Genomic DNA, 144,179 nt, shown 5'->3' with positions numbered 1-144,179 from the left:
CTCACCAATCACAGAGCAGTTAAAGACCCTTAGACCTAGTACTAGATATGTGTTGCAGTACTGATGCAAAGTATGCATCAGATTTGTGAAACAGAAATCTTCCTTGCTGGCAAAGGCAAGGTGATTCAGTTTCTGATGGGACCCTGTGCTGTTATGGGCTTTTAGGAAGGAAGAGAAGATCATCTTTGCCTGATAACCTGACATGAGGGGCCACATTTTGAAAGTGACCTTTGTCTGTCCTTGAAACATGCACCTGCTGTTCCACAAGCACAGAGTTGCTGGGGGAGAGTAGAGAAATACTCTTTTCTATTTCTATAATTCAATTTTGCAGGCAGAGATAACAGCCAGGCCCTTACCACAAGTCAGTAATAAGTTCACAAACACATGAGCTATACTGCTTGTCTGCACACAAGCTTACCGTGTTTGAATTTTATGGCATTTGGGCTTGCGATTTCAAAATAGATCATACCCCATACTTGCACATGGCTCAGGTGCGCAAGTGAAAATTCACAAGCCATTTTTGAAACGTCATCGAATGTTTGCGTTTCACCCCGTCAAACAAACAAGGTGAGAATTTGCTGATAATGGCACAGCTGCCAGAATAGCAGATCCAAACCTGGCAGGATGCTTGGAGTTGCACACTGCCTGCCTGCACTTTGTCCACACAGATGGGACTGACCAGGTAAAGAACAGCTCCGGCTAATCTCTGGGAAAGGGTTTGTGTCAGATGACAAAACCAGTTGTGAGCGTGACAGACTTCCAGATGAGTGAACAGACCAAATCTGCTCAGTGCAGAAACAAGAGATGGAAGAGGGGAAGCACTAACAAGAGCAAAAGGCATCCCTGAATTTGGCTGGCAACATCAGATTAGAAAGTTAACCTAAAGAGATTTATTTCTTTTTTACATAGCTCATAATGAATCCATAGTGGTCACAAGAAAAATAGTTAAACGAGATTCAAAAGTGGGAGTGGTGGAGGATAATAGTGAAGTTACAGAAGAATATAATGTTTTTAAAAGCAATAGTATGAACCCCTTCTATTGGCAGAAACTAGGAAGGAGCTTTTCACATCATTAAATTCCATAGACTTGGCTACAGAAAGGACACTGGGGCACATTGCATTCCCATTTGGTCAGGGATGACGATTGTCATGTCGCTCCAGAAGTAACTAGAAAAGAAACAGTTTTAACATGCAGTGCCCAAATGCCATTTTGTGGGTCCTCAAGATGCTGCTTTCCAAAGTCCCCTTTTGCAAACAAGCAGAATTCTTGCTGCTTCTGCTTTAGCCATATTGTTGTGGGTGTCATCATCTTAAAGCCTTATGCAAAACTTTCAGAAACTGCACATGATCCACATAACTTTTTTTTTTGGTCACTCCATACTAAACACTCCTGCCTCTTTTCCTTTCACAGCAGTTCTCATCAGCCTTTATGTGGCATAGCTTCAGATGTCAATATTGTTGACTAAATTCTTCAGACCTTCATTAAGATTAGAGTTCTTGTTTTTCCAAAACAGACACAATGCACTGAACACCTCATCAAATAGTCAGCTATCCTTTTGAATTTATAACAAATAACAAAACTTTTTCTGGAAAGCAATCTTCTCATATAAAAAGTAGTTAAAATATACTTAAATTGAGTTATTGAAAAACATCTGAATGACAACACAGTCATTGGTCCCAGTCAGCAAGGGTTCATGAGGGGAAAGTCTTGCTTGACAAACTTAATTTTGTTCTACGACAAGGTTACCCACCTAGTTGACCAAGGGAAGCCTGTCAATGTCATCTTTTTGGATTTCAGTAAAGCCTTTGATACTGTCTCTCACAATATCCTCCTGGACAAGGATAAACACACAACAGAGTGGGTGAGCAATTGGTTGATGGGCCAGGCTCAAAGGGTTCCAATAAATGGGATTATGTCAGGCTGGTGACCAGACACTAGTGGGGTTCCGCAGGGATGCATCTTAGGGCCAGCACTCTTCAATGTCTTTATAAATGATTTAGACTCAGTACTTGAAGAAATACTAAGTAAGTTTGCTGATGACACACAATTGGGAGGAGCTGTCAACACTCTCAAGTGCAGAGACACCCTGCAGAGGGATCTGGACAAATTGGAGAACTGGGCAATCATCAACGACATGAAGTTCAACGAGGGCAAGTGCCGGGTTTTGCACCTGGGACACGGCAACCCTGGCTGTACATACAGACTGGGGAACGAGATGCTGGAAAGCAGCTTTGCAGAGAGGGATCTGGGGGTTCTGATTGACAGCAAGGTGAACATGATCCAACAGTGTTCCCTGGCAGCCAAGAGTGCCAACCATGTCCTGGGGTGCATCAAGCACAGCATTGCCAGCCGGGCGAGGGAGGTGATTGTCCTGCTCTATTCCACACTGGTGCAGCCTCACCTGGAGCACTGTGTGCAGTTCTGGGAGCCACAGGATAAAAAAGATGTAGAGCTACTGGAGAGTGTGCAGAAGAGAGCTACAAAGTTGGTGAAGGGTTTGGAGAGGAAGCCATATGAGGAGCAGCTAAAGGCACTTGATTTGTTCAGCCTGGAGGAGACCTCATCGTGGTCTACAGCTTCCTCACAAGGGCAAGAGGAAGGGCGGGTGCCGAACTCTTCTCTTTAGTGACTAATGACAGAACTCAAGGGAATGTCAGGAAGATGTGCCAGGGGAGGTTTAGGTTGGACATCAGGAAAAGGTTCTTCCCCCAGAGGGTGGTGGACACTGGAACAGGCTCCCCAGGGAGGTATCACGGCCCCAAGCCTGACAGTGTTCAAGCAGAGACTGGACAACACCCTCAGACACATGGTGTGAACTGTGGGGTTGTCCTGTGCAGGGACAGGAGTTGGACTCGATGATCCTTGTGAGTCACTTCCAACTCAGGACATTCTATGATTCTATGAAATGCCTGTGAAAATAGCATTAGAATTCTAGTTACAGAAAGAGCAAAACAAATAAATTGTGAGACTGCTAAACTTCTGATGTGATGTAAACCTATTACATGTTCCATACTGAAGCAATGTCTGCTTAATACTGTGGCCTTATCAAGACTATTGAACATTCACATTCTCTGTAAGCCCAGGTTGATAGTGAAACATCTGTGGGCATCTTTTCTGAGTAGCCTGCCAGCCCAAATGTAAAAAACAGACTAGATTAAAAAATTTCTAGTGCTGATACACCTCTGTGTACTAGATACAAGCTCAGAAGAGATCTTCGAGCAAATTATTTATTAGAGGTGTCACGTCAAGTCTGTGGTGATGGGCCTCTCTAAAGCTGAAGATTTGATAAGTTATGGCACTGTTATTGTAGACTCACAGGCCCTGCAGAGTGACATATTTGAAAACAATGAACCAAGGTGACCACGAATGCTAACAGAGCTGTGTAACAAAAAAGACTAAACCAGCTCCCCTCTTTATGGGGTGACAGATCAGACGGTCACACAATAGGTTGTGCCCAGCAAAGTTATTATCAAAATGCTGAGCATCCTCATATTTGGAAAGTAAAAATAAATTACAATAAACTTGTCTTTTTATTCTAAACAAATGAGCAATGTAAATGCAAACATATAACACCGATACGTAGCACAATGTATAACTGGATTTACACCATCTTCATATAAAATGGATTTTAGAATAATTTATTGCATGTAATGCTATTGGATATCAAGAAGAGGAAGAAGATATGGTAAGGGCTTTTTTCTTGTGAGATGGAGTAAGCCAGAAAGCATTCTGAAAATGGTCAGAACTTCAGGGAACTGGCTGTGGAATAGAAATAGAAAACCAGTATAAGATGAGGAAGAAAATGGCTTGATGCAAGGTAGGCAGGGAACAATTTAAGGTAGGTAAAGTTGGCAAGCATGGAAACAGTTCAAAATAGTTTTGGAAGAGGAGTGAAAGATATTTATAACTAATATATTTATGTAGGGTGTGGGTTGTGTGTCCCAATTCTGCTTAGGTATCATAGATTGGAGGTGACTTTCTCTGGAAGTTGGAAATTTTGGTAGAAATTTCATTTGAAAATGGGAAGAACTAATATCATCTTAATGACCAAGAGAATAGACATGTAGAGTATGGCCTCCTGAACAAAATGGCAGATATGTGTATCTGTTTCCAAGAAGATCTGTGCTCCTTGCACAGTGTGGCAGACAGCACACCATGAGGGAGGGAATAGCTCCTCACGTTCCGTTCCACTCCTGTAAACTTCAGCTTGCAATGATACAATGTGTTGCCACTTGATTTCATCTGCACACCAATCTCTCCAGATTTCTTGTGGACCTGAATAGCTTTTGCTAGTGTTGTGCTGGTCCCAGTATGGCAGCATCTTGGTGTCACTTGTAGTGTTTAGGCACTTGTACCTGTAGGGTTAGTGAAGCATGTGGCTTCCAGAGGTTAGAGAAAGAGTGTTATTTCTTGGTGATTAACCTACAGTAACAAAGACATTTCTCCTCAGAAGACTGACTCATTTAGTGGTCTATTTCTAGCATCTTGAGATAAGCAAGCATAGAACTGGGTGGTGTACCCCCTGCTCAACTCCAGGAATTTGAGACTGCAAGTTGTAAGAACAGGGTTTCACTGCTTACCAGTGCACAAGCAGCTATGCTTTACCCTGAAGCTTACATGAGTGATCTTGCTTCATGAAGTCTGGGTGATGCAGACAGCAGTCTGAAAAAATCTGGTGTAGACTAGTTGTGTCATGTTAGCTGACATTACCTGGTTTGGGTAGCCTGTGGCCAATGAAAAGGTTATACGACAAACAGCTGACTTACAGTGGTGCATTTTGTATCATCCCTCATGGATATGTTCGCCGTCTTCTTGGCCTTCTTGTGGCATAGGAGCATTTAAAACCTCTGATATAGCTGAAGCTCATTCTGTGAGAGTAGTAAAGGAGATGGGCTGCCCAGAGGGGTTACACAATGCAGATGGAGTAAGCCCTGAGCGATCTCATTTGTTGTCACAGCCAATTCTGCTTTCAGCAGGGTCTTGTGCTAGAGACCTCCTTCAGGTTGGGAGGATCCTGTGATTCTAGGTCACGGTCACATCTTTATCAAGGCATCCCAATTTACCACTTCCTAGCTCCTGACTCCTGGGCACTCTGACTATGTCCTGATGGTGTGTCTGGATGACAGCTGGTATTCACCAATTCCTAACCAGCCTGGTTTCCTTTGGAACGAGACAAATATGGTGTGCTCTACTAGGTCTACTGGTCTGGATAATGCAGGAACTTTGAGATATGGGAACCTTTTGTGGGAAGAAGCACCAAGAAGTGCTCAGCACCCTCAAAAGATCTCCAGAAAGGCCTCATGAGCAGTCACTGCTTGCTCTGTGCAGTGCACCCTTAACTCCACAGCTGACTCCAGTAAAGGTCATTTGCTGAGGCTGAATCTGTCACTCTCATCCATACCAGGTCCCCTGGCAGTTCAGCCTGCAAGGCCACCTGGGAAGCAACCTCCACTGATTTACCAGCAGCAGAAGACAATTCTACCTCTGAGAAGTTGTGAAGATTAGGAATGTCTCACACATCAAATGGAAACAGATGATGCTCTGTTCTTTCATCCAAATGATGCTCTCAGGCATCTGAGGCTTATCTCTAGCACATTTTCTTCTGCCTCTGAGCCCCTCACCCTGGCTACCTCCCATCCTCCGGCTGCTGAGCTCCTGACCCTCATGAAAAGCTGCAGCCCATTTAAATCAATTCTGACACCCAACACCTCTCTGTTTTCTCAGCCTGCCTGCCCCAAATATTTCCCTCCAGCTCTGACAGAACGGGTATTCACAGGGCAACTCCAGAATAACAAGTTTCCATTTTTGAGAGGGTTGTATGGGGAGCTTTGTGGTGTGGCATTTGGCCAACAGGTGATCATTTAGCCAGGGGAGCTCACTACCGGCTAGTTAATTTGACATGCAGAACAGAGTGGTTAGGTTCTCTCCAAAGTCCAGCTTAACGCTTCTGATTTCCCAGAATTAAATTATACCTGACATACAACTCCAAAACATCAGCACTTGAGTGCAAACATTGACTTCAGTGAGGCTGATCAGCCCAACAGTGGCTTGTTTGCTCTGACACAATCAATTTTCTCTAGCAGACTATGGGATCATTAGCTGCTTTGAGAGAGATATGAGTTGCAGTAGGGTCTCCACAACCTCTGCATCACTAAGCTGGGAAAAAAAAAGAAAATATGAAGACATAGTGGTAACAACCAGTGGTGATGAACCCACAGATATGAGACTGGGAAGAGCAGGACCTCTTTCAGTGCTAAAAGCCCAGGACTCTGAATTCACTCATCTTCCAGGAAATATAGCAAGTGTAGGAATGAGAATATGGTTGCAGAGGTGGATTCTCACCTTACACACATGCTTTCTCCATCTTGTTTAGGACTTGGAATGAATAATGATTATCACCACATGGTAGCTATCAGGGACTAGTTGACACATTACAAAAGCCTAATGTAGCCAAAGCACATTAGAGTCTTAGCCAATACCTGAATTGTTTGCCAGAACACTTTTGAGATAGACTGTTCTTGTAGTATTTGTATCACTGGCAAGAAGCAGAATTTGAGGAAATCTGGAAAACATTTCTCAGGGAAAATAAATCTGTGAAGTGTTGTGGAGTCTAGAGGAACACAGACGGTACTGAAATTCTACTTGCTTATTCAAACAGCTATGGAAGTTGAGAGTCATAGACCAGTATTTCACACTCTCTGATTGTGTTAGCTGTTGTAATGGATTGGTCTTTTATTTTCCCTGCAATTCTTTGGCCACTCCTTTTGCCCAAGACCTGCACTTTGGCATTGCTGTCTTTCTAATGAAACAGGAGGACTGTGCCTACTGAACTCAGACACCTGGAAATCAGCAGAAAAATATTTAGACTATTAATAAAAAATATATTCTTCTATTTTATGTGGCCTTTCCTGTCTCAGTGCTGTCTTCAAACTGCATGAAGCATCCTGAGGTCTTTAGGGAGCATTTGCTATCTGATTGGGCAGTTGCGTATTAGGATGACAACTGGAACATAAAGCAAAATAGCCATGAAGGAAGCAGAACAGTCTCTCTGGGATGGATTTCTCTTGCCATTCATATATGTCTCTCATACAGAGCTAATTGTGAGATGTGCTATAACACGACTACTAGAGCCTGTGATGGCAAATGACATAAATACAGTTGGAATCTGTAGCACTCATTCACCAGAAAATTCTGATATTTCAAAATATATTTCATCCTGATGGATAGATGACAAAATTATTATGGTTTTCCACTGCAGCAGAAGTACTGGGACACTGTGACTGACCTCTGCCTGACATTTCTTACTGAGATGAAGTTTTTCAACAGACCAAAACTGTGGCCGGTTTACGAAAAAACTGAACTGGAATGTTTCCACAGCAAGGGCCAGTTCAGCTTTTTTCCAAACTCCCAGGAGGTTTGGTGGGACCCTCTGTGTCCCCAGCCTCCCTTGTGGGCAAGGATCTGAGTTGAGCTTCCTGGTTGCCCTGCAATGATTCTTCCAGGCTTTTTCATTTTGATGAAAAAATACTTGATTGATTTGAATTGCTTCTCTTACTTTGGGCAATATTTGCATTTTCTCCCCTGCCTAGGTAAACAGAAACTCACCAAACATCTCAAGCAAATTTTGTGGGAAAGATGATGTAAAACGCCTTTAATTAGTTGTTTGGAAAAAGAGTGTATTTATCTTGTAAAACCCTGTGGTCAGATAACTTTCAATGAGAAATATGAGCCTGGGACTCCTTTGATTTATATTTGGTAAAAAAGGATTTAATATATTTTTGTCTCTTTTTTTCTTTAACTTTTACTCCATTAGAAATTTACAGCAGAAAATTACATCTTTATACCTTTTGCCTGGAAAACCCAATGGACCACTAGATAATTAGTAAGACTGTGCATTTACAAACATGAAAAAACCTGGGTAAGCAGGAATGGAAGGAGCTTCTATTAATAATCAGACTGCTAAAAGTGCCATGTTGCAGAATTTAGGGAGGAAAGAGGGAAGGAAACATATGATGCCCAAGTATAAGAGGATGCCAGGCAAGAATGGTGGTGTATCCAGACATGCTCCAGGGAGGAAATACATGTGTTTTGCTAGAAGAGTGTCAAGTGCCACGCTGAGAATTCCCAACACTCAACCCTGTTGATCCCACAGAACATACACAGCTCAGCCAGAGGATATCCAGTGGTTTTGAATATTTTGTTGTCATCTCCCTGAAAAGCGATCCCAGCATTCTCCAGCCTCTGTCCCAAGCTTGTGCAGCCACATTTATAGGAGAGTCCACAAGGAGTACTGGAGCAGACCCTCATTCCTTTATATGGGGATGTACTCATGGCTTCTTGTACCCATTTTAGGACTTTATTACAATGTTGTGATCACAACTGCATTATTCTGAGGCCAGTGTTTCTCACTGTTTCAGGGAGGCTGCTTGAGAACTGTCCTTTCTTCTTGTCTCAGACATTTGAATGGTCACCTTCAGCTTTCTCTGTTCACTTCCAGAGAGATTATCCCATACCTTGGGATCTTTCAGCTGCTATGAAACCTGAACAGATCTGGATTCCCCAGGAGGGGACCGTTAACACCTCTGGTTGACAACAGATCTGTAAGGTAAGTAAAGGGTTAGAAGATGAGGTCTGGAAGCCGAAACCTTGTTTGTCCATTGTTTCAAGCTGTAGTGTGAGCTGAAAAAATAATCACAGTGGACTACTTGTTCTAGAACATTTTCTCTTTGGATGTGAATTAAATGCTGATGCTGGTGGGAGCTGGACTCTTGGTTTGCAGAATTTTTTGTGCTGCTGTATCTTACCAGGCCTGCAAAAAGGTGTTTAAGAGGTCAGAAAACCCAGGAGGGAAACAAGAGATACCTGTGCCCTAAATGACAGTCTGCAAGTGCCACACGGGTTCCCTGCTGGGTGCTAAGTGAGCAGGGAAATGCACAGCATGGTCACACCAAATGGGAGCTGAGAAGCTGAGGAGTGCTGTGCTGACATGGCCCTTACCCTGTGTGGCTGGAGGCATTCGACACCTACTCTTAAAGCTTTTGTCCTAAGCAGATCACCTTTCTGGGTGGTTGCTTTGTCACTTGCAAACAGGGACATGGTACCAAGTGATAGACCTCATTTATCTTTTAATTCCCTGCAACATGATTAAGTCAGTCAGATTATGGACTGTGGCGGTTAGCAGAAGAGTTAGTGTTCAGATGGCAGTGCAAGAACTGTCTGTTTTCAGATAAAGTGCTCTTAATGAGACATTTTTGGAGCCAGATTTTCTCAGTGTTTCCTATCATCTCATGACCTACCACTTTCTTTTTCCTCCCAATTAGTTTAATTTGAACATCAGTGTTTGCACCTTAACCTCCCAGTCCACAGGGAGTATGGAGAGAACACGCATCTGAGCAAAACACCAGCAGTGGCTGGTGCCATAAATCAGAGGGATTTTAGAATCTGATGACAAACCAAATTCCTGTCAGAAAAGAGCAGAACTGACCCCTCCCAAACTGTCATTGAAGCTGGGCCATAAAAATCACAGCTGTCACCAAAGCATGCCAGGCCTCTGGGGGACATGCCATCCTGAGGACTCATCCGCTGCCTCCACGGCCAAATTCCAAACCCTCAGGCACATTCCACTTGACATTTTGTCACATCTCTTGCTGATGCATCTGTTCGGGGGCATTAACTCTTCCTAAATCACTTTATCCCTTTTTAATTTTTTTTTTCTTGGAAAAAACAAGGCTATGGGAGTTGTAGAACTCTGAGCAGTGGTCTATGGTATGAAACAGAGTCCATATGTTTAAGAATTGGCAGCCTTCAAGGTAACTAATCCTTTAGGCCATGTTGTTACTCTAATAGCACCAGAACTAAAACCTGTGTTCGCATAAAATTAAAAATATTTTAACTCACATTTGTACATCCAAAATGATAAGAAATCTTCACAGTTGTGTCCCCTTAGGCTTTGGCCACAAACTGAGATATGTTTCCAAAGGAGATGAGTGAGCATGAAGTCAGACCATGGTGGCTGTGTTTGACCTGAGATGACTGCCTCAGTCGTGGCATCTAGAGGTAAAGACTTTGAGGCACCTTTCTCAAATCAGTTGATGGGGTCCAAGTTCTAAGATACCTCCATGTGTGTGAATGAAAGCAATGTTTCTCTCTTCCACCTGTGCATGAGATAATAACCAAACTGGGTGACATCTATCTTAGAGCCGAAAAACTAGCAGTCCTTACAACTAGGATGGGTTAAGTCTTGCAACATAGGCATTAAAATTCACAATTACAATTTGTCCAGCAGGGATAGCAGCAGAGAAACTGTGTCTACAGATATCAGAGAGGCTCTAATGTACACCGTTGTTTCGGAATCACAAAATTTGAATGCCTGTGGGCTAACGGTCTAACTGTTTTCACTGAGGATGGGGAATGACAGACATCTGGCCAACAAAAACCTTGGAAGTATTTGCTAGACTTCTCACATTACTAGTGACAAAACTTCTAAGAGATTCTAAAAATAATAGCTGGTATTTTTCATACATGTAATATCCTGCATCCAGGATGAGGTGTCTCAGTACCAACTCTTGTGCTGGACAAGGAGTTAATAACTAATCTAGTCATTAGTAGCCTCAATGCCAGTGATGGCAAAAGTATATTTGTCATGTGCAAACAGCATTGCATGAAACAGTAACATAATTTTTTTTTTTTTTTTAAACTCCAAAGGCAATTTCCCAGTGCTTGCAAGTATTTCTGACTGGAAAACCTGGAAAAGCTTAGCCAGGCCTGGGAGTCCTTTGTGGATCCCCTACCAGATGAACGCTCACAAGAGATCATAGTGTGCTTGCATAAAATGCTATTTTGTAGGTCATGGATAGAGAGATAGCCAAATGGAAACCACCCTGGCTATCTGAAAGCAGTGATTAAACAGCAAGATGTGAGTTTAAAAAAATAGAGAAAAAGACAGTAGCAGGTGATTAATATAATTTATAAATTAAAAATACATGTATTAGAAGTCAAAATAAAGCAGATTTTAAAATAAAAGTGACCGGTGTTGATTTAAAGAGAACATTATGAACAAAATAAAAATAAAAAATAAAATTAGAAAAAAAAGCCTCGCTTAGATACAGGTAGCTCTAATAGCAAAATTGTAAAGTCAGAGGTGTTCAGTGCACACTGTATTTCAGTTCTACAAACAAAATAAAACAGGGGGTGGAGTTTATGATACTATGGATGGAGTAGAAAGTTTGTGATCTGTAGCGAAGGAAGGTGTGAGACAAAAGCTACTTAAGTTAAATAACAATGATTGTTGAAGTAGTGAAGGAAACTTCCTCAATCACACTCTAGTCACAAATCTTGGGAATCTGGGAAAATTTGGAAGCTTGGGAGAATTCTTACTTTTGCTAAGGGAGTTAACAAAGGATAGAGCCATTTCCAGCATGAGACCCCACAGTTTGATAGGCAACGGCTCAGTCAAAGTCACATACATCAAAGTTCTCAGTAAAAAAAATTATCTCCCTTTGCCCTCAGTATGCTGAAACCCCCTTCAGTTCTGTAAAACTCTAAATAAGCAACAGCTGAAAGCAAATGTGGTTCATCAGGATTTCCTCTAGTTCCCTGCAGGTATCAGAAGAGAAGTTTTCTTCAGTGTTCAGCTGACCAGACATGTTCTGGTGTGCTTTCTAGCTTTTGTAGAAAGAATTTGTTTTCTTGCTTTGCTTTTTCCTGAAGGCTGAGAAATCACATAAAGTCAAAGACATCTGAGTAAGAGCTGTTCTGTGCTCCAAAGCACTTCTGCTGCAGATGCCTGAGGATGATAATCCTTTGCCACTTTGTTCAATGTCATAGTCCTGACTTACTTGAAGTGCAGATGGGACTTCCCCAAGGTCACATTGGCATAGACTTGGAGGGGATTTCACCTTCTTCTACAGGGCAGAGTGCACTTCATTTGCAGGGCTGTCAGTTTTGTTCATGAGTCGCTTCCTTGCTCCTGCAGCGATATGGGAACAGGGCTTGTGAGGCTTCTGCCATGCCTTGCCCTTGGCTTTGGTTGGGCTTTGGTCATGGAACTTAATGTAAGAGTACCTGGGCAATATGTCTATCCCAAGTCAGCGATAAACAGGAGGTTTCAGCAGACAGCCTGGTGGGCCCTTCTTCCCTTTCAATCTCTGAAAATATTTTCAAGAGTAACTTGAAAAAGTTCTGAACAATTACTAAAATTGCACATTTTAAGGTCCACAGACCGGGTGCATTTTATCACAGAGCTTAAAAGAGACTTGCTGAAGAACACTCTGAGCCATTCCTGTTGATAATTCACATGTCCTGGAACACTGAGACGATTCCAGATGACTGGAAAAAAAGCTAGTTGTTGTTCCTGTGCTCAAGACGATAAATAGGATTGTTCAAGAAAACACAGGCATGTTAGCCTGGCATAAATCCCAGGGAAAATTATAGAAAGAGTGATAGGAGACATGACTGGGAAAGTATTAAAGGACACTGATGCAATTAAAGACCATTGGTGCAATAATATGGAGAGCAGATCCTGTTGGAAAAACTTAAGGTCTCTTTTTAGAAAGTGATTACAACGTGACTGATAAAATTATGTTTGCTGGCCAAAGCACTTGATTTTGTGTGATGACTTTCCAATGTAAGCTTCAGCTTGTACAAATGTCTAGGCTGTGCTTGCCCATGAAGAATCTTCCACTGAGCAATTTTTTTTTTTGGTAATGGGAGATTGTTTTATACAGGATTTTTCCCATTTGGAGAACTGAAACCATATGTTTTGGATTTAGCGTATGTAAAAATATTTCTGTTTCTTAAACGGAAGCAAAGTTGCACTTGCCCATGACACTGCAAAGTCTAATCACAAATGTAGGTGTAATATGCTTACGTATTTTGCTATTCTGTCCTAGAGGTAGGCTTTTCGGTGGGGTTACATCTCCATGAGATGTTCTCGTGTCCATTCTGGACTGACTACAGATCTGAAAATCCATTGTTTTTGGGGAAACCATGAGGATTCTCAGTGCTTACCTGGACAATATCAAGTTTATCAATCTACAACTAAATTGTGCTTACTGTGGAATCACTCAATGGGTGTCTGGGGTTAGAACAGCAAATCTAAAGAGGTAATCAATGTCTTTGAAAGCTCCAAGACCTCTGAAGCTGGAGTTTAAACCAACCTCTACCAAATGGAAAGAAGAAAGACAGGGCTTACAAGGAATTTTCCCCAGTACCACCTTATCTGCTAAGACTTCTGCTGCAAAGGTCTCCTTTGAAAGCAGCTGGTTCAAGCAAACAATGCAAGAGTGAGGCTAGTTCCACTACTGCTGTGAGTTATGACAGCAGTGCACAGTGCTTCTGAGGATTTATAACATCCTCTTTGCTTGCACCATAACTTTGTACTGACTCAGGCATCCTCTACCCTGAATTGCTCTGGAGTTCTCACCTCTAGCAGCACATGCCATGTGGTGGATAAGTAAGACTACTATGGTCCTACATAACACAGTGAAAGGAGATCTGTGTAGGCAACCTTCCACATTAACCTTAAGTTTGGTCTTCAATTCCCTTATGTTTTGTTGCTTTCAAAGGAAAAAAAGCAAAAGGTTCTTTGTTCGTCTTCCTCCCCACTCCTCTCCTTGTCACCTCTGTGGCTTTCTCAGTCTTCACCCTGTGGTTAACAACTCCCAGCCATTCTTCCTTCCTTCCTTCCTTCCTTCCTTGTCCCCTAAGGTTTCTCCTTCCCAGATTGTCCTTCCCTTTTTTCTCTCTTCCTTTGGTCTCTTTCATTTCCTTTCCTAGTCACCCCTTGTCTACAGCTTTTCTACCCCACAGACTCCCAGTTGGCAGCTTTCCACATTCCTCATCCTTCCTCCTGCTAGCCACTGAGTTTTAACCTCTTGGAAACAATCTCTTCTCTCCCATATCCTTTAACCCATTGCATCTGGAAGCTGGTGCTGACACAGCTGCAGCAGCAGAAGGGACAACTAGTGAACTGCCCACTCCCATGGCTACCACTGCAGCCTCACAGCTGTTATTCTACTTCCCAGCTTCGAGGTTAAAGGCTGGGTTTTTTTCTTTTTTTTGGGGGGGTAGGTTGGGGGTACTTTGAATTTTGCATTGATTGCCATTCATTGGTTATTCCTGAACTGCTCTGTTCCAAAAGGAAAGGAAATCAAATGCAACTGTGTTGATCCTGGATTTACCACTTTTATCCTTCAAAAGAAATTTAAGAAGTCGCACGCATATGGCAATGAAGAACCATCACAGAAAGGGATAGCGTGTTATGTAGTAAATATTGACAGATATGCAGCAGATATCAGTCCCATTCCTTGCTTTTGCTCTTTCTCTTCCTCTCTTCATTCTTCTATCTCAACAGCCAGCCCTGTTTCTGCTTTCTTCCATCTGGCATCTCTCAGAATAATCTCACCCACCTGTTAAATGAGAGAACGTCAAGTTAAATTTACAGCAGGGCCTGGAAACAGGATGCTACAGAAAAGTATTTTAATTAAAATCCTCTAATTGAATGCATGCTTCCTTGTGAAAAGGGAGCTGACAAGAAGGGCCTGATGTCACCACCTCTACCTCCATTTGCCACGAAAAGAGGGCAATTGAAAGCAGCTCTCAAAGTGGAAAGAAGAAAGGGCATTTCCAAGGAGTATTCCAGGGTCACCCTTGCAATGCTGTTAGATGGTTCATGGGAGATTTGTCCCTTTACCAAAATCAGAGTTGAAGATAGTATAACAGCTCTGTTCCTTCTGGTCAGGCACTTTGCTGAGTAACAAGCTGCCATGTGTGTGTAAGGATGAGGTGATATCTATGTGAAACCTGAACTCTGGATAGAAATCTGTCATATATAAAGCCTGCCTCTGACACGGAGATCACCATCACACAAGGTCTCCTGGGAATTCTTCATGCTCTGCTTTGCCAGGCAATCAAATGGGATTTTAAGACCTGGTTTACTGCAGTCGATGGAATAGATGTCATGAATGGAGAGTAACATTTTGACATGGAAAGGAAGATGGAAAGACACAGCAAGAGACAAATGTCTGGGGTTCTCATTCAGAGAGTCCGGGTGACTATATCTGGTGCTTGTGGACGAGGCAGTGGACCCCATCTAGGTGCCCTGTCAGTCTGAGAGATCTGCTGCAGAATATTAAATGCAGTGTTAATATGTTAAACTGCAATTGTCCTGTAACTGCTCAGCATGTAGAGAGAGGAATAACAGGCTGGGTATGTTCAAACAAACAGGAGCAGGAGCCAGGAGGAAGTATTTGGGGAGAAGAGGGAATTAGCAAGTGCTGTAGAACTGCGTCACTGCAATGTAACTCTAACTCTTCTAAATACTATGCAAATCCATTGACACTATATACTTCCTGGAAGCATGAAACCTCTGACTTTTCTTTCCTTGTTAGACAGTAGTTAACTGTTATGAAAAGAGAGTTACAGGGAATAAAATGCACAGTACATGCCTCTCTCTAAAGACATAGTAGTACTACTAACAATTCACAACGTTCTGCAATACTTACAGGTTTTTCCATTAAGTTGCCCACAATATATGGAGGGGAAGTTTCACACCACCACATTCCTGCACCTTCAAGCTGGTAAGGATAATTTCCCAAGAGTCTCAGGTCACAGAGGAAAAAAAGTTCCCGGTGCCCTCAGGTGTTTGCCAGCTCTTCTTCCTTGACAACAGAGAATCCTTTCATAAAACACATTCATTTTATGTTTTGATATGTTTATGCTCCATTGGCCTATTTGGAAATTGGAAAATCTTACATCCCCTCTTGAGAAATCTGGCAGGCATGTTTGGCTCATGCTGGAAAAGCAAAACCACTGGCCAACCCTTCAGCCTTTTCTAAAATTTAAAAAGGACAGTCCAAGTGCTAAAGGCATTTTGAACACCCTTTGGGAGTGCTGGGAACTCAAGCGTAAAAGAATTAAGACCTAGAGAAGGGTAATTTTTTTTTTCCAACAGCAAATTCTGAGGTGCAAGAGTGACTTCCAGACCAACAGTACAACTCCCCAAAACAGTATGTAGGTCTGGTTTTTAGGATAATGGAGAACAGAGAAGCCAAGACTTTTGTTCTTTCAGCTTTTTGACTCTCACCTACATGCTCATCAAACGGAGAATAAGCTTAACAGCAGCTCTGAAAAACTGTTGTTGAAGGCAGTAACTGTTTGTACATCAGGAGCAGTATTTGCTTATTCTTCAGCAATTCAAATCAACAAAAATGCTCTGGAAAATGCTCAAGCATTGCTTTGGTGATGAAGAGCAGAGCTGGTGGTCCAGGAGTGCAGAGCCAGTGCTGTGGATGTGGGGAGGCTGAGAGTAGGGACAGGGTTTGGAGAAAAGCTATAACGGCTTGGAAAAGAACTGCTGACAGTACAGATTACTCTGCCAGGCAGAGCTCAAAATTGATATTTGTATACACATAATATCTTATGCAACCCAAGATAATGGAAATGGCCCATAGATGCTTATAGTATTTTTTAAAGAAACCTCTGGTTGAAGATGCTCCACTGCACAAAGGACAATTATAGTATTGAACCAATGCATAGAAATGGAAAGACACTCCTGAGACACTGTAAGTTTCAGTAACAACATTGCTTTATAGCTGCACTAAAAAGGTATTAAATGTGCATGGAAGTAGAGTTCAGATGCTCGGCTGATGAAACATTTCTGTAATTTGCAAAATTTGCATTTTGCTTCCTGGTAAAAAATCTCTGGAATTTGCAGGCATACAATGAAATATTGAGATTCTGCCTAAAATCCTTTAGGTAACCTACAGCACCACAAGTGTTCAGCCATTCACTTAATTTGGACAATATGAAAATCATGACTCTATTTCAAGGAATAAGAAGGTAACAGTTCAAGAGCAAGAGACCGTAAAATATAGCTAGTACCATACTACAAGCCTTGCACAGTGCCAGGAATATCCAGGCCTGCTCAGTTGTTATCAGGCTGTTAAGCTGATATATAAAAGACAGTGAGAAGTGTTGTCACTTGCAGCAGGGATCAACAAGGCTGACTGAGCTCCAGATCAGTGACTGCAAGTAGGAGAGTCAGTGTCATTTTAACGGAAATTTTAAAAACAGAATAGAATAAGGAAAGGGAAATGAAAGGGAAAGGAAAAGGAAAGGGAAAGGGAAAGGGGAAGGGCAAGGGGAAGGGGAAGGGGAAGGGAAAGGAAAGGAAAGGAAAGGGGAAGGGGAAGGGGAAGGGGAAGGGGAAGGGGAAGGGAAAGGGAAAGGGAAAGGAAAAGGGAAAGGGAAAGGGAAGGCAGGGAGGAAGGGAGGGAGGAAGGGAGGAAGGGAGGAAGGGAGGAAGGAAGGGAGGGAGGGAGGGAGGGAGGGAAGGAAGGAAGGAAGGAAGGAAGGAAGGAAGGAAGGAAGGAAGGAAGGAAGGAAGGAAGGAAGGAAGGAAGGAAGGAAGGAAGGAAGGAAGACTCAGAAAGAGCAAGGCCTGAAAGGAACTCCCCTGCAACCATTTGGTCTTTCCCTAATGCTCATGGTGGGGAAAAACTAAATGTGACCAGTTGCAGAGACTGTATAAGACCGAGCTGCTCTTTCGAGGAAGCAAACATGCCCCTGGTTCAAGTAGTGCTCAGCTAAGCCACACTCTCTGCAAGGGGAGGTGAGTTAGGTCAATGGATGGTTGGTTTGGGTCTCCTTCTAAAACCCAGTGCTGTGCTGCAGTTGACCTAGAAAAGCCAGAGGACAGCAATGAAAGGGCTTCTAGTCAGTAGGTGCTCACAAGAGATGAGCCTTGCCAACATGCAGTGATGCTATCTGGCTGCTTCCTTGTGGCTTTTGGCAGCCTCAGTAATTGCCAGTATCTGAGAAAGTCGTGGCAACTGAGCTCGTCATTCACTTCTCAACACTGTCACTCTAAGTTGGATGTGAGACCAAACTATATGGCAAGAGCTGTGTGTGGGTGTGGGAAGCTGTCCCTGTCTTTTGTCAGCCTACATCTGCTCTTAGAGGACACAGCTCCAATTTTTAACACTGCCAGCCTGCTATGTCTCTCTGCTCCACTGACCATTTTTAATAAAAATGTTAATCACGCGTATTAGTTACAAAGAAAAGACTGTAAAGTTCAAACCACTCAGGTTAGTAGCATTGTTACTGGCACACTCTGGAGCTTAAGGCATGCCTGAGTCATTACCATCAGCTAAATGAGTGTAATATTTTTATTGATGGAGCACTGCATTTTGCAAATATTAAGGCTTTTGATGGAAGAACCCATCTAGTGCAAGCGCATCTCTAGAGATACCACATTGTCACTATGAACTGCAAACCAGGGATATGGGTGCTCCAGAAGACCCTGCTGAGTTCCTGGAAGTCACCTACGTTGTGAATGATCTGTGTGACACCACTGAAGGGATTTGAAGATGAATGTCTCCAGGTTGCATACAGCTGCAACTGGATCTGTGCCCACTGCTAGAAGGTATCAAAGTGCTTGAACACTTTGAGGCATTTGAGGTCTGTAGAGTGCACAAGCATTTGCCATCACTTAGCAGTTTCTTACCCTTCTCCCAGAAGTGGGTGCAAGCTCCAGAGGAGTGTGCTGGACCCGTCATTCCCATCCTGCAGCTGTAGCCACCCTTCCTTCTGCCTGTCAGGGACTATGTCCTGAAGGGACTAGTATTGGAAACCTGATAATATAAGGGAGAATCCCAGGTGTTGTTCAGAGGAAAGATTTTACTCTTTTCCCACCAAAAAAAGAGACACAGAGCTGTAATGAAAGCCTGTCTACACTGGAAATTTTCTCACATACTGTAAATTCCCAGATTACTTTGGTGATCAGCTGTCTGGAGCCAAGCTGTGTCACTGGGTCCTGGGAACACCTTTAGTTTTCTTCATGCTTTTGATAGGTGATGCAGAGTAGGGTAGTTCCAATCCCATCAATGTCATCAGTGACTCTTTTTCCAAGTTGGCTTTTGTGCTCTGAACCTAGACTTTCTCCTTGACAATCGTGGCCAGGAGCAGGGAAGCAGCATGAGTCAGGGTGGGCTAAGCCTGCAACTAAGACAGACTGAATAATGCCAATTCCTAGACTCACACCATTCTTAACTGGTTCATTCCACCTCTCTGCTTCTTTATTATCTGAACCTTACACCAACAGCCACAAAGAAAGGCAAGAATGGTGATTCACAATGTTTCTGAAGTGTTGTGTAACTCCAAGGGACTGCATTGCATCCTCCACCACCAATGCTCCTGTTTGTTAGCATGTGTCATAGTCAACTGGTAAGTGTGCCCAATCCTATGCTGAGCAGTCAAGCAGGAAGAGGTAGCAAAAAAGTCTTCCCCACTTTTAGTAGAGCATTAACCCATTAAGGCTTAGTGTGCTCTAGAAAATGCATTCAAACTGGGGTTTCTGGGAACAGATCCTCACTCTTCCTGGAAGTCCAGTATGTACAACCTGTCCCAAAACTCTGCCAAAACTTATTTACCTTGAGCCATGCACTCGGTTGTTTGAGCCCACAGCTAGCCAAGGGAAAGGAAGATACCTCACCCCAGGCACTACTAACCCATGAGTCATACCACCCCTGCAACCCCTTCTCCAAATCTCTTTTGCACTGACACTGGTTTAGGCATCATGTAACTAAAGACATGCCTTTCATTGCTTTCATCTGTTTCTTCATTTTAGTGCCCAAAGGGACATTTCCCCAACTCTTGACTTATATGTGGTTGTTTCAAGTTCAAAATACAGCTGTCAATCCTATGTAAAACATAGGCTCCATTTCCTGCTCTTCCACTCCCTGTAGATGGAAGAGTTGCTGTTTGTCTCTCCGCTTTTCCCCCTCTCCCACCACATCCCTTCTAACCTCCCCAAGGCTCTTCCCTTGCCTTTCTCACAATTTTCCTTACTGTCATGCTCCCCTCCTCACCTCTGCAGCCCTTTGCCATTTACATCCTCACTCTGGACCACTCTGCCCTCTCGTCTTGCTACGCCTCACATTTCTCTGTGCTCCATCAAACTCACCCATGCCACCTGCATTGCTTTTGGCCCCTTCTCTCCTGTACCCTGGACTCTCTTGTGTGTCCCCAAGCTGTGGCCTTAGCTAACTACAGCTCTCCATGTGGTTCTCACTCCCTGCCCTTTCTTCCCAGACTCCCTCTAATTCCCTGACTGGCTTTCAAAGAAGCTGCCCTTTCCCTCTGCCTTTCTAGACTCATTCTCCTCTAGCTGTAAGTGGCTCACCAGCCTCTTAGAGGCTTTCATTTCAAGGAGCATCCAGCTGCTGGAAGACTATTGACATCTTGGCTGAGGACTGGCTCAGTCCAAAGTTACTGGGAGTGACTTCTTTGTTGATCAAGAGTCTGATAGAGAATGTTGGAAGATGGAGCTGTTTTGGATACTGTTGATTTGTGTCAGCAGATCATGAGGGGAAAATATCAATGTCAGATAATTCAAGACTTATTAGACATGGTCCTGTTTCTTGTTCTTTTCTTGAGCTCCCTGCTTTCTCCTGAAGGTCATTCAGCCTTCCCTCTGTCTTCAATGACTTTTGCTTTCTTTTTTCTTACCACTTTTTTTCTCTCTGGTGTTCAGGTTATAATGAGGGCTAAATTAATTAAGCTGAAAACCAATGCAAAATAATGAGTCTCAAAAAATACCCTCGACACAATGTCCAATCACAAGTACAGAAAAAGCTGATATTGAAGTAACTGTGCAAATCACAAAGAAAGACTCAAAACCAAACTGCATGTGAAACTGCAAATGGGGCGGAGGGGGGAGCAAAAGGAAAATGCATGACAAATCCACATGAAGTGTCCCAGACAGCTTTTGTCTGCACAGAAATGGGTTTATGGGATTCTCTGCAGAAAAAGGAACAAAAAATTGAGGAGTTGGGTTCAAAAGATCAAGTTGCATTTTCATTGATCTCAGACTTGTAAGAGCTGCCCCATCAATCATGGTTGCTTAAAAATTCCTATTAATGGCCTCAAGTGCTGGGGCTGCCCATATGGTTCATCTTTGTAACATTTGGGCAGCTCCCTGGGAGCAGTGTGAGATCTGTCAGTGTCAGAGCCAGGCACTCTGCACTCATCCCTACATTCCTGCAAGTGGTGTAAGAAAAAAACTATCACTAGACGACTGAAAAGCTCCATCTGATCCAGGACAAAAGTAACAGCAGACGATGAGAAAAGAATGAAAAAGAGATTATTTGGCTTTCAGAAATACTGGAGACAACTGCAAACCCGGATAAAAATCCCAGTGTGTAGTCCAGGAGGTGTATGGGAGAGCTTCAAGCCAAGGTGCTGTATGGCATTGCACAGAAACAAACACCTGTTTGCTCTTGAGTAGCTGAGAAGAACATGGCTAGTGGAGGCTTTCAGACTAGAAAGGAAAATTAAGGGGAGAATCCCCTGCCATTACATGGAATTATGTGATTAACATCATCTGTAGGCTGGAAGTCTAGTCAGGTAGAGCTCGAGCTCATCTTGTCCAGAGCAAGAAAGTCGGCATGGTGGTAAATCACCGAATGGTGTTTTTTCAGAGAGTTTTGTAGATGTACAGACAGAAGCTGTGCTCCTCATTGGTAGCTGACTCATGCCCAAGGGCAGCAGATGTGCTTTTAACTGAGCTGAACACTTTGGCTGAAGGCTTTGGCATATGGACATCCATGTTAGTGTGGACAGAATATTAGGAATTTACTTGCTGCTAAGCACATGTTTAAGACTTTCCCCTGTTTCAGAGGACTATCCCATCTAGGCAAACTGACTCCATACCCTTAACGCCATCAGTTTTCCTTGGAGACAATTCAGATCCAGAGCCAAAACCCAACAAAGAAATCTCTCTCTAATGGGCATATTTTTTTCTTTATAGTAAGTTTTCCTGCTTCCTTGCATTTGGGTAATAGTCATGAGGACACATTTTTGAACTGGATCTTCAATTCGAGTCCACATTGGCCATAAGTAGCAACAAAATAACTCAGAAATGTACACTGAAAATAATTGTGCTACAGCCTACTTTGGTAAGAGTTAGAGCATTCACTTTTTGTGAATGTTGTCACAGAAGTTGTGGCAGAGCAAGTAAGAGCCATAGACACAGCCAAGAGGTCCTTTGAGTTTGCAAGGTCTTTCTGCAGAGAAATCCCTGCTCGATTTGCCCTCAAGTGGGTCACAATTTATTAAAAAAGGGGAACTATTTGTAGCTAAACTTGGTCAATGCGGTGTCGGAGACTGATCACATCCTCTCCAGGTGAGCTGAGAACAATAATACGCGGGATGCAAAGCTTAGGTGCTGCTCACACCAGGCCAGGACTGAACACAGGTCCACCTCCCAAGGTCTGAGCAGAGCTAATATGAGTTGCTGTGAGAAAAGTCATTTGCCACTGAAGCAGGAGTAGGGCTGAGATGTCAAGGGTGTCAGCTCTCTCTCTTCAGAGGGCCAGCCTGCTGCAGTGAAGTGCTAGCAAAAAAGATTAAACTTGTTGACCTGAGGTCCTGCCACATGTTGTGCACACAGGGACCCTCTCCTGATTCTCAGCTTTTGTACACACACACACATCCCCTTCCTTCACAAGCAAGCTGTTTACAAGCAACAATGCTGAATTTCGGTGCACGTTCACTATATCACACATTTTCATCTGGTCTCCTTTTTCTCGAGTGCTTAAGCATCAAATTTTTGAGGAGACAAGAAAGGTTGCCTGCATTTTCCGGGTGTCTTTTTCTTGCTGGTTCTACAAAGTTTCTCTCTTTGTAGCATCGAGAAACCACTCTGATTATTTTCCCTGGGCCAGTTTGATCCTACTTTGTGCTCACAGGAGCAAGAACACTTTTTCTGGTGGCTGCCTCAGCATCCCGGCAAGATGCCATAGTCTGTGAGATGAGAAATGGTGACCTCATGAATAGGGGGAGGGAAAAGAGGGGGCGAGACTGAATTTTTGGTTTTCTACATTTAAATCCCATCAGGCTTTGTGTTTTCATTTCAAATTCTTTCCAAAATACTGTATCCATTTTCCTCCAAGATACTGAGACCAAAATGACTTTACGCTTTGCCTCCGGTGATTATTTTTCTAAATAGAAAGAAATTATTTGTCTTCAAAAGGAATTAAAACTCACCCAACAAAAAGCACCCAGAAATAAAGCAAAGAGTTCAAAGATGCAAATGCTATAGAAACAGGAAAGTCACAAAACAGTTAAAGTTCTTTAGACATGGCCAAGTTAAATAAGACCTGGAGGGATACATGGTTCTCTCCCCCTCAGCACCCCCTGAAATCTGGGGTGTGGGCTCATGAAATGCTTGGGAGGCAAAGTTGGCCCCTATTGCGTCTTGTTTAATTTGGCTGCTCGAAGTACTTACTTTTTTTTTTTTTTTTTTTTTTTTAATTTGGCTCTTCCTACAGCTCTCACACCTTCCTTTAACGTAAATGTCCTTTACATTTTCAACATGCCTTTTCCCCAGCCCTCCATACCATATTGTTTGGATAACTGTCTCTTTTTCTCTGTGCACCTAGACTAGGCTGCTGGCACAGGGCTGTGTTTATCTGCACACAGATGAGGGGAGTAAAACCAAACTGAAGCGTACCATCAGCACAAGTACTGCATTTCCACGGGTGCACTTTTCATCTCTGTGTGCTAGCAAGGAGCCGGGATTTGTGCCCTGGAGATTTCCACTGGCCAGCAGCAGGACTGAGCTGGAGCAGCACGCAATGGCCAAGATTTCCTGCCTGTGCAACCCATAGCCTTCATAGCCTCTGCTAGAAACTCTTTCACCACCATCTTGTCATGGGTCAATGGTAAAATACTAAGCTTGGTCCCATTAAGCATGCATGTCTGGGTGATGTTGCAGCAGAGACATGAGACATATAGCTCAGGCTACCTATGCTTGGTGGTGACAGTCATCACACGGCAAGCTCTTCTGTCCATCTGACAGATTTTGAAAGTATAAATCAAGTAACATTGCCTTTAATACAGTACACAATTGGCAAAGATGAGAACTTCATCATTGCTTCCACCAGTCATTAGAGTTTTGCAATAAGTGGAGAAGAGACTGGTGTAGGGTATGCATGGCAAAGGGCAAGTTTACTGTCTGTAAAATGGGACTACACTGCCTTGACCAGCAAGGGAGGTACACGGATTACATGGTTACTCTCTTAACTACCTTGGCCATGGAAATCAGAGGATAAATTTTCAAGGACTGTCACAAAGAGAAGTCTGTATGTGTTTTTCTGGCTATATAAAGCATCAGGTCTCTTAAAAATTAATCGATATAAAATACAATTTAATGGAAAATCTGAAATTGAATTTTGTCGCTATATGAAAGTCTTTATTTAGACATAAATGCCCAACAACTTTGCTGAAAAGCAGTTAACTCCTTCTCACACTGACAGAGATCCAATATGCACTTGCAGCACCAGAAATGTGTTCATGCTGAAGCATACACCTTCCTGAAAAGGCAAGGCCTAAAGTGGGTGAGAAAAATGCAGGAATGGAGAGAATGCCAGTTGTTGAGACCAGACCAGAAGGCTGTGGGAGGGCATTCAACCAAGTCACTGCAGATTCTTGCAATGGCTGCTGGGACAGGGGACACCATGTCTGTGTCTGTGGACAACGTCAAGGACAGAACTTATATTCTTTCCTCTGTACACCACCAAAATAGCCCTAGAAGAGAGGATCTGCTGTTATGACTCTTCAGGGACTGAACACCAGCAGCCAATAACATTTTTCTTTCTCTAATTGTTGACATAAAAAAAAAAATCCAGAAGGAAATCTGAAAAAGGGCAGTGAAAAGCCAGTGAAGCCAGGAAATGGAAATGGATGGCTGGACACTTTGAGATTCTTATAGGCAGCTCTGGTTCAGTGAGATTTGCCGGGCTGCTGCTTTGCTGGCCTGGGAGATACATTGGAAGATGATATTTAGAAATCATAAATAATCTCATATTGCAGCTGTTAGCGTTCTGGGAAACATGGATAAAAGTAGTGGAGAACTGAATTAAAGAACCTCCCAGTGGCACAATTGTGGCAACAGCTGAAGGGAGAAAAAAACATAGATATTACGGATGGATGAACCTAGAGAATTTTTTTAGGTGTGGATTCAAGCTCAATTGAAATCATGAATTCCCCACTTGCCTTGTAGGGGCAACTCATGGATGGTGTATGTTGCTCTTGTTGTAGAAGTGTTGGACTTAGAAACGGAAAATACCGTTAGAACTGGGCATCTAGTCCACAGCCCACCCAGAACTGCTCCTGAAGTACTTTCTTGAGCTTTAGAGCTGTGACTCTATTCCACAGCTAAATTCAGCTTGTCAAGCTACTTTACTTGATATTCTCCTTGAATTTCCCTTTTCTTGCTGTATCTTTACTTTTTCCCCTCAGTTCACTAGCTGAGGTTGGTTGGTTTCCTCTCGTCTTCTGTAAAACTTGACTTTGTAATGTTCACAGAGTTCGGAGCTGGAGTATTTTCAGGATAATACTACAGCTGTAGGAACTCATGTAAAAAAAATGTGCAAGACTGTAGAGAACTGGAGGTGATTTTTATTTCATTTTCTAAACACATGACACTGCCAACACACACATGGGACTCACAAGCTCCAAAATTGATGTCCCCAAGTACTCTGGGCAGAGTAACTTGCACACAAGGACCAATTGCCATTGAACCTTCACTTAATCTTCTGGCTTTTGTTTCACTGGTGATAATACATTGGGGTTTGGATGGCTCTTTTATATGTTTCAGGAGTCACAGGTATTGAGCTTTCACCTTGGAATCTTGGTTGGTTACCCATTGTAAATCTTGTGTGACACTGCTGCACATTGTCTTCTCCTTGCTCCTTTTGGGTAGTTGCTATTAAAGCTTGGCTTCTTGTTGGGGCTACAGTGAGAGAAATGGCACACACAGTGTGCGGTAGTCTTGCTGCCATTGTCCCATTACTGGATTGCAGGTTTTCTGCTGTTGGGTCATCCATGCTGTGATTTTGGTGAAAGCAACACATTCCTCAGTGTTTACCAGTTTCAATGCTGTTGATCATGTCCCTGGCTGTCAGTATATGTCATTTGCTGAAACCTGGATCTCACATTCCTCTAGGGCTTTTGCACTTACATCTGTGTTCATACTTCTTCCTAACTAATCTTAATATTTCTATATACAGACCTTTGCATAGCAACCATGGAGTACAGTGCTAGCCCTGGTTTGGATGGTTGGCAGGTTGTACTTAAGTTTATGCTGGGTTAATTGCATTGCAACTTGTTCCCCCTTTACTGGGAGAGGCAGATGGAGGCAATTCCTTCACATCTCCAGTCATTAGACCACATTATCTATTTAATATAATAAACTGACTGCAGTTTTCCTCTGCACCTGTTCCTGGGCCAGTGACACCGCCTTAAAATGCAACTCTACTAATGTACAATTACCTGACTGCACATTAGGGGAAATGTTATAAACCAGCTCAGATAGGAGAGGAGCTCAAGGCCATGTCACCCCTCCCGAGGCACCCCTGATTCTTACAAAGGAAACACTGGGAAGGTGGTGGGCACTGCAGCACATCCCCAGGGTTGTCATCTGTGTGGTCTGGAGGGAAAATCCCATCCCAGACACAGGCACCTTCCCTGAGAATACCTGTAGGCAGCCTCTCTTTTTTTGCTAAACCAGCACCACCCTGCTCAGCATCCTAAGAGAAGGACTGATGGTCTCTGCTCACCGTCCCTGCTGAGCCAGCTCTGTGTCTCTGCAGAGCTGCTGCGTTCAGTCAGCTGGAAAATAGTTCCCTGAGGTGTGTGTGGTGCTGGATGCTCAAGGGGAGACATGACCTAAGAAAGCCTAGGACTGCTTGTGAAAGCACTCGAGAGGAGCCCACAGAAGTCATCCTATCTCAGCAGAGAAGGTCATTATCCAGCTGAATGTCAGAGCTTCCAAAATGCTTAACAAATTTAGAACATTACTGGAATAAGAACAGCATCTGTAGGAACTTCAACCAGTGTAAAATTATACAGGCTCCTAATCCTTCTCCCCCACAGTATGCAATGAGTTCCACATTGAGTCAGAAAAAAAAAGACGAGCTCAGTGCTCCAGAGATAGACTACTGCACAATTAACCCTACTGTGGAGGTTTGTTTCTACTCTCTGAATGAGCTGCTGCCAACCACTACCCAGCACAGAAGCCATGCTCACCACTGGGCTATCACAACATGACAGCATACAGCTGTGTGAAATGCTGTTTTATAGTCCAGTCCTTCTTTCAGGCAGGTTCAAACTGTTGGAAATTTTTATTGTAGAAAGGAGCTAATATTTAAAGAGGTGTGTTCCATACACCGCTCCTGCCATTTGTGGTCGTGTTACTCTTCTGAGGTAATAAAGCAAGGGTTACTGACATGGAAAAACAACTCTTGAGAAGAGTTGCAGGGAATTTAGCTGTATTCTCTACAGTTTCCTAGATAGCAATTACAGACAAGTTAGAAGGAGCAGTCAGAAAACTGAGTGAGATGCTTTTCCAGCAGAAGTTTTGTTGGTCAGCTGGAGTCTACAGCAGACCAACAGACAAGTTCTCAGAAATGGTCCCATCAGTGACTCAAAATGTTGGGTTACAGACCTGGCCAAAACTCCTGCTCCTGCAGGCTGGTTCTCTAAGGAAGAAACAGTGCTGAAGGAGTCAGATGGTCCTCCAATGGGAACTGTCTTATTTATAGCAAATTACCCCTTGGCCACACCAGCACCCTCCTTACAAAGTTCTGCCACTGCTTTTATAGCTGCGTTTCTCTTGAATCTATAGCATGTAATTGACATGCTCAGGCACTCCTCTGCCCAGTCCTTGGGTGCACTTTCATGTCATTGTTGTTTTGTTTAGAATGATGCCCAACAAGCAACACCCAGAAAAACTCATCTGCTAGTGCTAGGCTAACATGGGATGTGTGTTCTGGGTCAATACACCTAGATGTGCTGGGGAAAAAAAATTCTGAATGCCTTTGTTTTTTTTAATGGCAAATGACTACCAGCCCTCACCTGCATTAGTAAAGGTTCACCCAAGTATGCAATAAATCAGGCACACGAGCAAGTCATCTGTAATTTTTGCTGTAGTGTATTTAACATAAAGTCACAGTTTTTATTTATGTTTGTGACCTAAGCATTTTGCTTTAGGTCATAGTACTTACATTCCCTCCAAGAACACTATGTCACACTGGAGTGCAATGTCCTGGTTTTGCTGAGCTGCACTGACTGTGGTTGCAGTAATATTTATGTCCTGTGCCTGTCAACGTGCATCAAGGAATGAAGCTAAATAAAATTTGCAAAGCTGACAAACCTGCTCTGATTATTTTTGCCCCAACCTTTTTGTTTGTGTAACAAGTTGCCAGGTTTGCACTTGGAACAGCTTGTGCTGCAAGATGAGGGATCTCCTATCATCAAGATTTCCACTACTCTTCTTGGCATTTGGATTGGACTTTTTTTAAAAAAGGGTACTTCTTCAAAGAGGTACATGATGCTTCACCTTTTAAATTTGCAGCATCTATCTGGGAGATAAAGAGCCTTCTCTCTCTGGGACTGGAAGCCAGAAGCCTGCATGGGCTAATAGCAAATGAGTCAGCCTAGGAGTGGTGAAGTAAAGACCCCCTGCAGCTCTTGGTAGATCTTATTGTGTCTAATAACAGGCATATGCCAGATGAAACTTGGGGTAGGGAGGAGTATGTACAGGATACCTATTCCTTGTGTGGCTTCTTTGAATGAGGAGACGTCACATGGTGGCCTTCCCTGCACTAGGAAAATTAATAAGGGCCCTGTCCTCCTCCGCTATGTCATCTAAAGAAACATATAAGAACTTAAATCTTTGTGACTGTAACCACACTATCAAAGCTGCTTAAAGTTGGCCAAAGGGTTCAAATGTTCATGGTGAAGTAGGAAAGGAAGGAGAAAGGAACCACACAGCTGCTGCTTCTGCCCACCATGCACACATGTTTTGCAAATGAGCAATCAAAGGGCTCCTTGATGAGAGCATGACCATGACAGGGGGGCACTCAAGCCCTGTGGTTAGGGCAGTCACCCAAGGAAAAGTAGCTTTCTAGGGGTGGCTGCTGTGTGTACTACCACCTGGGCCACCCACCAGGTAAGCTGGTCCCAGGTGGATCCCGCAGGCTGGCACCAGTGCATCTCTCCCATTACCCATTGCCATCACCTCTGATCTGGGAAGCCTTGGTGAAAAATGGCAAATAGCTCAGAGCCTTGTGTCCCTGTGGGGGTGGTGGTGGGAGAGGAGCCATTGCTTTACACGAGATACCTCTGTCATACCTGGGTCCGTTGCAAATTTGGTGCTCACCTGATGTTTCTGAGGCGGGGGGTGAGGCCTTAAGCAGGCTTTCTGCTCAGTATTATCCTGGGAGGATTTCACCTGTGCATCTCACTGAACACTAAGTAAACAATTTTAACATGTTTTAGCCTGTTATCTTTGATACAACCCTCCAAACACTACTCTACTTCTGCTTTGCACAGTGACAACCAAGGAAAAAGTTTACCATTTTTTCCCAATTTCACTGTTAGCTTGTTTTTAATCCTCGTATACTGTCAGTGTAACTTTCACACAGAGTCATATTTGTGTACTTACAACTTTACATCTTGGGACCAGGAAGGCTCTCTCATTCTTTTTTTCCTGTTCTTTTTCAGTCTTGGTGCTGAATATTCTGATCCTGCATCGACAAAAGAAACATATGCTAAGATGAAGGAATAACTATCTATCTAACTAAGGTTTCTCATTGTATATATGTGCCACATAAGACCTAAATAAATACGTTAATAAATATGGTCAATAAATGCTCACTCTGAGGTCAATGAGTTTCATACCAAAGCCAGTTGGATGGAGTAACATCTCAGTATCCTGAAGAGCTTTTTTGGATCAAGGACAGGGTGCTCAATAACTTGAAGGGTGATATTGCTGAAGAGTCTGGGTGGCAATTTCAAAAGCTCTTCCCCAGCGATTCCTACTAAAATGCATAGAAACTAGGAATCCATTCATGCTAATATTGAAGGTTATATCTTTTGCTTTCTTCAGTGACTGTTTCCAGTGATAATTTTTTATTTCTTGTTTTCATCAAGATTATAAACACACAGTTTGGTACTGAGAATTATTTAGATTTCATTAAATCACACTTTCTTACTAGCTGCAATACAGACTCACAAAGAATTAAACAGAATAAATGAGAAAGAGCAATGCTTTGGTCTTGAGCAGTGTGATTTCTTTCCCTGGTATTCAAAGGGCTGCACCATCTGTATGTATGAGGAAGCTTTACAGGAGCAAACTTACTAATCTGGAAGGCAGTGAACCAGATGAGGTTAGGAAGGCACTTAAGAAAGGAGTGGTGAGCCACAGGTGATGCTGGTGTTGTTTTTTACATATTTTGATCATGGAAAAATATTAACATTGGAGATCAATTCATTCCTGAAGATGGTTCAAAATCAGTAAACTTGTCAGCCACTTGGAAAAGGCTTGAGCAATAATGTAGCAGTTCTTGTAGGAGAAACCAAGTAAAAGTCAGCTTTAGTGAAATTTGTAGGAAACACCTGAAAGACTGAGCCAAACAAAGTAAACAGGCAACACAACTGTAATGACATTTGATGTCAATAAATATAAAGCAATGGATACTGCTAGAAGACTGAATGGCTCATAGGCTTATCAAAGTTACTTTTTTCAGTTATGCCAAATTCGGAGGAGTCCAAAAGTAGCAGGGTACACCTCAGTAAAGACAGGGTTTAACAGAAAACAGCAAAACGAGGGACAGATTTACTCCCATTCATAGTCTCTCCAACCCTTCTATGAAGCATCCAGGGCTAGACACAGTAAAAGCCAGAATTCAGTCGGACACACTAGGCACAGAGCTGGGAATTGCATTGGTATATTTATCTTCCCCTGCAAAAATAAAAATTAAGAAATGCTTGCAAAATTTGTCTTTCAAGGTCTTTCTACCTTCCTGCTGCTTTTTCAATTCAGAAAAAAAGTTTATTGACAAAAGAAAGCTGTAAACTCTGCAGATATAACTTACAGCCAGGTTTGAGGGGACTTCAGCTTCCCCACTGTTTTCAGTGTTAATGTTCTGATCGCATATAGAAAATGTAGTGCAAATGAAAAGGTAACACATACCCCAAAATGACATTTAAAAATGAGACACAAATTTTACTGTCATTTGTAAGTATTATTTTCTATATTAACTGTGAAAAATTATTCTGAATAACTTTTTATTAGACTTTAACAATCAAAATAACTCTAGGTGTCCATAAGACACACTTTCTGTGAAGGCAGGTGCCTTACAGATCCCAACCACTCGATTTTTAAAATTTCTTGAGAAGACAGAATTTTATTTTTATTGTAATATTACCTGGACTTCACAATTTAGCACTGTGTCTTCATTTCCTCTGTTGTGCAAACAAGTGTGACAGTTTTTTGGAAATGTCTGTCTCTAGAAGACCATTGAGGAAGCCTCACAGACAGAGAAAAACACAGAGGAAACAATTGCAAAGATTTATTTAGCGCATTCTGTGCTTGGCACTTAGAAACAGAGTTCCGTGCAGAGGGCAAATCTTTATACACCTTTTTCTTCATACATATTTTACATACCATTTTTATTGCCCTCTTTTATATTCATAATATTGAATCCCTCACTAGGCATATAAATACATTTATCTACAACACCTCACAACAAATCTCAATAATATCTGTATTCTGTTACTTGGTATTTGCATTTTCACACAACTTAAATGCATAGCTTGCACCAAGCTACAATTGTTTTCTTATTTTTAAGGGATTTGAAGACCAAAAAAGAGAAAAACAAACAAACAAACAAAAAACAGAAAAGAGAAAATAAAGATGTCAAAAGGCAATGATCTATTTGGTTAAACAGAGATCATGTGGCAGGCAGGAGGCTGGCGAATACTCAGCCTCACTGTTCCTGAAATACTAATGGTTTTTTACGGCAATGCTTGCATGCAAAGTGAGGAAAGTCGGCTGCACTTCTGTAGAGCAGGTCTGTCTTTTCTCATTGCTCTTTCCCATAAGCTCAGTCTGGAGAGTTTCCTCCCATTGGGTTGAGTGCTCCGGGACACATGTTCCCCTCAAAAGCTGTCATCCATTTGGTTTGGGTGCATCACTTCTGGTCATGCCAAGAGAAGCTGAACTCCCTCTCCTCCACACATCTTTCTGAAGATCAGTCACTGCTTATGCCTGAGGCTCACTTGTGGGTTAAAACTTTTGTCTCTCTTCTCTCTGTCCCATCTGTGTCAGCCAGCTGGATGCTGGTAAGCTCAACTCTTGCAAAGAAACTGCCAGTCGGGCAGAGCCATAGTGAAAATGCAGAAACCTCATTGGGAGGAGAAGCTCCAGCCCAGCAGTGCCATTCCTGTGCTACAGTGGGAGAAGGAGCCATCAGCCACTGTTGGCTTCAGAAATGGGCTGAGCCGCTTCAGCAGTGAGGGACAGTCTGGAAAGGGAGAGGTCTTTAAAGCTATGGGCAGTGCAGCTTCAGAGGATGAAGCCTTGGGAGGTGGCCTTTCTTCAACACCTGGAGGAGACAGAACAGGGACACGGCTTCCTCCACTCCAAGAGCTCACACAAGCTGAGAGCTAATGCATAAATGGTATGTTCGGCTGCTTCTCTCCAGCTTCCCATTAAAGTCATACCCTTCTCTCTGCAATGTCCAGAAAGAGCAAATACTCCATGCCAGGTCTGGAGGACCTGGGCTACAACAAGCTGCAATGGCTGTCAGACAAGGCTTTCCGCAAGGTTCGGTGGCACATATGTAGGTGACTGGTGTTCTTTTTTATCATTACAATACTAGTTCCACTATAAGTTTGAAGACAAAAAGGTATTGGGATGGGTTTACCCATGGAGACAACGAAGGTCAAGCTGCCTTCGATGCCAAGGAGAGGCACCTCTTGTTAGACCATGTGCACAGACATCTGTGAGGAAGAGCCCTGAACTGCACCATACTGTCTGTTGTCACAAGCATTGGCTGTCTGTTGGTTGCCAGAGGGTGGGCTGATCATGTGCATCCCGTGATCCATCCCAGTGGAAAGGTATTGCCTCTCTCCAAAGGCCCCACTGGACGGGGAAGAGCAGAGTAAAGTGCTTTGGGTGGTGGTGAGTTTCTCTGGGCTTGCCGCCAGCCTGGGGGAAGCAGGGAAATTGTATCCATAGAGGTTGTAGGGATTGTGCAGGGAGAAAGCGTTGTAGGAGCTCTGCTGCATGTGGCCGCCACCAAACATGTGTGAAGAGGAGGAGGTGGAGGCAGGATTGCCTGCTTGCATGACATATTGAAACTGGGAGCTGGGGAAGGACCCCAGCTGGCCACTGTATGCCTCCATCTTGCTGTTGCTGGGCAGGGAGGAAGGAGTTGGCATTCCTGAGATCAAGGATGGAGTCCTCTGAGGCATGAAAGTTTCAGAGGGCTGCGAGGCAGAAGCAGTGCTGCTCTGCAGCCGGTTGTAGCCACCGTCGCTCAGCCCTGGGTAGCTCTGCAAGGCAGCCATGTTGCTTCTGGCACACGGGGGATAATCAGACAGGTTGAGGTTGCAAAGCTGACTCTCCCGGCAGCCAACATTGAAAGTGTTGGGGGCCAGATGAAAGGCTGGAGGGGAGCAGGATGGAGAGAGAAGGTGAGAGGAAGCAGAGGGTGATGGGGTCCCCGTGCTGGAGGTGGTCGGGGAGGTGCCTGTGCTGCCTCCTGTAAAACAAAACACATGGGAGGATGTTCAGAGCCCGGGACCACATCTGCAAAATGAGACGGTCTCATTAAAGAACAGCTTAGTTTAATAAAGAAACAAGGGTGGTAAAAATGGCTGCTGGAAAACTCAGCCTTTCTTGGCAAGACACCACACTTTATTAATAGCATCCCTTGGTCTTTCCTGCTGCTTTTTTGTTATGTTTTTGTTCTTCAACAGAGATTTTCTTCCCTTTTAAAACAGGAGAAGGAAGCAAGCATGCCATAGAGTAATCAAAGGCAGTGGGAAAAGCTGCAAGAAAGCACTAGTCTATAAGTCAAGATATCTGTCTGTTCCACTAAGCAGAGAAAGAGGATGTGTCAGGATTTTCAGTTGTGTGCTTTAACTCTAAAAGGAATTCCATATGTTGTGTCACTGGTGTTAACAGAATGTTGATATATATGCACGTTGGTAGTATCAATGTATTATACATTTTTTATACTATGAATGATAGAATTGATAATTTTTCACAGCAGGAATGCTCACATATTCTGACCTGGGAAAAGAATACTGTGTAATATTACCAAGAACAGTAACAAACTGAAAATTATATAAAGAAGCTGATGGTGAAAATATAACTTTGAAAATATTAAAAATTTGGGGGATTTTTTTTATTTAAAAAAAATTTGAAACAAGAGCCAGAAAAATAAGAAAATCAGCCTTGGGTAAGCACAGCCTGGATTGTCCGCCACTGACTCAGGCAGCATCAGGAAAATGCATGTTTCTGTATTGCTAACTCAAAGCAGTCATTCCCATTACCAACCATGGGGATGAATGCTCATTGCTAAGCCACTGATTTCTTTTGACATTCATTCAGAAGAATAAAAGAGAAGTATTTAGTCCAATCTCCATTATGACTAATGAGAAAATTTGAGGTTTGAAATGGCATAATGGGCTCTCTATATTCCCTTGTTGACAACACTGAAATGCTCAAATTTGCTAGTGCATTTTTGCTCCAAAGTTCAAAGATTTTTTGTGTGAATTTTTATTTAGTATTTATTTTAAAAGGTGCAGTTCCCTGGTTCATTAAAAGTCCTTGACAGACAATCTCTGCCTAATTTTGTTGTACTAAATTAAGATGGTACCTTCTCCAGTCTTTCTCCGTGTCTCTCTGTTACACATTGTCAATACCGCAGCAGGATCAGCAGAAGCGAACGTCTGCCTCTACACAAGCAGTGTCACTGCAAAGTCTGTTTTAGTTGAAATTGCTGATAAAAGTGAGTTTGAACTGAGATACACAAGTACAGACACTCATTTTCCTGTTAGGCCTGCACTAAAGAGGATAACCTCTGACAGACAGGGCAGGCAGACAGGTGAATTCTTATATCATCACTTCACTATCAAAGCTCAAAATACAAAGGTCACATAATCACAAAACCAATACAGCACAAAGTGAGATATATTTAACCCACAGTAATTCCACGCTTGATTCTTTATGCCATATATTTCACAAACAAACTTCAAACAGTGACCTACTTGCTGACAGTGTTTGGAGAATAAGTAAAAATACATATGTATAGATGTATTAGCATTTAATGATCTATTTGAAGAAAAATATGTAGAATAAATTATTAACTACAATGTCTTCGTTTCAGTTTTCCTTTGCCCCATTGTTAACCTTTAAAAACTATGCAGGAGAAGAGCACACACAGCAGTTACCTTGAGCATTAGGCTTTAAACATCTGCTAAGGAGTTACAATTCTGTCGTACCCATAACTGAGGCTTTGTCTCCAGAGAGTAAGTATAGATTTCTTATTAGCAGTTACAAGGTATTCTTAATGTTCCGAAACTGAAACACTGAGTTGTACATTCCAGGTTACCCTAAAAGAAGGACTAAAGTGATTCTGCTCTGAACTGCCCCTATTTGCAGGCCAACAGAAAAACCCCAAAGTGACAACACGGTAACTAGGAAACAAAATTTTTTTTTCTTTTCTCCATAACTTTAAAATGATGAGGAGGTGAGAGATCTATCAACAGGAGCAAATGCCAGACCCGATAACTGTCTTTCAAGAATGCTTTGCTGCAAATGCCAGCCATAAGCATGGGACACACCACACTTCTGCTGCAACAGCGTAACGCAGAAGCCTGAAGTTTCTGATCATTTGCAGAATACGTCTTTAGATGGAACAGGAAACAACATAAAGCAAGGCCCATCTCAGCTCACACTCTTCAGAAGGCGAACAGCTCTACTTTGCTCTGAACAATATTTCTGATTCATCTTTGCTGGCAGCACTAAGCGTGGGCCAAATGCAACCCGGACTTTTGTGAAGTTACGACTTGGACTGTAGTTGTTACTAAGTCAGCCAAATATCCCTAGAGATGGCAGCAAGCCCAGCAAGTATATCCATACCATACTACAGTCTCAGATACGCAGATGTGTATGTCGTTCCAATGGAAGGCATGGATACAAACCAGTCTAGTTAAACTGATACACAAGGCTACATTTAGGTCTGATTTAAGTCAAGTGAAACCACATTTAAGGAAAAACAAAATGAATCCCTCAATAATTTTCCTCTTTTCCTTTTCTCGACTTACTATTGTCCCAGAAATTATTGCCAACACCAACAGCATTTACCATGAATGTCACAGTATCTCTCATCTCAACATTTACGATTATTCAAGAGTGATTAATCACAGTTGTGTCCAGTCTTCTGAAGACCATTTCTGGCCCTGCATACATCAGTCCCAGGTATGTACAGTCAGCAAGTCACATTTGTATAAAATGCAAGGTCCATAACTTCAAGCACCCCTCCTTTGTATCTGAACCCTGCCCCACATGGCAGATGAATGTATCTGTCCTCACAGTGTCCTGCCATTATGTCCAGGGCTTAGCCAAGTACTGATGCTATCCTGAAAGGAACCTGCTCTGTGACTGGGCATACAAGTGGTAACTAAGTTGACCTTATCAAACAGAGGGGAACATTTCTGAAGAGGCGAAGTGGAGAATGATCTAGTGCAAGCATGCTAAAAAACCACAAACTGGACCAAGAAGTAAGAAATCATTGGTGAAGACAGGAGGTGGGAAAAAGAAGAATGAAATAATGGTGGAAAATGGAAAGCCTGTGGATATGGTGGGATGTAAAGGCAAATCTTCTTCCCCAAGCCAGCATGCCCTCTTGTGAACACCATATAGAAATGCTGGCTGTGTACCTATATCAAATACCTGCCCACAAGGTTTAGGGAAGAAACTACAGCTTCTCATCTGGATACAAATAAGAACTGCCATTAAAATTTCATCTCAAGTAGCTTATGATTGGTCTTTCCTTCCTGTCACCTGTGTCCTTCTAAGCCTTGGTAATGGTGCTGACTCTCTCTAGGTTCCCAACAGACCCTTACTTTTGCCTTTATCTAGACCGAGCTTGTGTTTACCACAACTTCAGGGTAAACTGCAAGCCCAAATATACCCAGTCCCACAGGTATGATGTGCATTAAAGCGAGGGACTGGAGTATTCTTGAAGAATTCAGCATGCCAGGGTGTCAGAAAGACAAAGAGGACCTCTTCCACACAGAGCAGGTCACGTAGAGAACTTCTAACGCTGCGGTGTAAATGGAAAACACATCTGTCAGCAGCCGGTGTTAGCCAAGGGAGTTTTCTGGCAACAGGGAGGTAAAGGAGAGAGCATAAGTGCCAAGTGAGCCTGAAGCAATTGCGCATGGAAAAATTTCTAGGATCTCTCTCATGAATGACACCACACTAGCCAGTTGACCCACAACTTATTCCAAACTCCTTTATCTGAAAGGTGCACATATATCACACTTTGGACTCAACAGCAGCCTACTTTCCTTGTTAACATTTCCAGGCGTCCATTGCTACCATCACCTGCAGTGCCTCCATAGAAACTTCTCAGTCCTCAAAGTCCTTGCTTAGTGCAGAGGAGGAGAATAAGCACAAGCTGAAGCTGCAGTCAACACAAGATATCTGAACATGAATTCCATGTCCTGTGCAACAGGCAAGAGCTTTAGAGTAGTTTGGACAACTCGATTGCTGCCTCCAGCTCTTGGCATGGTTAGGCTCCAACAGTGATAACATGGTATTCAAAGTTTCATTAAGAACAGATGTGGCTGAGGGTCTTCAGAGCTTGTGCCTTGACTTTCTAACAAGGATGGGAACCACAAGGTGATTTGTCTTAAGATTTTAGATTTTGATGTGTCAGCCAGCACAAAGTTATTATTCTTTGCATGCGGTCACTTCTTGAATAGCTCAGAGCACTTCCACCTCCAAGCTATTTTAACTTGTCATGGACACAGATACAGGCTGCAGGTTCAGCATGGCCAGCCCGTGGCTCAGAGAGTCTACTCAGCCCAGCAGGACAGTGTCTGGCCCACAGCCTCAGCCCAGCCATCTTCTTCCACCTTCAGATGTGAGCAGGACCTAGCCTGAAGGCCAAATATTTGGGAGCAATCAGTGCACAGCCCTGCTGATCCGTCTCCTGAGGGAGCCACAGCCCCTCTTCTGACACACATCCAACACATCAGGATATGCACCATGTGATAGGCATGTGTCTGAGCACCTGAGGGTGTGGAAAAGATGGGCTGTGGCCACTAGTCATTCATCTGGCTCATGGCTTTCCTCCTGGTGTTTTGCTTGAGCTAATAAGCCCTCCTGAGAGGCAGTTTGTATTCACTTGGGCACAGAGCCATGCTAATGCAGCTCTCCAGTTTTCCAAATGGAGCTCGCCAGGAGCTGGTATATGTCTGGCCAGTGTGGAGCACAGACAGAGGAGCCTGTCCATGCAAGTGTACTGTAAGTCACTCCTGAAAGGTCTGATTTTTGTGAAGGCTCTACAGACATGTACGCATGTGTAAAAGGATTTTCTAAAGCACGAGGGAGACCAACTCTTCCCAGTTTTTTGTGATCTTCTACCCTTAGACACAGCAGGAAATAAATGTAATGGCATGCACGCAGGAAAACAAATTTGAACAAAAAGGTTAAATCCTGTTCTGTGCACTTCGCGTATACATGCACCCCAGGTATGGCTTTATGAAACTTAGTCTCTGTTTTCCAAGTTACTGCAGCTTTTGGTTGCAGAACAAAAATTAAGTACTTGCCTGAGTGTGGAAATCTTAGATGGTAATGAAGGAGGGGTTGTGCAGATTGCCAGGTGATCTGATTGATAGATTATGAGGTCAGAGGGTGCCACTGTTTTCATCTGATCTCATGTCCTTTAAGAGCCAGGCCTAGTACAATCCTGGATTCATTCCTGCTTTAAGCAGCACATGCCTCAGTCCTGCTCAACACCTACTTGCATGTCTAGGCATCTAAATGCCACAGAATCAGGTGTCACTCCCGCTCTCACATGTCATGACAACTTTTGCCTTGCAAGTATAACTGAGAGCCTGAGGTCACTCTTCCCATTCCTAGTTTTCCAAAACTCAAACCTATAACCTTCAGAAGGACTGAAAGATTCTTAATCACATCCTTCTTGTGCCACTACTACCCCTCTGAGTTCCTTCTTCACCATCTTGAAAAACTAAACAGCTTTGATGCTTCTTCCTTGTCCTCTCACCAAGCAAGGGCAGGGACACCTGGTTTGTTATGTGCTGGACTATTTCTTCATTATTTCCCCATTTCTAGGAATGAGAACCTCTCTCTTTCACGGGAATGAGAGCCATTTTTGTCTTCATGCAGTGTAGCTGCCTGTTTTTTTCTCTAGAGTCGTCAGCCAATTATGAAATTATGATTCCGCTGGTAAAATCTTTAAAAGGCCCAAATGAGACACGAAATATACCTCATGCCAAGTTGCTGGGTTGGTAGCGGAAGTATAAAGAGTGCTTTGTAGTTCTTTGAGATACAGCTCAGAGAATGCCAAAAAAGATTGCTACAGCAGTAGATTTAAGGGGGAAAGTATGTATTGTATGGCACAAAAGTGAGGAATGAAAAGAAATTATATTTAACCTTAGTAAATTATAGAGAAGGATCTTTTTAATACGTTTGCCTCAATTTACAAGAATCACTGGGATTAATATTAAATCTAGAACAATTCAGAATAACACTTTACTTCCCTTTAGCTCTTGCGGATTTCTGCAACACAAACTGAGCAGTCATTTTGTTACATTCGTTAGAGATAAAACTTGCCTCAGCCACCCTCCAAGATAAAATACTTTCAAGATCTGATGGTAAAAAACAACCCTTTTTTTCTAATGTGGACAAAAGGTACAATTCAGGACATCTGATTTCCTTTCCCACTTATTTCCAGAGCACCAAGAGATCTTTCCCAGACGTGAGACATAACATCCCCTTCTCAGTCCCTTCAGACTGTCTTTAATACAGGGGTTCCTGCTCCCCATATAAACACACAGTAATCTTGGGCCAGCTCCACGCTGTCTCAGGAGAAGGCGGGTTGGATGTGATTTTCTGTCTTGTATGTAGACTGTTGTAATGTGGCGTACACACCACTTCTTGAGCTGTACACCAGCTCCCACAGAAGCGTCTCCTGTTTCACATCTTCAAGTACAGACAGATCAACTCAGGCTTGGAGGATGGTGAGCCCCCCACTTTAGTGGAGAAAATTGCTCATTGGTGATAATTATGGACTATCCCTCCCATCTAAAACCATCAGCTGGGGACAGACATTGACAAGGGGGTCATGTAATGAAAGCTACCCCAGGAGATGACACTGAATGGAAACGGGATGCAGAAAAGGACTCCTCATGGCACAAATCCTTCAGAAAGTCATGACAGAAGCTGCTGCATCTTTGCAGTCAAGATTAACTGAAATCATGGCAATTTCTTTGGTGGTGACAAAGTAAACCAAATTGCAAACTTCTCCTGCCATTCTTGATGGAGACTACTCTGGGTCAACTTAGGTTCTGGAAGCTCCAGCACATTAAAAGATAAAAAATACAATAAACAACTGTAAAATCCCAGAGACATTGTGGTTCAAAATTTCTGAACTAAGGAAAAATGTCACAGTATTGTGGAAAGCTCAAAGCACATGCCTCTTTCCATTCATGACAAAATAATATGCCACTCTGAGGAAATCATGCAGATCTTCCAAGTATCATTGTCCCTCTCCATATGTTCACATGAAATCTCATCACCACCCATGAGATAACAGAATTTAGGCTTCAGTAATTAGACTTTGGGGCAAACACCTCCCTGGAGTAAGAACATGCTTTGGGCTCCTTTCAGGTCATTGGGGAGCAGCACGGACTGACTGGGAGTATTTTAGCTTTTCACTGTGAAAGATGAGACTTTGAAGCACCAGAAATACCCCTACCCTGAGAAAAAACTGTCTGCAGCTCAACCAAGAAGAAGCTGGAACAGTATGTTCTCCATTGCTTGGTTTAGATGAAGCAATCTACTAGCCATTTGAAGTATGCAGCAGAAACCAGCTCTTGATCCCAATAATGCTGGCAACAACTTCTCTGTTTCCAATCTCCTCTTCAAGGTCAAAAAAATCAAGAAGATAATTGAGACCAAACCCAGATATTGACCTCTGCCAATAGCCTAGACCATTTGCAATTGGTTTTGAAAGGGAAGCAGCATCCAAATTCTCCTGGTGGTGTGGCTGGGAGAACCAACGGCTACTGTCAGGAGGCAAACGGCAAAGCAGATGTATTCACAGGTTTTTCAGCCTCCTTTGACATCAGCAGCTCCGCTCTTTTGGGAGATGCTATATTGGGGATCTGGAATACCAGATAAAGCCGAAAGGATCTTAGCAGTTATTTGGTTCTTTGTGCCTCAAGGCACATCTGATGCCTTGAGATGAAGTTCTGGAGAACTGAGTCTTCCCTCCACTTGACACCAATACACATTTGTGCATTCACAATTTTTTTTCAGATGGGTGTAATCAGGGCAGCTCTCTGAGCACCACATCCAACACAGAGAAGAGTCTTATACCAGAGAAGAAATGAGTAACAAGAAGGACAGACAAACTTTGGCAAGACAGAGGTGACATCTGCCCAAAAAGGGGAATGTTTACAGACAGGGAAGCTGGAAAAGCAGCAACACCTCAGCTCAGGGTATCTATCTCTCATCTGCTGATATATCATGCAGCCTTAGGGTCTGTCTGGACTCATCACTACTACAGGAAAACATTGTTCCTTTCCAGCAGTAAATGAGTAGATTGAACCTCTTCCACACAGAAGAAATGGAGCCTTTTGTGCCTATCCTTGTTGACACAAGACTGCAGCATTACAATGTTCCCTCTCAGATAAATACAGTTGGAGCTGTACTCAATTGCCAGTTTTCACACCCTCTGGAGATAGCAGCATTTCTGCTGCTACCAAAGATACCTGCTGATAGCAGAGATAGCAGCAGCTGTCTTACTGGCTGGAGCACACCCCTCTATGCCTCCGGTACCATTTTAGACAAACTTCAAGCTCTTGATGTTAATCTCAACAACCGTTAACAACAGTTATCCAGACTATCTACCTCAGGTCTCCAGTCCAAGATCAATGCGGATGCTCAAGTTGATGGAGAAAGGATTGAATTGGTGGAGTCCTCAGCCAAGACACGTATTCAAGTGAAGAAGAACCACTTGAAAGGAAAGCTGCCTTGAGAACTCAGCAGTCAAATCTAAGATGTTTGACTTTTGCGGACTTGGTGTGCACATATCAAGACAGTAATTTAATGGAGAAGGAAAATTTTATGTGCTGCCAATCTGCTGATATACCACACTGTGTGACTCTCATACTCATCCTGAAATTCTGCTTATGAGGCAATTCTTTTTACTAGCTGCCATGGTACCTTCGATTTTACTTCTTGCATAAGTCATCAACTTTTATGGGCAGGATCAGATACTGATTACTATTCTAGCATTGTCACAGTGCCTTGCTAGTGTCTATGTCCTGGCAAAACTTACAGTCACTGATAGCAATCTGCTCATCTCAATATCCCATGGGAAACTATATCACATAGAAACCTTTTTACTCTTTGGAAAGTGACACAATCCCAGAGTTACTGGAACTCTTATTTTCTTCTTATGTTATATTCCCTTCCTCTTTTTTTTTTTTTTCGTGTGTTCCCTGTTAAAATCAAGAAACTGAGCCATATTTTTTTTAATAATGAGAATCTGGATGAGGTTCAATCTAAATTTTGAAAATATATTCCAATTAAAGCCTTTAATAGACTCTTGGCTTCCCCCACATCTCATTGCCATGTGTATTCAATAATCCCAAGCCCCCTTTTTCCCTAGTAAAATGTAGACTGCAGAGTGGGTGACATCATTCTCCAGAAGGTCAGCCTCCCCTGGACTGCCATTTTCTGAGCATTTCTTGCAAAGGTTTTGTTTGGGGGGATTTTTTTGTTAGTTTTTTTGTTTTCAAACTGGCTGCATATCTGCTATGATTGTGTCAAACATGGTGCTTGCTCTTGTACAGCCATGATGACTTTTTGATTCTGTGCTCCAAAAGAGAGGTTTTGTACTCAGGCCAGAGGGTTTCATGGCATGTTTTTTTCCTTGGTAGGACAATACAGTGATCACTGTGGTCACAGACCTGCAGAGACTTACTGATGTGCTTTACTTCAATGGCAACACATGCAAATAAAGCTCATGGACCATTAGAGCCAGCCTCACCAGGCATCTCTGTGATTGGTCGTGATATCAGGCTCCTCAGCTTGTGTAGCAGCTGAAACCCGTCATTGTGTAGATTAGAAAGTTATTTAATCCCTGTATGAAACAGCTGCATCCAGTGCGCCAAGTATCGATTTGGTTTGTCACTGTGGCCCTTGCTCAACATATAGCTTGGGCCAAACAAATGAGTAAAGCACTAGGAAGCATGTTGAATGGAAGAAAGTATAATGTGGAAAAAATTAGAATACCTTTAGATAATTGTATCATGTGGATGCATCTGGAACACTCTGTACAGACTTGTTTAAAAAAAAAAATTGTTAACCTGGAAAACTTCCCATGTGAAGAGAAATGAAATAGCTGGTGCTATTCACAGTGAGAAGCAGAGAAGAGGGACATAAAAACCTGTAAAACAATTCATTGCATGAAGAAGGTGGATGAATGGGAACTTCTGTTCTCCTTATCTCTTAACGTCCGACAAAAAGGGATGGACATTCAGTTAGAGTAGAAAAATCAGAGCCACCTGAATGAAGCATGTTCCATACAGTTGTGTCATAGAAACATGGAAACTGCAGTCACAAGAGTCTATCGAGGATGGATGACACAAAGCTACCAGGTATTCTTCTCTCTGCAAGATAGTATAGGCCGTCAAGATTCAGTATTTTATCTTCTTTTTGATTAACCTTGCAAGCTAAGTTTTCATTCTCAGGCATCTCCTCTCATCTATCCAACAGCTCATTCTACTATTTTTTTTTGCTTAATCCTCTGCAATCTCTTTCCATCCTTTAAAAATACATACTGTGGAAGACACTGTAGTGTCAATTTGCAGCTAAGAAATTGTTTCCCCAGTGTTTACCACTATTTTTTTTCTACACTGAAGAGTGCATGTCACTTTTTATCACAGAATTACAAACACTGTCCCTTGCCTGTGCAGTGGCTTATCCACTTACACTTCCAGATTCTTGTCAGTGCCAACACTTTCCAGCACACTCAGTGGATATGTATATCCAAAGTTTTTTTTCCTAGACACATGATATTGTATCTGGCTGAACTAAAAGTCACACTTTATTTGAATGCATACAGGTTACCAAGTAATCTGTATTGCTCTTCATACCTCTGTACCCATCATTAGTGACAACTTTGAAGTCTTTATAAGATTTGTACCTTTTAGCAACTGCACTGTTTCATTTAGTTCTGGACAAGTTAGTACTGAAACCAATCTCTGCAGAGCAACATAGGGACTATCCTCACTGGATGGTGTTTTCACATTTATCACATCAGCTTTGAGATCAGTCAGCTACTCATTTCTTAATAGAGGCTAATGCTAATTTTTTCAAGCTGGCACATGTGGCGTTAAGTTAAATGCTCTCCAAAAATCTATCACACCTCTACAGTTACTTCTCTCAGTCAAATATATAACCTAATCCAGTAATTCAGTTAGATCTGCTCGATGAAACAGTTTTGGAAAAGACAGATAGCATTTCTATTTCATGAAAAAATTACCCAGTGACAAAATAAAAGCTAAGAATCCATAGCAATCCTTAGCACATGAAAAACCATCTGAAAAGAAGCAAAGGCACCATATTTGTACTGCCCAGGTCCCAAACTTCTGCCCCAGAAAGCATCATTTTTCCTACCACAGTAAGGGCGACTCATCTCTTGAAAATCAGGGCTGAATTCCACAGTTTCTACAGAGGATATGTTCCAGCACTTCACAAGACTTCATATAACTGCAGGCTTTTTTTTTTTTTCCTATCCAGCACAGACAGCATGTTATTCCAGTACTATTTTGCACTGTGTGCCTCCCCTCCAGGTTGAACAACCGTAACTTGTTCCTCATCAATGATGTTTCTTCCCAGGCATGTGGCCATTTTTGCTACTCTCATCTTGGTTCTGCAGCAAGCATGCCCTCCTCTGAAGCTACAGTGGGACACGTCTGGTCCCAAAAGTCTCCTGTAGCTGTATTACAGTTTCCCAACTAACAATTCAAGGGATAAAATGGAGGCTCACAATTCCTCAAGTGTTTATTCAGAAATGCTGAATATTCACCCAGCTCTAGAGACAACAGCATGATCTAGAATTAAAGTGTGTGTCTATTAAAATAATAACCTGAAATCTTCTAATTCATAAATATGCAGGGGTATGAGATAACAGCATGCAGCTCAGAGCACTGAAACTTTGGGTGGGGGAGAGGAGTTGAGTCCCAGGCAACAGACCCTTACATGAAAAGACAGGCTAAGGCTCAGAGGATCCAAGGTGCAATAACTTACGCTGAAGTCAGCTGTTAAACATCAGTGATTTACTTACCTGTCACAGAATTCATGTGCTTGAAAGCAAGGACATAAATAGGAGATGGACACTGCACATCCTGGTTATCTTACATTTGAGGAGAAGAATCACATGTGGCTTAAAGCCACCTCAGCATTTCTTGTTCTTTCTACCACCAATTTCAAGAACTCCAAACTGGTATATTTTTGCTGGCCCTTGGGGGCTGTCCCAGCAGCCAGAAATTAAAACAGAGTGTGTTTGTACCTTGGCTTTGCACCTATCGCTGAGACCAGGGATCAGCTAGTCACAACAGTCACTGGAGAGGTGAGCACTATGATGGAGGGGATATTTATGACTGTTATCTTGAGGTCATTTTGCATGGCTAAATGCAAAGCTAAGAGCATTGTTTTGTAGTGAGTTACAAAGTTTGGAGACTGACCAATGGGCACAACTTTAGGTAAGGGCTGCCCTAAACCTCATGGTCTGTGGTGCAGTGGTGGTGGTCTGCACAGAGCCGTCTGGTCACAGGATACTGGCTTGCTTCCTGTTTTTTCAGTTGATGAACTATATTAAAACAAGCTAAAAATACATTAAATATTTTCCTTTCCTAATATTACCTTACCACATAAGCAATAGCTGGACTTGCTACTAGGATGTTACTTGATAACCAATGGGAGGGGAGGGTGAGAGCCCAAATAAGGGGTGAGACAGAGGAGGGAGGCTGCTTCAGTGATCATGACCAGGAAAAGAGGCTGTTATGTTTCTATTTAGGTGAGTGACGAAAATGTTCCTGAATCCCTGCTTTAACTCATCTCTGACCGCATAGCCCACCGCAAGTGCTTCTCGACACAAGCCCCTGAGCTTGTGCGAAGCCTCTCCTGGCCCATGCTGCGCTGTTTAAGAAGGGTTAGGTGGTTGTTTAAAGGTCATGCATGAGGAGTCTAACACAGCCACAGGAGTGTGGTCTGTCCTTCTCTAGTGCTGTGCCATCAGAAGAATTATTTAGCAGGTGACCTGGGCTCCAGAGAGCTCCATAGGGAACGAGGGTGGGGAACAGACAGCCAGAAGAGATTCCTCTGCCAGATCCCCTTCTGATCCTGCCCCAGTGATGGGCAGCCCTGGCAGCCACTGCTGCTACCCACCCCCTGGATGAGACCATGGCATCTCCAGGTGGATTCAAGGCCTGGTGCAAAATTTTGGGGTGATGTCAAGCTCAAGTGTGAGAGGCTGGAGAATCTGCTACACAGGGCATGCATTTGGTTTTGACTGTTTAACAACACAAGTGACACCTTTGAACACAGTTTTTGATTGTTCTTTTTCTTGCATTTATATTAGAATGGAGAAAAAGTTCCATTCCCAGTGATCACTGTGTTTTTAATTAGAAATAGCTGCAATGAAATGAATGGGGAAGTCCTAGCCATGCGAAAAAAAAAATAGCAACACTGCCTGAAACTAGAGATGAAAGCCCTACTTAACAAATGAGAGATGTAAAGGGCAGAAGCTATGAAAAGACACAGCACAAACAAGCGGAAAACCCTTGGCCTACCCAGTAACTCCTCCCAGCCTCGTACTAACAGAAAGTCTCTCCAGCAAGGCCACCAGGTTTTGAAAGTGAGGCAGCGTGATCCTACGGGAAGGCACATTTCTGGTCTCCTAAACCTTCCAGAGGACATATACCCCCCCTTCCCCTTGTGTTGCCACACAAATGGCAAACTCTAAATATAAATGGAGAACAACATGCCTGACATGCTGGAGTGTTTCCTCAGGTTCTCTCTGTGCTCTCTTCACACTTAACTCATGCCATGTACCTAGGCTGGTTCTCCCAACTCTGCACTCCTTCCTGCTCCTCCTTCTAGCTCTTAGGTGCACTAGGGACACCAGGGAGGTGAAGTGGCTGCATTACACCTCATAAGGCACAGCTTGTCCCCTGTTTCTATCCATCCTCTCTGCTCAGTGTCCTTTCACAGCAGTCAAGAGCTCAATGAAGCACACGAACCCCCCAGGCCACCAGACACACAGCAGAGCATGTTGCTGTTCTTACACCCTCTTCTCCTGCTCTTTCTACAGCCCTTTGCACACTCACCTTGCTGCTTCTGCATGGTAGTGAAGTCTTCAAAGGTGAGAGTGCGCACGGGGGGCCTCCAGAAGGCGTAGGTCTCCATAATGGCCTCCAGCCCCGTCCTGTGCAATGAAAATAAAACAAGGAGAGAATAATGTCAGTCAGCTGGCAAGGGTATCAGAGCTGGGGGAAGAGGGCTCTGACCTCACTTGACAGGCTGCCAGCAGCCACTGAAAGGTCATCTTGGCATCTGTGAATTCCTCAAGTGAGCCTTCCTGCACAGGTGCTGACCACCAGAGTAAAATGAAATTTCCCTAGCCCAGGATTCCAAAACTCCTAACAGTCTTCCAGTGCTGCCTCCTTTTTAACAAGGATCTCAAACTTCCTGTCTACTTTGCAGGGGACGCATGACCTCAAGGCATGCTTTATACTAGAGCAGGCTTTCACACTTTGTGGATGCAAGCTGTCATGCAAATGAGGGAGGTCTGGGATTCAGGCTACAGAATCAGAGAGATTTCGTGAATTGCCTTTCCCTACCACCTCCTGGTTCTAGACACTGTTCTGAAGTGCTATAGGAAGCTGTCAAAAAAGGACTCTCCTTATCTTTGGACTTCAACTAGAAATGCATAAAAGGCTTTTTATAAAAATGTCAGTGGCATCTCTGCTTTGGGTCCCTAACTCACTGCAAAGACAGTACCAACGAGAAAAATAAAAAAATCAAATGAAAACAGTTTTTCACCTTCAAGGGCTGGCATCTCAGATTTGGTTTTATTTTCACCACAGAACACTAGCTCTGCTGAGTATAACTCCGTGTGCTCAGTGGGAACATTGGTGCAGTATCTGGAAAAGACCCTCATGTTCTTTGTGAGATAATCCCCTAGAGTTTCTTCCCAGGAAAGCTTCTCCTCTGTGAAAGCTGCATCTTGCTCCATTCCCCATTCTTCCCGTTACCCTGCCTCTTTCCCAGCAGCAGGTTACAGCCATCACACTGACTGAACACAACTAGAGATGCTTCGTCAAATGCAAGAACATATCGCCTTTCAATGCAAAAGGCTCTAACATCCCCAGAGCCTCTCATCAGATGTTGAGCTGATACTGGAGCTGCCTTTTGCTTCTGAAAATGTCTTTCTGCACGTGCCTCCACTCACTCAGTTAACTTTCCAAAGTCGCCCCGGAAGCTCAGATGCTTTAAATACATTGGAGTTGGCAAACCAAACTCTGTATTTTAAGAGGAGGTTTAGAAGAGAGGTTGTCGCATGGTGTTTATTAGCTGCTAAGCTGTTAGAAGTAGAAACAGAAGACATCTCTGCATAGCAGTCTCACACTAGTGCTGAGCACATTACAACAAAACTATTTGGTTAATAGAGTGGCCTCTGCCAGCTCATGGAGCTCAGAGACAACAAGGCAGCACAGAATGTGAACCCAACTGCTAAGCCGGGCTCTGTGCAAAAGCAGCTCTTCGATTACCTGTATCACCCTCAAGATTTCCTCTGCTTCCTGTGTGAGAAAGCCAAACATGTTCAGACTCCATCTGCTTCTTGACACACACAGTCAGGAAGAGAACAGTACCTTTTTGCAGCCTAGCAGAACAATCCCCAGCCCGAACACTGAGGGAGGACTTTCTGGTACACCCAGGGGGCATAAAATGCCTTAAGCAAGTCACAATGCAAGAAGACCTGCTGTTGAAAGGACCTGCCTTGGTGATTAAAACCAAGTAATACATCCCGAAAGGCAGACTGAAAGTTCCAGCTGTGCTAATCCAGCTGGTCTGTGTCTGCCACAAGGATTGTGCGGGAAAGCAGGGAGGTCAGCTCACTAAAACCAGTGTTCACACAGTCTGGCTCAGGCATTAGATCTCCGTGCACATAACCCCACTCTGCACCAGCATCTGATTTCTAGCTCTGCTCTCATGACCCCCTTCCAGTAAATTCCAGTCCCTAACAGGAGCTGACTCAGGGAAACAGTAAAGGCAGGTTAAAGCAATTACCCCTGCCTCTGCCTGCAGCCCACATCATTCTCAGCTCAGTTTGACTCACAGTTTCTAGCTCTCCATCAACAACATTCCTCTGTATTAATGCAGTTCTCACAAGTACCATATAATAAGTACTTCTAAAAGAAAAGGGAAATAGAGAATAGTCAGGAGATAACAAAAAGAAGAAATAAAAGAGTAAGTTAGAAATAATATACTGGTTTCAGGGTTTTGGACTCCACTCTGCCTTCAAGCTGTCAAAGGGTAAATGGCAGCACCGAATGTACCAGAGCAGCTTGAAAAGCAGATTGAGCCTCTTTCTATTCCTGCCCCTTATACCAGGGAAAGGAGAGATGTCACCAGCAACCCACCTTCTTCACATGCTGCTCCCAGGTCTCCAGGGAGGGCCTAGAACAGCCCTTTTGCTGTGGACATGGCTCCTGTCACCCTCCACATTCCACACTACCACTGCCAGCAGCAACAGTGCAGCTTTGCAAACTGCCATGTCATGCTCAGGGCAGCACTGCAGCCACAGGTACCTGCAGAATGGATGCCACACTCCACAGCTGGCTTAAAGCCACCTCTTTCCTCTTCCTGCCCCAAGTGAGAGTTCCTCAGAGGAGTGCACATGTTGAACATCCATTATAAAGCACCCTAAGTAAATATCACCCAAATGGGTGATAGAGTTCAAAGTTATGTGCAGTTCTACACAAAATTTAGGCCCCTGCATACTAGATCATCCATTATTTCCTGTTGTTTTGGGGGTTTTTTAGGTTTTGTTTGGGGTTGTTTTGGTTTTGTGGGTTTTTTTGTTTGGGGTTTTTTTTGGTTTGGTTTTGGTTTTTTAAATCTGTACAGAACAAATGTTGTGGGTGTTTTTGAAACGATATCTAAGCAGAACATACCCTTACTGAACTTTCACATCAGACAAGATCCATGAGACAGCAGCTTCATGTACTACCCTGCTAGGTACCTACCACCCCAGGTACAGAGTATTGCACAAAAACAACATGCAGCCATGCAAAAACAGCTTGGGTCAGAATGCATACCACCTTTGTGCGAGTGATTTTACAACTCTGTCCTCAATCTTTCAGTATCGTTTTTTCTTCTGTGTGTGATGCATTGCTATTTTTCTAAGAAACAAGTAAGGTGAGGGAGTGGGAATCAAGAAATTCCATCACTGTCAACTCTAAAAACCCTCTCTCCCATAGCAGTTTATGATATTAGTGTGGTACCACACCACAGACTTCCACCATCAGGACAGAAAGGCAGCACTGTCCTAGTCAGCAGAAATACTGGAGTGCTATTCCGTGTGTGTTCCAGCCCCAAATGGGGAAACAAACCCCACCTGGCCAATTAAGAGACATTTTGGGAGAGCAATAAATGCTGACCAAAAAAAAAAAAAAAAAGTGTTTTCAACATTTCTGAAGTCTCAGCAGCTCAACAACTTCTTTTGGACTTTGGTGAGGGCTGCTTGGTACCAAGTGTGCTGAATATTATCCATGTGGCATCCACTTTCTCTTCCAAAGAACTGCACTGAAAAATTGACTTCAAACTGTCTATCAGGCCATAAACTCTCCCCTCTCACACCATCTTTATGAAGGAAGTAAAAAAAAAAGTATCAGAAGAGGACTCACTGCCAGCTTTATTTTAATAAGGTCAGTCCTTTAAAAGGTATCCAAAATTCGCTCTCTCTTTTTCATGCATTTTTTTATTTTTAGTGCTATAAACTTTTAATAATGGGCAATAAATGAAACAGTTCCATTGTCTGAAAAATGAAAAAATATGTACAAGCTATCTGTGCAACTCCATAATCCATGCCATACGGCTGACCTTGCCATTCCCACTGCAGGCAGGATTCAGGTCATCGTTTCGTTGTTCACTGGGGAAGCCAAACTATTGGCTCCAAGCACCCTCCAGGCTTTCTTACACTAGACAAAAGCTCAAAGAGCATTTCCAACACAAACAGCTTTTATTCACCTCAGCTGCCCACATCTGAAAAGAAAGTGCTGTTGCTTGCCTTTAGCTTAGGGTTTTTTCTCCCATCACCCTGCTGGGTTTCCTGACTGTTGTCCCTTCTGGCTTCCTCCTGGATAAGGAGGTCCCCCAAGCATCCCACTGTCAAGCCTCCAAAAATAGGCTCCGTGGCATTCAATCTGCACCCTCACTACCCAAACACTTGGCTAGATGAGCTCCATGTGTCAAAAACTCTGGTTCTCAGTCTCTTGAAGTTCAGGAAAGCAACCAAGTAATACTTGCCTCATATGTACATTATTTAGGTATCCTTTCACCATCAAGACCGTTTCTGTTGCTTCACTTTTACAGATGCTTCCTGTGCTTTTGCAGATAAAGCAAAAAATGGACCAAAAATCACGTAGAGGGAATCTCTAAAAAGTGGGAAATAAGACTTGGCCTTCTAACACCAACTAAATCCCTAATCTTTCAAGGCTCATGGTCTGATTGCTGACCACCTTTAGTTAAGGCAGAGTGCTCTAAGACTGCAAAACAACGTCAAGCTGCTGAGCTGTTGCATCCTTCCCTCTGAAACACCTCACTGCTTCTTCTCCTAGTGCAAAGACTGAGGCAGCTATGAAAGGGAGACAACTATGAAAACAACTGAAGGAGATCCAAGAAGGGATCCCTGAAAAGATCGCTCCTCCAGATGAATACAGACAGTTATGCCATGATGGATTGTCCTGGAGCAGCAGTTTTTTAGCAATCTCTTGCAACAACAAAGGCAGATCACTCTCAGAAGAAAGGCAGTGAGCTGATGGCAGTGGAAGATTTAAAAGAGAAACTAGTTCTAAAAAAAATAGTTAACCCTATAATTTCTGCAGCAGGCAACGAGAGTGAAACAATGTCAGAATAAGAAATGAGTGAAGGAAAAACATCCATCTCCATTCCGTGGAAAAGCCTCAACACAAAGCAGAAGGAAATGTCTTAGGGAAGAAGTGGCCTAAGAGTTCCTCTTTTTCCATCATCTTCTGTTTTTTCCGGTGTTTGTTTTTGTTTTGATTTGTTTGGGGTTTTTTTGGTTTTTTGTTTTGTTGGGTTGGTTGGCGGGGGCGGGGGGCAGTGGGCATGGGGAGGCGGGACTGTTGGATTGGTTTGGTGTTTTGTTTGTTTGGGGTTTTGGTTTTGTTCTTTTTTTTTTTTTTTCCTTCATCTTTTGCTGGAAAACTCTAAGCATGGCTCTAACTCTATGTCCGGATTACTCTGGGATATGGTGCCCTGGAGCAGCCTCAGGCATTCTGTGGCCCCTGCTGCTGCCATACTTTTTCTTTTAAGACTTTATACAGAAAACCTCTTAGATATATACTAGACATGGCTCCTTCACAAATGGCCCTTTTCTCAAATTATTACCCTTTTCTTCATTTTCAGCAGGATGTTCTCTAGCTGGAGTCTGCTGCACCATAGCTGACCAAAGCTGTTGTGACGTTGTGGGGAAGCTACAGAGTATCTCAGTCTTCACTCCTGTTAGCCAGTGATCCTGATGAGATTAGAAATTCACAAGTGGAAGAAGAGCCAGCCAGCACAGTTAAGAAAAGTCTCATTTAGAGTCCTTTCCACACATGGCTTGGACCTTAGTGCTTTTCTCCTCCCTACGTGTACATCTATGTGCATGTTCTCTTTCAAGGGAGCAGCTGAGCCTTTAGAGTGTCCTCCGCTAGTTGACAACAGCGGTGCAGCCTTAGCCAGACCACCGCTTGTGAGGCAGGCGCCTGACTGCTATATATGCTTGCAAATACCTTTGCCTGTTTTTTCTTCCTAAAGCCTCAGGCTGCTCTCTTTGATGTGTAATACCTTAAAGATTTTAATTCCTCTTTACATCAGCAGAGAGCCTTCCCCACAGCTGCAGCCATATAGCAATTTCCTGCCCTTTCTTAAATCAATGAGCTACAAAGATCAGTAATTCCCAACCTTTTCAGGAAGCTGTCCAAATTCACTGGGCTAGGACCTTATTAATGCCTTCCACATTAATCTCACCCACCATGTACCTGGAACTGCATCAATCCCTCTTCTAAGTCCAGCCTCTCCTGCAGCTGTATCTCTGCAGACAGGGAAGACCTTGTATCTGGGGCACATGCTCTTCTTCACCCACATGGGAGAGGAGAGCAGAGTAAAAGACATAAATGCCTCAAAGCACCAGAACTAATGGTCACAGTGGGGATTAAATAAGGACGGTAACATCTTTTTGCATAGCTACAGTAAGATGAGAGCAGAGGAGCTGAGCTAGGAAGTCACTAGGTCAATAACATGTCTTCTTTGTGATTATGGAGGGCATAGCGTTTGAATGGATGATGGGAAATACGGAGCCACTACCCATTCGCTGTGTTCACTAAATACTTCCCATACTAAACCATGAATGAGGTGGTCATCCTCGTGGACACACACAAGAGGATTATGCAGGTAAAAACTGAATTACAGTGTCCATGAGGACAGAAAATGAGCGCTGTGCACACAACTTTCACTCTGGTCTGCAGGCTCATAGCCTTGCTTTACAAACCTGGGCTTCTTGTAACGTATGTCTAATATATACGTCTAATTGTATCATTTACTTAATGTTTAAAGTCTTTGTCACACTAATTTAAGGGATTCCCATGTCATTTAGATCTGAAGTACTTAGATCTGCTGCCAACTCTGCTGGATTCATTAATGGCAGAAAAAGTTGAAACTTTTTGTTTGGACTTTCTTATTCTTTTCTGATAACTCTGTAATGTATTTTACTAATACAAAATGTTTTTTAATTAAAGTTCCTGGTTTACTATTGTGTTGTTAAAAAATAACTTATTCTAAATAATGTCTAAGGTGTTCTACTTAATCTTTTCATAAAAATTCTGACAAAAGTGGCACAGAATGAAATAATTTGACATCACTGGAGAAAAACTGAAATTGTTTGAATCTAGAACATTTTTGCACTTTTATCCTGAAAACCTATCAGAAACTCATTTTTTCTTCTAATATAAGGGAAGTATTTGTGCTCCAAGTTTCAGAATTTCCTGTGAAAATTAAAATTTTTTAAAATTCCCTCCAGCCATCTCTACATATAATAGAGAACAAGCAAAAGTGTCTAGGTCCATTCTCCTACTTCTTTCATTATTTTACAGAGTGTTAGCCTGTGACCAATTTACCTGTTTTATAATCTGCAATCCTCCATTTTTCTCTCTCTGTTCTTCATTTTAGTAACAAAAAAAAAGGAAGAAATGAAGAAACTCTACAGTATCTTTGCAAGTTCATTTATTTTTCCTAATTCTTCGGATATCATGGCACCGTATCAGTAATGTATGAACAGCTTACTAAGAACTTATCAGAGACATTAAAAGAAGTTTTAATTGTGTTTCTCAATAATGACTGGGAAAGTACAGAAAAACATTAAAATAATAGAAAAGAGCATAAATAAATAAATTATTCAGCATAAAAACCAAAAGCAAACAAAAAACCTCACACATGTACTGAAGAAAACAGCCTTGAAAGTATTGGTAATATAAGGAGTACTGATGTAGCAGTGAACAGGAAATTAAACATATAACAGCAAAAACCTACAGTCACAGAAAAATGTCACCAAGCAGGAAAGGGGTAAGCTGTCTTTGCAGATATGTTGTCTAAGAATATCTAAAACCCTGTCAGGGGTTGGGACTGCAGGATCCAGGCAAAGTTAAGAGCAGCACTGGAGGAGACTTCAGAAAACAAATAGGGTCAGTCTAGCTGTCTAACCTGGAAAGTATTTTCTCAGGGAGCCATCATTATACATTGGCTCTGTTTAAGCAAGGTAAAACAGTCCTTCCAATTCATTTAAGAACTAGTCTACAACAAACTTCTCTTGTAAAAATTAATTATGATCACAAAACACCTTCCTCAGACTTAGACACATGCCCTGTGCACTCATCAGAGGCAGGAGAGAAGAAATGAACGGGAAACACAAGCTCCTCTTACCTGTTTCTTCCAGAATCTCTGAAACCTTTTGCAAATGGGTTTCTGTCAATTTTTAATCTGGTGATCTACAAAGGAAGAAAAAGAGAATCAGTTGATCTCTGCAATCTTTTTTTTCTTTCAACAAATGAAAATTACTGATGATTACCACTCTTGCCCAAACCACCTACATTATGATCTTTTATACTTACTTCCTCAGACTTATATAAAATTACCCGTCTGTTAACTATGAACAGATTATCTGCCTAGCAAATGAATGGTGCCAGAGGCACCAGAAATCTGGCTGCTTCAGGAAACCTGATGCAGCGCTGGGGCTGAGAAGCTGTTCCCAAAGAAGAGGCACACCTTGGACCCAGGTGCAAAACCCCAGGAGATGTAAGTCATCAAGGGCCATGTGGTTTGGGAAGCAGGCATACTGCTCAGATTTCGCTGGTATCTGGGTTATCCCAGCCTCAACACTAGATAAGCAGCAGATGGATGCACTCATGGACTTTCAAACAATGCCAAGGAGAAAAGGAGAACCAAAGCACAGGCTACAGCCTCCAAAGACAGCAGCTGGCCACCCAGTCACATGCACCAGGTGCTGCTGTTCTCGTCAGCATCTGGGTTACCCTTCAAGGGTTTTCTGGTCTGGAAATGATTTTTTTTTCTTTTTTTCCCCTACTGTAAACAAAGAAGAAGACGGCCAGACTGAGTGCTTTGGGGGAATCTTCCTTCCTGCTTTGTTTTTAGACATGGATTCCATGTTGATAAATATGGAAATAACAGTGGGATTTTGACCTTGCAGCCCATGATATCGTATCTTCTGTCGGCTATTCCCCAACCTGGTGCAGCATGAGACCTTCCCCCTGCCATCCTCACCTTGTCCTGGAGAAAATGTCTCTGGAGCAGGAAGACAAGAAGATCTCCAGATACTATCAAATTTGAGGTGTTTTTGCTGAAACTGCTCAAAAGGTACTGGTTTAATACAGACTGATCTGAAGCGGGTTTGCAGGTGTTTTGCTTCTGTCAGAACCAGGATCTTGCTCTGGATATTAACCTCAGGTCTGGAACGCAGCTCCTATTTTTGCAGAAGCTTAATTTGTGAGCTTAATTTCCGCTAGCCTGACTTTGCAGCTGTCCTGGGACTTCTGTGTACAGAGGCAGATATGTTCTGTGGAGGATGGAATTACAGCAGAGGGAATCCCTGTGGTGGATTTGCTAACATTTTACAATTGTTTCCAGAGACACTTCTTCCAATAAGGCAAAGCTTTACAGCCATTGGAGGGCATGCAGGCAGATTCAGGGGATTTAAATTTATTTTTAATGAAGAAGTTTCTCCAAGCCACCAGAATCTCCTTTACTGGTATTATAAAAATTCCCTACCCCCCAATTTGGTTTTGGTTTGTTTCGTTTTTTACAAAACCCCCAAATGTTTGGAATTCAGAGAGACGGGAAGACATTTCAGTGCTTCTTTACAGTGAGGTGGCCTACAGTGTCAGTGCGTGAGACCCCTCCCTTACCTGTGTAATTATGTCTTATAGATCTGGTCATCAGGGAAGAATGACAGGTTTATTTCCTGTCATTTCTTCTCCTTTCTCTATCCTCTTTCCATGCCTGGTCTACAGTTAAAAGTTTGTGGAGTACACACATTTGGGTGTAGGGGACAGGAAATTTCCAGTCCTGTGATGACAGCAAGCCCACCATTGTGCTGCAATATTTTTTTCTGCTGGAATAGTTGATCCATTTTGGATCCTGATTTAAGTCAATTCAAGGGGATCAGACTGAGAAAAAGTTAGGAGTGGGTGTCCAGAAGCAGTCATGGGAGCACTGTCAGCAAGTGTGCTCTCTTATATGTTGCAAAATAAAAACTCTGTAACAATTCACTAAATGGTTACAATTCACAATTGTTACAAATAGGCTAAATATGACAATTTGCCCTAAACTGATTTGACATGGGTGTCTCCCTCAGTCCCAGAATATCAGATATAATGGTGTTCACTGAGTTCATTAAGTCATTCTCCAGAAGCACAGAGGTTGTCATGGAGAAATATTTACCTCACCATTTCTGATTCAAGACTCCTCTGCAATGTATGGCAGAAAAATGTATAATCTATTTTCCTAACAGGCTTGATAGCAGATTATTTTTCTTCCAAGCCCATTTGTACCCTCACTCCAATTTATTAGAGTACCTCTCTAAGTGGACACATTACTAACACAACAAAAACCTTCAGAAACTGAGATTCTGTTTCACATGCCTGGGAAAAATTACATTACACATCCCTTGTAACGCCATCACAACCCCCACCATAGTAAGGAGGATGACAGTAAGAGGAAATGGGATGTGCACAGCCCCTCTCACCTGAGAGTAGGACAGGGAGTGTGCATACACGAACAAGAGAAGAGGAGCACACTGAGATTAAAGCATGACAAGAGGTGGTATGAACTCTAACAAGAATTCCTGAGGACTCCCACAGATGAGCAATACATAAGGAGCTGGCAGATAAGCAATACATAAGGAGACTACAAAAGGAATGGGTAGGTATAAGGATCTCTCAATGTGTGCAATGAACATGCCTGCAGAAGCAATGAAGCGGGCCACCTCCTCCTTAAAAACTAGGAAACCGGTTTTCACTGGCCACTGAAGAAGGGGGAGCAAATGCGTGCGATCCACAGCGAGACCTTTCCAAAAGTCCTTTGCCATTCCTCAAATGCTTACATTCTCAAATAATCATATTTTCCTAGCAATTAGTTTCCTCTAAGAGACATCATATCTTAGGGGAAAATAGGAGTGGACAGGGAATTCTGCAATCAAATGCTAGTGTGGACTGAGATTACATTTCTTAATGCCATGTAGTTTAAGAAAAAGGGCAGATCAGTAACAAAGCTCAGTAGTCAAGGCCTCTGCAGATTGGATTCTGCTGTGGCAATGTCTTCTTATGATATCTGGAGTCAGTGACACTCTCCACTGGGAACCGCACAAGACCTGAATCAAATGTGTATTCTGCATGAGAATTTTAGTTCATAAGCAATACATGGACTGCTGCTGCTGATGTTCAAAGGCTTCTTTTGTCAGAAAACTGGTGAGATTCCTCTTATCTAAAACTTCTTCCTTCATTTTAGCAGTGGAAAAACTCCTATGTGTCTTCTCTCTGAGATAACAGATCTGGACTAGTTTGTAGTGCCTTACAAAGCAGGACACTGTATTTTGTACCACAAGGCAGCAAGGAAAAGTGAACACAATACATCTCTTCATGGCTGATCTCACCTCCTTACTTTACAATAAAAACTGCGGACACCTTATCTGCAAGATGGTTTTCTAGCTAGACAGCACATCTACATGCTACCTCATAGCAAGCATTTTCTTTTTGTGCAGAAGAAAAAAGAGTGAGCCTGTAAAATGTACACTTTTCTTGAGCTATGTTTCTTAGAGAAGTTAATGTCTCAAACACAGAGAGTACACTGATATTTTGATGAACACACAACATAAAAGGAGCCTGAAGGCACACAGTTTTACCTGTTGATTTTGGTATGCTGTCACTGTGGTGAAGACAGTCTCAGGGAAGTTGAAGGTTTTCACCCCATCTCCTGAAGGAACTGGCTTTGTAGGAGAAAGATCACTGCTGAAGTCCTTGCGAATGACATGAACACGAGGCTGGTACTTATGCATTGAATGTAAAATTATCTAAAAAGAAAACAAAAGGAGAATAAACCTTTTTTTTTTTTTTTTTTTTTTTTTTTCAAATATTCTACACTACACGCAGATATACAAGGAAGCAGGGATGGAGTTAAGGACCAGCATGAAGAAAATTACTCTTTTCTTACAAGTATGTAAGAGATTAAGTTTGTGCTATGTACAAGGAGAAAGGGGCTCCATTGCTTTATAAGGTCAGGCAACATTTTGAAGAAAAGTGCTGAAGTAGGGAAAAAAGCTCCATAAATCTGGAGAGTGGCTATGGGCATGCATGCTCAGCAGAACACAGGAGTATCAGAGGAGTAGCATCACCCTTTTGAGCCTGAGAAGAGGTAAGCTGGGGCAGAAGGCACCACAATTAGCTTCTAACTTACATGGCCTTGATCATCAAGCTCGTTGTTGGTCAGCTTGAGCTTGTCAAAACTGACCACCTGCCTCATCCAGGTATCTCCAGAAGCCAGTGAGTCAGGGTGGATGTAAACCCTCGGGGGCACTGGGGAGTCAGCATTGCCAGCCACCATCCACTTGGAGCTGTGGTACACATACCTGAAAGAGGAAGGAAAAATGGCCAAGTGAAGCTGTCAGTCACTCACTGGAGGAACATTTCCAGGGCTTCTCCTCCCCTACCATGCATGCACCTCAAGCTCTCATTTGTAGTCAGGGGAGAATGTGCTTTATTGCAACCTCCTACCTTCTAAATGAAACCCAGATTACCCTGAGCCACTTGTTCAGGCTTGATTCATTATTAAAACCACCTTTGCAGTTATTTTCCCTGTAAAACTCTGCCGCATGTGCCTTCTAAACTCCTTAACCCTCTCTGAGCCAGAGTAAGAGGCTGAAAAATACAGATAAACAAAGCCTTCTCTGAAAATATTAACAAATTCCCTGTAGTTTCTGGAAATCTGCACTGGCTGCCATGCCAGCCTGTGCAAAATACATGTGTCTTCACCCAGAAAGGGCAAAATCAAATAGATACTACTAGAACAACTGATAAAACAGAATTCTGGTTTGAAATGTTGCAAAATAGGAAATTCCATATAGTAATACAAATGTTGGGATTAGAGGAAAAAATATTTTTTGTGTTCCTAGTCTTTTGTGATATTTTGTGAACCTGATCTAGCCATCCTATATATGCCATGAATTTCTCTAACACAGCTTTGCCTAGACGCTTTTTCTTTCTGACCCACAGCTCCTTCAGCCTAAGGCATTTCACAAACAGTCCTGCTAACACCTCTGAGTTCTGCCATGTGCTGTCCTTCATTGAGTCTCTACTTAGCTCTCCTAAGCTATTTCAGTCCTTGCCTACAAACGGTGACCTGTTTTATGTATTTTCAAAAGAAAAAAGAAAGAAAAGAGAGGAGAGGAGAGGAAGAAGAAGAAGAAGAGAAAAGAGAATCCATTCCTTTCATTACTGGTTTGTTCTGTGTGGCTGCACAAACTAACAAAGACAGAAATGTATTTATTTATATATTTATTTTTCACATTAATGCAGCCAGAACTGCACTCAAAGAAAGGGACAAAACATCTAGCTGAATATCTGGAACTACCTTGATTCTTCCCAGGAAAAGCATTTTCCTGAGAAACACTCTGCACAATCTGAAAGCAAAAATGTAATATTTAGCATTTGAAACAGAGGATCAATTTTTGAATCCTTGAAATGAGGTGTGATCCAGACTATTTGGGGAAAAGACTTGCTCTCAGGGGTCTTTTAATGAGTATAGACAAATCACCTCTGCCTGGATAGTTTTCTGGGATACAGAGGATCATGAGTTTTCCAGAGTACTTTTTAGGATTGGGAGCCCATTAATAGCAGAGAAATCTCTTCTTCAGTCTTCCAGCTCAGTGATGGAGATTCACCAGAAGGTTTCTCAGTGTCTCCATGCTGCAGGTCAGGACTCACATCCCCTGTGGCTGCTGTGCTGGACAGTGAATGCTTTTAAAACAAAAATCACCCAATTCAGTTCAGGCCAGACCTGAGCTGCCACTTGCCTATTCCTTTACTGCTGAAGTAGTTCTAAAGGCTCCAGACTCCCCATTGATAACTCCAGTTATCAGTTCCGTCAGACAGACAGTCATTGCTACTTATGTGATTGTGAAATACATGCTAGGGATCTCCAATTAAAAACTGCTATTTGAAAAAAGCAAGATTTCAATCCAAAAGTGCAAAAGAGTATATTAAACTTCTGGTTTTATGTCTTACGATTCTGGTCAAATCAACTATGTTGGTGTAAATCAACGTGGTCTCCTCCAGCCTACCTTTGCATACCTGTATAATGGCATGTGTCTTTCCTAGGCTTTCATTGACAGTGAGTTTTCACAATGTTCCTACCTCTGCACCTAAAAAGCTTACCTGTATCTCTTGTTATCCACAGGCACAATGTCCATGGCAATATAATACTGCTGGTGAGGATCCAATCCTGTAATTTTCACTCTCATGGCTGGAAACATCCTCCTGGGAAGAGTAGAAATATGGAAGAAAATGAATAAGGAAGCTGAAGGGGCTCCTTAAGCCCTTCTCCAACACCAGGAGCACACTACTTTACACAGATCAGTTCCTGATATGACTCCTTTGGGCTTGGTGTGGGTAGCAAAGACTGTGGTTTGAATCTTGAATATTTTTCCACTTAAGAAAAGGGGTAGTGGGATAACCTGCTACCTATGGATAACAATAAAATATTCCCAACCAAGCAGTCTGTCTGTTCCCAGCTCCTAGCAGACAGTTCTGTTACACTCCACACAGATTGTCCTCTCTGGACATTTCAGTACACAGATGGGCAGTGCACCTTCTTCCTGCTGTTCTTCCTGTTGGTCATCCACCTAGAATTATTCTCTCATGTCACACTAAGTGCAGGATCACTTTATTTATCTTTTTTGATAAAATCACATTTCAATATGGAGTCTGATGGTACTGGAGTAATATTTAAAGAAAATCCATTATCCTGAAAGATCCTCTTGCTCTTATGTTTATAGTTAAGAAAGAATGTGCTTCAAGTTAATCTGATTATTAGGCATATTATTTCACATTTAACAGAAATACTGGCAGGTTTTCTTGAAGTATAGGTAGTTTTTTGTGCAATCTTTTTAATAAGTGTTGTCTTTTCTATGACATATGATCCAGATCTGTCTTAAGTATTTTCTGCTGATAGGCAAGATATGAAACTCTGCACCAGCAAGAAACAATTTGTGTCTGTTCTTCTCTGAGCACAAGCTTAGCTCTGCTGTGTACTAGTTACTGTTCTGAAGGTGTTTGTAGCTAGATAATTGTTTCAGAAGAGAACAGCTCAGAACTATTTTAATGACAAAACTTGTCTGTGTTAGTGTGGCTACGACATAATTTCTCCTTCTTAAAAAAATTCCGGTTGCCAGTAATCCAATTGAGATATACTTGAGTGGTTTCTCAGCCCTTATCTGAGCAAAACTTTAGCTGAGGTCCTACGGGAGTGTGTTACCCAATTGCATGATTTCTGCCCAGAAGATACAGGTCTTTAGTAGGAGAAACTCTGAATGTACTGGATGCTTACAGGAAATTACATTCTGCTCCTCTGATAAGTAGATATATTCTTGTGGAGTGAAGGTATTTTGGATGGAAGGAAGATATTAAAGGGGAAATTAAAATCCCAATGCCAAAATCATGGAAAAGTATACATCCCCTAGAAACCATCATGGCACTTTCTCTTCTATCTATTGAGGATTAGTGAAATGTCAAGGAAGAAGATTTAAATCTCTGCCCAACAGTCCTGTTTCTCAAAGTATTACCAGTGGACACAGCCTGGAGGAGGAAGAAGACAGGAAAGTTTATGCCAACATCTCCAAACATGTCTCTAAACAATCACACTGAAGGGATGTGACCATGAGAAACTATTTTATTCTTTCCCATCCAGTGAACATACAGCCACTTGCAGAAGAAGGTGGAAAGGAGGAGATTGGTGCTTAGCCTTTGCCCTACCCACAGCTCTTCCATTTCAGGCCACTGAGAAGGGAAGTTCTGATCTGTTAGTAACTGCATCTGCCTTGGAAAAGGGCAATTATCATGGGGGGTGGGGAGAGCACCACCTTACAGCTGCTGGGGCACAGCTACCCAGAGTTATGAGAGACATAAAACTGTCAGAAAAATTGTCTGCAGAAACCCTTTAAGGAGAGTGGAGATCTGTGCAATGGATGGTGCAAGTTTGCTATTTGAACAATTCAGGTGTAAAAAAGGAATAATGGATTAATCTTTGGTGGCTTGAGGGCATTACCTTGTTTCTACCACAATGGCTCATTAAATCTGCCAAGCCAAATGGGTACAGGATATGGCATTTTACAATCTAGCTCTCCTTAATTGGAGAGAGGTGGCTTGGGAGAAGCTTAAGAGGTAGGTCACGTTTCAGAGGGTTGATGAGAAACCCAGGATTAAATCTGAGTCTCTTTGGGTCTAAATCTGTGCACTGTATTGGGAAAACTGAACACTGTGTGTTCCAAGAAGCTCTCTCCAAATCTGCAGCACAATGTAAGGTTGCAGTATAGCCTATTGGGTTGTTTGCTTATGAAATACCTTGTAAAAGATTACCACAGACCATTCAACAGGCTTAGAAGCTAATCTCTAAAATTACCAGAGAGGGTTCAGCTGATCCCACTGCTTTCTCTAAGGTTTCGGTGTCCTTTTAAAGTTTTGTAAATTATTGCTGGTTTTCTTTTTCTGTGGGCGTAAAAGTAACTCTAGTTTCTTTGCCATTAGGATGTGGCCTGGAACTGTCAAGCAGGTGTCCAGCAGCACAGCTGTGCAGAAAAGGGAAAATGGTAAAGGAATAGGCAAGTAGCAGTGACTTAGGGAGGTGCTCAGGTGTAATCCTGGTTAAGACCCTGTGCCCTGTGTTTCCTCTTGGCTGGCTCTTGGCCCCCCCAGAGGCACTAACCCTATAGAAAAATGGAGGCTCAACAGTTTGGAAGTCACTCAGATCATTTGAATATGGCTGTGTTAATATACAGTCAAGGGCCTTTCGTCTAGAAGGATATCAGCTAGCTTTGTACTCAGGAGCTACAGACACCAAGGACGTCTGTTTTCACAGGGAGCAGGTGATGACATCTGATATAGTTTAGGAGGAGGTTTTATATCAACAACAGTTTGGAATGATCAAGTTATTTATATATTAGCTTTACCACTCAGCAGGAAAACAGTCTTCCTAAACTTAGACTGTGAACTTACACACAGTATCCCTTTAGAGGAAATACGGTGTGATATGAAATAAGTTATTACAATTATTTTAGCACCACTTAGAAGTATATTAAAAAGCATTTTTGTAACAGCCATGTGCCTCAGTCTACTCAATTTCTGTCTTCTTCCATAACAAGAATGATGTTTCTGAAACTCTAAATGTGAAGAAAATTGATATGAAATTATATATAATGATCTCTAGAACTTGATCAAAATAGTATTTGCCAGCACAGTAGTGTACTGATATTAGGAACCATGTTTGGGAACTTTCAGCAATAGAAGGAAGTAGCTGGATTGTGCCAGCTAGCATTATTTTTTTGTTGATTTTTTTGAAAATTTTCATTTAACAAAAAATATGGCTAAATTTTTCAATTTTCCTTTGTGAAAGCTGTTCAAAGAAGGAGGATCACATGCTTATTCCCAAACTGGATTTTTTTTTTTTTTCAGTAGTATAAAGCTTCATTTTCTAACCCTTAGGAGTCTCAAGAGATCAACTATTGTGCCTGCCCCTTGAGCCAGCACATGTGAAGTTTTTGTCAAGTTGGATCTGTCTTCAAAGTTGGCTTGCTCTGAGAGGAGCATGGGTCAGAAGACCTCCAAAGATCCCTTCCAACATAAATCTGTTCTCTGTTTCACACTTTAGTTTTAGAGAGGGTAATTCCCCATTAGGGAATAAGAAATTAAGAGGTACCAGGCAGGTTGTCTCAAACCACAAATGCAATTCCTTGAAACTCTTCAGACATTGGAAATATTCCTGTACATATAGCTTAGTGAGCAGAAGTCAGGTTATAGTTTAAAAGGACTGACACAATTTAATGTACAGATTTCATGACCGTTTAGTTTATACGCTGTGTAAACAACAACTTAAATAAGATTAAATTTGCTTAAGAGTGACATCTGCTAAATGTAAACCCTAAAATGAAGGGATGTGCTTTTCAATTGTAGTAAAAGACAGTTTATCTATTGACAGTAACAGACTAGTCATTTCACAGTTATAAAAAAATCAGGTTGAGAAACTGCAAAATAATCTGATTTAGGTTTGCAGATTAAGTGTGCACAGTGTTTATAATATGCTTGAGTTTACAGGGCTTCCTGAAGTTCTCCTTGCTATTTTATACCTCATGTTTCCTTGCATTTAAGTCTGGTGTCAAATGTCTATTTCTTCCTGAAAACAAACCTATGAGGAGAGAAAGAAGGGAAGGGAAGGGAAGGGGAAGGGGAAGGGGAAGGGGAAGGGGAAGGGGAAGGGGAGGGAAGGGAAGGGAAGGGAAGGGAAGGGAAGGGAAGGGAAGGGAAGGGAAGGGAAGGGAAGGGAAGGGAAGGGAAGGGAAGGGAAGGGAAGGGAAGGGAAGGGAAGGGAAGGGAAGGGCTTTCTGTTTCCCCCTGCAGGGTGGGATCATGTAAAGGAGAACAACATCATCAAGCAGAAAAAAAAAAACCCATATATTTAATAGCCATATAGATTTTGTGTGGGCAGCCAGTGGTGAGCCAGTTGGCCATCAGGACTCAACTAATGATAAGCATCTCCTTTCAGGGAGACAGAATTTAAGATTGTAAAGAATATATGATTTGCACAGTAATTTATGAATCTGTACTGTGATACATAGTCTTTCCTAAGTGGAAAAATTATCAAGGCTGGAGCTTGCAAAGGCAATTAAGAATGCTATTAATGGTGTTGCAGAAAAAAGCCTTGGAAAGATAAATATTATTACAGTCCTTACAGGTGTCCCTACATCTATTCCCTACTAAAAAATATGAAAACACATGTTGTTTTGAACTCCTTAAAATAAAGTTAAGGTATCTTTCTTAACATGTGCCTTTAAGCACCTCTGACAGCTGCATAAATAGGGAAAGAGATATTTAGTCAGAAAATGCAGACCAACCAAGGTTTTCCCCAGCACATAGAGACCTCTCCTTTAAAACATGAAAAACAAAACCTTTGAGCCAAAATCTAAGAAAATAAAAGCTTAAAAAAAAAATGGGGCCAAGTAGAAGCAAAGAGAAAAAATTGAGCAGAGGAAATGAATCCGAATATTTGGTTTTGGGATGCTTCTTCACTAAAGGGGGCTCATTTTTCCTGGCACAGTACGTCACTGGAATTGTAGTTCAGCTGCATTGTGTACCCACATGGGAGAATCTATGTACCTCTCACAGTAATTCTTAATCAGCTTCCTCTTGTTACTGTGTAATTAGGGATGTATATCTATTGTTTGCTATAATAACATGCGATGTCGGAAGCTGTATTTTTCAGAAAGACAACACAAATGGCAAGTTCCATGAATGATTACTGAGATGAAACATTTCAATTCATAAATGTCAGAACAACAGTTTTGTATGAAAAGTGACAAAATACATATTTCAGACAGTTGCAAGCAACAAATAAGAGCTTATAGCTTGAAGACAGCAGAGACACTTTTTTCTTAAAGTTGCTTGGGTTTTGTTTGTTTGTTTTTAAAAAATGGAAATGTAGTCAATGTTGTAATTTCCTTAACACTTCCAAGGAACTATAGAATCTTTTTTGTATGTGGGCACCAGTCTGACCAAATAGAATTTTTTCATTTTTTGAAGTCATCCAAAGTATTTAATTTCTTTATGTCATATCTCCCCAAATATTTCATGGTGTGGTGGTTTTTTGGAGTTTTTGTTGTTGTTGTTGTCATGGGGGTTTTTTTCATGAACCCTTCCTTCTCCAGGAGCCCTGCCAATGCTGTCAAGGTTTTTCTAAGAAGTTATGTTCAACTATTTGCAAAATTGCAGTGGCATTGATCTTGCAACTCTTTTGGTGACTTTTTTTAAAGAAACCTGTAAGCAGGGTATGGCTTTTTAAGATCCCAGAAAGGTCAGATTCTTCATTCAGCAATATGTGAGCTGCTGAGATAATCTTCATGCCACAGGCTTTGAGATATTTATGCTGCCGTTAAGTCTATCTACTCCATGTATCACAAGAGAATTAATTATAGTCAAGCCAAAAAGTAACAATATATTATTTTGATTTTCTGAGACAGCATGGCCCAGACACGAGGGCAACAAAGTCAGGAGCAAGAAACTTGGTTCTTCCACTGTGATATTTAATGATGATGAACAGATCGTTTAATCTGTTTAGGTGTCAATTTCACTCCCCATGAAAAGAGGATAATAATAATAATTTTCTCTGTATCTGCTTTGACATCTCTAGAGAAAAGGTTTTGCATAATAGCAAATGTTGTAATTCCGGTTACTCTGTCTCTTCCATTTGAGGCAAAAGGGAAAAACCAGCAGCCTGCTCTGTACTGATGCAAGGTGTTTCCTGTGCCAGTTAGATCATATATCTAACACCAGGAGCTGATCTGGTTTTGATAACCTTTGTCAGGGATTATCTGGGTTGTTTGTCCAACACAACTTTCCTCATATTACCTGCACTTCTTGGGGCTACAGAGGAATAGTGCTCACTTCACAAGAACATGAAACACCAAGTCTAGCTGTTCTGGCAAAATCTGAGAGCTCAGAGAGGAAACAGAATTATAAACAATAGGAAACCCGTGGGGTTTTTTTCCCCAAAACTTGGAGGAAATTCTCTTCTGCACGTCTGCGCAAGGGGCAGAACAGCTCCTGGGACAGTCACGTGGCTTGCTCGCTTTAATTGCCTCTGTCCGTGGTGCTGACTTCCTTCTGCGCCGCATCAAGCAGAATTAAAGCATCGTTAGATGAAAGCAGGGAACATCCTGTTAACGCAAACTTGTCTAAAAGTCTGGGATCCTTTATAGTTTGAGGAATCTAGAAATTTACAGCTAGGTTCAAGTTGCGTTTTGGTGAACAGATTTATAGCCATTTTCAATAGCAGACAGCAATGAAGATCTTACCCTTGGCTAATGGCATGGCAGGGTGAGTTTTTCATTTTAAAAAAATCTAGCTTATTAGTGGCTCTTCCTAACATCAGCTGTCGTGGTATCAGTTGCAATAGCAGAGGGAAACACTAAGCCCACACATTTTTTGGTACAGGAAGTCATTAACATTTTATCTATTTAGAACTGCAGGAAGAAATTCATTTGGTGCAAAGGTGAGTTAGGATTTCACTATATTTGAGATTAAATCAACTGGCTCACGAAGTGCTATGGGAGCGTGAAAGGAAAATCAAATGGCTTACCCCAAATTCATAACTTATCTTAAATTCAGTAGAGCCAACAGCACAATGATTATTTCCTGATTTATTCGCTCAAAGGAAAGGCTATCCTCAACAGTTTCCTGCAGCTGCCAGTTTTCCTTTGGAGCCATTGATTCAAGCAGCAATATGAAACAACTTTACCTGTCTTAGGAAAGCTAGTAGGAGATACAGCTGTGAAACTCTGACAGCCATTTAATTTTTCCTGCACATTTATTCCTTTGGCTTATCAAGAAGAAAAAAGCACTCTTTTTCTTAAAGAAAAAAAAAATCATTCGTTTTGTTATGATCTGGGTTTTGGTGAGTTTGGGGTTTGGGGGGGGGCGTTTGTAGTTTTTGTTTTGGTTGGTTTTTTGTTGTTTTGTTTTTAACTAGACAGCCAGAGGTATCTTACCTGCCTGCTTTCGTGATGATCATCTCTGTCCCAATATCATGAAATCTTTTCCAGAGGTCAGCACACTGCAGCTCTACCTGAATCTCTTCCATGGATGAAGGTGGAGGAGGCTGAGGGCCTGAGCCGCTAGATGTAAGGTCCGAATGGGAGCCAAACGAGCAGGATGTCCTTTCTGCCAGCACCTCTGTGTCTGACCCAGTGCTCTGCTCTGAATCTGCAAAGTAAACATATCAGGTAAGACACTTCAGCTCTACCTGCTGTGAGTCGTAAAAGGAGGGAAGAGGAAAGCCAACAAGGGTGGTGCTAAAGAACAGAATAATGTCCATATATATATATACACACACATATATATTTATAGTTTGTTGTGATTTATGGCCTGGTTTGGGGCTTTGGGTTTCCACCATGACAACCGGCATTTTTGTAAAGTTTTAGAAACAGCTGAAGAAAGGACCCTCAACATAAAATGTGAACAGTAACAAACATCACCACAATGCTAGGAATGGAGTAAAAAATACAGATGATAAAATAGAAATTAAAAAAAAAAATTCATCCCATCTTTTCAATCCAAGATTAGATGGGCTTACTGGAAAACTACGTTCCACTAAATTGAATATCCTTTCACACTATTATTGCAGAGTTGGTTATCTTTAAACAACACTCTTTTTGCCCTTTTAATATCCTTGTCATCAAAAATAATAAGCATTTTTAAATTTTGTTATTTGGCAGCACCATTTTGGAAATGTGTTTTGTTTGCTCGTATAATATATTTTTTGGAAGAGTGATATTTCCTGGGAAAATAACCATGCAGCTTTTGGTGAGGAAAATGCTCTAGGCTACTGAAGGACAAAAAGGGGAGATAGTAAACATATGGAATAGGTTACCAAGGAAAGTAATTGAAGCAAACTGCAGAAAAGAGCATGAGACAACCACCTCTCTTTACAAGGGAGACGAAGAAGAAGGCTTGCTCAAAAAATAAGCAAAGAAACAAAAACATGAGGTTTGACTAGTTTAAAAGTCCAGGTTGGCACGTTGAGTCAGATGGCCATTTCTTTGCAAAAATATCTAATTTATGGATTAGTTAGATATGGTGTATATATATGGTCCCAGCTCTCATACAGTACAACTACGCCGGAATTTTGCAAATAGCAGTGTTATTTTGCAACACAGTGCACACCCACGTTACATCAAAATAATTCACTACATTCTGCAAAGCAATGTGCTTGTGTTTTGAACCTGATTTTTAACAAATTGGCACTAGTATTATGTAGACAATTGACAGAGGAATAAAGTGATGTGAAGCACTCAATCAAATGGCTCAAGAGGAGCTTTGTAGATTTCAGAGATGATACAGAAACAGTACTTTAGATTGTCCTCGTTGATCACCTAAACACAAGCATCACAGTGAAGTAAGAAAGCAGCTATTTATAAGTTTTCTCTGCACTTCAAGAAAGAAAGAGATATCTCTGAAGGGGAAACTTGAGGAGACAAAAAGTAACAATCTATGTTAAAAATGTGATCAAATCACCCCAGCTAAATTTCCTTCTGTACAATGAAGTGCCAGAGACTTTTTAATAACCCTGAGGATGTGCAGGCTGAGTCTCATATTTACAGTGCTTCAGAGAGACAGGATCTCCTGGAGCAGCTTGCTCACCAGAGCAGAGGGCCATAGTAAAGAAGCGGCTGGGGGTGAAGATGCCACCTGCAGAACTACCAGCCTCACCTCCTGCCACATGGGAAAATTTCTGGAAAATTCATACTGCTGCAGTGGTATGGACATAAACTGTTTGGCTGATAGTATATGAAAAACTTACAGCCCTGGTGCAATCGGGAAGCCTTTATCTTCTGTAAGAACTCCAGGCGAATATGTCGTTGGATAGTGGGCTTGCCTGAAGGATGTTTTCAGTGAACTTTGCCAACGATTTAGACAATCTGGCTGTACAATGCATAAATTCTGTAGGACATTACAAAGGTTCAGTATGTGTTGCTCCCAATCCACTTCAAATATGGAGTCCTTTATGTCCCCCACTGACTTCCAAGTTGGGCTAAAGCAATAATAGGTCCATTCCTCTAAAGGAGTAGCACAAACCTACCAACAAAGGATTGTTCCATGCCAATCAATACCACACCCAGAACTGATATCCTAGACACAAGCTGATTCCAGATAATATGATATAACCTGCTGGAATTATTCTGTGACCACAAGAGAGAATTAATCTGAGAGTACAGAGGGGCTGAGATGTTTACTCCCTGCTTCAGAAGCCCCGTGATGCAGGAGCAAAGTGATCCTTATCTGCTTCCTCTAGCTCAAATTATTCCACCTGAGAATGTTGGTACAGGTAAGCCTGAGTAGGGGTCTCTATGCTTAGGATATTCGTTTTCCTAGTGATGATTAACCAGTTTATCCTTCAACAGAAAGCAAGACTGCTTCACAGATCACTGTAAGAGCTGAACCATTAACCAAAAGTCTTACATCTTCTCTGAGGTACTAAGAAAGTATAGGAAAACTACAGAGTGGGTCTGAAGAGACTGGACCTAGGGAAAAGCTTCCACCATGAAGTCCTCCTCCCTGAATGAGGTACTAACCTGCAGGTTTGCATCTAAAGAGACTTTTAGGCCACATCATCTGTACTTGATTCAGGCACTCAGAAACTGTGCATCCTCTGAAGCAGTATGGTAAATGGCCAACAGATGGCACCTGGCTAGATGCTGTCCCTGCATCATTCCGGCATTTCCTGGACAGCCTTTCAAACTGGGCATGTGGCTGGAGTCTTGGGGATCCCTGGGAATTGACTGGAATTGCATGCTGCAGAAAAATATCAGAGACTGAAGCCCCCTCTCACTGATTGTATGCCAATGTCACTTCACTGACTTTAACAGAGTTTTGGAGAGTTTTCTTTACAATGACGGAAGTGGAAGGAGAGCCACATTCTTGGACATAATTTGCCATGCTGGCACAAATAAAAAATTGCAAAAGACATTCCCTAATTAATGATACACCGGTATCTAACCAACCATGCAGTACCACATACAGGCTCCCATTTGGACCAAATTAGTGCACAGAACAGCAAGTACGTCTCCTTCCTCCAATTTTGGAAATAGGAGAGGGGGAGTCACTAGTGTTGCTGCTCTCAGTTCAGTCTCAGTAGACACTGAAATGGGTTTTGGTGTTTTCTTCAGCCTTTCCTGAGCTAAGTGCTCCTGAATGGTGGATACAGTTCGATACACTGAGTTCATGCCATACGTAGGGAATTCAGGGGACATTAAGTGCATCTGACATATGAAAATGATGCCTAGTGACATACAGCTCTTGAAGACTCTGTGATTCTTGGCTAGAGTTCTCTATGTGTGTTAGGATTCTGGATTAATCAAGAGACAGGTGTCAACATCTGTAAGTGGGCAACAGACAGAGGGGTGCAGGGTGAACCAGTCTCCATATGTCGTAATTAGTTGTGGCAGCTGGCACAGCTCAAGTCACTCTGCTGCACAGACTTGCTTGCAATGAAACAAGCAAGGAAGGTCTGAGTTTTCTTCTGACATTAAAACTGGGAGCTTGGTGTTCTTCATGTGCCAAGTTCAGTGGGGCGCAACTTTGCTAATCTTAAGATACTGTTTCTACTTTACATTGGTGTAAGCAGAAGGGAATGAGGGAATAGGTCCTGAAGCTCCAACAAAATAGAACGTGCCCATGAACACTCTGAGGTGGAGACTGTGGCTAGTACTACATATTGTGTCTAACTGAAGGACAAACAGAAGGATTTCTGAGGAAGATGAGCTTCCTATAATTTCTTCTGTCCCCAAAGTGACAATATAAGATTCTCTGCTTTTGCAACCTTGCTAGGTTGCAATCTGTGGCACTTCAGGGCATATCTTAGGTAAGTAGCAATTGAAACAGTTTTATGTTTTTCTCTTGCTAGGATACAGTACAGTCCTAAAGAAAGTATTGTTCAAAACCAAGTTCATCCATTCCTGGCAACTAGCAAAAGTGAGAGCAGATGCAACTGAGGCTTCTAAACCTACAGTACTCCACTGGAATTTCATTTGAGACAGTCTCAGGACAAAGTGTTCCTCACTGCTTTTACAGACATCCATGAACTTGCACCTTCTGATCTTACCTACTTTTCTTTACAAAGTACTTCCCGTCACCTGTCTGCTTGAAGAAGACCCCTTCCTGCTGCACCATAACTATTGAGGTGAACATCTCCAAAGCTCTTGCTGATTGCACAGTTCATATCACTTTGCCTCTTTTGTTTCCCCCTTCTTGCAAATCTCTTCTAAACCCATTCATTTCCACTCTTGCCTGTTCCTTATGTCCTTTTTTTTGCTTTTTTTTTTCTGATAGAATCATAGAATAGTTTGGATTGGAAATTATCTTCAAAGGTCATCTAGTCCAACCCCCCTGCAATGAGCAGGGAGATCTTCAGCTAGATCAGGTTGCTCAGAGTCCTGTCCAGCCTGGCCTGGAATGTCTCCAGGGATGGGGCATCTCCCACCTCTCTGGGCAACCTGTTCCAGTGTTTGACCACACTCATCATAAAATCCCCTGATCTGTCAAAAAGAGGAAGGCTCTTGCAAGCATTGTATTTCAAGGAGCTTGAAACTAATGTGACACTACTGAAAACTTCACGGTGAAGACCCATGGGTTCAACGTGCCAAAAACCTCTCTGAGACCTGAAGCGTAGCTCTCTTTCACTGCCAGTGTGCAAAAATACTGTTCCCTTTCTACTACCCTACTGGATGGATTCCTATCATCCCTTCTTGCCACACTGACCATGTATCCAGCTACTTCAGTTTAACAGTGTTGGAGCTGGAGGAGAGGGAATTTCTCAGTACTTTCAGCAACCTTTGAGCCTACCAAGAAGACCACAGGGTCACTTTCAGAGCTCCCAGGAATATCATGGCCATTGCTGAGATTACAGAGGAACACTAAACTAGTTCAGATTTTTTCTTTCTTAATCCCTTTCCTATTTTTACAATCTCCAGATCGCCCTGGAAATCCTCAGCTCATAATTTCTTTTCATCCACAAATTCCCAGGCTTCTTGTTGGCAGATAGGAAGGAAACACCGTTTTCACAGGCATGGTGACTCTGAGGTCAGCATCCCCACTGAGTGCCCCAAGATGATGGAAAATAACTCAAACCAGCCTCCTGCACCAACGCTATGTGTGCTGGGATCAGAACATTCTTGCACAAAACAGTAAGCTGCTACTGCCTGACTTCTTACTACAGCTCAGCTGCCTAGTATTCTTCATGTACATTCTCTGCTTTTTTGTCAGTCTGGTACAAGAGGGAAACTGGTATGTGAGACACTAAAAGATATTAATTTCCTAAGTAAATTCATACATGGATCTTCAGCAGAATTTTCTCTGCAGCTGGAGCACAGCAGGGATACTGTGCCTCATATTTAACCACTAAAAAAAAAAAAAAAAACAAAAACCACACCTCAGTTTAGTCCTTGGTCATATCACGCAGCTCATGCATTCAAAAAATTTTTTACTCCAAAGTATGAAAGAATGCAATCTACAGGAGTGAGAACAATGTGACATACATAAACCACTACCTACCCAGAGGACCCCAAAAGATTTATTCTCTTCCTCTTTTTTCTTTTTTCTTTTCTTTTGGAATTTGCATACATGTAGATATCTAATGTAGATCCTGCCAGATTCCATTAACATAAAGATTTCTCTCGGGTGGAATGTGGCAGCTGTTACAAGCTGTTAGGCTTTTTTTTTTTTTTTAAATTGTTTATTTTTGTTTGCAAGGTTTGTGAACATGTAGTACAACAGGTGGTCTTTCCCTCTCCCCTGCAGTTGATTTTCTGGGAATCAGGATCTGCAGACTACAAAGAAGGTGCAAAATCCTGGACATGCATGAGCAGAGAAAATTCTGGGGACATCGCTTTTTTTCTGTGAACTCAGCTGAAATTAACAGAGAACAGACACCTTGTTTTTGCTGCTGGTTGCAGACAGATCTCATGGTTCTTTTTAGATTTCTAAGTTTCAAACTGGCTACTGCCACCCCACAAAATCAGTAGCATGGGAACAATGCATATAGCAGTATAACATTACTGGAATCTGGGTACAAAACGTCAGAGCCCTATGAAAGCGAAAGAACAGAAACTTGCTAAGTCTGAACAGTTTGGAAGGGTGGTAGTTCATCTTGCCATGGTACGGTGGCTTCTGGTACAACTATTTCAGGCATACAGCTGTTTTCCAACAGTTATTAATAATTGGGCAGAAGTTAAAACAAAGACCTCAGTAACTTCAAAATTACACAAGAAGTCTGGCTATGGTAAAGACAGCAGTCACAGCAGAGATGAGGCAGTCTGGAGTTCAACAGAGCCATTCAGATTAGCATGGTTGTATTTTACACAGCTGATCTGGCAATTGCTCTTGCTGTAAGCAAAGGTTTCTAAATGCTTCCCAGGTGATTGTAACCATATGCACGTGCTTCGCACAACAAATAACACAAAAAGAGTTCTGCAGGTTTTCTTATATATTGCCTTGTCCCCTTGAACTGTTTTCCATTCCTTCGCATATCTTAGTATATTAATTGTAACTTCTTCCAGCATTAGGCCCATTACCAACTACATATAGCTAGAATTTGTAATGTGTTTATTGCTGATAATAGTCATAGAATTGTTTGAGTTGGCAGGGACCTTTTAAGGATCATATAGTCAAATCCCCAGTAATACTTATTTTGATTACATTAATGACTACAAGTTGCAACCAATATCAGAATTTACTGATCTGGGGACAGTACAAGTTTGTCTAGACCTAGAACTTCATACATACTAATGCTGCATTGCAATCTAAGCCAAGAGGAGCATTTGAGTAATTTCCAGCCTGAGACCCTTTTATGGAACCACAACAGGACAAAATGGCATTAATATCAGCAAGACTTAAAAAGATAAAACTAGAATACATTGAAGATGGGGAAATATGGCACGGACAAATCCAGAGACCTGAAAACTGTCACAAGTTAAATCAATGAGAGACAAGCGGATTCGGAAGTGAAGAATTCCTCTGGCACTTTAGTCTTATAAGGTGTTTTGATGAAATGACTTGAGCCAGCAAAGCTTGTAAAATACACTCAAGCCAATGGCTGCCCTTACCAAAACAAAGGCTGAGTATAAGGCCAGCATGACATGGAAATACTACACATCTATATCCCCATGGTAAACACAACTAGTAGGAGAACATAAAAGCAAACATAAAGACGAGGTGGCTTTGGCTCTAAATGCAAGTCTTACATCAACTTGACTGTGCACTGCCAAGAGCTGACTGCCCCTGCCTTGGCTTATTCCACATAAGACACAACAACGGGACACAAGACCCAGCAAAGAAAAAATCACTGATTCACTGGTATGTTCCAGCTGCTCTGCCTCACTCCAGCAATGCAAAACAGCTGTAAGTCTAGTTTAACCAGCAAGTTAAATTGGGTTTATGGCTTCTCAGTATTGGCAAAGAAGTACAAAGCAGCTGGGGTTTACTAGTATACTTAGACCTGGGGTTTTGCCCTCAAAAGTTAATGCTTGCTCCAGCCAGGAGAAAGAATATCAGCCAGAGTTAAAGTTTAAAGTGATTTTTTTTATCTCACAATCTATTGTATTTTTTTAGAATGCTGAGAAAAAGAAAACTTACACGTTTTGCCAACATACACTTTAGGACCAGGCATTCAAGAAACCAGCTCCAGTTTTGAGCTGCATCAGCTAAAAATGGAGATGCTGGCTGCTGGGCTCTGAAGTCATCCTTGGCAAATACAAATTCTCATTACAGAAGTGTAAGCTGGGTAACCAAGAGTGTTCTGAGTAGTGTCACAGAACAGGATTTCTTTGTAGACTCAATACCCAATCTCACCTTATTCTCTCAGGAAAACTGCCTGCAACTCATCAGTCTGTGCTTTAGACTATCCATCACAACTAAAAATATCCCATCAAATGGATGTCAACCAAAGACCTGTTCTATAAACTCTCCCATCTCTGGATTGAGGTAACTTCTTTGCTTAAAAGTATTTTATAAGCACAGCCTTTCCCCAGCAGAGACTTCTGGCAATCACATTTCAGGAGAACAAGCCCCAACGAAGTAGCAAAACTTGGAGCCATTGTTTGATGTTTTACTGTTGTCTTTCCAGAAAGAAAAAAATAGCTGGGGCCTTCAGTATCTCAGACTAGATACTGAAGGAATCTAGAAGAAAATGCAATTTGAAATTTCACTATAGAAGAAACCAAGAGATTTCTAAAATTCCCTGAGGAGATTCTCTGCAGCTGTCAGTCAGCACTGCTGTAGGACAAGGGATCACCAGCACAGTCTCACAAAAGGACTGCTCAGTAGCAAATATTCAGAAAGCCCATACTTGAAATGGTAAAGGGCTTAAAAAGAGCATGCAGAAAAATAAGATTCGGTTAAATCAGGAGATAAAATAAAAGAGCATGTCATTGAAGAAAATGCAAAACAACACAGAGAATGGCAACCTTTAAAAACATGGGAAGTACAAAGGAGAAAGTGGGATGTTATTAAAAGAAGAAGGAGGTGAAATTGATGACAACTTTAATCTGGCCAAGATCCTGAACTGTACAGACTACAAAGAATTTCTCTGGCCAGTGTCCAAGAGTTTGTGTAAAATTAAAGAGTGGAAATGCCCTTGAAAGTTAGGCAAAGCTAAAAAAAAATAAGAGATCAGGCATTAGATTCACTATATGCTGTAGCCCATAAACATAGAATCATTATTCTTATAAATACAACAAATATTTAGAGACCAGCCTAAACCAAAATGTTGGTTCTAAATAACCACAAATTGTGCAGGAGTTTGAAACCAGATCTCAGCTCTGTGGCAGGCCCTGCCCTGACGGGAGTCAGCACAAGCTCTGGGACAGTCTGTTTCTGGATTCTGTGGCTTGGACTGTGCCCCGTCAGCCAGGAAAAAAAAGAAAATCATTTGTAATAAAGGAAAAAATGACACAAGATTAATGTTGCAGAGGTACCTGTTCTCTCTGAGACCAATGTGAAATCACCAAGAAATTCAAAACGACTGCAACATCCAGAAAATATTGCCATCTTTTTGCAGGTATGAATACAACTCAAACAAATGAAGGATAACTTTTTAAATATTTGCAAGCTAAAGGTATCTGGTGGACTACAAACCACAGGGAAAGAGACATTACATATGTTTCCCTATACCATGATGTTTATCATGACAGCGGTATCGGGGAGCTAGCTGGTGTCTTAGTCATGAGAAATGTCCAACCCTTTCCTGAGTCCTACTGAGCTCTTGGCACTGCTGTCATACGGCGGTGAGTTCCACTGTGTAACTGTGCACACAAGAGGAGAAAGAGTCCTTTTTCACTTTAAAATGCATTGCCTTTTTAGTATGAGTGTTCATTTTCTTCCATGTCATAACGAAATAAATACCTCTCTATGTATTACTTGTATTTCCTTTCTAAATGAAACCATTTCAAAAGGAAAACAATCAGGAAGTTTTCATGTGAAAGGTTTTACAATAAAAATGAAGCTCCCTTAAGCTGAAGTTTCAAGTTTAAATTGTTTGTTTTGTTCACAATCTACAATTTTCTTTTGGGAAAACAGTAATTATCAGGCTAGTCCTGTGGAACTGATGTTTGGGTTTGTAATATTTCAACAAATCATTAAACTACATTATTTTCATCCACATGCTGTATTAGCCAAGGTGTCCTTCAAACCCCCCTACACTCTTTTCTGAGCCAGACTTTGGGAGACTATCTAGCCTAGTACAATTCTGATTGATTTCTGTCTAAGCTTCTTGACTGTAATCCAAATCCTTTCAGATTTTATTCATAACTAACCTTCTCCTTGACTCTGTACATTTTAATTGCTCGCTCTGAATATGTTCTATTTTTATTACATACACACACGCACACACAAAAACACGTAACTATATGTATGAGATTGCTTTCTTAAAAATATATTTGGGGTTTAAATCAGTGATCTGCCACTGGCTTACATAGTAGAAATTATAGTATTTTCAACGGTACTTTCCATTGGGAAGTTTCTTGTAACCCAACATTTTGTTTGCTGTTTTGATCACCTCTGCAGAATGACCAGATGTTTTTACTAAACAATGAGCCTGGGGCATTTTTCACGAGTGATAAACATATTTTTCCTTTTATTTGCTTCACATATGACTGATTCACATCCAAACTAGCCAGTTTTCCTGCCTTTGACTATGTAGCCATGCAGGTAGGGTTAAGAGAGAAGATTCTCCAGAAGCACCTGAACATGGTGCTGATTTTTTGACTTCTGGTGTTTCAAGACTGAGCCAGGAACATAAAAAGTTACTTTTAAAAGTGATGTGAGAATATGGGATGGAGTTGGTATGAGTTAATGGGAGATAGAACCACAAGAGACTGAATATGCTACAGCACTGCATTATGAGAGTATGGTCCATGGACTTGGAAAGGATGCATTAGAAGCTTTTTTCCAGCCCATGCTATGAAAGGCAATCGTGTCATATAAAAAAAATTTAATTTGAAATCTAAAATATCAGACACACATGCCAAGCCATAAATGGAATCTCCCCTTCAGCTACAACCAATAATGTACCTCATACCAATTTAAAACAATTATCTTAACAACTTGAAAATGATCAGATAACTTGCAAAAGTGAACAATGCTTAAGATGAACTTATTCACAGAAAGTGTTCAAACTCTAGGAGTTTTCAATGTTGCAAAAGCTGATGTTTTACTCTACATCCAGAGGGTTGTACCAGGCACTGATGTTTAAGAACATAAAAATTAAACCACTGTCCAGATGAGCTGAAAAATTAAGGTATGCAGCACATCAACAGCAGCTGTAGTTGTTGGAAGACAACTGATGCTGAAACAGATCTAGGGGTAAGAAAGGACAGATGAGTGGACGTCCATACCATGGCAATTGGCCAGACAAAAATAACCCTGTGCCATTCTGTGCAGCGCACACAAAGACAATGCTTCAATGAGAGCCTGGCTGTGACTGTATTTAGCAGCCAGAGCAGGAGGAAGCCCTGTAGCTAGAAACTGCCATTTCATGTACAGCAGAGGAAGGAGACACTGAGTTACATTCCTCTTCAATCCAGCAGATAGTCAGGATGAGGAAGGTTTGGGGGACAGAGACACACAAGCTTCATACCCATGCTCAGAGGTGGCACAACAGTGGGTGTAAGCAGCAGTGCAACAAGGAATGAGGTCATGGCTGAAAGAGACTCTTGGCTGTCCCCAGCTCCACCACAGCAATTAAATTAAATTAACCTTACTCAAAAGCCAGACAGTCTGGACATCAGCTCTTGAACACCAAGTATTTCACTCTGCAGATTTGCTCTTGTCAGGCTGCATGACTTGTTAATGCAGATGTTGCCAGCAACTGAATTATGTAAAAGATCAATATTCTACAATGTCACAGCTTCCACAGAGCGACAGCAGCACAAAACTGGTGGTTTAGCCTGGAGGATAAGTCTCAGTGCATGTACTCTTCCCTTAACATACATGCTCTTTGGATGTGTATTTGTGGCTTGGCTTTTTCTCTTTTCTTTTACTGTCTTCAGCTCAAGCTCCAAAAGTCACATCCCGACACACTCTGCCAAGCGCGATCCCACAAGTCAAAATCCCTACACACAGTCACAGGTACTGATTCTAGGAAGTGCACACTGCTGGACTCTCTTGACTTCCACTGAACCATCCTGATTTACACCTGCTGAAGGTATGGTCCCAAATGCAGTAACACCTACACTGCACGGTTGTCCCACATGTCTATCCTATTATCCAAACAACAGATGCACCAGCATGCATGCGCACACATTTTCCAACATCTGGCAATCACAAGCTTACTCTAATAACTCCATAAATTTCATTCATCTTTACAGAACTCACAAACACTTCATCTATAAATCCACTGAAGAGGTGCATAACCTTTTCCACTTCACTGAAAGAAGTATGTACTCTTAAACAGGCATTCACAGTCATACATGCAGAAATGCAAGCAAGCATTTGCACTTACTCTTAAAGCACATAGTTAGTCCCTTCTGAATAAGAGGGCATGAATGGCTCTCGACAGAAACACTTCACAGATGTTGCACATAATGTACATACAGATATACACCTCTTTATTTCTCAGTCATACATGTACATGTGCCTACATGCCCTCACCTGCTACGAGGCTCACTTTTCCACTTTCCGGCTAGAAGTCATGCCAGAATAAAACTGACAAAAGGGAATGAATAATCACATTCAAATATCCAGATATCTGTTAACTTAAAAACATCCCACTGCTTAATACTAAAAATTAGTACTTGCATAATTCAGCATTTCTAGATGTTAGAAATGTTCAGTCTGTTTTGCTTTCTTTCTCTCATCCACATCTCATCTAAAAGATATGTTCAAGGACAACGTGGGCAAAAATTTCTGATCATTTGTGTTTGGCATTTTATGAAAAATACTTTAATTCAGAAAGCTTGTGCCTGCCTGGCTCTCGGTTCAGCACACTGGAAACAATGGGATGCCCTACTGTGATGTTCTCAGCAAACTCTACCTTACAGAAAAATGTGCTGGAAAGTACACAGTCTGGAAGCAGTGGAGTTGCAAAGGTCTTTGTTTTGCCTGATTACCACACCACTGATGTCAATGCATCAGTGGTGACCTGAGAAACCTGTTGGCTTCTGTGACCTCAGATAGCATCCTCTATGGATGTCAAAAACAGAGGTAGTAACTTTCTGTGCGTATGAATACCCACACATTTTTGGTCATGCAGAACTAAACTATTTCGTAATCCATTATTTTAAAACCATTTAAAAGTACCTACTACACTTGGAAAATTATATGCATATTTTGAGTTTATTGAGGTTTTTTTCCAACCATCGTCTCTTTGAAAAAGTTAGAGGTTTTGACAGTAGGAAGAATGGCTTGTTGTGTCTTACTGCAGATGAGAAGAAATATCTTATATTCTCCTAAATTACTTTAGGACTTCTGGTTAGGAAATCAGGATGAAAATTTTCTTGTGGAAATAAAATCTGCAAATTTCTCAAAATTTTCAATCTCAACTACAGGTAAGAATACAAATATTCCATATATTTTTGAAGTAGAAAACAAGAAGAAGTTGCCTTACCATTAACTTGTACTTTAGCCCTCATGACATAAGTGTAAAATAAAGTTTGCATATCTCAAGTGTGCAAAAATCCCTGACAGCTAAAAGAACATACTTTAATGTAACAACAACTTCTCCGGATTCTGGGCATCTTGGAGTATCAGCTCTGAATGATATTATTTGTTCTACATATCTCACTGTGCTCTTAACTATGAAATTGAAGGGTAAATACAGTGATAATATCATTAACCATACATAAACAGATATACAGATAAGACATTGATTTTGCAATCTCCTTTTGCCTCCCAAAAAGCCCTGTTGAACACAACTCTTCTGTCCAGCATTAGAACTTGCACACTGAGAAACTCCTCCTGCAATTAGGGATTTCCATCAAAAACAACTGTGGCACAGAGAAAACTGATGGTGTGCTACTGCAGAAAATACACATAATGGAAAATCAAAATCATCACACTAGAGCCCAGAGATGGAAAGGCAGCCATGGACACCAACATACCAAGAATTTAGATATCTACCTGTTCTTGTTACCATTGAGCATACTGCACACGAAAGGTCTTAATGAAAAAGCACACAACTTTTCTGATATACAGATGATCACTCACATCCTTTCCAGATGTTGCTGTAGATTTATCTTGCTGGTCAGCTCAAAAGTCTCTCAGAAGACCAAAGAAACAAAGTGGAGTTTTAACTGTCACTGGGATTTCATGATGAGTGGAGTATAAATGCACAAGCAGCCAATTAGCACATCCCTTATTGGGCCTCTAAACATATTATTTTGTCACTTAATTTATTATCTCTGGTGCTTTTGTGCATCCTTCCATGCCCTTATTATTGCTGAAATGCTGCCATCTGTGGCTCATAAGTTCCTTTCAGCCCTTCCCATCCTACAGCATATGGTGGTTGGAGAAAAGCACTAAACTGATAAGAGATCCACCAGTTGTCGACAGGGAAAAGACAAAGAAAAGAGTTTCAAAACAGCATGCTTTCCTCCACATCTCTTCACCTTCCCTTCAATCACGCTTCAGTCACCTTCTTCCTGTGTGGTAAAATTTGATGTGAAAAGCAGCCCAGGCTTTTCTCTAATGCTTCTGAGCTTGATCACGTGGCTACAGGAGGAGGCAGCAATTTCCTCTCATAGTTGTGAAGCCCCACAGTGATGCTTCAAAGCAAAACTGTGACCCACCCCTTCCAGCCTGGAGCCCAGCAGGGTCTGAGAAGCAGCTGGGCTGCTCTTCAGTGAGAGGCATTATGGAAGGCAGGGAAAGAGAGGGAGGGAAGGGGAAGGGGAAGGGAAGGAAACAAGGCTAAAACAGAAGTTAAACAAATGTGCAGAGTAAGAAAAGAGAAGGAGGAGACTGGGAACTAGGGCAGCTTGTTGGAACGGGCTTCTTGACAGTGAATGCTGTAAAGAGAGGACAGTCCAGGAAGTATTACAAGCCCACACCTTACACCTTCTCACAAAACACCTCAGAGGTTAGGCAGAAGGAATGACAGTAAGCCAGGCTAATGTCCTCAATGCCATGCAATTCTTCCTCTCCCTTTCCACAGCTCTCATCAGACAGTCTTGCTTTCTATTGCAGACTGCAGGGCTGATTTGCTCAAGCAGATCAGATTATTTCCTTCTGCGTGCGCCAGGTAAGTAGAGACCTCTTAACCCATCTCAGCAGCTTGCTTGCCCGCTTCCATTTCATGTTAGAGGAAAATATTAACATAATAGAGAAATGTGGGATTGCTTCAACAGGATCTTTTGTTGCATGAGGCATCCAGAATTCTGGCTGGAGAGTCTGTTCTTTCTTTAAATCTTACGGTGTTTAGGTGTAAAGAAACCAATACTAAAAAGCCTTTTGACCACCTGCAGACTCCTCTCCCAGCTCTGAGCAGACAGCATGTCTCATGGTATTCCTCGCTAACAACATGGTATAGTTGCAGGCAAGTTCCACTGAAGCGTAGAGGAAAAAAGTAAAACAAAACAAAATGAAACTAAATGAAACAATACAACACAACACAATACAGTACAATAAAAGTGGCTGGCTGAAATTAAATGGCTATTTCCACAGTTGAATCTCAAGGTGTCTTTGCAAAATGCCAGTTTTGCAGCCACAGGTATCTTTTTACTGCTAAAACAAGTCAGGATATTTACAGAAAGCTAAGCGCACTTTGGCTGCCTCACTGGAAAATACGAGCAATACGTTTCCCTCAGAAGTCAGCAAAGCAAATGCAACATTATGTCTTTTAGATCCCCTGCCTCTTTATTACTTTCTCTGCAACTGTAGCAAACCCGTCACAAGTTCATTGTACGAAGTATTTAAAAGACTGCTAACTTCCATTTGTGTAACTTACTGTTAAAAATGTGCTTTTCTTGCAGGGAAGACACAGCTAGAGAATAACTGAATCCACTGTTTACTGAGTGGGAGGAACAGAGAAGGTCACATCCATGAGACATGCTTTGTGTAATAACTCTGGTGTTTCTAAATCCAGCAAGGCATGTCCACGTGGACTTATAGGCCATGAATACTTTTGGGTTACTTTGATATCAAGTATGATTCCAGCCTTGTTTTTCTCTTGAGTAAAAGATACCTTATGCTGATTGGCAATCAAAAAAAATTGGTAAGAACCTGCCATGCAGAGAAGCCCTTGGAGCACAGAGCAAGTGTCCTGTGCAGGATACCGCTAGGGTAACCTGTGGTGTCCCAGCCACCTCTACCCCACCCACTACCACTACACTCATCCACCCTTACACTCCTAAGATTTGTACTGCTCAGGTCCCTTGGGTTTCAAGCAGCAAGTGGCCATGCAGCACTCCCTGGAGGGACAGGTAGCAGAGCACTCCCCATCCCATGGCACAACCAGGAGGCACATGTTGTCCCTCCTGGTGGAACCTGAGCCATAGCAATCCTCTCCTTCGGGAAAGGCTGTGACAAAGAGCATTCCCTCACCCCAGGAAAGACCATGGTTCTCTCCTGCATGTAGCACAGGGCACATGCATCAGCACACCCCTCCTGCAACTAGCCAGTTGTGGTCCACCTCTGAATGTGGCGTCATGCTGTTCCCTTGCTACCCTGCATCTAACCCACTCAACAGCAATAAGTGTTGTCAGCTATACTTAAGAGAAATAAGAATATATACCAGAGGGTGCTACAGCTATAGCTGCTCCTGCCATTCAGTAAAAATACTCTTTAGTTGTTGTTTCGCAAGGTTCCCCCTCTTTTACGAAACTGGTACAACTCAAATTTCAAAGTCTTTCTCAAAAGACTTCAGCAAGTCAGTACAAAGCTTTGTTTGGAGGTCCACCACAAGCCTTCTTCTCAGCAAGAGTGTACCTCTTCTCTGACACCCAGTAAGTGACCCAATCCTACCCACAAGGTACCACAGGAAAACATCATCTGACTGGGAAAAAAAAATACATTAAAAATTCACCCTTAGAATTCACCCTCCAATACTTTCCCTAACACAGTTTACCTAAATTACCTCATAATATGTTCATCATTTACCAGACCAGAGATTCAAATACACTAAAATTGGTGTGAATAGCTATCTGTAAGCATCACATCTGCCATGGAACAATTTTGATCCTGGTAGGACCTCTTATATAAGGGTCTACCCGGACGCAGGCAATCATTATGCTAAACCCCCAAGAAACACACAGAAAGAGACGATCTCTGCTGCTGAGGACAAGACTAAGCAGCTAGTTTGTGCAGTAGGAGGAGGAACTAAGACTCATCAAACTCACCTTAAAGAGGGACCACGATGCATCCATGATGCTCGGGATAACTGTTATATACCCTGAGCTGCACTTGATCTAGATTCTGATCTGGTGCTGAAAGACTCTGTAACCCACTAGCTATGTTCTAAAGACCTGCTGGAGCTAATGCTGCATTGTAGAAATAAATTGACCAAAGCAAAGCTAAGATTTTAAAAGCCTACCCAAATGCTCTTCCATTCTCTGTGCATAACAAACAGCATCATCTTTAGATCCAAATGCTGTGTTTGCCACCCTCTTGACTTTAAATGGACATGCATACAGGCAGTTAAAACACCTGGTACCATATTCATGTATTTATGACAAAAAAACATACCAGTAATGGTTGTAGGAATGTTACACTTTTTCACATGAACATACATTTTTATCAAACTCAGGAGGACAGAAAGAGTAGCAAGACTTAAAGCAAAAATGTTTATACTTACACCTGCTTTCGTCTAACTCTTTGGGCAAAACAAATAGGAGAGCAAGTAACAGGTAAGAAGTACAGTGTTACTCTTTACATGAGCAGGCCAATACTACCTTTTGCAATGACCAAAGCATAAATCTACTGGTAGAAAGTAGTTCACATTAAATTTTTAGTTTCTACCCCGTGCCTAGCATTCAACAGCAAAATGAGCAAACAGAATAAAGTTTTATTAAGACTGCCAGTCAAGAGTTCAAGGGAAACCTCTAGGTGTAATAAAAAAGTCTCAGGTCTATATCTGAGCTAAAGAATCAGTTGGGTTTCATGTAACAGTGATAGAAGAGTCAAGAAAAGCCCTGTGTAGGTCAGCTTGCAGAGGGTGGTACACAGTACTAACGGCCATTAGACAAAAAGGTAATTAAACAAAAGAAAATGTGTTCTCTGAAATCCTCCTGCTGAAAGACTGTATGAAAAAAGAATGAGACTGAACTTTGCTAGGACAGGCATGTCACTTTATTTCCAACTCTGCCAGATGCCCACCCTGTCTGTGAGATCTGTGATGAGCCATTACCAAAGATTACCCATGCCTAGAGGTGCAAGACCAGGTCTTACATGGAGAGCTGGAGCTTCCTCTGGGTTTGCTGCATAACACATTTCTCTACAAAGCTCTGAGAAGTACTTTCTCTTTGACTTGATTTCTTAAAAACCATGTACAACGAGCAGCCTATATCTGCATTAAGAAACTGATGCAGCATGAGCAAAACCTGTGCCTTTTTATGATAAATCCTTAAGATTTGTCAGCACCAGTATTCATATGATTTGTCTGTACTGACATGTCTACTACAAGATCACCACACGGTCTTGCCACAGTTGCATTTGTGTAAAACACCATTGTGAGGCTAAACTTCCCATCTTGTCAGCTGACCCCTCTGCTGTATCATATCCCTTCACTCTCTTCCCTTTTTCTAGTACATGATACAAAAATGACAAATCTTCTCCTTTCAAGGACCTGCTCAACCTTTTCTGTCCTCCCTTCACACACAGAGAAGGCATTGAAAGGCTCTCAGTGCCAGCAGTTATTCCCAGAGTGCTGCAGATCTCAGCAAGCATCTCTATGACTTCTCCTATGGTACCCTTCACACAGCCAGGTCATTCTTCTCCCTCCAACCCTTCCTTCGGTCTCACCCCAACCAGACCCATTTTGGAACAGTTACAGTACAGCTGAGCTCACCACGGTCACCCACTGATCAATGTCATTTAATGGGGAAAATGCTCAAGCATAACAGTGCCCCTGTAATTAAACTCCTACAGTCAAGTTTAAGCTTAATTTCTGTAAACACACATGCACACCAGCAATTGTGAGTGAAGGAGATGAACTGCAAAAAGCCCATCACTTTGTCTCATTAGTTGACAAATTAAGTACAGTGGTGCTGGAGTCATGTTGTAACACACAGGCACCAGGGGCCAGAGCTGAGACCGACCTTACAAACTTCTCCCCTGTGTTTCTTGCTTTTAATGCCTAATAGCCTGTGACATTCCACTAATGCATGAAAACCAATATTTGCTTGCAGGAGGCAGTGTATTTAGAAGACAAGAACAACTTCCCAGTTGCCTCAAGTCAGGAGATGTTCCACAGACTTCAGCATCCCTCTGTGACTCCCCCACTCTCGCTGTATACAGGACTGGGCAGAGCAGCTTGGAAACTGTCAGGGAACTAAGCAGGAGCTCTGAACATGAAAAGCTACATGCAGTGAATACTGCTTCTGTCCCACCCCCACACACTGACCCACTGAATGAGTCCCACAGACTGCCAATGCAAGGACTGTGTGTTGCTATTTCACCTTCACAGTGAGAGTAGCACAGCACACAGCTTCAGAGGAACTAAAATATGTGTACCTCCAGCTATAAAATGTTTGTTTAACTGCTGTACTGAGCTTCTGGAGTGGAGCAAAGCAGCCTTCAGGCTGCTTAGCACCTGACCCCCTGTTTTTTCTGATTTTATTATATCTCTTTCACAGCATCATTGCTATTTCACACTTTATTTCTTTCACAATCCTTAGACTGTCTGTACATTCCTGGTGATTTATTGCATGTGATTTCCTCCTATTTATTTATGCATTCAAATACTCCACAGCTTTTTATTTCAAAGGTTTGCAAAGCACTCAAAAGAATTTGCCAGAAATGTACAGCTCTTGAGCAAAAAATGTATTACAGTTCATACAAATCAGTCACACAGACCAGCACAGTCTGCCTAAGAATGAACAGAGCTTTCAAACTTTATAATGCAGCATGGTTGCCTTGATAGTACAAACCACCAGAAAGCAAAAACCTCTGTGGTAGCACAGACTGATTTAGTACAGATCCCAGTATCTCGATAAATGTTTTAATTTCTGCATACAATTTAAAGCAACTCTATGCAGAATTTCTCACAGAAAACTAGTATATTTCAGCTTCTTCAATGAGCTTGAACAATTTCTTATTTATTTTAGACTAAGGCTGGTTTGAGGGTGTTTACACAAGGGTTTCACATGCACAAGAGCAAAGACACACACATCTACTTACTTATAATGCCCTCAAACACCTGCCAGGAATATTTCCCTGTGCCTGTGCTTAGCTGTTCTAAAACAAAGTATCCTGGGAAAGTCGAAACTGAATCACACTTACCAGAATTGCTCAAATCTGAGCCACTGCCTTACAGGGATGATGATTAATTTGCAGTTGCTGCCTCAAAGTACGAGTAAATCCATAAAGATTCACCATCAGCCAGACTGCCTTCCTATATGAACACTAAACCCTTGCACAGGATGCTGAGTCAGGTTCACTCATGGTGCCTGAAGACTTGCATGAACCACCTCAAGTTATTGCTTACAGCACTGCTATCGGCTTTATAGTAGCAAGATCCACCACACAGTCTTAAAACAATTTCACCTTGTTAATGCTAGCATCAGTTCAATAGCCTTCACAGGCACACATTTGACTGAGAAAGGACATGCCACCCTGCACAGGGCTATCCTGGCTGTGGAAGGAAGAAGCCAGGCTTCAGAGAAAAGAGATCTGAAAGCTGCCATGGACATGAGGAACCTGGGCAGCAAATCCCTTCTCCCAGTCTATATCCCTTTGCACTCTTCCCCACTTCCTTGCCATAGGCAATGACAAGTGGCAGCCACTGATGCTAAGGCTGCCAGCTACCTGAGTGCTCAGCAAAGCAAACAGACACATCAGGCAGTCTCCTTGCTCTGCTCCTAAAGTCAGAGCATCCAGCAGGGACCATTACAGGAGAAATGCAGGTGAATTTTAGGTCCAATTCTGTTACCGTCTCAGGAAAGGTAATCTTCAGACCTCCTAAGTTGAACACTCCAAATTTTAACTTTTAATATCATAAAAACTTGTTCCTTAGACATGTAGGGCTGCCTGCTCTCAGTAGTTTTAAATGGAGCAAGCAAAGTATGATGGGTCAACAAGAACAAGAAGAATACAAGGACAAAAAGGGTAGAAAAAGCAAGATGAAAAGGACCTGGAAAGACACAGTGGATGGAAATAGATGATGTGGTGGTGTTATGATGAGAAAAATAATTTAAGGTAGGAGAAAAGAAAAACGAAAGCCAAAAATGTAATGAAATAAAGGAAAAGGAGGAAAATAAAGCAAAAGAGAAACATCCACCCACACATAGACAAAATAATTCAGTGAGTGCAGACTTACTAACCAACAAATTGAATCACTGAAAACTTTCTCAAGAATTTCCTTCATGACTTGGAAGCCAAAACGAACACTCAGGAGCCACTTCTCCTGCCACAGGCAAGGCTACAATATTTTTTATTTATTAAAATTAAGGCTTTGATTGTAGGAAAGATCTGTTGGCTCATATTTGCCCCCAAAACTCTTAAAACTGCCGTGAGTCCACATGTTTTCAGAGGAAAGAGGTAGCAACACTTCAGGTTGCACATCAGTAAGAAAGAGGAGAAATCACAGGAAAAGGAGTACGGGAAAAAGCTAAAGAGATCCGTGCAAGAAGAGATTAGAAGACAAAAATGAGCTATATCAGCACAGCTTTTAAAAAAATGAAGCAAATAATAAGGCAAAATAAACATGAAGACATTTAAAAGACATTAAAAACATTAAAACAGGAAAGAAAAACAAAGAAAAAACAGACTGTGGAAAATGCAAGTCAAGCTGAAATTCAGAAATTACTCTGAGACTGCTAAATGGTTTAAACAGCTTCCCAGTGCTCTCTAGGTGTAAGTTCTATACTTCTGTGAGATGCCCACATTGCATGAAGGAGACAACTACACTCAGGTTGGCACAAAGCTAGATATGCTGTGGATTATGGAGGAAATTTCTGAAACTCCTCTAATATTGAATCTTAACCCAATACTGTATTTCTTTGTGTGCATTTAATTCATTGCAAAGTAATCCCAGTTTTCTTCTTGATCACAAGAGTTACATCTATCAACTTCGATAGCATTTTTCCTCATTTACAGTAATACTAGAGATTTCTAATTATTCTCCGTTGTGCTCTCTTTCTGCTCACACAGTGAACTGAAGGAGAGTTAGCGCTCTAGTGTAATATACTAGAGAAAATATTTCTTGCAAGCTCTTGCAGAGGACCTTGGGAATGGACCTACTCAGACAGCCAAAGCCACTGAGAGAAGAAGGAAGGCCACAAGGAGGCTGGAAGTTCATGAACACTAATTTACTAATACAAGATACCAGCAGTTTTATTGTTGTTCTAGCCCACTTGAGATAGTTATGATAAAATGAAACTGTAACTGAAGCTGGTCAAATAGTTTTTCTTCAGAAAATGCAATTTTGTAGAAGAATATCAAAAGGTGTTATTGTTTCATAATTGAAACTGTTTCTAATTCTCTGTTTCATTTTGATGATTACAACCCTTTTTGTACCGACATTTGTAAAAATGTCGATATTATCGTGTCCACATATTTTTCTGAAATGTCTTGCATATTCCCACTTACTAAAATATTTTACTCTGTAGTATACACAGTGATACAGGAAACAGAAAAATAAAGTAGATACTGGGCAGAGCAGTGGAGTAAGAACAGATGCTGGAATGATCCAGCTGATGGAAGGAAAGGCAAGCAGCTCTCGTTCCCTTTCCACCATAACACTTGATTTTTCAGTGTCGTGCTCTGCTGCAGGCTCCATTTGGTGTGGGAGGCTGTACAGCCACATACAGGCCTATTACAGTGTAAAACATCCTGAAAGAGCGTGACTGCTCTGAAAAACTGAAAGGTCAGGAAGGACACCTGTGTTGCCCGCTCTTCAATCATTCCTAGGTTAAATCCATCTAATTTCTCAAATGGCAAGCAAAGCAAGTTTGGGGAGATTTTATTGTTTGTTGTTGTTTCTCTTGTTTTTTGGGGGGGGTTAACCTTGCAAGCTGGCCTGGGATTTGAGACCCAAGATGAGCTCCTTCCAAGAGATTCCCCTCCACTGAAATAGATTTTATTCTTCCAGTTGCAGCAACACCTTTCCTGATGGAACGCAATCTCACTTCTCTCACTATTCTGGCTCTACTGCAGCAGCAGAAATAGGAAGTTGTAAAAATACACCCTTTTTTTCTTTTTTTTTTCTAAACCAGAAATTAATCTAGGAACAACCCTCCACAAAGTAGAGATATTTGCACACAGTGCTCCTAAGATTACAAGAGATTTTTAACTTTAGCACAGGTCTTTGTTTGTTTGTTTGCTTATTTGTGGAGATACAATTTATAAGCATAAGCTCTGCCCTCTGACTAAGAATCACTCTTAAACGGCCTTCAGGACATAACCACAGAAGTAAACAATGTTTTCGAAAGTACTAACTTATTACTCCCCAATTCCTCTAAAAACCTGTGCTGCAGCATAATCTTAAAACTAACAGACAATACTCTCTGTAAGTGCACATAAATGTAATGCAAAGTCTAAAGAAAAGTACTTTCTTTGCCATTAACGGTGAAAACCAAAGTTTCAGTGCCACTGTCATTTCTTCAAGATCCCCTATGTGGTGATTCCAACTCCTTAAAATTCCTCCTAGAGAGCAGGCAGGCACAAGCCAGCTGAAAGTCGTCTGCAGCCATCTCCTGTCCTGCTGCCTTATTTTTCTTCAAGTTTAGTGAGGAGTGTTTGCTTTTTTTTTTTTGCATGAGATTTCGATGGAACTGAAAATATCTCATAACACAAACTCCACAGCATGCTGTGAGTAATTTACAGCTGCCAAAATCATCTAAATCAAATCCCACAAGGAATTCTTCTTTCTTCAACCCATGCATGTTAGGAAACAAAAATGGCCAGCAGCCATCCTCCTTCTCCTCCTCCTTTTTCGCTGAGCAGATTCCTGCAGCTGGAGCAATGTCATTAGAGGCTGCACTTACGGACTCCAAGGCAGAAACAAGGCACAGTTTAGAAATGCAACATAGGCATAACAACAGTTTCCTTTTCTTTTTTCTCTTTTCTTCTTCTCTTTTCTTTTTTCCTTTCTTCCTCTTCTCCCCTCCTCTCTTCTCCTTCCTTTCTTTCATTTTTTGTCTAACCAAAAAATGGGAAGTGGAAGAATTTCAGAGGTGAATCCTTTAGTCTGAATTCTCAGCATTGCATAGTGTGTTGGCCATACAATTATTTGTAGTTTTCATTCATGTGACTGCATGCAAAGGCTATTCAGGAATAAATTGGGATTTAATGTCTACCCAGTGTTTTGCCTGTATGGTTATTGTGATTGTGTTCAATTAAAACAGGTTTTTAAGGCAAATACTGAGAGATCTATAAAACACCTTGCAAAACAAATAAGCATACACAGTGATTGAGGTTTTTCCTAAAAAAAAAAAAAAAAAAAACCACGCAAAACAAAAATGCAGGCAGTTTTTAAAAATGTGTCTTGATTTATTGATTGAGGAAGTTGTTTCCAAGGAGGTTTTTTGCTCTCATTTTTCAATTTTCAACCTCCAAAGAGGAATCCCAGGACTGTGTATGAAGTCTGGTGTGCGCAAGGTGAGGAGTTCACCTTCCATAAAATGATGGAGAACACCTGGATGAAAACCAGCAAAAGACACATAGTATTGGATGAAGTCCTGGATCATACAGAAGACAACAACTGTTATCCTGGCTGACAAAATGCCGCTTAAGATATGTTACCAAATTAAAAGATTGAATGGAAGCAGAAAAGCAGCAAAAATAAACAATGCCATGAGAGTATTTCAGTGAAAAAAATCTAGTTTCAAAAGGACTTGATGAATTGTAAATCTTGTGTTTCATGATTCTTGGGCAAAAACCCCATCCAGTATCATCACGGCACTTGCTCAGTGCAAAGGAGCCCAAACAGAGACGTGAGCTACCTGGGTCTGTGTGGGGCCCTGCAGAAAAGCAGACAAAGGTGGCAAGGAGGAAAACAGAGGTGCCACTGCCAGCAGGGCCTGCTCAGCTGCTGTTTGGTACAAAAGAGGCTGTGGGGACTCTGTGGAGAAGGTTCAAAGCAGTTCCCAGGGTTTCCTTCCCTCTGCTCCTCCCACCCCACTTCCCTGCCCACCTCTTGCCCCAACTGCTCAGGCCAGGTGCTGAGGTCTGGATTTAAACCTATGCATGTTTTAGTTTCTGTATGGTAGTTATCCCAAATAGCTTTTGCTCTTTATTAAAAGACAATAATAGTTATTCTATGAAAACTGACCAAAAAATGTTCAGTTCTGACAATCTGTACAGGCCATATACTGTGCAGCCTGGCTACAAACTGCTCATTTCCTGTCATTTCCAGGGTCACACTGTTTTCCCTATCTCTAGTGTGGCAGGCAGGCTTTCCCTTGAATTCTTCTTCTTCTGGAGGACAGAAAGATCCCAGCTTTTTTGTCTTCAAAAGCTGAAGCAGTGAAGCTGTCCTCCACTTGCAGAGCAGTATGTAATAGTTCATTCTTTTACAGTTCTTGTTCCCCACCAACACCACAGAAAATACTCATTCATCTTCTGCTGCACAATGCAAACCAAACCAATAGTGAGAGATGCTGACTGGGTTTCTGTGTGAAATTATTCCCATAACCAGGTCACGTGGTCCACTCCACAACAAAATTCAAACTAGGTTTGGTTTTTGTTTGTTTTTTTCAGAAGCTTCTCATTGTCTTCTGAGTCCCTCAAGCCAAAAGCAATTTTCTCCAGCATTCTTCGTACTGCTGCCTGAATGGGTTGTGGTAAAAGTTCATATATTTTTAAGGTCCTATTCAGAGATATTTTCAGCACACCAGAAAATGAAAAACATTTAACAGAAGAAGAAAAAATTATCAACATATTAGCTAAAACTGACTTCCAATTTATAGCCATCAGCACTGTTATAGTTAGTACAGAAAACCTTCTCAGTTCATGTTTGGTTTTGCTCTGTAATTCTCTCTTACACAGTCAATGTGACCTGAATTATGCTTTCCTGATTCCTCCCTTTTTCAGGAGGAGTTTTGCTCTTCAATCTTCCCAAGCCCCTGTTTTCCGTTATTTTTATGATGACATTATTTTTCACACCACTTTCCTTTCATGATGACTTCTTTTTTTCATCATGAAAAATTCCATACATGTTAATTTCGGTGATTTTCATGCCTCTCCTCCTTTATCAGGACAGCAAACTGCACATACAAAAGACAGGCTTTCTGTAGAATGTTTCATTTAGCCTCCTCCCTCCAGCCACGTGCAGCCTGAGCAGGTTTCCTTCTTGCTCATATGAGCCCACCTTTTATCACCAGAAGCTTGCCTGGATGCAATCTGCATTTGAAAAACTCCTTCTTGGTCTTTAGAAAGATTCTATTAGAAATAATTAATTAAGCAATGTTACTAAGAAAGCCAATACTAAACCCTATGGAGAACTCTCCAAGCTAGGTGAGGAGTAGATTATTTCACTTTACCTTAAGTCAGCTCCTTATTTTTTTTATTGGTCCCAAGAAAACTGGAAAAAAAAATATTCACACCACTTTACAGGAATTCTTCTCCAAGGGACTATCTACACAGAGACATTCAGGAAAACTGTATTAAACCAATTAAGTTGGTAATTAATGTGGATTGGCTAAACTGCCTTGAGCCACTTAAATGGAAATCCCTACTGAGAATTAAGATGACCTTGATCTGATTTTACCTGCTTCATCTCTAGAGAATAGCTACCCAGGATTTCCATGTCAATTAGGTAATACATTAAAATTAATTCCTAGTCTAGGATGTCTGTCTGTAGCAAAGTCCTTGGTTAATGCACTTCCACTATTAACAAATTCCAAAAGGTTTCAGGAGCTCCTAAGTAACTATTTAAATACCTAGCAACTGTGTCAATGAAGAGAAACTGTAACAGACTAAATACGCTGCTTTAACCAGGACTATTGAAAAGAGCCCTTGAACCCTGTCATCTGTGGTGGGAATTACATTACTCCCAACATATTTCTGCAGATCAGAAGGCCCTTCGTCACATGAGGTAAATGCATAGGATGGTGGCAGTAGGAAGACAGGTCCAACAAGAAAACTGCAAGTGGTGAGCTGCCAAAAACAGCTCATTTCATCTGCAGCCCGCTCACTGCCCAAGTTGCGGGATCATTGGAAAAGCAACACCAGAGGGGTATTTTCATACAGAATCATCAATTGCTCTGATGGTCCGTATGTGATGGTTCATATATGATGAACCCTATATAAGCTAGGTTACCACTTCTGTGCTCTCTCCCACATACCTCAGTCAACTTAGTCATGTGCTGTGCCTGGATGTTTTCTATGGGGAAGGCATTAGACCAGTCGAGCCATGCATCACTGCAAATCCACATCAAGCTTTTTGCTCCTGATGTCCCACACCCCTGACATTTGGATGTCTGACCTTTTTCCTGATTTTTTTCACCATCTCTTGCCACCACATTGTGAACACAATCCCTGCATACAGAGTCGTCTATATACCAATGGTGCGTACAGAAAGAACTGGGATAATGTTCAAGTTTCAGGTACTGGGCGCTTTGAAGGTGGCAAATCTATGTTTGCGTGTGCAAAATTTCAATCCTTTTCTTGCTGCCCTCTGCCTCATTCCTTGCCCGCTGTTATTCTGACAGACTTAGGAATGCTTATGTTTTTCTTGTCAATATCAGGATTTTCAGCCTTTTACACTAATGGCTAAGGGCAAGATCTTGGTTGTGCTGCCCTTCATTATTTGTGAGGTAATGCTGGTGTGTGTTGTGAAAATCTTACATTTTAGATCAGTTTTAGAGTATGCTGTTTTCTTAAGCAAAATGAATGAATTTGAGCAGAACATATGCCTGTTTCTGAAGACAATTGAGGGTTTGGTGATGTGTTTTTCATGGGAGATTATTGAGAAGTGTTTGCTTTTTAATGAAGCAAAGAAAACTATCTCAGAAATTCTATATTTCCCTATATTTCGGTATTCTGTGCAAATGCAAATGTATGTATATGCATATGCACTGGTGGTTCAAAGGAATGCAAGAGAAGCTCTGGTACCACTCCTGTTTTCTCCTTCTCTAATTCTTGCCTTCTCCTAGGATAAAGGAGAAACAGCGATAGTTATCCCTGCTGCATCTTCCTAAGCTCCTTCCCATGGCAGGATAAAGGAGCTCTATGACTGGAGTCTGCCCACCACAGCAGTGGTGGGCCAAAACTAGAAAAACCTTGAATGAACATAAATCGGTGGTAATTTGGAGCAAATCTGATTGGAATAGAAATATCCCTCTGCAAAATGTCCAGTTCTTTTTTACAACCTGAAGGTCTCCATGAAAGGGGGCAGATTTCTCTTTTAGGATCTGTAAACTGTTCACTGGACCCTCATCTTGTCTCTTACAAACAGCTGCACCATTTTTAGTTTGGTTTTGAAAACTAAAAAAAAACACCCCCAGGCAAAAACCAAGTACATTAAATTTCAGAACAGATCTCTAGGATTACAATAGAAACCATGATGCTATATTTTAAAGCATTCATATAATATGAATATGATATTTCACACTGTTGTATGCCCACATTTTGAACCATTTCAAGTGGAAAAATACTATATTCTGTGTTCTCTGCATGTTTGGTGTTTCTAACTGTGGAAGTACCTGGAGCCCTCAATTCAGATTTGATCTCTGCTACATGCACCAGGAATTTTGTTTCTAAATCTATCTCCCTGTTTTTATATTACTAGAACCTATATTTACCTCTGGTCTCCAATTCATTGCTTGGTAATTATCTTTTCTGTCTACGCTGAGTTGTAGGCCTGAACGTCAGAAATAATTTCTGTTCACCAACTTTTCTGTGGGGGACTGGCCAGAAATGAACATGCAACTCCCAGGTGGCTGTCAGTTTTAAGTGAATATTCTTCCTATTTCTTCCTTTGTCCTGTCATTTTCTTCTAGCACTGACCTGAAGAAAAATGGTTCCTTCCCATAAGTGGTTAAATATATGCATTTATAGTGATACTCTGATTCCCAATTGCAGTTGGGAAAGCAGGCTCAGGAAGAATTCAAACCTATGGAAATTACATTTTGTTCTCAGAACTGAGTAAACATCAGGATCTCCTCCAGAGCTTGAAGATGGAGGCAGAACCCTGCCATACAACAGAGGTGACCTGGTAGCCACCAACCCCAGGCCACAGGACCAAAGAATGAAAGCCCTGTGTCTGTATGAGTGACAGCAGGACCAAGAGACCCCAGTCCAGAAGCAGCTGCAATTCTAGTATTACAGCAAAGTATTAGCACACACCAAGGCTTCCTGATAGCAGGTGTAAGAGCTTCCATTGAGATAATCACTTTCATAAAAATAGTTTGTTTGAAGGAGGGGGAAGAAGATTAACACTTTTTGTGGTTAACAGTTTAAGGGTCAAATTCTGTTCTCAAGCCTGATGCAAAAGCTGCTTAAAAGTGCATGGGTATTTGTATTTAGAAATGACTCATTTCAATGTCCCAGTACAATTTGGGTTTGTGGAGAAAAAAAGTAGGGGACCGTAGGAACCTATAGCTTAAGGGAAGCAATTGGCAAAGAAGGCAATTTTGGCTAGAGTTTCAAATGATCTGAATGATTCAAGGGTAAATTAGCCAAAACTAGTAATGAAGTCTGCATTAGTTAAAGGTATCAGAGAATTTATAGGCATAACATTCTTCACCGGAAGACAGCAATAAATATTAGCTGTTAGACTATAAAACTGAGAATGTTGAATTAATAAGATCAGTGCACTCAGATACATTAATATAAATACAAAATAACAATTACTCATGCCTGGGACTCAGAAGTAAGACAGCACAATGTAAGAATGATGAAGAACATTTATATTTATTAGTAACAGAGGAGAATGCTAGATAAATTCAGATCAGTTCCCTAGGAGTAAGCATATTTAACTTGGCATGCTGAGACCACTTGTGCACAACAATTCTAAGAGACTTGGCTGAAGAGATCTCTGGCCTGCTGTGATGGTCTTGAATATATCTTGGAAACGCAGGGGAATGCTAAAAGGCTAGAACAGTTTCAGTATGAAGTGAATGGGATGAGCGGAGAAGCTCTGCTGATGAGCTTGATATTCCTTCTGGGCAAGAAGAACATGGAAGCTGGGAAGGGATCCCATTCATAAAATAACCAGAGAATAAAGATATAAATAAAACTATGTCACATAATTCTATGGAACATAAATCTTGTTAAACAGGGCATGATAAAGCAGGGAAATACAATGTTATATATTTAGGAACCAAAAACGGGAGCCAAATCTCCAAAATGAGGATTGTGTTTTGAACAGTGGTGTGTCTGAAAAGGGGTGGGGAGTCACAGTGACAAGCAACACCGTATGAACTCCCAGTGTAATGCTCTGGAAAAAAACCAAGTAACTGTATTTGAACTGGAGAGTATTAAGTGGGATTTGAGGTAGTTAAATCTAGATTTTTAAAGCTTTTTGAAGTAGTGGTACTGCTACTGGAATACTGTATACAGTCCTGTGCACACATTTTCTAAAGCATGTTTAAAGTTCAATAGGATAGAGAAAAGAAAGAGCAAAATTACTTCTGGTCTGGAGAAAAATGTGTTACAGAGAAAGATGAAAGGAGTTCTGCCTGCCTCATATACCAAAGGAAGACAGGGTGAGTTTATTACAATGCAGGAATATCCTTACAGTACAAAACATGAAATATAAAATAATTCTTTAATTTCCTGGAGGAAGGAATGACAAGAACCAATGCAGGAAGGTGAAGCCCTTTTCTGAGGTAAAGAAGACATGTTCTTAGCAGTGGGGTGATAACTCCTGCTGCAGGCAGTGCTGAATTCTCCTGCTTTTGAACCTTTCAGATGAAGCCTACATGCTTTTCTAGAGGACACTCTTTAGCCAAATAAAAAGGTGACTGAGGAAGATGCTGTAATCTGTGACACATGGAAAAGTAATGAGACAGTCTAATGGTCTCTTTGGTCCTTAAACTCCATGTATCTAAACTGCTGTTACTTATCATGATTAGAAGGTAGAAGGGTCTCTGTGGATTTTCATGAATGTCGTCAGAGCCAAAGACAGACCATTCCTTACTCCACACAAGGATACCATACAGCTACAGGCACCTTAGATAATTTTGTTAGGAATAAATAACTCTTTCAGTCCCTGTGCTCACTCAACTTGGAGGCTTTTGTGTGAAAGCGCTGAACAATGAAGAGGCTGTTGGCTTTAGGTAATAATGATGACTTCAAGGGGGCTTCATGACCCATTTTCTGTGTGAGGTTTTGACCCTCTTAATATTAAAAAACAAAAAAACCAACCAAACAAAAAAAGGTCAATATGTGCATTTTTCCTAATACCATGTGACAGCAAATACACATTGCTTTGCACTGTAAAAGAAACATCTAAGCTGTTAATGTCATTTATTGGTAGAAAAGAGTAAAATACTATAGCTAATCAGCATAATACCAAGAAAATCCTACAAAAGCCACTAGGAGCCATCAGTAGGTTACTCAGCCTATGCTCTCTATGGTCTGTAGCATTATCCCTGTTGCTAGTCGAAAAGGTTTGAGATCCAGCATTAAAGTATGTAATGTGTTTGTGTTTACTTGCATTAAAAATAAAAGCCAGTCCTGTGAAAGAATGCTATTAAAGCTAGAAAGCCAAAAGTCCTTTCTGAGTTTCACTATAAAAAGGATGCAGACATCACAGGACTGATCAGTTATCTACCATATTCAGCTCTTCTGTGCTTCAAAACCAGCAGGAGTCTGAATCAGAAATAAAGCTGAAAAAAAAAGCCTGAGATGTAAAGCAAGTTCCTTTTCCTCCAATGCAGATGGACCAAATTCCATAATGCACTTCAGCTTCCCCCAGCAATGGCATGAATCCAGAGGATCTCTGTTAACAGGAGAGATATCATCAAGAGCACAGTCTGCACTGGCTTCCATGCTAAAGACAGCCCTCAAATAGATGGATATGACTGTAAATTTGCAGCAAAGCCTGCAAGAGTAATTTAATGTTTGCATTAGATCCTGAATGAGGTTGCTTTGCTATTTCCTTTTGCATCCCAGTGCATTTACTGTTCTAAGTTATCCCATACTCTCCTCTGTAGGCTCAGATGGAAAGAGGTATTTTTCTGCTTGCATATTTGTCGGGCTTTACATCTTGCAATGTTTATGGCTTTGATGTGACTTTTTAAGGAAAAGCTTACACTAGGCTTTGCATGGGCAAATTTGCCACATTCTCCCACTTCATGATTGCATCCAAACCATACTCCAGAAGCTCTGGTTTTAATATTCTAATGCATTTTTTTCTTTCAAAATCACAGAAAAATCAATACAGAGGAAAGCAACACCCTCAAACTATATAGAGTTCCCCTGTTAAATTACTGTCTTTGAGCTCTCTTGATCAGGTCTGATTTCCTCTTTAAACTCCTTAAAAATCTCTTATGAGCCCTGGATATCACTGTTGAGCATATCCTGCTTTCAAACGTGCTTTCACAACTGCTCGCAGTTTCAAGAGACTTAATAACAAGCAGCACTTCCCCCGTCTGGGCAGCAGAAATTTCTCTAGCGAGGCAGGGTGCCTTCCTTGCCTTGACTTTCAAAGAGAGCAAAAGCTTTGGGGACACCCAAAGTCTTCCGCACTGCCAAGTTACCCCGGATGGTGAGGGCCTCTCCATATGTACGAAACAAAACTCCGAGCAGACAACCTCCTCTTGGCAGTGGTCACGCAACATACCGAGACACCATCTTGAACTGGGCACACTGCTGGTCAGGTTCAGGCAGTCTTTTAAATGCTGTCCTTCCTTGATTTGAATTATTTGCCGCAGATTGGCAAGCAAACATCTGCTTCTTGTGTAGGCTGTCAGGCAGGGTAGCAATCAACCCCACTGGCCGGGACCACAAAGCCTTTAAAATAATGATTCTTTCTCTTCTCCACTTTCTCAACATCTCTCTCCAATTTGCAAGCACCTTCCACTTTAGTGGTCAGTATCTTCTGTTAACAAGTAATTGCTCGTCACTCAAATTTGCAATTTTGCTCCAAAGGGTGCAGGACACAGCAGTGCTTGGTGATCAGAAGGGTAGAAATAAGGTATTTAAGACAGGTGGTGGAGAGGAGAAATTCAGAATGACTGAAGTTAACTCAATGGATGTTAGGGCAGTAATATGGAATACGAAACACAGAAAGCAAGAAAGTAAACCAAGTGTAGTAAGACGCCTGCAAAGTTTTCTGAAGATTTGTCATCTCCTCTATCAGTTAAAGGACATATTTTCTATTGCAACAGGCAGCATTATGTTGTTGATAAAATTATCAGCTAAAAGGAGTATAATAACAGCCTTTAATTTTAAATGTTAGAAAAGCAACAGCTGGAAAGCCAGCAGAACAGATGAACTGGTTCAAATGACATCTTTATATGTGAAGTGATCGACCGGCTTAGGGAAAAGAGTTTTACAAGCAATAAAAAATTAAAAAAAAAAAAAGCAACTGTACAATTTCAAGCAGCTCCTTTGCAGACCAACAATGAAAGCTGCTTGAGACGCAATATGAGAACAGACACCATACTGCCCTTCAGGTCGTCTGAAGCAAGATGAGTGGCAGTTTTGTTAGTCAGATACCTCCTTTTCATCTTAAAAGACTGGTATTTGAACGTGGCAGATATGTTCTGATAACTGACCTCTAAAAAGCTAACTTAAAAGAGTGTATAATTCATACTGTTCCCCCAAGGGACAAGCCTCTTTCCTTTCACTTTCTCTTTTTTTAAGATTTTTAGATAAAATTTAGGACAAGCAAGAGAATTTTAGTCAGTTCATGAATCCAGCCTTTGATAGAACAAGGTGATCAGGATTTGCAGGTAAAAAGGTTACTTAAAGCTAGTTACCTTGTTTGGTGTTGGTCATGTTTGAAGGCAGTAAGTTCTTAACTCAGGAGATGCTCTTACTATTCTCAATCAGGTGATATATATTCAGGCACTGATGTGTTCCCTGTCTCTAGTAGCTTGTTAAATCCTGTTCCTTTGATCTCTCTGGGTGTAATTAGTCAGTATCCTCACTCCCTGTGCATAATTTTAAAAGACTGAAATTTAAAATGAATTATATTGATGGCAACTGAATGGAACTCTGCTTTATAACTTAGGGCAAAAGAAATACCTACAGCTTTTCAGAATTGTCTAAAAGAAAACAGTAAGCTCATGGAAATAACAAACTTCTGTGAGGTGCTTCTAAGGTGAGGATAAAAGGTAAAGTTACCAGTAAAGCTTTCCATCTTTAAAAATCAAGAAACAGTGAAGATAAAGGCATAGTGGATCCCTTTCAGTCTGAGATAAGCAGAAAGATACTAAAAGAGTTTGTTAAAAAATGCAGAAATCCACAGGAGTTGGAGAGACTGGATTTCCTGCAAATCTGTTAAACAGAACCAGCCTAAAAATATGAAAAACAACACATTATATAAGGGAAGATGGTGGACAGGCTTTAAAAAAAAAGCAGATAATATGGTAGTTTCTTCAAAAGGGACAGCAAGGGACATCTGGTAACATGTTGAGAAGAGATGCTGGGTGATTTGAGACCAAAAGATTTTATTGATCTCAGGTTGACTCTCCAAATGCCAACAACTTTTAAATTGCTTTAAGGACTTCTTTCCCGCAGAACCACAATAAAAATACAGGATTCCTGGATAACTCACTTAAAAAGAGGAAGTGAGTACTATCATCAAAAGTCTGAATGCAAAAAAGGCAGGAGGAAAAGATGCTTTTACGACCAAATACTGTGTCATTAGACCTTTTTATTAAGTTCGTACAAAGAAGATAAAGTTTCTCTTCCAGAAGAAACAAATAAACTAAAATTTTAAAACCCAGATAGTTGCAAAGCTTGAAAATTATACATGTTGGAGTTCTTGTCTCTGGATATAGAAATAAATTTGCTTAAATAGAGCAGGAATTAAGTCATGATTCTGAAGATATGTTGAGGACTTGCCCTTATGCTCTATGAAGATCTTACAGCTCATCTGTTAGTGGATTGAATGTCTCCAAGGGGAAGACAGTTGATGAGGCCCTGCTGACAGCTGATAGCTCTTCGTTTTGGGCGTGAGGAATTAAGCAGAATTCTCAAAGCAACTGAGGGACAGATCAGAGACAGAACCTGCAATGACTGTGAAGCTTGTAGCACAGGGTGCCTCATAAGCAGTGGTGTTCCAAACATGCAGATATAGCTCAGCTTCTGCAGTTGCTACACAAAATTGTTAGTCAAGGTAAAAGGAAAGTGTTTGGTTTCTACATTTTCCGCAAAAAGTCTCAGACACGAAATTATCACAGACTAAAGATTCAATGAGATACCTGGATATCTCAGGTCTTCTAATATGTTATAGTGCATTAATCTGGTCCAAAGTATTAAATCTATTTTAAAAATTTTAAAAAGATCTTTAAGAAATGTGGCAAGAACACAGGTTTCTGAGATGGGCTAAAAAAAACCTTGTGAAAATGAATATACTCACATTATTTTCCATTTTCACTGCTTACTTGTATGTGTACCAGACAGCACTCCAAAGACTTGAAAAGCTGTTGTCATGAATTTCATCTGGTGATAGACAGAGCCAAAAACAAACAGTTCTGTACTGTTGAGGCCTCCCACAACGGGAAATCTTACAAGCCTGGAAGACTGGCACATTGTTACAGAGCTCAGCTGAAATAAAACACTCTGCTGAAGAATGTTTTCGACTTGTTGGCAACACCATATTTGTAGACTGATACAGAATGAGAATGGCGTGAGGAAATTTCTGAGATGACTGCTGCCTAAGAAAAAGAGACTAAGGACAAAAACAAATTAAAGCCACCACTTCATTTGGCCTTCCTTGATATACAAAGATAAACAGGAAAAGCTGCTTTCCCTTTGTCTTACCCCATTTACCATCTTGGTTAAAAACAAAAAATTCTTCCTTCAATCTAATGTATAGTTCTACTAGCATTACAACAGCTGTCACCCATTTAGATTAACTCTTTTGAGGAGGATATCAAATCTTATGAAAAGATCTGTGATAATAAGGTAAGAATTCCTCTCTTCTATCAGCAATAGTAACCAGCAATAATCACATAAGAGCTCTTGTCTGACCTTTTTGACCTTTTGAGCAACTGACACAGATGAAGTCAAGGCAAGATGGATTAATTTCTAAAATATATGTAATTTTCATGGACAAATACATACATCAATGCAGGGAGTGAGAGAGAACACATAAGCTACTCACCTTCCCGGCATAATTTGCTCAAAACCAACTTTAATGATATATAATTGCATCTATGTATTTGTCTCAGTTGCAAGTCAATGTATATTCTGTAGCTGTGACTTTTCCCGCTGGAGAACCTCCTGAGATGCAAGCTCCTTTTCTGTCATCCCGGCTTGCACGAGGAGTGAACGTGACCAGAGCTGTAGCTCTTGTAGCAGCCACCAATATCCCCTCAGATCTGCTGGGCTGCCTGCTCCTCACATGGTGCAGAAGGAAGAGAGGATATCCCTCTTGCTGTGAGACCATACGTGTGAAATGATCACATGTGGAAGATAACAAGTCTCCTCCTTGAACTGGCCTTCTCCTTTCCACCTTAAAGATGCAGCCTGCTAGTTCTGAGACACCTTGGTAACAGATAGAGAACCTCATCAGGGCGCATTTCCAGAAATTAGTCAGCAGAGGAAAAAGTGCTTGTAAATCCAGACTCTGTTTTTTACTTACACAAAAGGCAGAAATTCACCAGGTAATAAGCCCAAGTCCCCAGCCATGATATTTTACATTAATAATATTGAATATTTACGTATTGCACATACATTATTCACACATTATTTTCCTCTATATTTATTAACAAATGTAATTCTTCCATTATGTGAATTGTATCATGTTAACGATTTTGCGAATCTTGAATATCTTGTTTTTCAGTTTCTGCATGTTCTAGCTGTGTTTTGGACTGGTTTTTTTTACTTGTTTACATAGAAAATTGTGTTTGGTTTTGTTTCTCTTTAATGGAAGGTAAATAGCTTAGGAAGTGCCTGGCGTGATGATCATGTGCCAGACAACATCTGGAGAGAATTATCAGCAGTAATGTTGCTGTAGGCAAGACGGTCTAAGAGTATAAGCATGGTAAGTTTTCTAGGGAGAAGCAAAGAAAGAGGATTCTGAAACAAAACGGGGAAGCTAGACAGTTGGGGAAGAGATATTAAGAAACTAGCCAAACAGAAAGTAGCTTAAAGTATGCAGGAATAAGCAAGAAGGAGTATGGTTGATGTACCCAAATAAACTGTTTAATGATGGGTACTTCTTCCTAGCCAGGCAGGTACATCCTTGACAAAATGGTGTCTCTGGCCGGGAATCTTCTTCTAAGCATTTCATCCTGATTTGCTTCTCTGAAAAAAGCCGGAGTGTGTAGAACAGATCCTACAGTGCCTTAATAGACCAAGGAAACAAAAAGCACTAGATGTGCAAGATCAAATTAAAGCCTCAAGACCACGTCTCAAGTTCTTGTAGATTACTGACAGGCAGTCATTAGCACACAGAAGAGATGCAGCCTGGTCTGGCCTCATTTGTATGTCTTGCACTGTGCAATTTTTGCTTTTATTGAACAAAAATAAAAGGAACTAATTACACAGATAATGCCTATCTCACTGCTGTTCTGCCCAGTTGGCTACTGTATTCTTCTGTCTTTCTGGGTCAGCCTCACGTAGTAACAAAAAGGGAAAATTCAGTCAGGTCACTGGAACTGATTTACAGCCACAATAATGTGGATTTTGTCTTTGTTTTCCTTTACACTATTTCTCTTTCCCCTTTTCTCTGCAGTAATTTTTTGAAGATTTCTTTCCCTAATGTTATTGGGCAGCCTGTTACTGCAAAGAGAGATACAACTAACTTCAAAGACTGGTCCAACTGCAGTTGTGGCTTGCATAGTATGGGTCTCGCCTGCTGAGCTCATGAAAGCACAGTTTCATCTGTTTTGTGGATCAGGCTCTTGACCTGCCATAAAAATAAATGCTATCTTCTACAGTTATTAAATGGTAGACTGTTTCTTGTTACTACTGTGGGATAAGTGTCTATTCCATATGCCTGTCATTAAAAATAATAAATTGGATTCCCTTATCTTATGGAGATCTCTTATTTTTTCCTCCTGTTTTGGTCTCCTGTCCATTTCCACATAGTCTTGCTGACAGACTCGCACAGTTTAGAGGAAAACAAAATACAGCAGCCTTTTTCCCTCTGATAGTAGTGACACTAGCAGTTCACACTATCATTTGGTGCTCCACTTTCCCAACAGCACTGTCTGAATATGTAAGGAAAGTAAGGTAAAAAATCCTGCACAATACAAGAAGAAATAAAATTCCGTACAAAGATGGTATTCCTGCTACCCTTTTTCATTGTTAAAACATTAATCAATTGTTTAATATATTGCCGTTTTGTGTTGCTCTTTGTTAATTATTCTGTGTATATTCTTACTCTGCTATCAAACTGCAAGTGTCTGTTTGTATGTAGCTGGGCAGGATCTTGAGTATTTTGGAGGCTGAACACTTTTCCGATAACAATGTTGCTGTTCTGAAATAATCAATTATCACTAATATTTTTCAGGTGGTCACTTTATTGGCATACAGCTGATAATAAGAGTCTTGATACTCCAGACTTTATTCCTTATGCTGCCTCCAGTGAGCATTACTCTTCACAGTGATTGCATAAGGCACAGAACCATTTTTCTGCCTAGTTATTCACCAAATAATTGCATCAAAATAAATAAACCTCCTTCTACTTCCATGTAAACTGACTAAGAGAGGTTTCTTTTTTTGAAGGATAGAAATTCACAGGTTTTGCTGCACCAGAGAATGTCCTTTGTCCTATCCCACTCCCAGATGCCAGCCATTAGGAATTATTAACATAAGTCTCCTTCTAACAGACAATCAAAAACCAAGCAAAGACACATTAATGGCTATTGTGATTAAACTAGGACTTAAACAAAATAATGTGCAGGCAACCTCTTCAGCAGGGGATGTGACTGGCGCTAACACCCAGATCCACAAATATGTTTAGACACCTAAAAGATCCCATTGATTTTACACCATTAACATCCATTGCAAATGGTCACGCACATACTTTTCGGGATAAGAAATCACACAAAGGCACTTTCTGTCTTGAGATTTTGTCCTTTTTACCCTTTTTTATGGTTACCTTGTTTCCTTTAATTCTGAATTAGTCTTCTACCAAAAAAAAAGTTTTAAAACCCTTACTTCCTTTCTAATAAAAAACCACATTATACTGTATTTCAGATTGTCCCCTTAAAGTCTTATGCTATTTTTTATCAAAACAGCATCAAAATACAAAAAGTAAAGCCTCTCAATATATGTAACCGATTGCCGTGATCATATTTTTCCTTCACACTAGCCACCATGGTCTTCTTTTCATATCAGGAATTACACCGTATCTGAAGTTCTGCTAGCCAAACACATTAAAAGGTACTAGAAAGTTGTGCTGCAGAATTTAATGTGAATTCATTAGATGTGTGCATATGCTGAGATGCTATCCAGGAACATTTCTCAACTTTTTCTACACCATTGGCCACCTAGACCCTTTCAAAAAAGAACCATTCATGGATCAAAACAGCTGATGTTGCCATAACGGTTTTCCCCTTACGATTGGATAAAAAATTACCAAATATGTAATTTTTATTTATTACTGTTATTTTCATATCTTGTTTTCTTGCTCACAACTGTACCTGTGTTTTCAGGGTGACCCATAAGTCCAGTCCCACTGCTATCAGGTATAAGGAGTGCTCCCATTAACTGTAATCTCACTACCATTAAGTATAATACATGTGGAAGGTGGCTCAGTCACAATTACATGAAGAGTCATTTGAAAAACCCATAAATTAACATTATTGGTGGTTGTAACTCTGTTTATATTGAATTCATCTGCTGAGCATCTCTTTATATTCCCTCCATAGTATTTCCATGCATTGTTCCACTCTCTCCCCAGTGTTCAGCTAGAAGGACAATGGGAGAAAGTAGTTCCACATTTCCATCTAGCTATACACAGACGGAGTCAGCCCATACATTCTTTTTTTACTATTTTGCCCCCCAAAAAAGGCTCCCAGGGCAGGAAAGGAATGCTGGATCAGGCCTGTCCATAGTCGTGTGTTCCCCAGCATCCCACAGAGGGATGTTGTTGCTATTATTTTAACAGCAGATCTCTGCTGTTGTTGCTATTTTAATGGCAGATTTTAAAGCTTCCGCTGACACTGGTACAGACCCTGAAGCTCAGCTAGAGAAACAGAGGTGGCGAGCAGATGGTGATACAAAGGAGGAATGTTGTATCTGTAAATATTCTGGTGAAATTCATATCCAGTGTTCCACACAAAAGCCAACAAACTATACTAAGCCCTTAATATGGGGTTTAAATTAGTCTTATGTGGTAAATGCGTTCTTAATCTGGATTTCCCTGCCAGGAAGATTTTCACTCATAGGATGTAACTATTTATATCAAACCACTGAAAAAATTGTGAAAGGTTAATTCTGTACTAATTACCATTAGAAAAATGTTAACATTTACCAAATAAGGGGAATGTTTCCTTACAAGTGGTCAAGGCTTCTAAAACAGACCAATGGAAGAGACAGTGGCAAAGGCACAGTGATCTCTAGGAAAATGCTGATGAATGGTTTGTCAGAGTCAGCATTAAGGTAATGTTACAGTACAACAGTTGAATGTGTTACAATTCAAATCTCCTTCCAGAAAAATCAAGCTAGTAAAATGACATTCATAAAACCCCAAACCGTTTTTTAAAAAAGGCAGATTAGCACACAGAACTTCTCAAAACAAGAGCTAGGACTGTAGCTTTGCATTCAAATGGCATTCTTTATTTCATCTTTAGTATACTTTAGATACCAGATAATAGGTCTCTCACACACACAGGTTTATTTGTCATTAATTGAACACTCAAATAGTGACTGAAACAAAATGAACAGGATCAAATCCAACTTGTCCTGAGTCTGGTTTAAGGTCAAGTGGCAAGTAAGTAGCAAGACTTGTTGCCAACAAGCTCAGCTCCCTACTGTTCACACTCTCTGCCATACTGGGACACAAAATCACAGAATTACAGAAAGGCTGGGGTTGGAAGGGACCTCTGGAGGTTATCTGGTCTAACCCACCAGGAGCCATACAGAGAAAATGCTACCCTTTGCCTGGCTGTAGGAGTTGGGACAGAAATTGCTGGTATATTCAGGGACAAGTATGTGGCGCTGAAAATGTTGATAAATAACAGGATACAGCCATTGGGGAAAGGTTAGGAGGAACTAGCATTTCTCTGATGGGGACATCAGGATATAATGCAAGTCATTTGTCCATTTGCTTGCAAGAAGCTTGCTTCTTTCACCAAAATGCCCTTTAAAAGTCATCAAGAGTTCAGGGCCCAGAAGAACAAAACTAGGCCTTTAGAGTGGAAAATTCTTATAAAATGTTCCTAAAGTGCTGCTGTGCAGTTGTTCGTGGTTTTTTTTTTATAAGATCTAAACACTAACATCTCACCTGTGCTCTGCAGATGGCTCCCAGTAAAATAGCTGCACCACTGTGTGGGAAGAGAGAACAAGAAATAAAGATTGTCTCTCTTCTCCATAACTTTTCAGCAACTGAAGTAAAAAAAATCAGTAAAAGCAAAGCACCTTTCCCCAACTTTTATTTCAGGTTGATACTCAGAAAGAAAGATGATTTCTCACCTAACAGCTCAGTCCCCTATTATTCCCATCCTTCATGCCTGGCCTGATAGATGTTTGTGCACTGACTCAGCTAGGTATGTAAGATGACAGCGCATTTGCAGTCTTTGTCTCAATCAGCTCTAGCACAAGTTAAAAGTAACAAGCTGTGGCTAGATGAGATTTTTTAATTATGTCCCTGCATGCCAGTATCATACTTTAAATCCTGATGGCATTTTTGAAAGCATGTAAGTGATCTAAGCACACATCTTTTTCAATTTCAAACACAGTTTAAGATTTTACATTCAAGTGAGTGTGTGAATTGCACCCAATGGATTTTCCAGCTCCCAATGGCTTCAGTGAGATTATTTTTCTGAATAAGGATGTATGAGGGATCATAGTTTCATTTTGTTTAACATTCTGTCTTGCGTTGCCACCATAACAAGTAGCTTAATAAAAACTGGAATTTCTAAATGGATTTATCTTTAAGTTCCATCATTAGAACTGCTAAATATGCAAAACAAGATCATGCACCAGGGAAATAAAAGCAAAGTCCCACTGGAGTTCAATGGCAAGCAACAAAAGGGCTTGACAGTTTTATATTGAAAGGAAAGTATAGAATTAAAATAAAGAACCTGATTCCTCACCTTACGACTACAATAATTTCAATACATGCTATATTAATAGCTATTTCTGCTTAAAACGATACACTTATAACTTGAAAAATTACATTCCTCTCTGAAGGGTTTGTCCCTTACCAGAGTTACACATCACATCTAGCATTTCTATAATTGAAGTATTAAAGCAATATATTTTACTCCACATTGTTTACTTTGTGCCACGGACAGAACTCTGTGCAGTTTCCATTTCCTCTACAATTAGGCCCTGATCCTACAAACACATAACTGTGAGCTCACCTTTCCTGCTGGGAGGGATTTTGATGGGAGACCCACCACAATAAGGGACATGAATACATTTTGGTGGGATCGGGGCCTCAGATAGCAAGAAGAAAACTGGCTAACAGAAACCACCTTTGCAAACACAAAGAGGGAAAGATCCCAGGAACAAAAATTAAAGTTTTATACACTTTCAAATGCCAGCCAAAGTACTTAAAGAGAGCAGAAACTGGATGACTTCAGAGCTAATCTTTTTTTAAAGTCCAAGTTGAAAGTGTCCCTTTAAGGATTTATGGCATGGCACAACCCAGTGTTTGCTTAGTTTGGCTTGTACTAAACTATTATTTTCTTCTGCTAAGATATGCAGTGACTGAAAGCACAACTTCTTCCTCACAACTGTTTGCTCCCATGCTAATGAATATTTTCTTTCCAGCTTTTGCCCTTGCCTTGCTCATGGGATGTAAACGATGCAGGAATTTCTGCTGCTCTGCTTCAGTTTAGCAGAGTGATAATCTTAGGCAAATGCTTGCAATCTGTCTTTCATTAAGAGAGTTTTTTGCACTTCTGTTTAACATGGGGAATTCCTCGAATTGCCCTTCTAAGAGAGGATTTCACCTCCATTTTTGCCTGGAGGGAAACCCTTGCTGTCACTAATATATCTGCTGGATAAATTGTAAAGTTCTTGTTGTCAAGTGGCTCTCGCCAAAGACAGCAGACAGTTCAGCCTTCATCTCCTAAACATTAGGTACTTGGTGCGAACTTAACTGGATAAATCAATCTATAAAATGATGCTTCTCCTGCTAAAAAGCAAGGCATTTTTTTGCTGCCCTATACAAAAGCAGGTGTTTAAATTCCGTAGTAAAATGAAAGTAGCTTTTGTTACCAAATGCCCAAAACCTCTTGCGGAGCATGATTCTCTTACTTCTAGCCTTCAAACCTAACACTAGTATCTAATACTTGTTTCCATAACAAACAGTAAATGCAAAATAGGATCAGATGAGACTGGTATTTCTAAAATACTTCAAATATGTTAAATGTTTAAATTCAGGGTTTCAGTGGACCTAGAAAAAGATTAGACTACATTCTTTATATATATATATATATATATACACACAAAGTATTACTAGTGTAATATATACATGTACATATTATAAATCTATCTACCTAGAGAGGCTTATACATGCACACGATGTGGAGAAAGTATATAACAAGTAAAATCTGAACACAAATTCTTTCCTATTCAGTATTAGAAAGTCACTTTTTCTGAACTAGTAAGAGCAGAAGTTATTTCTTCCCTGCAAAAAATCCCCAATTCTTAAACAAAATAAATTCTAGGGAAAGAGAGAAAGAAAGTAAGAAAGAAAGAGAAAGAAAGAGAGGGAGAGAGGGAGAACTACATTCACTAAAAATAAGAAATATTAGATACTTGGTATAAGTCATCGTCACTGTTAAGCTTTTGTTTAAATAACACGACAGAATGGGCTAGAGTTCTCAGCTGCTTGCTGAATCTGGCCCCAAATAGGTATCTACAGAGTCTTCTGGAGAGAAACAAATAAAAAAATATTTTAAATAACTTTTGAAAGTAATGTCCTCATAAAAAATAGCCATTACATCTGTGCAAGGGTAGCCGAAGTTTAACTGAAGAAAATGAAACTGTTAGATCTCCAATTTTACAAATCGCTTGTGTAAGGGATTCAATCACTGTCTGATTCCTGTCCTTTCCTTGTTAAATCAGGATGCATTTCAAGCCAAAAATTTGAAATGGGAGTTCTGTTAATTTCTCTGCAAACTAAGCCTTCAGCTTCCTCTCTGCACCCACAAGTGCAAAGTTACTGCTTTCTTTTCTCTAGTTTATTTTTAAGATATACAAGATGCAAGGGATTTTCTCCCCACATCCTAGACAGAGAAAGGGGAAATATGTCTCAGGAAATTCTGTTTTATTTTTCACAATATATTCCTTTATAAAATGGAGATTTAACCTATAATTCATTGTGCACTGAAACAACACAAACCCCCTGTTCTACTTCATGAAACTTTCATTATTTCTTTATCGTTCATTTGGGGATTGAAACTGCATTGAAATGTTGAGTTCCTACTCCAATATTGTTGACCATCCCTTTGAATTTATTATTAAATTATGTCAAATTCAGACCACAAGTAAAATGACAACAGATCCTGGTTGAAGTCTCTGTTTCCCTAATGATAGAGATACCAGGGAAGAGTTAAGAGCATTTGACCTGCTGTGCTCAAAGAATCAAAGTCTGGCATAAGCAATTACAATCACATCTTAGTATGCACACAGGAAAAAGTTTAGCCAGCTGCGATGTAAACGGTTGGCGTGAATGTTGTCTTATTAAAGGAAGGTGACTAACCAACAACATCTTGAAAATACTATTCTTTGTACAACTGCAATGTCCCAAAGCCCTGGATGTGGATTGACACTCCACTGTACTGTTAAATGTAATGAAAGGAGATCATCGGGCTGTCCCAAAGATTCAACACTCCCAGAACATGCAACAACCCAACTGCTAACCATGAATCATCTCTTACTTCAGAAATAAAGCTACATAAGCATCCTGATCTACAGGAGGAAAGTCTTGACTCAAATGAGTCAAAAGCACCACAACTGTGAATCTGGAGTAAAGAAAAAAGAAAGTGGAAAATGAGGGGGGGAGAAGCCTAAAGAAGAAACAGTTTTATTTTTCAGAAAAGAAATACAAAATAACTAGTATACACTTCATTAGATGACCATAACAATAATAAGCTTTTTCTTCCCACTTTTCTGCACAGCAAACATCACTGTGTAAATGCTACAGTGAATACAAGTATCTGAGATGTAATTATTTATATTTTAATTGAGGATTGTCAAGCATTTTCATGAATACTCAGCAGCTGTCTGAATATTCATAAATAAAATTAAGGGTCAGTTCACAAATAAATATTCTCATTCAACTACAAATAATTGTAATAAGAAACCATTAATACTACTGATAAGTCTTAATTTAAAGAATAAGTAATTTCCAAGAAATTTTGCTGCTGTGCAGACAAGCTGCCTTCCTCTTCCTTCTACCTCCATCCCCAAGAAAGACACAAAAATCAACGAAATACCAATTAGATAATTCACGTGACCAAATTATCTGTAGTAGCTGATTATCACAAGTACAGTTTCTTTACTTCCTTAACAATAAGAAACTTATTATGCATATTTAATTAGCAATTAGAAATTGCCTCTAGGTGTACCTGTATAATAACTATAGTCATTGCTATAATGACTACCATGTTCTCTCAGGCACATAAAACACTTCTGTATACCAACAATTTAAATATTAGTAATACAAAGCACTGAAATATCTGATTTTTGCATACGATGGAAATCAGAAATGTACAGTCAATGAAACTGCATAATAAAATAGACTTAAAACAACTCCATGTGAAACATCTATTGTTTATAAAAAGGCTGAAGTCCTGAATAAAAGTAGCTAAAGGAGCAAATAGGATTTTAAACATTATTCTAAACTATCTTAGGGAGTTCACTGTAAGAGAGAACAATTCATCTAGAAGACTCTTTCTAATTTTTCCTGAAATTATCGATTTTTTCACATCAAAACTTGAAGAACAAAGACCATGAGAAGAAACTCTGGTTGTTTTTCCTGAAAAATTCTGCTTGTTTGAGAGGTCTCTTTTTTTTCTTCCCGGGCCTCTTATGTACCAAAACTATATCAAACGATTATGTGTTTGTCTGGTGTAATGTACTCAGTTGCCTTCATAAACTATTTTGAACAGTCTATTTCATTTATAGAAATCATGCCATTCATTATTTTGAAAAAAAAAAAAGGAAAAGGAAAAGGAAAAAAGGAAAAAAGGAAAAAAGGAAAAAAGGAAAAGAAAAAGGAAAAGAAAAAGGAAAAGAAAAAGGAAAAGGAAAAGAAAAAGAAAAATAAAAAAGAAGAAGACAAAGAAGAAGACAAAGAAGAAGAAGAAAAAGAAGAAGAAAAAGAAGAAGAAAAAGAAGAAGAAGAAGAAGAAGAAAAAAAAGAAAAAGAAAAAGAAAAAGAAAAAGAAAAAGAAAAAGAAAAAGAAAAAGAAAAAGAAAAAGAAAAAGAAAAAGAAAAAGAAAAAGAAAAAGAAAAAGAAAAAGAAAAAAGAAAAAGAAAAAAGAAAAAAGAAAAAGAAAAAGAAAAAGAAAAAGAAAAAGAAAAAGAAAAAGAAAAAGAAAAAGAAAGAGAAAAAGAAAGAGAAAAGAAGAAGAAAAAGAAAAAGAAAAAGAAAAAGGAAAAGGAAAAGAAAAAGAAAAAGAAAAAGAAAAAGAAAAAGAAAAAGAAAAAGAAAGGGAGAAAAAACAACAACCAAACAAAAATGAGGTTACCCAGCTGCAGTGAGAGCGTCTGAAAATAGTTTCTAACTCCTCCTGGTGCCACGAGCAGCCGGTGGATACGAGAAGAAGCTTTGAACCACCCCCTTTCCTGCCTCTTTCTCCTCTGTCCTCCCCCACAGTGATCCCCATTCCTGTCTGCTTTTCAACTCCTTCAGCCCTATTAACTTTTCTTTTCCTGATTTCACCATCATTTCATCCCCAGGAGGACAGTGTACACACTCGAATCAACATGAAAATGAAGCTAACGTAGTGGTGACCTGATCCATTCACTGGTGCATTGCGCCTCGTGTTCCAGTCAAGGGAGCTCCTCAGAGCAATATGGAGCACCCAGTCCTGATCCAGGCTGAGGTACAGCAGTGGCAGCATTCCTCCTTAATTTTTTTATTCCTCTACCATGTCTCAGCCCCAGCACTCCTCTTCTCCTTGATTTTTTTATTCCTCTAACGCCTCTCAGCCCCAGGACAAGTCAGCACCTGCAGAAGCCCTGGAACATCCCAGTCCAGCTGGTGTCTGTGATCACAACCAGGGGCAGGACATCTGACATGGCAAAAGGACAGAGGCAAAAAATGCCCCAGTCAGTTTTCATCCCCTTTTGGGGCTGAACTGCTATTTGTTTTTAAAGGCTCCAGCCATACTGGATTACTTGCTCTTGAGTCCTGTATGTACCCAGTCAAACCTCTCTCCATTTTTTTTTAGATCAATTATTCCTGAATTACCCTAGATAAACGATGCTCGGCGCCTTAATGTGACTCAAGCAATCAGTCTTGAAACACTCTGAATAAGCAGTTGCTTCACAATCGAATCTTTCATTCCAAGAGGCAGAAGGGGAGTTTTTTTTTCCTAAAGCTGCATTATATGACTGTATTTTCACAAAAACTATTAATTATTGTCCATTTCAGTAACAGCATACCGCTAGTCACCTCTACAGCTGCCTTCCCTTTCCCCAGCCCAGGCACAATTTCCTGAGTTATGAAGTAAACAGAATTACGATGTACAGAATAGTCTGAGCAGTCTCTAACAGGGAAGTGTAGGCTTTCTGCTGCTCCATCAGTGTTGCAGGGACCTGCATAACAGAACTGTGATGTTACAGTCTTATGTGGGTAACACTCCCAAGCACTGAAGTGAATAACATGACTGGCTTGCTGCTAGGCAGGTGGAGATTTTGCTAGGGTTGTTTGATGGCAAATGAAGAGGTTTTTTTTATTTGCTCCAAGGAGCTTGGCACAGGAAATCCTCAAATCCTACAATAATAAATCTTCTATTTATCTTTTAAATTCTGGAGCAAAATAAAAACCATTAGGCACCCACAGCCATGTGCTGTATTCTATATTTTCCCAGCTTCCTACAGCCTTCTGGCATAAAAGGTGAAGTTTTCTGAAGTGAAAAACAACTTCTCATTTTAAAAATAATGGCCCTGTTGCCTCGTATGGAGCAGTGTTTTATTGTATTACACAATGGAAAGGCAGGAGCACTTAGAAATTGCATGGGGGCATAATCCAGAAACCTGTATCTGATCCAATCTCATAGTTTTCATACTATCAGGCATTTGCAGGAAAACTGAAGAGCAGAGGAAAACATGACCCTTCTATAGCATAAAAGTGATCACCAAGGGATTAACCTCATTTTCATTATTATTTTACTCACACAGACTTGCACAGTATTCCAGTAGACAAAAAAGAAACCCCCATACATAAGTCAAAATTATTCCAATCCTGACAGTTGTGTGGGAGAGGGCAGGGGGGTACTTTCTGGCTGTCACTGTCTATTTAAGGCATCTCAGAGCAGAAAGCAAGCAAGAGGTCAAGATCTCCCTGGAAATTACAAGTCCTTAAGGCCACTGAAAATCAGGTCACAAAAGCTACACCTTTGAAAATCAGCACCATAAAGTCATTTGAAAGGAAGATGCTCAGCATCTTGCAGAATCAGACCCCAGTTTAGCAGCTGCCTCCTAAGTGTGCCTCCAGGCAGGCTTAACATTACTGTATTTTGCAATGTTAATGGGACACTTCCAGTGTCTTTGGTTTTTAACTGGGCAGATACCTGATAAATAACAGAACAAACTCAGGGGCAATACACAGCTTTGCAAGAAGATATGTCAACTAAAAATGTAGGATTGCAAATCCCAGCTATTGCATGGTATTTTATCACAAGTTAATGTAGCAGCAGAGTTCAGTACAACCTCAAGGCTGAAGTTTTCTTTTAAAAAAGCCAGTGGGAGTGTTTCCATTGAGGTCTGAGGGAGTACAAGGGCATGCTCCACGGGTCTTCTTCTACTATTTTTTCACCCTAGTAAGAAAGATTACTTAAAGCACAATAAAATACATTTGCGTTTTATCCATGAAAGTACATCTACATGCAGAGCTGAAAGAGGGATGACAAAGCAGCACTGGGATAATTTCTTCATCAAACTAAGCAATGCTTGTAGAAGTCATGACAATAACTCCTATCAATATTTAATAACTGACCTTTTAACAGGATCCTCTGAGCAGGATTGAGGACAGTCAAGTGGAGCAAGTAGGTTAAAAAAAATGTCTATCTGTGAATCTCTCCATCTGTTGTCGAGTTCCTTTCTGTCTCAGCAAATTCAAACTTACAGAACTGCTCTGGAGGCAAGTCAGGGATAAAATAGCAATTTTTGAAGACTCCTTAACCTATTCATGATATAGTCCACACATCTCAAAATGTTACGATGTGTTCTCAGAATTATTTTCTGTCCATAAGCATCCACACAGTCAGTCAACTCTTTTGATGTCGTATAAAGGATGCTGATATTAACTGATGCAACTTCTTAAGAAGTCTATGATGCACAATTCTTCACTCACACTACAAGAAAAGACACTCTGGTGTCTTCAGTTTTCCCCTTGCTTTTGGGGTAGGTTTTTCATCAGGCAGTTCTCTATTTCCTGAAGCTCCTAAAAGTAGAGGATTAGTTTTGTTGATTCATTGGTAACGGGAAAAGTGTTAATGCTAGCCAAGAGTGCATCCAGTCCCTGACTGAAGTCAAAGAACTGCGAGTCATTCATATTTTGTGTGCCCTGGCCCACTGATTTTCAAACAATTGGGTTGCTGTGGCTGCATTCATATAAATGTGCTGATTAGTAATATGATTTGTGTCAGGTCGTAACCAGTTGGTTAAGTACTCTTTAGAAACTGTAAAGCAGTTCTTTTAAAGGCAGTTGGCAATAATTTCTTCCCAAGCTCCTTTCTAAGAGCTACAAATGAGGACATTGCTGAAAATGTCCATTTAACAATACTAGAATATTTCCTGTACTTCCTTCTCAAAAAGCAAAAGCTTTTAAAAGTATGCGTATGTGCAGTGCAGTGTAAATGTCCACTGTGACATGGATTGAATTCTACTGTGAAGGATTTTAGCTGATTTTTTTTTCTTTATTTATACATAGGGAATTAACCAAGATAATATGGCTTTGGAGAAATGAAAACTTATTTGTGAAATGCTAGAGAATTTGGCACATAACTTTGATTGGTCAGAGAAGAAAAAATGGGAAGCAGTTTTGAATGTCCAAATGCTAGATTTAATTATTATCTAAATCAGAATGTCTTATTTTTAAGAAAGCAAACTCATTTTATAATTTATTTTTAAATTTTTTTTAATTAATTTGAACAAGGAGGTTTGGAGATCCATATTTTAAATCGTTGCATATCTTAAAAGTGGGAAGTAGTTTGATGATACAAGAACAATGTTTAAGGGTTGGCCAAAAGCTAAGTTTTGCTGTTTCTCAATAAAGTTAAAAAACCAAAACCAAACATACAACAACAACACACAAAAAAGCGCTTTTATTGAGCCAAAGCAACATTTGCTGAGTGCAGCCTTCCCTCTAGCAGCTGTAACTTTGCATTTGCAAATATACACCAAGCACTGAGCAACCCACTGTCAGGCGGGTTTGACTCAGTCCTTTCACCATCTTCACAATATTGTCAAATCAATAGCTCAACTGAGCAAATGGCATATGGAAATATTATTGTAAATATTATTGTAATAAGTGCTTTTGTCACTTCTTGGATTGATTTACTCATTCATTGTTTTCTGATCCTGCAGAATGCACAATTAAAAGTTGCCCCTGGCATGAATATTGTTGATAGAACTTGAATTGACACTACACTTCCTAGCAGAGTTTTAAACTTTCTTAATCTGCTTGCAAAGATGTTTCAATTTTATTTTACCATAACACCATGTTATCTTTCCCTAGCCCTTCTCACCAAAGCATGCTACGGCTTTTAGCACAAGAAATGCAATGGCATTGTATTTTGAGACAATAGATCTTTCACAGGCAGAAAGGTTGGGATTGTAACCTATTTTAACCAGCATTAGAATTAAGCACCAAAAAGCTACACATATTTTTTCTAAAAAATTAAAGTCTCAGCATTTCTGCACCATACTCTCCACTTGTGGAAACTCTAGTTCAAATAATAAGCCAGAAAAGCCAAACCTTTCAGTGTCCTGCTATGCAGAGCTCCTCTGGGCAGGATGAGGCACCAGAGCGCTGGAAGCCCCCAGTCACCTGCATTTCCCGGTACACCCAGGTGCCCACGGCTGCTCTTCCTGGTGGAGCCCCACGGCTCCCGGGCTAAAAGATACTTATCATTCATGCATATATCCACCCTGCTTTTGCTGTCAAGATTTAAACCTAACTTCCCAGCCCATTCCTGCAAAGTAATTGTATTGTACAGGAGGATATCAGAGAGCTAAGGGCTAGCACAAAATCCTGTAATTCCATCAACGGGCACTCAGAAGCTCAGCCTCTCCAGGAGATTCTGCTGATCTCTGAAACATCGTCAGTTTTAGAAAACTTAAGCTTCTTTCATTGAACTTGCTTTTACGTCACTGGTGCAAACTACAGATCTCAATATGGACGCTTGGGGTAATTTAAATCACACTTCAGATTTTAGATTTTACTTGCAACAGGAACTGATGTAAATGCCATATGAGCCAGTCTCAGTATATCTAGGAATTTTCCAAGTGCTTGTAGACTGATTTCAGTGCATTTTTTAAACTACTGAAAGCTTTTTAATCTAGATCAGAAGGCAGGAGAAAGAGAGAGGGAAAGAGAGAAAGAGAGAGAAAGAGAGAAAGAGAGAGAAAGAGAGAAAGAGAGAAAGAGAGAGAGAAAGAGAGAGAGAAAGAAAGAGAGAGAGAGAGAAAGAGAGAGAAAGAGAGAGAAAGAGAAAGAGAGAAAGAGAGAGAAAGAAAGAGAGAAAGAGAGAGAGAAAGAGAGAAAGATATTAAAGAAAACCCACACTTCGACCTTTAAAGACATAAAACTGCAAGCAAAGATTCATACAAGTGTTCAACTGATTAAAATAGGAACACTGTTCTGTATGAACAGAGCTGACTTCAGTGGCACTGGCTGTGTTGTAAAACAATGCAAATGCTCTTTCCTGAATGTAGAACTCTTGGAAGACATCTTTCAAGTTTTCCATCTGAAAAAAGCATCAGTTTTCCTTAAAGACAGATACAGATAAAGCAGGACACTTCTGCCCGAGGAGAGGCTAGCTGGGCTGATATTTGATATAAGTGCTCAGTCCCAAGTGGGAGGAGGGAGAAGTGATTGATGGTTTGTAAGGAATTACTTGACTTTTGCTTGTAACAGAAGCTCCTTGGATTCTCCCAAACTTCTTGTCAAAGACAAGAAAAGCCTTTGAAATAGCAGCTTTCCCCTTCCCAGCAGATGGAATAAACCTGTGTAAAAAACGCTGCAGATTTAAAACACGTATAAAAGAAGAGAAGATGTTGTTTGACACACTGCCTTTTTTTCTAATACTCTGCTGTACTGTAAGGTTTGTCTCTATTATTCTATTACCTGCCCTCTTAATACAGCATGAGCAATTTACCTCTCTGCAGGAAAAGTTTCACAAGCCCAGCAGCAGGAGTTCACCAATTCAGTAAGACGCATATTACCACAGAGACAAATCCTTCTCACTCTCTGTCTCCTCTGGCTCCAAGGTCAGATTTATACGAACTTGACCAAGGCAACCCTTTCCTGAGCCCCCACAGGGCTCTCCTGGCTCTCATCTGGACAGCTCCATCTGCCTCCTGCAACTCTCTCCTCTGGGAAGGGGAAGAGCATCAGCTCTGTAGCCGGAGTACCGGGGGAGCATTACAAGGGTCAGATTTTCGTGTTTCCTTCCATCAAATACACAAGGGAGCAATGGATCTGAGCTCAGTATCCCTTCTTTAGGAGGGAAACTGATGATCCAGCAGGTGGAATGTATTCATACAATCCTACTCACATACACATTTGTTAGAAAGACCTCGCATTAATAAATCCCAGTCCCAAGCGCTTCTGCCAAAGCAAAACTAATGTCTTACACCTCGTTGTTACAGAGCACTGCTCATCGGCAAGCTTCAAGGACCACACGAAGGATGGTGTACACCAACTCACCCTGCATCAGGGAAGGGACAAGAAAAAGTTCTCCGCCAGCTCTTGAAATCGTAGTCCCATCCACAGAGCACTCAAACAAAAGCTGAAGTGAGAAACTACGTCTGGAAGCAAATTAAGTCACTCCCCACTAACGGGTTTAACAATCACTGCTCAAAAAGTGGGACTTCGAATTCAGAAACAGTAGTAGAAGAAAGAAAAAAAAAAAAAGCAGGTATTACCAATCGCATTTCTCCTGCTCTTAAAATTTGTTTGCCCCTTCGGAGGGGGTTTGCCCGGGGGCAAGGAGGAGCAGATACCCTGCGGTGGAACAGTCTTGGGATGGTTATTCGTATCACCTCCCAGGTTAGGCAGAAAAACTCCACGCCATGGTGAAAGCGAGGGAGGTTTTACGCTTGCCAGCTACGGAAAGCTTTGTCAAGGTATCGGATCTTAATCTTATGGATAAGCAGCTGTAATAAACACGTTGTAGGTCTTAAAATATGCCGGTATGTTTTCTCTCGTTGCAAAGCTCTGCTGTAGTTTGTTAGCGTAGCTTTAGAAAAATACACGGAACCAAAAACAATTCGTTATGCGATGTCTTCACAGACAGATAAACATAAAACTCACAAAAATTTGTTTTGTTTGTAACTGACGTGTGCGTTTTTAATATATGCGATCAAAAACACGGATGTGATTTGTGATATGAGGACTGCACTGGCGAAATTCGTTTGCAAACTCTCTAGCGTGTTCCTTTGCGAGGAACAGGACCGTCCCAAAGCCGAGAAACTACAAATTTTTAGCCGCACCATTTTGTTCTGCCTCTGAAGCGCCTGTGTAGTGTCTCTCTGTGTAGCGACCCCTTGCCTAAGGGAGAAGCTGTGTTTCGAGCAGTGGGGGGAAACCGTCCGCGGGGATAAGACTCCCCAAAAAACCCTCGTCTTAAACTTTCGACGAGCAAAGCTGCGCGCTCGGCTCTGCCTCGGTCTGTCCCTGCGCCCCTGGGACGGCAGAGGGAAGGGCCAGATAAAGCCACCGCTATAAACGATGGTAAATAATATATACCTCAAGGGAAGCAACGCCTGGGTCCTCCGTGACCTTTCCGCTGCTCAGGTTTAATCTATAAATACCCCGAAGACATCCGAGCCCATTGTTTTGCTGCCCTCTGAAACCAAACCTGCCAAGGGGACAGAGGGCTGCCCGCCGCCCCCTGCGCCCCACCACCCTCCTCCCCTCCGCAACGGCGGCGGGGGCGAGAGCCGAGGGGCGGCGGAGGATGCGGGGCGGCCCGGCAGCGGGGCAGGACCGGGGGAGGCACCACCGAGCCCCGCGGCGAGCGCGGTGTCTTGCCTGCCCGGCCCCACGCACGGCGCGCCCCGAGTGGGAGCGGGGGGGGAACAGAGGGGAGAGAGCCGCTGTAATCCAGAATTCCTTTTCACAACTTCGTGATTAAAACCCGCACGTTATTAAAATCCAGCTTTATCCCCCTTTTAAATGAGTCTCGTAAAACAGCACATTAACTCTGGCGACAAGATTCATGGCTGAGACATAAATAACTCGGATGTTCAAGAGATATTTTTTACAAACCTTGGAGATTTATCCTCTGTTTTTTCTCACCTTTCCCCACGCCACCCCCTGACCGACACCTCCCAACCTGCCACCTCGCCTCTCCCGGGAAGATGCGGCCGTGGGGAGGGTCTCTTGAGCACTCCAGGCCACTCGGGATCGCCAAAATTGTGGCCGAAGGGTTCGGGCACGGCTGGAAAGTCTTCGGATTTCGCCAAAATGGGCAAACGAGGAGCGCTGCCTCACACGTCCAGCCGAAGGCTGGGTTTTGTAAAAGCCCAGCGCAGAGCTCCACAGGGGCCGGCCAAGCCCCCACGCTGGGAGCGGAGCGGGGCCGCCCCGCCGGCCGCCCCCCGCCCCGGGGCACTGAGCGCCACTCGCGGTGGGAATGGAGAGGAAAAACCCCTCGAGACGTGGCCAACGTGTGGGGGAGAAATCGCGATACCCGTCTACATAGAAAAGAGCTGCAAAAGAGGAGAATGAAGTTTTACTTTTCCCTCGGCGGTGTTTGGTTGCCCGCGGCGAACGGTTTTCAGCCTTTCAGACCTTCCTGGGCTGACATTGAGGGGTTTTATGCGAAATGACAGAAAAATCGGGGTAGACAGATTTACGTTATCACAGCAAAATCAACAAGTAATTTCCCAGCGCACACTGTAATATTTGTGGCATCTCTGTAAGCACACTCGCCCCAGCAGAAGGAACAGTCCTGTATTATTGCCTACGCTACACAAGGGCAGCGAGTTTGAGTTTTGAGCCTTTGGGACGCAATAAAAACCTCCTTTTCTAATTTTTTTTTTGCTATATCGCTGGAGATTTGGCAAGTTTAAAATACTTTAGGTGTAATTTTGTTCTTAATTGGGTCTTGTAAAGATGGAATTTGGTGGCCATTATAGAGCCGCTAATCAATTTTCACCCAGCAGCAAAGGTACACCGCGGAGGATTTAAGTTTAATGAAGTGACTGTGCAAATTACAGTCGCGGACTTTATTTAAAGTCCATCAACCTCCTAAAAATGATTTCTCAAACTGTTCTTGATTTCCTTTGCTTTATGAAAAACATCACGTTTGCTTTCTAAGGTTTCAGGCATTAGCGGCCATTCTCGCTCGCTCTCCAGCCTGGCGTAGGGGGAGTTTTCCAGTCTTCTATTCCAAATTCATGGAGAAATGGGCAAATTAAACTTCTAGACCGTCCAGAACTATTTCTTATTGTGGCTAAAAAAATAATGAGAAAAGGTTCTAAAAAGATATAATTAAATAAATAAATATTTTGAAAAAGTAAACGGATGCACATATACGCTGTGTTATTGGAAAGCAGATTTTTGTCGTTTCGTTCGCGTATTTGTTATTTTGAATAAGACTCGGAAACCATGAGCTATTTTGTTAGTGGTCGCTTCTGTACTCTCTCCTTTACGCCCGTCGCTCCGATGGGAGGGAGGTAGCAGATTTTACCTACTTTCCTTAGGATCCGCACCGGGAAAGGCTGATGCTGTTACAAGAAAATTGAAATGCAGTTCCTTGAGAGCAGAACGGGATGAGGTCTCCGGAGTTCCCTGGTTTTGGCTCCCTTCAAAAACACTTAACAAATTTTTTTAAAGCATATATTTTCTACATCTCGATCTCTAATTCTTTCCCCCTTTTTTTGTCTGTTTATTCGTTTGCTTGTTTGTTTTATGCTGGGTTTTGGGCAGCTGATGCTTATTGATATCGCGGGGAACGTCAAGAAAAAAAACAAAAGGTGTTTTCTTCACCAACTGCAGCGGGGTGGACTTGGATGAGTCGAGGAAATTTCTGCCCTTCTTCTTGCTAGGTCGCGCACGGAAATCGCTTGACCATTTCCCCCCGCTCAAATATTAAAAGAAAAACTAAATAGAAAGTACCTAAAATTCGCTTTTTCTGCACACTATGATTGTGAGAGCGGGGCTGTCCGCTCCGTCCTATTTTAAGGCGATGGAAAGCGGGGCGGGGGGGCGGCGAGAAGGGCGCGGGGGCAGGGCGGGTGCGGGGGCAGCGGGGGGCAGCGCCCTCTCACCCCTCGGGGTCGCCGCGGGTCCGCGGCTGCTTTTGCGGGACGGTCGCTTTAGGCCGGGGCGAAACGGCCGGGAGGACAAGAGCAGATCGAGGGCTTCGCTTGAGCCAAATGATCACTCCAAGTTACTAGCTCCCTTTTAAATAAAAATAAACAATCTAATAAAAGTTTAAAATTAAAAATAAAAAATACCACGGGGAAAGTCTCGTGCTCGCTCCCTCTCTCTCCCCAAATACCGTGCAGCCGAGCAAGGGGCCGGGGCTCCGGCGCTGTTCCAAATGCTCCGGTTCCCGGGAGGCGTCGGGCTCGGTAGCGGGGGCCAGACTACTTGGAGTCCCCCTCACCCGCTGCCCCTTCTGCTGACTGAGGCCCTTTTCCCTGCCAGGAGCAGTGTCCCTCTGAAGAGGGAAGACCTCCTTTCCCCGTTCCCCCCGCACTGCCCGTCCCGGGCGCGGAGCGAGGCCCCGTCGTCGAGCTCCGGTGGGCCCGATCCCGGGTGGGAGCTCGCCGTGGGGCAGGCGTGCGTGTGCAGCCGGTCCCCGCCGCTCCGCGGAGCCGGCGCCCCTCGCCTCGGCGCAACGCTGATCTGGGCGGCCCGCCTCCTCCTCCTCCACCGAAACCTCCGGTTAGAGAGGCCCCGTCTCTGCGGGGCAGACTCGGCACGCTGGCCGGTGTCTCGGGAAGCCGCGCGGCAGGGGAGAGGGGTGATCCCTCCTACGGGAATGTAAGTGTCGCGCCCCACTCCTTTGCCCCCGATCAACATGGCACCCCCGCGGTAGCCGGGAAGCTCCAGAGCAAGGCGAAACGTGTGTCCCGAAGCACCCGGGAAGGATCATCGCTATCGACAGGCACGGAGAAGGAAGAGAGAGGGGAAAGTAGGAAGCGGGGGGAGACAAGCCGTTCCCTCCCGGGAGATCATGGAGTTGGGGTGGAAAGAGGAGCAGTGAGTAAGAAGAAAGTCCCCGTAAATCGGAAAAAATAAAAATCCAAAGAATCTCCGCAAAATCCCCCCCCGCCTTTTCCTTCACCCCCAGTCCCGGATGTTTTCGGGGAGGCGCTGCCCGCCCTGCCCGGCGCCGCTCTCCCGGCGGGCAGCTCCCGGCAGGGCTTAGCGGCGAGTGGCGGGGAGGGTCCCAAACAGAAAGGAGTTGCACTAACCGGGGTTGAGGTCCAGGCACTGAGTCGGATCTTCATTGTCCCCTAGCTGGCCGTTGGGGCTGAGGCTTTCCATGGACAAATCCAGCCCCTTGTCCTCCCAGTCTCGCAGTTTCCTCTTTTTATTTGTCCCAATCAACGCTTCTACCGAGAAAGCGTGAGCCCGGGAGCTGAGGGCCACCGCCGATCTTCGCCTCTCACTCATCTTATCCCCCAGCCCAGACCCTTGGGCAGATGAGCGGCCAGTGGCTGGGAGTACAGAGCTCGGGGACCAGAGGCAGAGCCTCTCGCCTCTTTCTCCCCCCACTCCTCCCCAGCTGCACCCCCAGAAGAACCAGCCCTCAGTCTCTTGAAGGCACTACATGAGGTTGCAGATACTCCGTAGGCAGAGCCGGGAGGGTGTGCTCAGCCCAGGTCCCCAGCACTCGCTCAGAGGGGTTGCAGGCTTGATTTCATTTTTTTTTTTTTCCTTCTCCCCTTTCCTTCTGTCTCTCTCTGATTGATCTAAACTTCTGGGATTTTTTTTTTCTCCAAGAGTTAGGCAGGCTGCGTGCGCCTGTCAAGGAAAAAAAAAAAAAAAAAAGAGAGAGAGAAAAGAAAAAAAATGTCCCCGGCCAATAGGAGGGAGAGATCGGGAGAGACCCAAAAGCTGCGACCCAATGGGGAGGGGAGGGAGACTCGGGCTTCAGGGCGAGGAATTTTGGCCATGTGAGTCCTGGAGCACCGGCCGCGAGAATTAACTGTTTGAAGAACGGGGAGCCATTAGGAAACCCATAGCTCTAAATGCAGAGAGGTAACAACTCCCGCACTCTCTCCGCCGCACCCCGGGTTCCTAGGGGCTGCTGCTAGCGGATCCCCACGCAAAGTACCCGAGAGGGGTTTTAGCACCCGGGGGTGCCGGGTGAGGGGTTGTTTTTAAAACGTCATTCATACTATGTTTTACTTGCGCTTGCCAGCGGATTCGGTGTCTGACACGGCAACAACAACGTTTCGGGGGAGTTTCACTTCAAAACGATGCGTGTCCGTGGAGCGGCGGGGCTGAGCGGGCGGCGTGGGCTGGCACCGGCAGAGAGGCAGAAGATAGACCCAGACACCCTCGGGCAGAGGAGAGCCTTCTCTTTGGGAAGAGGGATTTATATATACATATATACATGTATTTCCCGCTTCCCGCTTCAGCTGCAGCGAGAACAAACGCGCTAGCTAGAGATCCCGGCCATTTGCCTGGTTGATATTCAGCATTTTATTTCTGCTCGCCCGTTCCCTCTGCCCTGAAACCCTCCAGGCTGCGACGGGTCCGCAGTTGCTCCCATGCTCCTCGGTCGCGAGTGGCGCTGGGGATTCGCAGAGTCAAGGAAAAAGGGCTGCATTTGAGAAGGTGAAGGAAGCACCCTGTGTTTTCATTAGCTGTTAGGACCACAGAGTAAAACGTGAAGTCAAGCAAAACACCGTCTAGGGAAAATACAGCGGAGAAAGCCGCAGGGCGTTAATTCGACTCGAGAACAGAATATAGGTTAAAAATTACAAATATATATATATATATATAAAACAAGGGAGGGAATTAATATGGATCGAGCCACGGTGGGAAAGCGATACACACCAAATTTCAGGAAGGGATTATTTTTGGCGGCTGTTTCTCCGATGCCACCCCGAAGCCACAAAGCTGCTTCGAGCAGCACCGAAGTAGAAGGAGGTTTTTCTTGGTGAGGTTTTTCCATGGAGTTGGACACAAGCGAAGGGGGCAAGCGGGATGGCGGGGGGACTTCACCAGAGTGATCCCACGGTGCCCATGTCTGCGTGGTACGGCGGGGCCCTTCAGCCCCCTCTCTCCAGCCTAAAGCGCTGGCTCTCGCCGGCGTGACAACAGCCCGCCGGGGTTCACACGCACAGAAAGGGATTTCGGATGAAAAGCGAGAAATAAGCCTTTTGGGTTTGTTTCTGGTTTTGTTTTTTTTTTTTTTTTTTTCCCGAGAACTCCCGGAAAAGCTAAGCCCTGTTATCTAGGCCGAGGAGCAGGTTTTGTACGTACTCATCACCCCCCCAACACCCCATTACCCCCTCCCTCCCCGCCGCTCTTTTCCCCTCCCCTCTTGTATATCGCCTTTGACAGGTCACTCGCAGAGGGCTTAGCGCCGGGCACAGTAGGACTGCCACGGGGGTGTCGGGTGTACTCAACCCCGCATGGCCCCGATCGCCGGCTCTGCGGGGAGCAGTGTTGGGTCGGGAGCAGCGGGAAGAAGGGAGCGGCAGAGGCAGGGGCTCGAAGGGATCCGGCTGCGGGACTGACCGAGAAGCGGCTACCTGGAGAGGGCATATGCGTTTTCCAGTGTGTCTCTCGGCTACATATCCTTCCCCCGGCGAAGGAATATATATTAAAAAAAATCCGTTTATCTATTTCCGAAAGCCTCGGAAACACACCGATCAAGGCTTTTTAAGAGTTGGAGGGAGATTTTAGAAAGGAAGCCCAAGAAAACAGGATTATTTACAGAGTTTTAGCAAGAGGAAATTGTGTTGGAAAGGCAGGGCTATTTAAACGAAATTTGGGGGCTGATGTAAGAGCTCAGAAACACGTTTTCCACGGCGTTAAGTGGGGCTTTACGGGTCAACAGTTTAAAGCATCCCCGGGCCCTTTTTGGTCTCTTACCTGGGGGCTCTCCAGGACGACGCTCGAGGTCCGTAAGCCCTGTCAGACCACGCCGGCCCTGTCAGCGGGACACAGTCCCCACAGCAGCAAGCAGAAACACATTAGACTTTCCATGCCAATACGGCCCCTAATTGGCAGTCCCCAGGGAGCAGACCCTTTTGCCAGGGGCGGGAGAGCCTCTCCCCGCGGTCCCGGGAGCGATGTCCGGGGTGGGCGCGGGGACACACAGCCGCGCCTCTCCCTCCTCCCTGCCGCTACGCCGATGCCCGGGAGATTTAGCACAGCTTGCCCTCCCTCTGTCCGTCTGCGCCGTGAGGTGCAAAAGCGATAAACACGAAGGCATTGCTGCTTCTCCGTGCAAGCGGAGGGAAAGGGCAGCCCCTGCGGCGACCTTGCGGCCCTCGGCACAGGAGGATGTGCCGGGGGAAAAGGCGAGGGATGTGGGTAGGGTGGGACGGGGGAAAGGCAACGCTGCTCCCGCACGGGGATCTCTGTCCCCTGCACTGAGAGGGCTCGCCCAAAGAAACCCGCGCTCCTCCAGCTGAGGGATGTGATTTCGATTCAGGCTTTGCACCCAAATCTCGCTGAGCAAAACGTATTCGCGCTGCGCCGCCGGCAACAGGTCCCCGGGACTCTTCTCAGCCGGAGCAGTGTTAGGGACCGAGTCCCAGCTCCCCGCAAGTGGCGTAAATCTGGAGTTGGTCTGGGCTTAATCTGGATTCAGCCACTGAGATCCAACTCTGACCCCCGGCCACAAGAGATGAATGCGTCATTTTGCCTGGTCTTTAGTCCAGACCCTTACTCGCAGGGGTAGCTCCCATTAAATCCAGGAAACTGCTCTCTGGAATAAAGTGGCAGGAGCAAGGGTCGCAGGGCCAGGCCCCGAGGTTTATAAAGAAATTATTCACTCCTGATTTCTAGTTGTCGCAGAGCGAGTCTGAAAATATTTGTTTATATATGGAAATATTTGGAGAAAAAAAAAGATAAATAAGAGAAGCCGGCTGCGGGGTGGGAGTGCTGTCCAGATGTGCTGCTCGCAGGGACTTGAGCCCAGTCAGTTTCAAACTCTGCTCAACAGCAAGGAAAACCTTACCGAAGGTCCTTTAGCCAGACCTAACACGGGGAATTTTTTTTTTAAGTTAGTAATTGAAAACAATGTTAAAACTAGTCAGCGAGTGCAGGCTGAAGTTTGTCTGATAATGTGAGGGAGTGATTTACGGGACTTTAATGCAACGTCGATTATCTTTTAAAACGGACCAGAGGATTTCGAGGCTGGTGCTCTCGTAAGAGCCGAGTTTAAAGCGAACTCAAGTCGCCGCTTGGAAACTCCAGCGAGGTGATGTTCCCGGACTGCGCGGGGTCAGTTATTGTGATTGCGAAAAAAATATGCCTGCAATTTATTTTTATGGTCTGCACAAACGGTATTGTTGCGTATTATTAACTAATTCACAATTATACCCCTATTATGCCGTCGATTCGTTCCCCTCCTCCCCTTCCCCCGGTCTTCTCAGGCTTTGAGAATTGAACCACCACAAAATATTTACAGTCTCAAGTGTTTTTAAATGGTCTTTGTTTGTCTTTTACAGAATCAAAATCTCTATTAGTGTTTAAACAAACACCATGCCAGTCTCTTAAGCCTTCCAGATGTTTGCAATAAAATGTCAGGTTTTGCCTTTGGGACTCGAAATAAAATTTAACTACCTTCACCCTGTAATTATTCTCTTAGCTCTCCCTTCATAAATTTATCTGCTTTCTATCAGGAGAGAGAGAGAAAAAAATCCGATTACACACTTGAACTATAAAAACCAGCCACTACTTTCCCTCCATTTTACCAGGACTTCTCCACCGCTTGTTTCGGCACCACAGACCAAACGCACTTACATTATTCCTGCCTCTCCTGTTTTCGGCACAGTAGAAGGAGACCAGGCAAAGCAGAAACGCATCTGCAGGTTTCCCGGGCTTAAGGCAACAAAATGCCCCGTGTCCTCGATATGTTCCCCCCGCTCTGCTCAGCCCCATCCTGGCCCCAGCGTTCCCGGAGAGAAAGCGAATCGGGAACTTAAATTGTCCCTGAAACTTCCTCCGCTCCGAGGGTCGCTTCTTCGCAGGCACTAATCAGATCTGACTGAATTTCGGATCCTACCCGTGGAGTTTGGAATTAGGCAACTATGCTGAATAATTCAAAGCACGTTCCCCTCACAAACGAAGCCGAAAATCCCGGCTAGAGACCCTTCTCGCTTCTCAGCTGCTAACTTCGAACAACACAGGCAGGGTTAAAAGCCATGCATTTTGTATTTACCACTCCAAACCTCACAACAACCAAGAGTGATAAGCAAGGGTCTAGATGATCTCTTAATTTGCCGCCTACAAACCCGCTCCACCTGGGTGAAAGCAGGGTCGCCGAGTTTCTACAGCTTTCGGCTTTCCCTGCGTGCATAAAACCCGCAGATACACACAGGCGCGCTTGGTCTGTTCCTCGCTCCCTGTGCGCTGTAGTCTCCGCGCACAGCCTGGGGGTGCGTCTGCCCGGGACACCCCACTTCACACCCACGGGTACCCTGGGACTCACTCCCGGCTGCTCCTGCCGCCTGCTTTTCTATAATATATTTATTTCCCCCCCGCCCCGCTCCTTTCCTCCTCGGGAAGAAACCTTCCCCTGCAGATTTTCTCCCTGCCTTATGCTGAGGTTTTGCTGACAGGTGAATCCGCGTGGCTGCTGCTCTCGGGTGGCGAGAGGCAGGAGGCCGTTCCACGGAGATCAGAGGCTGGCAAGGCCACTGGAGAGCAGGTCTCCCCAAAAAGGCTGTGGTCCTCTTGGCTTCTCCGAGCAGGAGAGGGACGTGGAGGAAAACAGATGTTTAATCAGCCATGTCAGCCTGTCCACAGCTCGCCACTAGCCACGTTACCTTATTGACAGCCATATGTCCCCCCGCGAGAAGAGGTGGCAAAGCTGGTGCCGAAGGGAAAGGGGGGCTCCTGGGCTCTGCCGCCCCCACCGCGCGCTCTCCGGGGCCCATCTGCAGTGGGTGGCTGGGGTTTCCTCGGAGTCCCCTTTTTCCTGTCCCTGCCCCCGTTTGCAGGTGGGCTCGGGGGTGGTGTTGGCCGGCAGGAAGGGACTGAGAGATCTCAAAGAGGTTCTTTGATGTATTTTTTTCTTTGCAAGAAAGAAACCGCCCTTACGGGATTTCCAAGGAGATCTAGAGGGGGACTCGGAAAGAGGGGGGGAAATCCGCCTCCATGGCTGTATCTAGACAAGCGCTAGGATAAGAGCTTTAACCAGACCGATTGTTAGAACCAGGGCACAGGAGCCGGTCCCGGTGAGGCTGCCCTCCAGGCGACAAACATCTCCCTAAGCCCGAAGGACTCAGCCCTGCCGTGCCTGGGTCAGCACCGCTGTTGCTCCGAGCTCGGCTCGGGCCGCCGACGCTGGGATGCCGCTCATCTCAAGCCTTGCCGCGGCGCGGCCGGAGGGATGCGAGACGCACCGGGAAAACCGGGCCGGGGCCAGGCGTGGGGCCACCCACGCGCGAGTCCCGGCGGGGAGATTTTAGTCTAAGAGGTGACTCTGCCCAGCAGGGCGTCTGGATCTACTTTTCTGCCGGGAAATAAAAAGAAATCGGTCTCACGCCGAGAGCAAACAGCATATACACGGCGGCGCGTTGAAGAGCTACTTCTTCGCAGATTATTGCCACTATTCGAATTTTTGATAGATTGACGGTTTTGAAGTTTGGAGGGTGTTTTTATTTCCATTTTTTTCCCCCAGCCTAAATGCAACCTTCGGCTCCCAAGACCGCGGGATTGAGTGTGATGGCTGGCGAGATCTGGGGCTTCACCCGCACAGGGGGTCACGGTACCTTGCAGCCACTCCAGATTAAACTGTCGGGCTGGGAGGAGGAACGGGAGCGGCCCAGTCTGTTCTCTCCTCCCCTCGGCCCAGGCTGGACCCACCAGGCAGTCACACTCTCACCTTGTCGTGTCCCCCCCTTGTCCCCACACCTCGCATACGCCGAAAAAACGGCGTTCACCGGAAAACGCTGCGGGTCTCGCACACAATGGTTCTCGTATGGAGCGCTGTAGGCGGACAACCGGCCTCTTGTTACCGAGACGGGATCCAAAGTCCGCTTTTCCAGGGAAGAAAGCCGAAGTGCGCACAACATTTCAATGTGTGTTCAGTCAAAAAAAATAAATATAAGAGGTTTGTTTTTTTTTCTCTTCAGGGTAGAGCTCTTTGAACCAAGAGAGGTCTGTGCGCGACTCTACCTCATACATGATGTGTTATATTGTAAACAATCCCGTTTAGGGCCGATCCTGAACGCATCGGACTTTAATGGGACTATTCAAAAGAGCAGTAGCTGCGAGATGTGATCAGTCTGCTATCGAAATCAGGCATTTATCCCGCCGCGCTATCAGCGGTAGGCACGACTACAGAAACAGAAGAGCGGTCCCCGGCCGCCAGGGCGGGCAATGTAAATGGCACAACCCCGGGAACTTCAAACACGACGTAATTCGCGCCACGTGAAACACAACAGCGGTGTAAACAGGCGTGCCAGAATCCCGGCTCCGGTCCTCACAAGACGGCCATGAACTGTCGGGCCCGGGCTCCCTCTCTGCATCGCAAACCTCGCCCGTTTTTGCTCCGCGCCGGGAATTTACACAGATTTATTATTAAGCTAGTTTTTATTAGTTTCTAATATTATTTTTATTAGTTTATAGTAACAAAAACGCTACTGGAGAAAGGGCTATCCCAGAGCTAAATACTGGGCTGTCCCGGGAAGATTTACTTCTAACGCCTGCGGTCCCCCGTTTGCCGTGCGCCCCGCTCTTCTCGCAGGGTTTTCTCCCGGCTGGACGACAGAAACTTTGGAAGTGAACTGAGGGCGACGGGCGATGCCCCCGTGGGGCACCACCTTGTTCAGCTGGACCTTTATCCCTCCCTCGGTGCAGCCTTCTCGCCTGCCCACACGTCGCGTCGGTAATTCCCAGAAAACGTAGGGAAACCTACAAAGATCCCCCCGCTCCCGCTTCAGTGCTGGCAGCTTTCCTGTCGGGGTCACTTTCTATCGCGATATTGTTGTTATGAGTGAATTTATCTCTTCACACCCCAGAGGAGACCTCGCCCCAAAGGCGCAATCCCGGCAGCGTGTGAGACGCTCCCCCGGCTGCAGGGCCTCTCCCTGCTCCCGTACCCCCGACCCGCGCGTTCCCCCCGGCGGGGGCACCGAGTCGCCCAGAGTCAAGCGAGCGGCGTGTGGCATCCCCGAAGGAGGGGCCGGAGGGTCGAGCTTGCAGCCCACTCCCAGGGAGCTGAAAGCCCACTCCCGAGCGCTTTCCGGGCTGGAGGCGTGAGGCCGGGTACCGGGCTCAGCAGCCGCAGAAATGCAAGACTGGGACCAGCTGGGGATCAGGAGCTGGGGGGGGAGGGGGCGGGGGTAGGTGGGAGTGGGGCGCCAGAGCTGCAAGGCGCCGCCCGGCGTGCCTAGCCCGCCACGGGAGCCTCCACTCGCCCTCTCCCGCAATGCCGCCTTTCAGGCCCTCGCAGAACACGAGGGGAGACGAGGGCGTGGGGGGGAGTGTGCAGCAGCCAGCCCCTGTCCGCAGGGGCCGAATCGCATGGACATCCCCGCAGCAGGAGAGAGCGGAGCCCCTCGGCCGGCCGGGGCGAGGGCAGGCAGCGCGGCAGCGCTTCCTGAGGCGGCCCGAGGTGGGCGCAGCAACCGAGAGGTTTCGTGTGAAACCAGCGCGGCCGGCTCAGCCGCACCGGGCTCCGGCTTTTGGCAGCCGGCACCGGCTCTCGCCTGGCACGGCCAGCTGGCTGCGGTGGAGCTCAGGCGGGTGAAGTGGGAGAGCCGGATGCGGAGGGGACAGAAGAGGCAACACATTAGAGAAGGATCTGGCAGATCAGCACAGGTCGGAGCGCAAAGAGACTTCATCACTCCAGGGGTGAGCAGACAGCGAGGGAAGGAGACCCGGCTGCAGGGCTCGGGCCCGCTGCCCGTGCGGGGGGCGTTCAGCCGCCTGCACCCAGCGGTTCTTTCGTGCGTGGGTGGCAGCGGCTAAATAGGTGCTCCTGACTTTGGGCTGCAGTCAGGCGGGATCAGCATGACGGCAGCGGCCGCGCTGCAACCAGACAAAGCCAGCCTGTGCCACACTGCAGCCGCGCTCGGGGAATAGGGGTTCTGCCTTTGGAAAACAAAAACACAATAGCAATTAAGCGCTCATCTGAGTGTGACTGCTTGTTTGGCAGAGACTGACCGGAACCTAGAGCCTTCTCCTCGCCAGCACACATATTTGCCCCCTCTTCCCTCCTACTCCGTCAGTGAGAGAGGCGTCCCGCACCAGGACACCCCGCCGAGGAAAAGCTCTCCAGCGACCAGGACGAGCTTCAGGCTGTGGGTGCCCCCAGATCTCACCCGAGGGGGCGGGCATGCGCAAAGGGGACAAGTGTGACCTCTTAAAATAGCAAGGCCGAGCAATAGCCTCAGAGTGAAAAATGTCCCCGTAGCAATCCTGATTGGAAGGTTTCTTCTTTACAGAAATCTTATTGCAGATCGGTTCCATTTGTTAAGATCCCTCTGTGCCCTGATAATCCTCCACTGCCGCATTTGATGGCTTTCCGTTGATGTGGTTTCTCCTCTTGCCTTCCAGGATTATAAAAATCTCTCCCTCTCCTTTCTTCTTTTCCCTCTGAAGCCGGGTTTCAGAGGAATGTTGGCTAAACCTCCTCAACTGCTGCTTGCTTTCCCCTGTGATGGCAAATTCGGCGTCATTTGTGGACTTGCCCAATGCAAACATTGCATTAAGAAGCATTTTATTGTTGCTCTACAGTCCTTTGATGTGGTCTGTAGGCACCAATTGTTGATCTCTCCCTGCGACTCCTCAGTGTCAGCGTCTCGTTTCTGGCGCTTTTGTCCTCCCTCCGTTTCTCCCGTTTGAAAAATACTGTTTTGGAACGGTGGCGACAGATCCTGCCACCTGACCCGTGGGTCACTGAGTTCCCATTTCCAAAGGGAGAGCCACCTCTAGCGGTACTGGGCTGCCCCCTCCCCTGGAGATTACAGATTTCCCCTCCCCGACGCTGTGATGGGAGGCTTCAGTGTGCCTGGCTGTCGGGTCTGTTCCCTCTGGGCACCTCGCCTTTCCGGTGGCGTATGCTCCTCTCCTCGCACCTCCGCCCCGCTGTACCCGGGCTGCGAGGCTCCCTGCGGGGGAGGGAGAGAGCGGCCCGCACCGTGCAGGGGAGCAGGGCGCTGCGGCAGTGCCAGCCCATCGCTCCGCGCCGCGCATCCGTCGCGGTGAGACACGCCAGCCCACGCGAGGATCCAGCCTGCGGGAAGGTGTCTGCCCTGAGCTGCCTGGGCACTTTCGCCAGCGACCGGCGGCTGGAGGCATCTCATCCTTTCGCAGCAGTGGGGTCGGAGCCAGGTCTTTGTGGTGCCGGTGATTCGCGTGGGCCCTAGGCGGCCTCACACCGAAATCCTGGTGGGGGTCCATCTCCACCCGCGCCGAGGGAGAAGGGCGCATCCTCTGTGCATCCCGAGCAGGGTGCCCCCAGGCACGGCAGACCCTGGGCCCAGCCCCCTCCAGCGCGGACACCCGGCTGACAGGATCTGGAAACAAACTCCCGGGGCCACGACAGGGTCCCGAGAGAGCCACTTCACGCTCTGCCTTGGGTTGGAGGGAGAGCAGGCTGACCGGAGTAGATACTTCGGGACGGAAACGCCAAGCAGCGGCAGCGATTGACCAGCAGGAAAATCACCCTCGTTCAACGACAGGTTCAACACAGCCCACTCTGGCACTTCACGGCCAGCGAGCCCTTCGGGGACGCGGCGCTGCTTCGTTTTTGAATGGAAGAGTGATGGAGTCGGTGACTCTCGGGTCCGTTCCCCCGCTCCTTCCTCGCATTTGATTTTTCTAAGCAAAATAAACTCCCGACCTGCGTGTGGGTGGGTCTCTCGCGGGAGCCAAGCCCTTAGGCAGGTGGCTGTGGGTCGCTCAGGGACGGGGGTGTCCCGAGGAGCCTCCCAGGCCCTCCTGGGGAGGCAGCTGGCAGCCTGCTGCTCCCGTCCGGGCGCTCTTGGCACTGCCCTTGCCATCGCCGCGGGCCCAGCCCTGGCCGTGACCGTAGGAAACGGGAATCTCGTCCATGCGCCTCCGGGCAGGAGGGGGCAGACGACAGAGAACTTCCCCCACCCTCGTGGGCACAGGGCATCGTGTCAGGTTGGCTCTGGTAACGCCACCCCACGCAGCCCCGAGCTCGGATCATTGCAAGGAACGATAGGCTCTTGGTTTTGCATGGCGCGACCCATTATTTGGGAATGCTCAAAAAGTGTTGGCCATTGACCAGAGAAAGCAGAGGACTTCCCTCCTCTCCCGTCTCCTCTGACGAAAAGAGAACGGGGCCCTCTGCCACGCCGAGTCCTGGCCCTCACCATGTCCCCAGCCGCGCCTTTAACAGCTCCTGAGCCCCTCACCACCCGACGTGTGTGCGCCTCTCGCCGTGGCATCGCGCCCCTCCGCCAGCCCCGGGCAGGCGCAGGGAAGGGAAGGTCCTCGCACGCTCCAGCCAGCCCCATGTGCACTGGCAGAGGCTTTTCCCTTGTGAACGAGGAGGGATGTAAAACTAGCCCTGAGCAGATGTTCCCGCAGCCAGGCTCGTTTGGAGAGAAAGCCCCTTCCTTCCCCGCCACCTCATTCCCGCGCTCTCGGCGCTCCCTCTCCGCCTCCCCGGGCCCTCCCCGCGCTGCCCGATGACCTCATTCCCGGCATGTTTGCCATTACGCTACGAGTTACCCAACCATTTTCTTAAAAAATTTAAAAATATAAATTGCTGCCTCGCGAGATCAAAGTAACGATTTCTGGTGCATCTGGAGACTGGAGAAAAAAATTGGAGCAGCAACAGTTGCACAACTTCAAAGTGGTTTTTAACAACGATTTTTCTCCTTCCTCTCCTCCCCAATCTTTCAAGCATCAGATAAAGACAATGGGTTCCGTGGCTGTTTTCCAAAGAAATAACCTGCCTAAAGGGCCATACAAAATCTCAAGTAGACAGGAAACACCTTACACAGCTTTCTTCTTGCGATCAAATAGAAATAATACGAGACTCGTCTTTCTACTAGCCCCAAACCCATCGGTACTAAACGGCGTCTGCGGACTGTGTTATAACGTGTAGGGAAACGAGTTTCAGGCTCGGGCTGCCACTAAGTCTTTATTCTTTTATAGAGGCTTCTAACAGCCCAGCACATGCCCCGTATAACACAGAAACTGAGTGTAACCCAATAAATTGAAGGGAAGGAGCAGAGGGCGGCGGTGAGGGGAAGATTTCACCAGCAGACACCCCCGGTCTGATAGGGGATGCAGGGGACGGAGAGGGGCAGGTCCCAGGAGCGGCAGAGAAATGTTTGTTCCGTCTGATAGGAGAGATATGTCTGACCCGGGGCCCTCGGCATCATGGATCCCAGGAAGGGAGAAGAGAGCAGGTGGGGAACCACACTCTCTCCAAGCCCAGCTTGCCGCTGGGCTCACTTCTTCGGGAGCTCGGTGGCCCTCAGTGCCATCTCTTTATTCCGTTTCCAAAGAGAAATATATTTCCCTTCCCTCCGCGTCTCTTAAGTGCCTGAGTCCTCAGGACGGGGAGATGCCCGCAGCGACAGGCTGAGACCGAAAAGGGCGAGCCCGCAAAGGCGGCGGCTCTAATGGCTTCGACCCTGCACTCCTGACCCTCTGCCACCCCGCACTTGTCCCTTTTGCCCCCTTAATGACTTCAGGGTCGTGCCTTTCAACTTGGAGCAGGGGAGAATAAATACTTAAGGTTTCTTGCGACAGGGAAAAAGCCGATGGCGACTCAGGAGACCTAACTAGAACTCTGGCAACAGAAACCTCCGCGAAGATAAAGTTAATGGACAGGTATGTAAAAGCAGAGACGGAGAAGGAATCACTCAAAGAGCCGTGGAGGACAAATTGCAGCGCTTTGCTCTCTGCTCAGGAAACCAAGAGCAACTCGGAGTCTCTCCTCCAGCACCGAAAAAGGCCGAGCTGGGTCACGAGGAGCGCAAAAGCAGTTCTCGCTCTGGGTAGGGCCCCCGGGCCTTTAGTTGTAGGTATGCCTCCGAGGCGATCCTTCCCCTCCCAATGCCCATTGCACCGGTGGTGGAGCTGTGCCGACCCTCAGCTGCGCTTCGGCAGATACCACACGGCTGGGTCACACCTTCCTCCCTCCGCCCTGACACCGGGCATGCGGGTCGGCTTCTGCAAAGCAGGTTTTACGTGACCTGCTTTTATTGTAGCTACTTTTTTTTTTTTTTTCCTCCCGTTTTGATTTTTAAACGCACGTCTCGGGTGGACGCCGTCTAGTCCGTGTTATGCGATTAATTCTCTTTGTTGCTGCAAAGATTTCCAGGCTCTCCATCCCCTCTTTAAGTTTCACGACCGATCCCCGGCGACTCGGTTTCTAGGTTTTGCGTGGCGCGTCTCATAAGTGAGGCTTCAAAGGCCGCCTTTTCGTTTTAACCTCGGCACTGGAAAACAATTTAGCAAACACTTCCCCCTCCCTGAGAGACCGAGACTGAGCCGGCGCACAAGCTCCGAAGCCTCGCTGGAGAGAACACACCTCGGCGGTACCACATGAATCGTGGTGTCCCACTAGCTCTCAAGGTGTTTCTCTGCCAAAGCGGAGGCTCTCAGTGCCTCGGCTTTACAGCACAGTCCCCTTCGCGGCTGTAAACCTGAGCGGTGCTGCAATAAGAGCTCGACACCCTCACCTTCCCGCACCCGGTACAAATAATCATCATAAAGAGCTGCAGAGCAAACGTTTCGAGGTCAGGATCTCCGCAGCTGCAGAGCTTCCCTCCTCCACACTTTCACGGCTAGACGCCGAGCGGCTCGCCCTTTCGGAGAGCAGTTTTTCTTCAGCGTATTGGCATTTTCTGAACTATGTCTGTCTAGAAACAGAGTTGGGTTGTCGGCCTGAACTCTTCTCGTCCTCTAAGCGTGATCCGAGATCTCGAAATTGTTTATCTCCCGTTTGCAATGGTAGCTACATCACAAAAAGAGGGGGAAATACCGAGGAGAAGAAACTATTTCAGAAATCAGCTCGTGTTTATTTCCGGAAGAAAAAACAAACAAACAGAATCAAAAAAACAGGTAACCCATTTCAGATGCGGCTAGAAGAAGATGAATGTTGTCTCTTTTCACAAAACGCAGGGGATGACACCTCGTTTACAGGCTGGCGCGGCTCGGGAGCTTTTTACGGTCTATGTTCGTGTATATAAACCTAAATACAAATACAATTCCTTTAAAGAAGCCTTCTGAATTTTGATTGCTGTGATTGGGTTTTGGTTTCGGGGCCTTAGTTGTTCAGGAAGCAGACGGGTCTGTCTTTGCCTCATTACTCAAATAAGAACGAATTCGGGGGCTTCTGGGGGGAAACACACCCAAAACAAATTGTTAAAGGACTGGACATACACTTGAGTACTCACTAGTTTGACCTAGGTTGCCTCTCCCAGAAAGCCTGACCCCAAAGGTAAATAGACGGACAGACAGATGGACAGACCGGCGGGCAGGGACACAGATTTTGCAAGCTAGAAAAGGAGCTTGAGTTCAGCTTGGAAAGAGGTGGCACAGTTCAGAGAGTGGAGTTCATTCAGATATATTTATTTGGATAGAAGCATATATCGCTTTCACAGGCACTGCCTTGCACGAAATGAAACCGCACCAACACTTCCCTGTCAAGTTCAGAGGAAGAAAGAACGCGGAGTAAACTGTTCCTGAGCAGCTGAAGCTAAAAATCACACTCGAGACAAGATGGCCTGGCAGCTCAGACACAGCACAAAAGAGGGGTCACAACCAGGGACTACATTACTCATACTCACCTCCTCTGCCTTGCCCGCGGGTAGTGTGGAGACCAGAGACAACACTTCTAGATGCCTTCAAACAGAAACCAGGCACGGACACGGCAGCTTAACGCATCCACATACACACAGGACGCTCCCACACACACGCACACACACACTCGCACAGACACGCGCGGCGTGAGAGGCCGGCGAGCCTCTGGGTGCAGACTCCCAGCTCGGATGAGTTTCGGGAGTGGCACGGACAGCCCTCGCAGCCCTCGAGAAGTGATTTGCGGGGACCCGGCGGCGTGATTTTGTGCCGGCTGCGGGGTTCCCAAAACGCTTCCCCAGGCGGGGAGCCCTCGGCTCTATCAGGGCGGCGTGGCAAGGCAGCGGGGGCCGGGCTGCCGGCTCCGGGGCGGCCGTACCTGGGCGCGGGCAGGCTGCCCGACACCTTCCCCACCCCCGCCTGCCCTCTGCCTTCACCCCGGCGGGGTCCGCCCGCATTGCACATCACCTTGCACGCCAGACCTCGCATTAGCAGCCCCTGCCTGCACCCACGTCCAGCAGCTCTCCCGGCTTTGCAGACATCCTGTTTCATGAGCGGTTTTATACATACCTCTTTTTTTTTCCTCTATTTTTTTTCTTTCTTTATATATATATACACATACAATTATTTTTTTTCACAGGGGATCCTAACTCTTATTCTTGATGTGTTTGCCATCACAATTCATCTGTCTGTGCTTAGCCTATTTTCCGCAACAGCAAAAACGATTTTGCAGGGCATTTTTAGCTCTATCTTAAGGACAGACTCGCTTTATCGGAATACTCTTTAAAGTGCATTTGCCCTAGACTTAGATTAATCTCTCTGACTCAACGGATCTCTCAAACCATCCTATACCACTGCAGCGCCTTAGAATGTGGAAGGAGTAAAACACATATAAATATGCCTTTCCCGGCTCAAAGCTGCCCAGGTCGCAAGAATTAGGAGGAAAAACTAAACCATATGCGTACAACGCCACATTCCGTATTGCCCTGTAAGATAAAGAGCTTTGCAGCATCGATTCAATGGAAGTCATTAAACAGAAAGCCCAGGGAGATTATATCCGTATTTGCGAGGCAAATGCTAGTTTAGAAAATTTATTTCGGACACAACAATGTTTGAGGAGTTTGCGAGGCATAACGTGAATCGTTGATGTAGGCGCTTCAGTCGCCTGAAGTAGAAGAGGCAGAAAAGATGCTCGGCGGCGCTGACCTCTGGGACTCCGGGAGAAGCCGGGATCGGAGACCTCCCGCCCAGGCTGAGCACCAGGACGGGCAGGGGAGGGAGACCGGCTGCTCCGAGCCCCGCAGAAGTGACGCGCTACCCGCACTCGGCACCGCAGTGCCGCGGGCTCCAGCATTCGTAGTCGCCGCTAAAACCGCGGGGGGACCGGCGGGACTCTCCGAGCTTTGCCGAGAGAAGAAGAAAAATGATCAGCTGCATTTAACTAAGGCAACGGAACAGTGCCGGGGGCTCAAGGTTTCATTTCTCCAAACGTATCAACCCTCTTTTTTTTTTTTTAATTGCCTCCCCTAGATTGGTTTTTGTCGTAGGGAAGTTGCTGCAATTTTCCCCGCTGAGATGTCTGAAACAAACAAAAAAAAAGCACTGCAGTCCGCCGCTGCTGCCTCCCCCGCCTCCCCCACGCACGTTGTCTCTGGGATATTTTCACGGGAACCTGGGATTTAACCTCTCGCTCATCCCAAAGAGCTCAAACCACGGGGAATGTTACATGACAGGATGCTCTGCAACTCGCAGATTAAGTCCCTAACTCGGCAAAACACTCTCGCTTTGGCCGAAGTAGGATGAAGGCAATCATTGCCTTGATTTAACCCCCCCGAAAGCCCCTGGATGGGGACATAGACGCGTGTAGTTCTGCCCACCCACGAGTTTGGGGCCCGAGGAGGGCGGCGAAGGGCTCCGGACCAGCCCCTCTCCTCCATCACCTCTCCCGCCACACCGGGGCTCGGAGATTTACAACCCTGCGACCCCACGGAGGCGAGGAGGTGCAGGGCCACGCGAGGTTTAGCATCACATTGCAAGTCTCAAAGAGGCTCAAGGTTGGGATACACGGCCAAGATCGGACGTGGATTTCCAAACACCACGTCTGTGTTTCTCTTTCGAAGGCATATTTAACTAGTCCTAGCAGTGGCAGCGGGGAACGAATAAAGTCAAGAGGAAAAGGTCTTGTGTCGGAGCTCGTACTGCAACGAAAGAAGGCGGGCATCTTTATCTGCCGATATATTCATTCTGTCCTCGCTGCAAGTAGCAGGATCAGGTGTATTTTGCCCTTTCGATCCTTTTGCCCTCCCTTGAAAACGAAGTAAGGGAAGGTTTCCCGGGCAGTGCAGCACGCTTCTCCCTCTTTCTTCATATTACGGAGGTGACGGCTCAGGCCCATCTTCGTCTCGTCTCGTATTTTTCGTGTTTAGGGAAGCGGGGAGGGCTCAGCAAATAACGCTCGAGGAGCAGATCTGATGGCGCTCGCACAGTCCCCTACCGCATGCTTTCAAACCACTCGGCCACTGAAATCATCCCCAGCCTCAGGCTCGCTTGAGGGCATGTGCTCGGGAATAATCGTCGGGAGACGGACGGACCGAGAGGGGCTGGAGTCACCCTCGTTTCCCTTGCAGGGCTTCACTAGCTTGAAGGTGGTGCAAGCTCTGCCCGATTTTCTGCTCTGAAACGTACGGGAGGGCGAGGAAGGGAGATCTCGGGACGGCCTTGAGTGCTGGGGCTCTGCTCCATGCAGTAAGGAGGCATCTTCCCAAAGGGAGGGAGACAACAAGGGGCTCGGAAAGCCGACGCGCAACTTGAACGTCAAGACGCCTCCTAAACGTTTTTGACGTTCGGAAGGGCTCGCTGGGTGCCCAGAGGCCACTGGGGAGCTCGGGGACACAGCCCAGCCCCGTTGCGGAGCCGCGCAGCGCCGCGGCACGGAGCTGACGGGAGACCTCCTGCACTCACCCCGCAAATAAGGGGCTGAGCCGGGCTCCCTCCCCGTGGGGACTAGTTTTGAATTTGGAACGCAGCGCTGCATCTTCGTGTACCCGCGGAGCCAGACAGCGGGCATAGCAGCGCAGCACATGCAGAAGCAGCCCCCGGACACCACGGCCCTGTGCTGGGGGGTCCTTTCGGAGCCCAGG

At 43.2% G+C, this 144,179-nt stretch overlaps 1 protein-coding gene across 1 annotated transcript; it reads right to left on the bottom strand.

Annotated features, from left to right (window-relative positions):
- Positions 1-31,404: 31,404 nt before the first annotated feature.
- TBX15 (T-box transcription factor 15) lies at positions 31,405-127,068 on the bottom strand. Its single transcript, XM_065628200.1, has 8 exons — positions 126,525-127,068; positions 68,794-69,007; positions 61,418-61,519; positions 59,442-59,613; positions 58,891-59,058; positions 55,398-55,462; positions 47,519-47,616; positions 31,405-33,615 (listed from the first exon to the last, which is right to left on the bottom strand). The coding sequence occupies exons 1-8, from the start codon at positions 126,724-126,726 to the stop codon at positions 32,831-32,833; spliced, it is 1,806 nt and encodes a 601-aa protein (XP_065484272.1). The 5' UTR covers positions 126,727-127,068; the 3' UTR covers positions 31,405-32,830.
- Positions 127,069-144,179: the final 17,111 nt, after the last annotated feature.

The sequence above is a fragment of the Caloenas nicobarica genome, chromosome 1, assembly GCF_036013445.1.
Source record: "Caloenas nicobarica isolate bCalNic1 chromosome 1, bCalNic1.hap1, whole genome shotgun sequence".
Lineage (NCBI taxonomy): Eukaryota > Metazoa > Chordata > Aves > Columbiformes > Columbidae > Caloenas > Caloenas nicobarica.
The sequence above is the reverse complement of the archived record's forward strand: the minus strand, read 5'-3'. Positions and strand labels throughout refer to the sequence as shown.

Coding starts and splice junctions, on each gene's coding strand:
- TBX15 (XM_065628200.1), bottom strand. CDS start 126,726: ATGAGTGAGAGGCGAAGATCGGCGGTGGCCCTCAGCTCCCGGGCTCAC. Junction 59,614..61,417: donor GTGGATAACAAGAGATACAG/GTAAGCTTTTTA, acceptor TTCCTCTTTCAG/GTATGTGTACCACAGCTCCA. Junction 33,616..47,518: donor TACCATGCAGAAGCAGCAAG/GTGAGTGTGCAA, acceptor TTTGTTTTACAG/GAGGCAGCACAGGCACCTCC.